The following is a 111866-nucleotide window of genomic DNA, read 5'->3' on the forward strand; positions in this document are numbered from 1 at the left end:
GCGATTCTGACACAGGGTACTGTTACAACATGAAATCCTATTGCGGAGAAGGCACTTCCCTGGGAGACACAGTTGTCTTTCTTCTTGATCAGGTTTTTGTTCAACTAATGTTTTATGACTGAGTGTATAAGAGAAGAAAAATGTGTAAATGCATAAAGTTAGTGAGTTGTCTCACGATTGTAAATGTTGTAGTGCTACACTATTCAAAGAGAAAGTATAATTTTATGTAATCATTTTTATTTATTTTAAAATGTAACTGTAGATGTCAAATGAAAGTAAAAAGAATCCAAATGTAAACTCAAAATATTTTTTTTTTCTTGAAAATAAGTGGAATGTTGTTTTTTTGTGTGAAAATGACCGATTTTCAAGTGCTAATAAAAAAAGAATGAATGAAGCTAGAATAAAATAGTTTTTTGTATATGAAAGCAGAGGCTCTGATATTTCTTTTGATGTATTCAATATTTATATATTCAAAGAACAAAATATTCTGTGGGTCTTGAAAGATTGGTGAAAATGGTGAAAAAGGCTGGCGCTGGCTGGCAACCATTCTAGAATTCTCTGGCGGGGAAAGTGTTAATGATGTTTTAATCTCATTGTAAAATACAAAGCTCTTAAACATAATTTTAAAAGAGATTAATATCTTCTCCAAATAATTCAGCAGCTCTTTTCTTGAAGCGGATGAGCTATCCAAGAATTATTTTATTTTTAATCTAATTTTCTATTTTGCGTTTGCCATTTCAAAAGCTTGAATTTGTCATTAAATGTCAAACTGTCTGTTTTGGTTTCTTTTGATGTAATGTGTTCAATGAAAATGGACCAGTCACAAGACTTAAGCGTGTTCCTTTAAATGTGCAAAACTTGCAAACATATTAAATCAGAATCAACAAAAACACAAAAGGAGTAAGACCCTGCACCCTTCAAACAGACTAAACTCACATCACCGAAGAGCACTTGAAGAATTTAGAGCAAGTGACTCAGCTTCAAGAGGACGTGAGTTTGTGAGACAAGCAGACATTTGTGAATGGGAGGCACATTGTGGTTTTAGTTGTAAATTTTAGCTATTAACTGGATAGTGCATGTTTCTCCTTGCATGTTTCTTCTGTTAACTCGCTTTTTTCTGAGGAATATTCCACGTTTATCATGGTTAATTTAAGTGTCAGAACACAGGAAATGTTCCCCTCACAGGCTGAAGATGTACACAGGCTAAATACAGTTGTCACTCACATCAGCCCCCCCCCCCCCACACACACACACACACACACACACACACAGTTTACCCATATTGGTCATTTTAGAACAGAATACACTGCTGCCTCTCTCTGGTCATCCCTGAGTACTACACCTGATTTAAAAGTAGTTTGATGATGGCCAATACAATGCTACTTACTTTATACGTCAAGACCTGATAGTGTGCTTAAAACAAGTGGGTTGTTTTAATCTGCAGAGCCAAAATATTTGTATTATCCTTTTTAACTCAATTTCAATAGTGAGAGTTTATTCATATTGTCATGTGTTGTGCTTCAAACTGATTTCATTAAATTTCATCAGCGTCCTACGGGGCGTGTGCCTTGTGTCAATGAAGCATTACTTGTTGTTTGTATTGTGATTTCATAGTGTCTCATGTGTGTCGGCTGAATGGAGTACAAAAGAATAGCCTACATTTCAGGACAAGAAAAGCAATGGTATTGGGCATTGTGCTCGGTGGGTAACATCTTGATAATTATTTTTTTGTCAAAATTGCAACAAATCCAAGTTTTTGTTGGACCTCTCTCTTTTGCATCGGTTCTCACCCTTTTTTGCCGAATCATTAAAAAACATTGAGCATAGCACATGTGAAGAGCATAACTACACAAAGGCCATGGCCCCAATACTTTCCCTGGCAAAATTATTAACTTTGTGGGACCATTTCAGTGGAATCAGAATGAGGGCTGTAGTTCTACCAAAGGGCAGAACTACATTTGATCAGTCATCCTTCTCAGTAAGAGGAACGTGACTGTGGAACACATCGTCACCTGAAATTTGAAAAAACTAAAATGTTTAAAGTTTTTAATCACAAGTAAAACAGTGGATGAAAACTATCTCAGATTGTGGAAACACAAAGCAAAGACAGCAACATCTTACATATAAACATTGTAGAGCCATATTCATATTTTTCTCTTGTTTTTTCTTTTTCTAACCTATTAATCATCTTGGGTTGGGACTGCTGCTTTAGGAGTTCATTTTTGTGTTAAGACTGCATTCAGACTTGAACCAGCTGCTGTTGAGCCAAAATGTTGTCCAGTAAGAAAATGGAAATAATCTACTAAATCTTCATACAGCTATTTGCTGTATGATAAGCAGTGTCTTCATAGAATAATGCAATTGAAACATTTGAAGCTTAGCTTTCAAATATCCTTTGCATGTAACTGCAATAGTATACATGGTGAGTCAAAAGGAAAACTGTCCAGCAGTAATATACAGTACACAGTACGTGGATTTTCAAGTAAAACAGCAAATAATTAGTTATAGTACAGTACTTCAAATGATGTCTCACAAAAATTTACAAAATACCCATAATTATCCCACAAAAACAAATTCTTCAAATAAACATATTGTAGTTATACAAAAATGTTTACAAATTGTATCTCTTACAATTTACGTTCAGTAGTTTCTTAATCTGAGCAAAATCTTTTGGTCTCAGATTAAAAAAACTCTTCCTGCTTTGTTTGGAGCTCAGGCGCCTCAACTCTTTGATTTTCCGCCATTGATTAGAGACACTTATTAATTCAGATAATAGCATCAAATGACAGCATGCAATTCGTCATCATTTATCTCATTCTGGTGAAGGACATTGACCCCTGCAGGTACAGCAGCTAAATAATCCAGTGACATAATGGATGAGGTCATTTGTAACTGTGTCATGCTATGATTACGGCTTTGTTTCAATGGATTCTTTTGACCTGGATATGATTGAGACAGTCAAGAGCTACATTCATTATAACCATTAACCTGAATGTGTTCTCATTGAAGTGCCAGCCAACATTGTAATGAGAGTTCAGGGGTTCTGCAGATTTTTTGTACAAACTAATATTGATAAAAAAGAAAGTAAACATTGAATTTCAAATGTTGTGCTCCTGTGAAAACAGTTGAATAATGTTGTTAGAGCCTCATTAAAGCTGCGCTTCATTATCCCGCTTCCCCTCATTCATTTCGCTGCAGCCACAGTGTTACATAACAGCACTTGTCGCACAGAGGCAACTTGAATAGCAGTGGATAAGTGGGCGGGGAATAAGTGGTGGATTTAATGGAATGCGCTTGTCCCTGTCGATCCTCAGTCACGATGTAGCATTGGTTGCGTTATTGTATTTGCCTTGCAAGTACCTTAGGACAACTACTAATGCCTGTGGACTTGAGAAAACAGATATACATGTGGATCTTGATGCATACGCTTGTTGGTTTTTTTTTATTTTAATCACAAAATAAGTTTGAAGTAAAATAAATCAGCTGCTGTTGAACTGAGGGGAAAAATGACAAGAACTTGTGTGACGGTGGAGAGGCAATGATTACCGAACGCCACTGACTCATTTGCTCTTAAAGAGTCAATCTCACTAGGAAAAAGAACGACACTTGCCAAAGCTTCAGGGATTCCCGATAGAGCACGTGTAGAGGGGAGGTCAACAAGGTCTTGTTGAAGGACTATAGATAAGCAGGTCAAGTCTCAGAAAAATAACCCTGATGCTGTCATAGTGATGTCAGGAAGGTCATCCCTAGTTGACCTTATGGTGTAAAGAAAGAATGTGCAACATTTTACGTAAAAATAAACCAAAAGTCAAATATAGAGTTCAACAGTGACTCCACTTTTTTGGAGGAGGGTTGGAGGTGTGCTGCTGGAGGAGAGTGATGAGGAGGTGTTGCAAAAGAGCTATTGTTTTGGATTCATGCTGGTGCAACATCTACTGGCTCAAAAGTTGGGCTGACACACACACTTCACTCACCATGGGAAAGAAACCCTGATCATAGTGGGACTCGAGAGAAGGTTGAGTTGGACAATGGCTCAAAGGATCAGAGCAGAAAAATGGTGGATAAAGCACCTTAAAAAAATCATTCCCAATGACTTAAATGAAATCTACCATTAAACGCTTTATTTGAGTTGCTGGGATCTATACTTACCTAAGTACATGTCAGATCTACTTGTAGAATATAAAACATCCAGACCGCTCAGGTCCTCAGAAAGAAGTTTACTCAGTGTTCCCAGAGTCAGAACCAAACAAGGTGAAGCAGCGTTTAGTCACAACGCTCCTCAACTGTGGAACAAACTCCCTGAACAACTGAGGACTGCCGGCACACTCAACTCCTTTAAATCAGGCCTTAAAACTTTGTTATTCGCTCAGGACAGCGGCACAATTAGAAATATACTGTCTGGCTTACTGCAACACATTCTTCTTTTTTAAATAGTTTTAACAGTTGTTCCTTTATCGAGTATTTTCACCTGCATCCCCATCTTTTAATGATGTATTTTGCATTCTTTCCTTAAACTCTGTTTTAATGTTTTTCTGTTTTTATGTCTGTAAAGCACTGTGAATTGCCTTGTGTCTGAACAGTGCTATATAAATAAACTTACCTTGCCTTACCTCCATATTCTGGCATCTACCTGAAAATAAGGAAGAAAAATGTATATACTTACCTTTCGAGCCCTCTTGTCCAACCTGGAAAAAAGGAAAAATAACAAAAAACAAATGAACAGTAAAGAGAAATAAACTCATGCTTACCCTCTTCTGCCTCTGATGGCGACCTAAAATAAAAACAAGGTTGCTTACCCTCCTGGATCCTTTATCATGAAAGTGGAGATGACAACCTTCCTTAACAGTCCTCGCCCTGTATCAGCTTCTTTTTGTCTCTACTTAAAAACCTGAAATAAACAATCAAAAACAGTTGTGCGTGCCCGTGCAAAATATATGTCTATCTTGACATTATCTTAAACATTCTTTTAACCCTTTCCTAACCCTAACCCTAATGGATGATGGTTGTGACATTGAAGGGACTTAGTTCACTTCCTATCTAACCCTATCCCTAACCCTAACCCTCATAGATGATGGTAATGACATTGAAGGTACTCAGTTCACTTCCTACCTAACCCTATTCATAACCCTAACCCTACCCCTAACCCTAATCCAAACCCTGCCCCTAACCCTGCCCCTAACCCTAAGGGTTTGTCGTTTCAGGAGAAAGCACTTTTTGTTACCCTAACCCTCAACCCTAACCCTAAGTCAACCTTAACACTAGCCCTTAACTCTAACCCTCTAACCCTACCCGAACCCCTAACCCTCTAACCCTAACCCTCTAACCCTACCCGAACCCCTAACCCTCTAACCCTAAGCCTACCCTAACCGTCTAACCCTCTAACCCTCTAACCCTAAAACTAACCCTTCCCAAACCCCTAACCCTAATACTAACCCTATCCTAACCCTTCTTCCTTTAAAGGTTTTTTTTACCAGAAATTTGGTGCAACAAATTCCAAATATTGATTTTGAATGTGTTAGGGGTAAAATGAAACAAACTGTCTACTTGCTTCTTATGTAGGATCAAAACTGGCAACCAGTGAAAAACGAAGCACGTGCACAAAATATTGCAAAAGAGCTATTTATAATAAGGGCATGGCGTGGGGAAATATGAGTTTGAAAAGTACAGAGGATATCTTTGGACGGTAAATGTTTGTGTTAAGTTTGCGGGAAACAAAAATAGCACACAGCTGATGATGGACAGAGAAAGTTTATTACCTCATACAGCTTTTTGTCTAATAGTAACAATGATAAAAATAGAACACTTTATTTTCACAAGGATTTCTTTTTGTAATTACGATGTCAAAGATGATGAGAAAATTATCAAAGCCAAACAGAGGTCACTTCTCTCCCTGACCTCTCCAAGGTCATTTAGAAAACATTACAGTGCCTGGGACAAACTCTGAATAAGAGAAAAATTAAGGATAGAGCTCCTTGTTTCACAAAGTTTGTGGTTTCCTCTTTTCCAGCTTGATCCAGATGCCCTTCTCTGGTCGCAGGATGAGCTCCCCCACTGGTCGCAGCTCCTCACGTGTCTGACAGGCTTCCACGTTAAAGTTACGAAGAATGGATGACAAGATCACCTTTTCTTCCATCAATGCAAAACGCTGACCTGAGTAGCATTAGAACATTGGTCAATCCAAATACACAGATTTAAAATCCTTCATGTCAATTGAAATATTCGCACTGAGACAAATCAAGTTCATGTGAACTGGTCCTGTTCTTTCTGATATAGTTCTTACCAATACAGTTGCGGAGTCCAGCAGAGAAGGGGATGTAAGCATATGGAGGTCTTCCCACTGAATTCTCAGACAGGAAGCGTTCAGGTCTGAACTCCTCAGGCTCAGGGAAGTACCGTGGGTCACGATGGAGAGCGTAGGGGATGATGATGGCATTGGCACCTTTTGACACTTTAAAACCATCTACAGAAACAAAAAATACCCCAGTCATTGTGGGAAGGATTTATTAAGCGTCGATTTACGTTACGCTACAAAACTGCCAGTAAGTTTTGTTTGCGTGTAACTCTGTCATTGTCTGTGAACCGCAACAAAGGGTCTTACTTAATTTAGCATTGTTTAACTTTCAACATTTCAAATGCTACTAAAACCCAGTTCTGTGTTAAGAGGACGTGATCATTCACTGATACTGTATGAAAGAGGCCACTGATCATTCTGAAGAACATAAGGATACTATTCATAATTACTTACTGCAATCCATTTGTGCCGTGAATTTACAAATTGTAAAAATCTGCTGAAACATTACCAGGCAATACATCTTATTTAACCAGGAAGACTATTTTCAGTTGAAAATAACAGAGGAAGTCTGGCCTCCCTTGGCATCATACAAAAAAAAAACACTACCAAGGAGGAGGATTTGCACACAACAAATGAATGTTTCATTTAGTTGACGTCACCCATCTGCAACTCACTGATATGGCAGTCTTCTCGGATGTAGCGGGCAAAGAAAGGCACAGAGGGGAACAGTCGCAGTGCCTCCTTAATGACACAATCCAGGTATTTCAGTTTCTTCAGGTCCTCCGCAGTGGCAGGTCGGTCAGACGTACCTTTGCACACAAAAACAGATTCATTTTGTGCCTCAGACTCCTGCTGTTGCCCTTTCTCCTATACTTCAATATCTGAGGATAAGAGTTTATTAGTACTGTATAGTTTAAATTACCCACTCCATAGATACAGTATGTAATGATATTCAATAATAAACTTTCAGAGTTCAGAGTCCGCCATGCAATGTACAGTATGGGCGTTTGAGGATTCAGTAAATGTATTTCAACATAGAGATAATAAATCGACAATTTCTAAGACAACACGATATGGTTCCATAATTACAAGGACAAGTTCAGGTCATTCTCTGACTTAGAATCTGTTATTGCTACAATAGCAGCCAGCTTACGTCAGGAAAAAAAATGCATCCAGGCATCAAGTTATATATACACAGCAGTGACAGGAAATTCAATTATTCCCCATGTGTTTTGGCAAAGATTTTCACAGCTTTTATCTATGTGTAAGCTCCCCTTGACTTGAAACGAACAAATGAGACTGAGCAGAGATTAGTCAAAAGGCCTTCAGGCAGAAAAATATATGATGTCATGAAAGTGAGAAGGTGTGCAGTGACCAGGGAGAGGGCGATTACCGAACACCTCCTCAAGCTCTTGTTGAACTTTGCGGTGTGCCTCAGGGTGAGAGCCCAGCAGATGTACAGTCCAGTTCATAGAGGCTGCTGTGGTGTCATGTCCCTGTATAAAGACAGACGTGAAATACAAAAAAACAAACAATAACTTAATAGATTTAAAATCTGCACTGGTTGATTTATAATGTCACCATTTTGGCCACCCAAGGCTGTGGGAAAAAAAGACAAGAACTTGAACTGAATTATGATAACTAAGTAGAACACTGTTGTTTTCAATAAAACACACAGAGAAACAGCCCAGAGAGGGGGCTGCATTTATGACTAAAAGAAGTCACAATGTCGACTCTGTCATTAGCTTGTTAGTTTTCCACAGAGGTAAACACCCAGGTTAGTTAGACAAAGTGTTTAGGGACTTAAGATACAACTAATCACACAAAGTGTACATCATGTATCTATTGTTATCAGTATTATTTTCATGACCATATATCTTGTATTTACTGTGTGTGTTACATACAGCCGACTACCGTTGCCCACTAAAATGAGCTCATGTAACAACTTGATTTCATCAATTAAATAAAGTTTGTCTTGTAAAATCATATACGGTAGCTGTAAGGGTCAAACAACTATATATTTTGTTTCCAAAACATTACATTGACAAAAGAATATCCAAAATTTAATCAAAGGTATCAAAAAACACAGTATTTCTCAAAATATTATGTGAATGTTGTTTTTTTTGGAACCATGGTTTGTTTCACTGAGCTTTATTAATTTTTTACTGAAGTATTTTGTTGGACTTATTGGACTTTTATTATATTGTTTAATCTTGTTGCAGCTGCCTGCTTCTGTTAAAATAAGAAATAGATTGAAAAAGTGAGAATTACCCAGTGGAGATGGAGGAAAGTGCAGTATGAGCACAATGGTTTATTTTGTTTGTCACTATGAACACCTGCTTTTCAGGACACACTTTCATTTGATCCATTGTTGACACAAACTATAAAATGGTGCAGCTTTAAGTAATCATCACTCATAGTTTTTCACCACTAACCTCGAACATAAAGGTGTCCACCTCCTCTTGAATATCCTGGTGGCTCATCCTATTGCCTTCTTCATCTGTGGTGTTCAGGAGCATGTCCAGAAACGCTCGTCTTTTCTTTGTGCCGCTGTCGGAATCGTTGTCTGATTCAGCGTTGGAAATGTTCTTCGCTCTTTGACTTATCACCTGAGACGAAAATGAGGTTTGGATTCTGATGTTTAATTTTTCTGCACGGACGATGCACCTTTAACAATATACCCGTTTATTATTTTATCACTTACTTTGTAAGTAAAAGTGTGGAGGATCTTGAGTATCCTGTTATGCTCCTGACCCTCACCAAAGTAGTAGTACAGTAAGTCAGACCAGAACCACGGTGTCCTTTGTCTGCGGCTGATGATATCACTCATTCTGAGGGAATGTAAAGAAAGTTAGGAAGAAGACCAAAACATTAAAAAAATGTTTATTCGATAATCTTTATCTCTGAGTATAAGATAGTGTAGCAAATGAGGAGAACTCACTTGTAAATGCTCTTTACATACTCAGAATCAGAATGACTTTGGGCATGAAGTTTCTTTCCCATTGCGGTCTCTGAGAAAAAAACCCATTTTGAACGTGTATTCAGTTCCAGTTCCATTCCATTCAGTTGAACAGAAGCATAAAAATGAACATGTTGAGCGCTTACCACAGATGATGTCCAATGCACACAAGGTTATGTGATTGAAACAGTCAAAGGAACCTTTGCCCGCCTTCTCGTCAAGCTTCTCCACCAGGATCTTTGCCTGCTCGTTCATCACTTCTAAAAAGTCCGCCAGGATGGAGAAGTGGAAGGTAGGGGTCAACATCTTTCTTCGCTGACGCCATTTACTCCCAGTGCTGATCAGATAAGAAGACATCAAAGATGGTAAAAGGCTGAGAGAACACATATAAACCAGTATACAGTACATATTCTATACAGGATGGAGAAATATGAAAAGAAGAAGACAGTAATCAAGAGACTACAGATTATTTCTTTTTCATTTCAGTTATTATCTGGCTGATCAAACTTCTGAGCTCTGTGAAATCACATCATTTTTTAATCAGCCTGTTCTTTTAGAGCTTACAAATGTCTGACTCTTATTGCATTGGTTAAATATCTGGGATAATTATCCACCAAATGTATGGTAGGTAAGCCACCAGGCAGTGTGATTGAGTTCTGATATCTGCAGCCAGTGTTCAGGTTATCCCTTATCAGAGGAATGTAATTTCATGTCTGTTGTGAAGGTTGAATGTTGTTTTAGTTTTATTATTATACCTGCTGATACAAGGCTGTAAGGGTAAAAAATATACTGTATATATTTCTTACAAAATATTACATAAGAAAAACCATTTCCCTAAACAAAATACTTCAACAAACAAAGTTGGAAAACAAAGGTATTAATAAAACACATTATTTCACAAAATATTATGTGAATGGATTTTTTTTTTTAAAGATTTGTTTCCTTGAGCTTTATTCCTTTTTTACTGAAATATTTCATGGGACTTATTTAATTGTTTTTTGTTTTTTAATCTTGCATTTTGACCTTCAGGACCAGCATAGTGAAGTTTTTTCATTTGCTTTATTGTCACATTTGTGTGATAATAAAGCCTTTATATAAGTGTTTAAGCCACACTTAAGGTGAGATCGTGTATAAAGCATTATCACTAGTAGCTTCAACATTGGCAGTCATTTATCTTCTGCAATTCTGCATTTACAGTTACATATCATAGCAGATAAAACTGTTTGAACCACAATGTCATTTGTTTTTCGTGTTTTAGGACTATGACAGAGACCAGTGTCTACTCCAATAGACTTACTTTCCTGAAGAGAGTTTTTTTTTTTTTCTTCCAGAAAGTAATGTGGGACTGTGAGTTGAAATTGCAGCTCTGAATATTTGTGAATGTATAGTACTCACAATTCAAAAACCATTGCTCACATCAGCAGACTAATTTGCCCACACTTCACATTTTTTTAGATGTTGGTTGTGACAAAAATGGTGAGCTGCTGGAGGAACAGTAAATCACTGAGAAGTAATGTACCCCTTAGGTCTAAAAGTACTCGGGGGTGTTTATCGGAATAGGAATTGTTGTCTCCCTCTCATAGAGCCAGGGCTGTGTTCAAAAACCAGGGATCCGTTTCAGAAAGCAGATTTAGTGCAAATGCTGAGTCAGTTAACCCTGAAATGTTTCAGACGGAGAAGTCACTGAAACCTGAGAAAGCGGGGTAACTTAGGCCTGTTACAGAGACGAAGAAGGTAACTTTAGACTCAGTCTGTAAAATATGTGTGAATACAGCATTATGTTGGGATAAAGACAATGGACATTCAAATAGTCACTGAATGAAATTCACTGTGTTAAATGTGTCAAATATGATTAAAATACCACCGTGGGCATAGTTTGTTCCTGTATTTCATTTTGAGCTGTTTTAAAGCTCTGTTCCCTTTTATTCTGTTGGATTGCATCTTAATGAAAATTGATTTTAAAATTCCAGCAGTTTGGATCTATAATATCATAATTCTGATTAAATATGAAATGAATAGACTTTATTTTATGGATTACACTAGGATTTTTTTTCAATTTTTCTTTATAAATGAAAGATTCTTGATCATCATCGTCAGGCTTACAATATCATAAGAAAGGTGAACTGTGTGTACAAACCTAGTAAGAAGACCAGTGCCCAGCCAAGGGTGCAGGAAGTTGTATACAATAGCTTTTTCCATGTGAACAGGATTGGACACAATAGGCTGCCCAAAACAAAACAATTGAAGAAAGAGTTGTAAAGTTGTCAGTTAATACATTTTTCAGTGGTGAGATAAGATCCCAAATAGACTATGTTGACACTGTGTTGTTGACATTGGCAGAGATATGGTTACGGTCAACTGGAGGTGTCATGCAGGATAGCTTGGATCTGAGGTGATTTTTTTTACTACCAGCTTAGTCACTGAGATAACTTGCATTACAAACACATCTTCAAGAAAGACCAATGTCAATGTGGAGTCTTACCTCAACAGTTTCAGCATGAAACAGAATCACAAAAGGTACTGGTCCAATCCATAATTTGAGCAGCGGAGCATTTGCAAACTGCTGCGTGTACTCCTCAATTTGATGAAAGAAGTCTGAAACAAACCAAAAGCAATTTTGACAAGAACGCGGATTAAGTGGGTAACATAAAATGTGTTTTCTTTTCACAACAGTTCTTCAAAAATGTAGTGAAAAATGTAGTGTTTTCCTCCTTCTGTAGCAGCATGTTGGTTTACGTTCTTACCTCCCGCATTGGTTTTAAACTGCAATGCATTTCCAATGAAGGGATATGTCCCCTCCACCTCAGGGATTGGCTTCATCTCAAACCATTTGTGCAGGTAATCACTGAGCAGCTTGTAGGTAAAGTAGATGAGAGCAGCAATGAAGCTGCTGACTACAAGAAAAGGAATGGTGTAACTGCCTAGTAGAACTGCCATCTTTGCTCCGTCCACGTACTGTGTGTTTGATTAAATAGCACAACCACACTGTCCTCTTGTGCCTTTCCCTTAACTTGTTTCCTCGGCTTTAGACCCTCCTTTTCTCTGCTGTCAATCAGGGTAATACCTTTACTGGGTCAAAGAGGCCCACACTGTGTTTGCTCTTAAACCTGTCAAAGAAGCTATAGGACGATAAAAGACACACTTTATTAGAGGTTTAAGATATATAAACATTAATAGAAAGGTGGGCAAATACAGACTGAGCTGTTATTATAGGCTCAGATTATATAACATAAATGTTAATTATTTACCTGCTGATAGCTGATGAGCACTTTCTGAAGACCTTTGTCCTACATATTCTGTCCTTGTCTGGTATTTGTCAAAACTCTGCCAGAACACATCCCCCTTGATTGATTAATGAATAACTGTAGCTGTTTATCTGAAGGTTTATTATGTTGTTTGAATGCAACAGGTTAACTTTTGTGATATAAAAGTGGGACAAAAACTTCTTCAGAATTAATATTTATTTGTAAAAAAAAAAAAATCAAAGTATTTTTTACTTCTTATGAATTCAAATTGAATTGCCATTCGATTATGAAATACAACATAACACAAAAACGTTAGACTATAATTAAAGCATTGTTTAAATCAGGTTGGACAAGATATTAAGCACACATATGAGGCTACATTTGATGCTCATGCAGTCTAGATGCTTGTGCTTTGATGCTCTCCTTGCAGACAATGAGAAACTTAATGCTGCAATTTGATGTGAAGTCTTTAATGAGTGTTACATCTGTTTAAGTGTCTGACTAATGAATAATGCAAATGTTCCATTAGTGACCATTTCTGCTAAGAATATACACATTGTCAAACCACAGTGAATACAATATTCTGTTTTAATGTGCCTGTCTGATAAATAATAGAACATTTGTTTCATATATTATCACAAAAAAACAGCTTATTACCTTGTTTGACTTGTTCACACAAGGTTTGCAGGTAAGAAGCATTCAAGAGCAATTTCTTTAGCATTTAACTAAACCACTAAACTTTTATGACTTTGAGAATTAAGAAAATTGTAAATATAAAAACTGTTTACCTTTAACTTTACCTTCACCTTATCCTTAACCTATTCCTGGCCCATGGACCCTTCTCTGCCTTCTTAGTCTCAAGCATTATCAGGCCTGTCTGTAGCAAAGTCCCAGTGCTAAAAACGCTGCTGAAAAAACGGTGTTGTTTCTTACTGTAACCACAAGATGTCGCTGGATAACTCAAAATTCATACCTGTGAAAAGATATTTACTGTTCTTACAGAAAAGACTTTGTTTGTTTTGCTAGACTAATCACGACAAAATGATGATAATTTTGTAAAAAGTTGCAAAAAAACACCACAGTACTCTAACCAGTAAAAGTAATTGTTTAAAAGTATTAGTCTTCCTTCAACACTGAACTATACCACTTTCAAAGAGTACATCATGAGTCATGTACCGTTTATATATTTTTTAACAAATAAGAAACTACTAAAACGGCATGTTTTTTCATTCCTGAAGTATTTTATACTACATATTAAAGATAAAATAACAGACTGAATACGGCAGATCAAACAACTTTATTTAAAAACACATAAATGTGAGTTGTACACCTCTTTAACTGAATCTCCATAAACAATCTATTGTAAATATATATTTTTTGCTTTGCATATAAAAGGTTATCAGTGTCTACAACCTAATATTTCCTGAATATAAAGAGGAAGTATACAAAACGTATCAAATGATGATCAACTTCTGATCGACTTGAGGCTACATCAAACCAACTGTACTCATGTCTTCTTTCATTGTGTTGCTTTGTGACAAAATGTAGTGATAGCAATAAAACTCCTACAATATATACATAATATTTACATACAATCTTAACGGAGGACAAAACAAACCACAATTAGAAAATCTAAAAAATGAACTTTGAGACTTGTCATTGCAAAGAAAATTTTCCAATTGGTCTAAATACTGTAGGATAAGTCACTATTGTAATCGATTAGTCATGCCTAATGCTATGAGGAGCTTCTGGTGAAAGGCTGGCACCCTCTCCTTATGGACTGGCCAGTCGAGAACGCAGCATGGACGCAACATACCCCTGCGGAGGAAGAGTGAGCGAGATAATTTGTAGTCGTGAACGTCCTGCAGGAAGACCAGAACCACAGAGTCCCTGCTGTCTTCAATGACCTGATGAAGTGCTTGATGGGCTGTGAATCTTAGGAAAGGACAGAGGAGTAAAGGGGTAGAAGAGCAGAGAGACAAGTTTGAGATTACACTTATTGCAGGTTGCAGGCTGCTTTTCAACTTGCTTTGAGAGGTTGCACCAAACTGTAAACATGACCAGTTGGTTTATTCAAATCTTGGTTGATATATGGAAAAATAACTATGCTGGTTAAGTACCTAGTTTTATTGTAAAACAAAAAAAAAAAATCAAGTCAACTGCACAAATTATTATACATTACTATATAAATGTAATTAAAATGATGGATTGGGTTTTGTTTTAGCTTTTTTACTCTGTGTCGGAACTTCTCTCAACCATGTTTTGTTTATTGGTATGCTATATAAATAAAGTTTAAACTTCACTTCACTCTTTCTGGCTCATAGCAGAATATGAGCTGCACCTCAGACTAGCACTACCTTATCTTGCAAGGTCATAATTTAGAGCCCTCCTTTTTCCCTGGAGTAGTTGAAAATTTTCCCATTAATAAAAAAAAAAAAAAAAGAGATTTGACTTGTTTAAATCTTTAGTTTTCAAATTGCAAAATGCACGAGAACAAACACAATGGTTTTTCTCAAAGGGGAGTTAATTCGAGAGGAACAATATATTTTGAGCTCTTCTGAGTCGGAATTTATGGACTCTGTGGAAGCAGCCCTTGTTTTCCTGCATGTTTGATGGTTCCCGCCTCCACCTAGTCCAAATATTCCTGATAATGGTCCCCTCACTTGGCCTTATTCCTTCCTTAATCTACAAGGCATAAATAAAGCAGTGTGTGTTTCAGTTACCTGCGACACCAGGGATCGTTGAGCAGCTTTTCAGTGACAACAAACAAGATTTTTCTAGAATTCCTCATATTATCCACGATGGATTCAAGCTGTGACACTCCAGGTACTGAATCACGATGCTGCAAACAAAACACACAATTGTCGTTCTCCAATGGGACCATCCTCCTCTCCACCCAGCTGCGGTCTTCTTCTGAATGTATGACATAGGCATCGTATTCAAAGTCCCTTCCCTCTTCGACTGAGGCGTCGCTCAATCCTAACGTGCGATTGATCATTATGTTCCAATAAAACTGAATCCTCCAGCCATGGAAGCGAACCAGAAGTGCGGCTACCATCAGCATGATGACAGCCGTGCTGCTCAATATGTACAGCGCCTGAAATGGGGTCATATCTTTGCATGACTCCACATCAAAGTCCATGACGGATTGATTAAAGTAAGCCATTGGTGTGTTGCACATGTACTGCTCCCTTTGGCCTAGCACAGTGCTCATGTTCGTGTTATTTAACCAATTCCGAAACCACAGGATGCTCTCACAGGTGCAGTCGAATGGGTTTTTCTCCATGTTGAGCTGGCTGATGTTGCTCAAAGCAGTTTTAAACACTTCAGGGCTCACAATTGTGATCAAATTCTTCTGCAAATGTAACACTCGCAGTGAACTCAGATCATCAAAAATGGAGTTCTTGAGCCTGTTAAGGAGATTGTTAGCGAGACTCAGTTGACGAAGGTTCCCCAACCCTCTTAGAGCCTTTGCTGGAATCTCGTCCAGGCCGTTACTGTCCATCAGAAGGGTGGTCAAGCTCTGTAACCCTTTGAGAAACAACACTGGCCCACCTAGGTTGGCACTCTTCCACACACGAGCCAAGTTATTGTGCTCAAGCTTGAGCACCTTGAGGTTGATGAGTCCCTGGAAAGTGCTTTCGTCGATGTTAGCAGCATTGTTGTTGCTAAGATCCAAGATGGTCAGGTTGGACAGGTGATTGAATGGAGACGGTTCCAAGTTTGAGGCTTTCGAGTCGAGACTTTTTCCCAGAATCAGGACCCGAAGATTTGGCACATAAATAAAAGATGTTGCAGTTAAAACAACTGTTTGGTGGTTATTGTACATATGAATCTCTTGTATGTGATCCAGGCCTTCGAACTCTTTGCCGGTGAGAGTTTGCTTAATGAAGTTAAAATCCAGAAGAAGAACAGTGAGGTTCTTCAACATGGAAAAGCTACCAGAATTAATGTGACTCAAAGCTGTGGCAGTCAGATTGAGTTTTCGGAGAGGTGATCCTTCTAATGACGCGAAAGTCTTGTTGTCGATGTTTTTGAGAGATGTACAACTACACCAGCTCATATCGAGTTCTGTAAGACTTTTCAAGCCTGTAAATGTGTGCTCAGTGATTTCCCGTATTGCAGTTTGCTTTAATATCAAATTCTCCAGGTTGCTTAATGTTTGGAAGGAGAAATCGTCAATGATTGGGGTGGATGACGTATGACCTTTCACGAGAGCTTTTGTCAACTGGAGTTTTTTCAGGCTTTTAAGCCCTTGAAAGGTGCTCTTGGTTAGGTGTTTGATGTTGTTTTCTGCCAAAATAAGAGTCTGAAGCCTGGACAGCCAACGAAATGAGCCTCCTTCTATTTTCCCCATGCCATTATAAGAGAGATCAAGCAAAGTAAGATTGGTTTTCTGCAGCCCTTTAAAGGTAGTGTTTGTAAGTGTGACTAGCTTCATCATCCGAAGCGACAGGGCATCAATAGCTGTTCCAGACAGCTCGGAGCAGATCTTAGCAATCACCAGAGTACCTGTATTGCTTCCATCCATGATTAAAACACGCAGGCCTAAAATGGGCTTAAAGCAACCAGGCTCCAACTGCAAGAAAAAACAGAAAGAGCGCTTTTAGTGAAACCAAAAACGGAAACAAAACAGGCGATGCTTCCATAATTTTCTGTCACGATTCCAACTTCCCAACACACTTTCATTTCCCATTTTAAAAAGTCAGTCTCGTACTTTTTTCAGAGACACATAAGACAGGTTGAGCAGCTTCAAAAAGGAGGAGTTGTTCAGGTAGAAAAAGTCACCCGTCTTCAGAGTGGTGAAGTCGTTGAAGGCCAGATTGAGTTTGACCAGGCTGGGCAGCTGAGGCTGAGAGCCCAGCTTGGCTGACTGCAGTTTGTTTGAGGAAACGTCAAGATACTTCAGGCTCTGTGAATGAATGAAAAAACAAGTCAAGGCAACAGAGAAGGGGCATGTAGAACAATGAAACAACCAGAAACATGACATTGTTGTGCTTTTGTTGTGTAAACATTGTAATGCTGCATATTGTAGACAGGTTACCTTTATAAAATTAAGCATTGAATTAAAAGTACTAATGCATATTAGAATATTACAGTATTATGTGATTGTTTTAATATGATTTATTCATCAACATGTAAGTAACATTTTGATAGTATAATCTGCCAGCCTGAAGCTGAATTTCTACGCTTTAGCAGAGAGGAGGTCAAATGTAATATGAAGAAATACTCAAAAATTGTGCTTGAAATAGTATGACAATCTTTTTTTAATTTGATATACTTAATTAATCCCAGAGGGGGAAATTGTGATTCGCACTCTGTTATTTTAAAGACATGCTTCTCACATATACAGGCCTGAATCAAACACATGCACAAGCAGGACCTGGGGACATGTATTAATGGAGAGATGTCAGAGTGTGGCAGCTGCCCCCACTGGAAGCGCCCCCTGAGCTGGTGGGGATTTGGTGCCTTGCTCAAAGGGCATCTCGGTAGTGTTCGAGACGTGGTCTGGCACTTCTCCAGCTACCAGACCAACTTCCATATTTTGATCCGCATCGGGACTTGAATCGGCGAACCTCCGGTTCCCAACCCAAGTCCCTACAAACTGAGCTACTGCCGCCCCGCACCTTATCTTGTATACAAGATATAACTGTAAGTATTAACAATAAAAACATTTTTCCTTTAAAAAATAAAAAATCCTCATAATTTCATTGTAGTATTTCTCTCATTGCATCATAATAAGTTTAAGTCTAATGCTAATGTTAAGTGCACAGGTTTAACCTGTAATTATGTTTACTCTTAGTCACATGGGGCTGCTAAATCTTGTTTGGGGATTATTGTATACAGAGGGGAGGGGGGACAGCGGGTGTGTAATTTAACTAATGTCTTGTGTCCTGCCTGTCTGTATACTGCTACTGGATGCCTTGAATTTCCCTCGGGATCAATAAAGTATCTATCTATCTATCTATCTATCTATCTATCTATCTATCTAATAGCATCAAAGATCTTAGGATTTTCAAAGTGTCTCTGCTGTTATTACTGTCATATCTCATCAACATGTTGTCTGTACAGTACCTGCAGTGCAGAGAATGGCTCTCCTTGTAGCTTGAGCCTATTACCAGCTAAATTCAACAATGTTAGATTGCTGCAATAGCTCAGATCCTGCTTCTTCAGCAAATGCAATTCATTATGTCCCATGTTGAGTGTTTTCAGCAAAGGCAGGGTCTGGCACAAACCCTCATCCAGCTTGGTGATACTGTTGTAACTAACATCAAGGTGCACAAGGCCCGTGTAGCGTCTTAGAGACTCAGGTGGCATCTTTGGCATAGTATTGTGAGACATATCCAGGCTGCTGATGTCCCTGGGAAGGTCGGAAGGGATCGCACTGAGGCGGAGATGTCTGCAGTCAGCTCTGCCATTTTCCACTTGGCAGGAGGTCTTCTTCTGGGAAGCCACGCTGTTGTGTGGTCCCGTCATTAAATAACACATGATGATGATGATCGCCAGGAGGAGATGGGTACCAGCAGGAGCACACATTGTTTAGAAAAAAACCTGTTTATTAAAAAAAAAAAAACATTGTTAGAAGTCATCTGATGTTTAGCCATTTTAGGAGCATTTAACAGCTATCTTCTTACTAATAGGACACAAACTGAGCAACAATCTGACAGGTTTTGTATGGTTTCTAGCAAATGTTTAATTAAACTATCTGTTTTCATGTGGACCGATTCTCTACCCATGCTAAAAGCCACAATATATTATGTTGATCAGCTTGTTGCCTTGCTTTGTCTGACTGCCCTTTGTTCTGGCCAGTTAGCATCAAGCAGCAGATGTAAGAAATATACAAATAAATACATTCAAAAAACTTGAAAGGATGTTAATAAGAGAAGTGAGAGTCACTCAAAACAGATGTATGTTGATGTAAAAACAATTGGATTACAGATGCTTAAACGTTTCATACAGCTGTTTTTAGGTTCATATAAAATGCTGATACGTGTGCAGCACTGATAGGATAGGATAGGATTAACATTGCATAAAAGAACTCAACGAAACTTTGCTGGCAGCAATCCCTTAAAGCAGAAATGCAGATTTGTCTCTGTGCTGCTTCAATAGCAATAACAATTTTTTATAATGACACGAAAGTTATCATTCGTGTCTCTCTTTGAAAACACAACTTAAAATCTGAATTTCAAAAGTTTATCGCAGAAAAAAAAAACATCAACGGGGACTTAAAACTGCCTCATGCGCAGTAGGCTTTCGGCAGCCTAGGTTATGTAAATGGTACGAAAGCAATAAAGCAGTTTAAGAAGAGCCGATTTGCCTATATGTGCTGAGACCTTACCAGACTTCGTCTCTGTTGAGTGTTGACTGTGTCGACAAACTTCTTAAACTTCACACATGAACTTCGAGCAGCACCTCGCTTACAAAAGAGACAACAGTCTCGCCTCAGAAGGTGAGGTGCGCTGTACATAAACAAAGCAGGACAATACGGAAATGAGACATTCGCATCTCTGGTTTCACTTCCATACGTGTCTGACTGGAAAAATTAACCTCTTCATGCACTAAGAATAGTTTGAGGACTTGTAATAGGACCGTTCAACAAAACATCCAATAACAATCCTGTAATTCTGGGTAGGACGAGTGAGAGGACATGTCTTTTAGGAGGGTCCCGTCGTGTACCGTCATATAATATAATATAACATCCCTGTGTTACGTCTCATGGTTAGGCTGCTGCACCATAACATGGCTACTTTCTATTACACCCGGCAACTTGATGCCAGCAGCTGTTTTCAATTCCATTTCGTGAAATTCCGTGTTTGTCTAATTGTCTGTAAGAAAAAACACCACGTTGACACAAGTAAAGATTAATAATGGAGATTTCAAAACGTTCACTAGAGGAAACTCCTCCGCAATACCGCAAATCTACAAATAGACGAAAGTAAACTAGGGGAGCAAAGGTTGTTAGGTTCTGCTTCCAGTGGGCTGTAAAACATTAGGAAAAGGCCTATATCCAAAGTCTGTGTTTATATTGTGTAGGCTAATTACATTGTAATAAATATAAAGTTTATTCTAACAGTTTCTTCTTATTGTTTAACCTCTGAGCTAGTTTATGGTTATGTTTTTTTTTTTTTTAAATCTACAAGAATGAACTTGTCTGAGTAGGCTAGTCCTTAAAGACAATGAAAAACTAAAGGTAGGCAAAGATTTGCTCTGCAATGCCTGGAGATTCAATCTAGTGTTATTTGATATATTTATACATATCTTGTAATGCACTTTGCATTTCTCGCTGAAATACATTGCTAATTATTTGTACAAACTAGTGGGGTCTGTTTATCAACAATAACATAGGCTTGATGTTTAATTCAAAGCTGAGAAGCGACCTTTTTCGTAATGGAAAATAATTTAGTTTTGGCCTCTCTTTGTTCATGTTGCCAAAAGTTTTAATACAAACTGGCCCAGAGGTTTTGGTCAAACCTCTGAATGTGCATGGTGTGCAATGAGTGGGTAGCCATCCAAAATAGCCTAACATTTACTTCCTATAGTACATGGAAGTGAGAATTTCACCCACCTGTACATGTTTCCCTAAAGCGCTCAGTAAGATACTGGTAGGGGTGCTGTGACAGTAGCTCACTTAATTCATAATATGCCTACTGAAAAAAACCCCATAATGGACAGACCTAGAGAAGGAAAAAATGTTTTACTGAATAATGTAGAACCTTACACCACCTATAGGTATGCTCACAATGAATACTTTTATTTAGAGTGTTACACGAATGGGGAGGAAAAAAAGAGACTCTCCGTTGCATTAAAGTCATGTGGCCTTTCTTATAATTTGTCAATTGCACTTCATAAATCCTGAGTCAGGGTTGGTTTTCCATATTCCTTTGGGCAAAGTCGAATAAATCTTTCAAGTCACAAGATAATGTTCAATTCTTTATAGTTTTATCACATCACATAACTTTTAATGTCCTAATTCAGTACCCAAGACAAGGAAAACTTGAGCAAGCTAAACTGTTATTTAATAATAACCACTAGAGGGCAGTAAAACGTTATTATTGAGCCAGTTACAAAGGCCAAGCAGAAATTACTCTGGCATGCAGTTGATCTCTTCCTTTTAAACATGTTTTCTTCATAAGCACAATCTGTGTCATAACACCTTCTGTTGCAAAAAGATGACTATTTTCATCTATTTCTTCTTTTTTGCACAATTATCTATTTCCCTAAAAATCAAGAAAAACAAGACTTTGATAACATGGGAAAGTAAACGAGAATTGTCCACAAAATCACTATGGGATAGTTGAGGCGCATTTTCCTGAAGGCTAAATTAATAGCTACAGGCACATATGTATATTAATACTTAATAGTTATATTTCTACCAATATTTTAGACATGGAAAAACCATGACAAAATCAGGACATTACCTTGCAGCATAACATCCTTAAAAATCCATTTACTAAACAAGTCTGTTGGTCATGTACAAGAGTCACAAATGATATCTCTTGAAGGACAAGCAAGTGTTATAGAGATGATTAGGGGTCTCAGGAATTACTAACCTTATATGTAGCTCAGAGACATTCATATGAAATGATTATGATAGAATGAACATAACCTTCATTAGAAGTCTATCAGGTATAGAGTTAATGGCAGCTTCCCCCTGTGTGGGGTCCTTAAGAACAGAATCTAGTCAGAATCCCTAAACTCTAACTCTAAATAGACTCTAAATTGTCTGTATAAAGCACTAAGATGCCAAGCTGGCTTTTTGATTGGGCAGCTCAAACTGTGTAGCTGCTATGTTACTTTAACTAAAAAACTAACATGCTTCAGGGTCAATATATTGTTTAGCTTATGATGATAAATACATAAAATAATCAATCTTACATAAAATGCACAAGCTAATTTATCAAGACCACTTTACAGCTCTTTACAGCATTGTGATACACTTCATACACCAATAAAACTATTGATGATTATATGGCCAAACCCATTTAAAAAGGTCAGCAGTAATGTAAAAGCAGAAATGAACTTGCTGCTGGGGCTAAAGTTGTTAATTGGAACAAAACTGCACCTTTCTCAAAGCAGAAACCCAATGTGGTGTAATGATCATGAGTAATGGTTTGACATTGTACTATTGTTATCATTTATAATTCTTGAAAATGTTTTCTCCATTTCACTTCAAATGATATGGAGTTTTTTTTTCTAGATTGCTTTAAAGTCCTGTTGACAGTTCACTCACTGGGCATCTTTGTCACTTTTAAATCCTTGGTGTCAAATCCAAACTTTCATCATATCAAACTGACGAACACTTTGAGCCACAGCGTGTTAATGAGCCTGACATCAGCTGTCACATCGCGGAGCAACAGTCCCAACAATATGGACACAGTTCAAAGCTGAACTGTTTCCAAGTTCCGCTGAGATGGGTAATTTATGCCTCAATGAGGGACTTTGGTTTGAGGTTTGCTTGTGATTTTATTTTTAAAAGAGAGTTTCATTATTAAGGTTCAATCAGAAAATAAAGACAAGACAGGTATTGATAAGGATTGTTGTTACAGTACATTTGTTGCAGAGATCCAAAGTCCCCACAGTGGAGTCATCATAAATTTGTTGATTCTTTCACATTTTATTAAAGACCAACAGTATGAGGATATCTGTGGTTCAAAGAGAAATAAATTTGCCTCCGATATTCAAGGTTCAAAGAAATAGTGATTTCTTATTTCCCTTTGGTGTCACCATGAGTTGACATGTTTATGATTTCTTGACGTATAAGCTGTTAAATGTAGTCCTGACAAATTTGGTGCCATGCAATATCCTAAAAGGATGATTTCTTCTGGTGCCCCGAACTTTGAGTGTCATCAAAAGGTCAAATTTACATTTTGATTTTTGACAACCAATACCTGAAAATTCTAAATCTTTTTCATACTCTGCTGTGCATTTGTACTAGTGAGAACTATACAAATGCACAGGGGTGTTATCAAAGTAAAATAACAGCCTGCCAATTTAACATGAGCATATTTTTAGGGAGAAAAGCCACTAGGTAACATTCAGGCACTCGTTTCAATCATGAAGTAAAAGTTGAGGTCTACTTCAGTCAAGCGGTGAAACAACATGACCTGACCTTTCCCTCCGTCTGGACACTTCCTAGTCACGCCCTGAATAAGACTCTGCATGGACCAAACCGGTTGGCATTATTTGTTTATGGGATGTGCTCTTATTGATTGATGATAAGACCATTTTTAACGTAATCTTTGTCTCAAAACAAGCATCCCTAAAAATCCCTTCATGCAGATATTGTGTTCCGCATGATGTATTACTTTAGCGTAATAGAATCATGGAAACAGCCTTTGTTTAATGTCCTGACACCCTATATTTGCATGCAGATTTCACCAGTTTTCATCACTCATTCTCTTTACTGTAATATTGATCACATTGAGGTTTGTAGAAGGAGGTGCCCTGTCTCTGTGACTTTGTATGTTGGTGATTCTTCAATATTCGAAGCAGGGAATATTTCTTTGCTTACGGGGAGAGGGTTAGCAAAAAGATAAAAGAAGATCCAATCCTCAAGAGTCATACGAACACAGCCATACACCTTTTTTTTCTGTTTCTCCCTCCCTCAGATTAATGCAGCAGGTCATTCCTTCGATAGTCCACCTGATTGGTTTAGCCCAGTAGTAAGCTGATGGAGCTAATCAGGCTTTGTGCCAATGGCTGCTTTACTGAAAACCTATGTAAAGTGGAGACAGCTACTATATACTATAGACAGGATCATGTCAAAAAGGACACCGAGCTATAAAATAAACAGAGAGCAAAAGTGCATTGGTATAGGAAGAATCTGAGTAAATGGTGCAGCAATGAATTGCAGCTTAATTTTGCAATATTGGCTAAATTATGCAGTGTACTGTCAACAGAAAGGAGAAAACAAATACTTGAAAGTTAAACAGAAAAAGGTCAAATTTAAATGCTCCAAGGGGAATATAACTTGGCACTGGAGTGAGAAGATTAAAAGTAAGTGACACCCATTGACCTGTGGACTGACTGTCAGGCATCAGTGTACATGTTTCACTAAGCCTGAGTGTGGCTTGTGAATGTCATGCATACATGTGACAGAATTCCCTCATGTAAAAGGGATAACTCTAAGGGGGCAGTAATGTCACTGTGAGCTACTTTCTGTATCCTTACGGCTTTAGTAAATAATCTGTTCTCCCTCATTTGCAAATTGAATCTGTGGAGCGTTGGAATGACTCCAAATAAAAGGTGAGTTTTGCCTCTTTGCTATTCTCTGCTATATACACTATACATAGTGGATGTTAACCTACTGTTATGTTATGTAATCCTTTACATTACCTCACACTGTACCTTCATTATTAATGTCTTCACATACAAAGTCGCCTCCATGCTGAAAACTTCATCAGAAAACTATGATTCTGTTTTTTATTTTAATATGTTTAAAGGTAAATGGAGGTCAGAGGTTATGAGTTATAGTTTTTGCCACACTTCTCCTCCCTCCAGTAAAAAAGAGAGGACCATCCCAGCTGTCATGTAAGATGCAACGTGTGAGAAATGTATGGCATCTGATGAAGCGTGGTACACAATGAGATTTAAAAGAGCTTAAGGTTGGAGGGAATAATGAGTAAATACATTATCCCAAAAAATCATTCTCAGTGTCAGATCAGTTTAGATTGATACATATTCTTTTCACTAGAATAAGATAAATATGATATATTTCTACAAGCTTAAAGAACATGTTTGTTTTTTTTAATGGCAGTCTTTAATCCATATAGTGTACAATGTATTTGTTACACTTCACTGTTTTTGTAATTTCAGAGACATGCTAGGTTTGGATGGCATACATTTAGTTTTGCCAGAATATGACATGCCTGTGTTTTTTAAAGAATGATCTGCTATGTATCAAACCCAGATTGTGTTGTGGAGATGACATTGTCGGGAGAAATATCGTAGAAGTAGAAATGATATCATCTATAAAAAAAACCTTGCATCACAGTTGAAGGTGGCAAAGACAACCTTGTGTTCATGTATCTGTCACTGTATTTGTCCATGTATTTATTCCCCTTGAAGTAGCTAATGGAGTTATCCATTGAGTAAAGTGTTTGTCTCACAGCAGTCCATTATCTGGGCATCTATTGTAAATGTGCAGCTTCATTTAGTGAAACAAAGACTGGAGTAATTATGCCTAAAAAGCAGGCAGTAGAAGTAAATTGAGTTTTTATAGGCTTGACTTTGCACTGACATTTTAAGAGGAGGCCAGGCAAATCCCCTTGTTTCATCTTTACATAAAGCTTTCTGTATGAAGCTGCAACTGGGAAAATACACAAGTGTGATTAAGAGATTTTAGTAAAGAAAAAGAGGGAAATGATGCACATACAAGGAGAGCTGCAGGCAGGCAGGCAGGCAGCCGTGCAGTAGTATGTTCTCTCCGCCCTCTGCAGAAAAAAAGACACTGCAGTATATCTCCCCCTCCTCAGATTGCTGACCAATGATGTTTGGAGGTCAGACGCCCAGCCTTGCTACTGGTGTCAGCTTTGACACACAGCTCACTTTAGCTCACACACGTTATTATACCTTAGCTTGAGGGAGCATGGAGGAGGAGAATTTAATGTTCAATAACATGCCGGAGAGAACTCAGAACAGAACCCAACAGGAAATAACATGTATCAGATGTTCTTCTTTTATGAGAACATGAATACACATTTCCAAGATGACGACACAATTTGTCAAACTGCACAGAAGGTGACAGTTGTTTTACTTGCAGCACAATAACCTATGCTATTTCGCAGTACAGTACATAGACTCCCAAAACATATGCGAATCTTTTTTTCCTGAGTGTGATGAATAAATCCTTCATGATAGAAACACAACTGACTAAATTCTGAAAATAATCAAATTCCTCATCTTATCCCCAGTGAAAACATGCGCTGTCAGCTGCAACTGTTGTGTAATTATCGATATAACCATTGTAACTTTTTTTTATTTGAGTATAAGCTGATGGTATGAGTGTTTCATCTCTGGCTAGTTCCTTGTAAGTGCTGACTCAGGTCTCTTCTCACTATAAGTGGTCCCCAGGGGTGACAGGACATCAATACTGACCTGGACTCAGCAAAATGAATCTACTACTGTACTGATAACTCTCTGCAGTGTAGCTTAAATAAGATGCAAGGAGAGACAATTCATTGTGTGACCAGTAACAGCTAGAAATGAGGCAAATAGAGTTAAAACCTTTATGAGGACTATAACTATAAATCAGCAACGAAACAAGTTGGTAATACAACAATAACATTGAATCCCTTCAAAAAGTTGATATGACATTCAAAATATTGAGCTGTTGAGTTTTTTGGGGTTTTTTTCACACTAAGAAGCATACATCAGCATTCATTTCAGTTTTTTACAGTCCATCTGGCAAATTTAAGCTAAATACTTCCCTGAGTAATTTAGTATTGGAAACTTAAAAATTGTAAGCATAATAACTGAGGCATTTAGAGCACTGGTCCTCAACAGTGGGGTTATGACCCAAAAGTGATTTGCAGATAAAAAAAGGTCGCAAATGTGGGCCTATAAAAAAAATCCTGCAGTTAACACGGTAGAGTGTCTAGAGCTTTGTGCCCACTTATTGCACCGGCATTTTGTGTAAAAGAAAGATAGTGTCGGGGCTTTGACCATGTGCTAAAAGCTGGGAGACAATTGCCCTTTTCAGGGGGAGATTACACCTTTCAAACAGTACACTGAGAGCACGGGAGGCAGGCAGAGCTGCGAGCCAGCACCTTAATCTGTGGCTTTAACCATCTGGCAGTGCCAGCAACCTGTCTTGTCAGTGGTGGTTAACAGTTGGAGATTAATGCCTTCTTGAGTTTAAAAACCGTATGGTTTGATGGAATGTTAGAGATGAAATGTTTTATTCGATACACATAAGGTATAAAAAACTACACCTGAGCAATTTTCTTTTGTTAAGTAGAAAGACAGTTTCCCCTCACCGTTCTTTTGATGTCACGATTTTGCAGCTGACTTAAACATTTCACTTTAATTTCTTTTTTTTCCACATATGGAAAAAATCACTATGTTGCGAGGGCTGAGAAAAATCTAAATAAAACACTAAAAAGAAAGGACAAGTGAGTGGGACAAATGAAAATAAACCAAAAGGGGTCCTCTTTATTTTAATTTGGATCAAGCTGATTTTATATGAGGGCTTTAGCTAAAAATAAATAAATAAACACTTAAGACATATTTCCTCAGTTCACCCCACACTGTTACAAGTTCATCCTCTATTTGGCTAAGTACACAAATATTTCTCTTGGTCATGTGGTCAAAACTGCTTTAGCGATTTAGGTCTCTTTTGATGTTGCGGAGCAGTGCTGTTACCAAAGAAGGAAGAGGGAGATTCAGGGGTCAAATTCCTCCTCCTGAAATATTCTCAGGCTGGACAGATTGTTTTAAAGCTTGAAGAGCAATTTGCTACTGTATACACTGATTGGAGCCATTTCCTGCAAAAAAAAAGTGTCTTTTAAAAAAGAACTGGCTGCAAGTTCACATTCTGGAATTTAGAAATGTAAATGGGTAGCCTATGTTTGAAAAAAACAAAACAAGACTCATGCTGTGTTTTATAGGTGTAACCTATTTGGAAGAATAAATAAGTGCAGCTTTGTTTCATTTACTTATATTTTTCTCAGTAAAACCCAGCCTTCTGCACCCCAGTAAGGTCGAGAAGCATGTGATCCTCACTCAGCCAATCAGAAGAGATCACCCTACATCACTGATCCTGCTATTGTGGCATTTGAACCAAATATGGTAACTTTGTCAATGTTTATAACACTTATAATTTTTGAAAAATGTTTTAACAGAAATAAAGCTTTGTTATGTCCCGGAATAACACTATGAAGTTGATTTTTTGAATTTCAAAGTATTTCAAAGAGTGCCCTATAAAGGGTTAAAGCTTTGAACCGCAATGCATTATGGTATATGTTGCTTGGTTACCTTTCACAGTACCCTGTGTGATATGAGTCACATATTGACTGTAGGGTATGATCGTGCTCACTCAAAATTCAGACAATACTACAAAATGTCTTTACAGTATATAGTGCACTAAATGGTGAGTCATGAATGTTAGCATTAAACATTTAACTATTTACTGACTTATTAAATGTCACTGCCATTACTTCATGTTAAGTGATTGCTTAAGGAACCATTGCTCGTGAAGGTTACACATAATGAATGACATTCAACTCATAATGATAATGCAAAAATACAAAATAAATAAAGGTTGTGCAAACTTTGAGTGTGAGTCAAGTCTCAAGTCAAACATGTGTGCAACTTCCACAAAACCAAGTCTGAAACTGGAGTCCCCATCTTTGATATTGGATGCAAATACCAATAGCTGGTGCAGCTACAGATAAAGGATGCCAATGAGTTGTCAATCTCTGTAAGCGTATATCTGTGGTGTGATTACAAATATCTTGGCTTTTACGATACTCTTGCGATCACTTGTTCCCAACTCAGATAGTTGATACATATTGTTTTAAATGTTTTTATTTACATTTCAGGCCTGGTGTTGTGTACCACTACAGTTGTACTGTGTGTTAGGTCTGTATTAATCTCATCCTGTTGGTTCCAAATAAATGCCCCTGCTCTCCCCCTCCAGCAATGCAGGTTTGATAGGATTAATTGAGCCATTACTTAATTACAAGCCTGAGAAGAAGCAGAAAATCTATGAAGAGGATTTACAGCTTTGCAAATAAATCATGGAGAGAATTCTGAAGCTTTTTTCATAAATAATTTCCACTAACAGGCTCATTAGGAAGTAAACGGTTGAAAGCGTTTGTAATGCAGATCATTTTACTAACTCTGTATGAGCAATCCCCGCTAGTTCCTCTACTGCTGAAGATGGAACATCACACTAAGAACCTTGTGACTGTGTGAGAGCATGAATAGCATTGTGACTTAACATTTAGTCCCACAAGGCTTTCAAAATATTAGTGTACAAAAAAGAGGCACATTTCATGGCAGATAATTCATTGATTGATTACGTGACTAAAGGAAAGAAAAAATATGTGTTGTGATAGAGTTGTCCTCAATGACTGTTCAAAATATTCCATAAACGTTCATAAGTGTTGCCACAAATAAGAGAACACATAAATAAAGCAAACAAACAGGTATGACCCAAAATGCAATACCCTACTTATATACAATATCAATAAAAACCTGGAAAAGAAGAATATGACAATGCAATGGTTAGGAAAAAGGCAGCCATTAAAAGTGAGTTTACACTGAGGGTACACTGGGTGTACCACACCGAGTTCGATCAGTCAGCATTTGTGACCAGTCACTTCTAAGCCCCGTTTCCACCGAGCGATTTCGACGCAGCTATCGGCATCCGGCTTACACTCCATCTACCAAATTGGAAACGCAAACAGGATCAGGCTTTACCGAACCAAACCATACCAAACTACTGATCCAGACCAGACCACTTGATGGAAATGGGGCTTTAGGACTCTCTAGCAGGGCCCTGCAGGATCTCAGGCAGAAGTCTAGCACCCAGCATGCATGGGGCCTCGTCATTTAAGGCTTAAAAACAATTAATAAAATCTTAAAATCAGTTTAAAAACTCACAGGTGGCCAGAGAAGGGAAGCAAGGACAAGTGTAGTTTGGAAAGTGTGTCTATGTGCTCATACACCTGACTTGTTGAATCTGAGAAGTTCAAAGACAACTTGAAGACATACAGTATATTCTCTTGGTGATGTTTACACTTTCAATAATGTCCCTGTCTTCGTTACCTGCATGTGTTTTGTCTGTACCACATTCTTGTTTCACTTCCTCATAGTCTTACACTGTAAGAGGTTTGTTTTCTTTTCAAAGTGTCATCTTTTACTCAATTTAACCCATCATCCCTTGTACTTTAGTTGAGTCTCATCTTTCATCCATGCCCTTTGTGAGCATTCAGACTGATACCAAAATCAGCATCCAGCTATGACCTATTTAATCAGCCACAAACCCGCTTATCAATTCACTTAAAGTGGCAGCCACACAGAGGAGGCCTGGCTAACTAAGATTGGTGAAGGGGACTAAGATAGATGAAGTGCAGAGTAATCTTACAAATGTCCATCAGTAATTGTAAAGACATGGGAAATATGAAGAGGTTTCTTCCATAACCAGCATAAGCTATCTGCTTATGCATGTCACTCCATGCCCTGATAAGGAAAGGCAGGTATGTGGATGATGTTATGAGCTCCAAGAGTCAGATTAGTTCTTTTAATATCTGGGTGGGTGGATGGATCATACCGTGGCTATACAGAGTGTAGGGCTAACCCCCCTTACTAACCTTAAGCAGTGGTATAGTGCAAGGTATACGCATGTATACAGAGTATAGACCTACGAATTTTCAGTCTCCATAGGGTATACCCACTTATAAATACCCTCTGATTCATACCAATTATTTATCGATTGATGGATGGTGAAGCAATAGCCCTCTTTACTCTGTCTCTGATTGGCTGACTATACAAGAGGAGTCTCAAATGTCACATTTCATAACAGAGGCTGTTTATCCTTTGCTGGAAGAAGACACTTAAAAACTATTTGGGAGGAAAATATACCTTCATTCACCACTACTCTACTGACCCTAAACCTGTCTACAACATAGACTTAATATCATATGAGCCCAGTAGTATTTAACAACAGTGAAACGTGAACTTAGTTAGTACAGTGAAAACAAGACCAAGAGTTTAGCAGCTGGCAGCTCTGTCAGGCTGTAATTAGTATTGAGGTGCTTCAGCTAATTATCATGTATCTATTCTTACATGTCAACTATAACAATGCTTACTCTTTGAAGTTTGGTAGTTCTAATGTTTACTGCACCAAGGTCATCATGTTATTTGAACAAGCTAGCATGCTATTATTATGTATCTCTAAACACAAGCTATAGTTCTGACAATAATGGGAATGCAATGGCAAGGATTTGGTACATTAACATTAATTAAAACGGTTCTCCTCCTGTTTATCAAATTAATTAGAAGTAATGTGATCCTGAGCTAAGCAAGAATAGCTCCACCACATTTTACTGCAATAAATTCAATAACTGTTTAGACATTTGACACCAAACCTCATGGTCACTAGAGCTGAACTCAGGAGATGACCTTGTCATCTGACTTCTACCATCCAGATGTTCTGAACATGAAGGAATTCCAAGGGAACTCGTACTGTCAGCTATATGACATAAAATGTAGTCAACTGAGTACATGGAAACTAAATAAATTAAATAGCAATGGAGATTGTTAACAAAATATTTTTCACAATTGTAAATGTGTTACTGCGAGTGTCCATAAACTATCCCTAAGTCTGTGTTTCTCAAATGTAACTCTGGCAGAAGATGTTTTTCGGAAGTCGTTGTGACATGACTGATTATTGGAGACTTCAGCAACAAAACATGTTAAACTACAAACAAGTAATTTAATGCAATGTCATGCTTTAAATATTCTCACAAGGTCATTGTGTCTGGACAAGTTGACAAATTATGATGTCAGCTAGAATGTAGCCTGTGACTGTTATTCATCTGGAATCGTTGTCCCTCCATGTCCTTCACTGTTAATTTCTTATTGTGTTATCCTTCATCTTCATTTTTCTCCTTTCTGTTGTGTCAGCTCCTCTAAGACATCAATCATGACACTGCAGTGTCAGCTTTTATTTACAAAATGTAGAGAGATGATGCTCACTCTTTTTGATTAATACTGAACCCTAGGAAAGCAGAACCCTGGGTACGATAGCATGTAATTTGTTTTTGGCGATTGAATGATAGTTGGTTGAAAGAACACTGAACAAAATAAAGAGCAGAATTTAAAAAATGTAACATTAAATACTAGACAATACAACTGGAGGTAAAAGGTTGAACTTGCACTTTTCTTGACAGTGACATTAGCAGTCTTTTTCTCTCACATACTTGCTGAGACGTTTCACCTGGTCAGCTCCCAGACATCAAAGCAAGTCTGGAGAGTATGTGAAAGTGGCATGATGTCATTACCAAACAATGTCCTCATGCACTCACAACACCAGCCACTCATTCAGCACCAGCCTGCCACTTTAACACAGGCCAGACGAGTGGACCTCTGTATCAGCTGTTCCAAAAGTGGTTCTCTTCTGAGAGCAGAAAAGATGTGAGAGAGCGGCCCTGCAGAGATAAAAGAGTTATTTTCCTGTCTGCTCTCTGTTATTGCGGGTTATTCTAAGAGAGGCTACAGGAGAAGTATAGGTTGAAGCTTGAATATAAAATAATGCAGGCATTATGAGGGTGGGAGAAGGAAGCTGGAGCAATAAAAGCATGACACATGGTTGATGATGTCACGCCCTCTAAGATAAGGTTGATATTGCCATTAAGGGAATCATTATTCCTCATTTGCACTTAAATGGAGGTCTGGCAATATTCCAGGTACTTAATGATATTAATGTAGAGGGTTTTTTTTTTTTATCAGGGTTTGGCTTTTAGCCTATCTAAGGCCAGTGTCTGGGTTGCACACATGTCAACACTCCAGATGAATATGTCTCAGTAGTGGCACCTCCACTACCTCAGCTTAATGTCTGTTCTTGGCTCTTGGGGAGGGGGGGTTTGGTAAGGATTCCTGCGTCTAAATGTAGTGACACACTCCAGAAGGCCAAGCTATCTTTATTGTCCATGTGCCCATGCAAGCTGTATGTTCTGTGAAAGGAAATGTAGGTCTGTTGGTTACTCTTTTGGTGGTTCAAGTCTTTGCTCTTGATTGAAATCAAAGAAATGTCCAACTATTGGAGGGTTTGGCTTTACATTTTGCAAAAGGGTCATGATTAAATGAGTACGAAGCTAACTGACTTTGGTGATTCAATGATTTCTTGAATGTTTCTATTTAGTTTACCATGAAAGTTACATATCTCTGTTTTAATTTGATGACGACAGAGATGGATTGCCATTTCATTTTATACAAAAATGTGCTTTAACTTTCTCAATTATCAATTTTCAGAGAACACTTTGGTTCTACTATACCCTCAAACATAGAGATTATCAGTTTTACTCAGTGGACAACCTCACCACTACACTTTGCACAGTGAGAGGGTAGTTTTGAAATGTGAACATGAAGCTGTGGATCATGATTAGGCACTACAGCGGGAGAGCTGTTCTCCATCAAAAACGGACTGCTTGTTTTTCCTTAAAAGCTTATCTGTTCCATCAGACATGTGAGAGATGAACCACTAATGAATTGATCTGTGCAGTGTCCAAGCGTCACTCTTTGCATCTGTATTGCCACAGGACAACTGCACACAAGGCATAATGTATTGTCATCATCCTGCCTGGCCCTGTCAAAATGGATTGTTAAGAGCATGTCTGTGGATAACATACCATCTATAAAAAGGCACCTACTTGACAACAGTAAGATTCAGTAGGGCCGCCCGCACTGCACATGAGAGCCGGTGATAAAAGACCAAACACATGCATCCATGACATGCACACTCTCGCAGATGTGGTGTCAGTGACACTTCAAAAAGGTCAACTATCAATAACAGTCTAAAATTGTACATCTATAATGTTGACAGAAGAAAGGGCACTTTATGTATGTGTTAACAACAAAATAATACAACAGCTTTACAACAGGAATATATAGTTATAACTTGAAAATGTGAATTAAGTTATTACATATTTTTTAAATGATCCTCAACCAATGACAATTCTTATCACTGGAAGCTTTCAACATTGAAAAGTATTCACAATACTGTATGAACACATAGAACATAAGAAAATAAATCTGACATCTTAGATAAAAGATTTGGGCCTACTTTATTTCAAAATCACGTAATCAATATTCTAGATTAAATCACTGCATTTTTTAAGATGAATAATCAAAAAGTTTTTTTTTTTTTTTTTATCAATTCAATTACATGCATGTGGTTCTAAAGCTGGCAGTCCAAGAAGTGCATGCAGCTCTGTGTGGGCTATTTAGAAAGCTGTTGTCAAGGCCATAGAGCTGAAAAGGTGACATAGAGTCGACACTATACCATAAGATCATAAGGGGTTGTATTTAGCTGTAATTTACAAAAGAATGAACACGTTTCTGAAGTAGTGTTTTAATAAGGTGAAAGAGTCACATATTTGCCTGTGACTGAATCCATATCAATTCACTGGACCATCTTTAACAGCCCTCCAAAGGCTTTAAGAATTCATGAGCAATATGGGCTTTTGCACTCCCTTTCCTACTCCCAGGCAGCAGATCTATCTCTGTGATGTTGCACTGAGATCTCACATTTATAATCTGTAAAGTCAATAACTTGATAGATTTTATTTGTTCTAGTCTGCGGGTTCTGTTATACAAGCACAGCAGAAATAAAATAGATTATGCCTCATTTCCTTTTGAATAAAGGCTAAAAAATGTGTAAAGACCATGTGTTCTGCCATTGTCACAGGATAGCAAGGGCTATCCTCCCAGTATGTTAATAATTTAACAGCTTATGTGTGTGTGTGTGTGTGTGTGTGTGTGTGTGTGAGTGAGAGAGAGCGAGAGGGAGGGAGGGAGAGAGAGAGAGAGAGAGAGAGAGAGAGAGAGAGAGAGAGAGAATTTCAAGAATTTAATTTTCTTTTAAGAGAGTACTTTATCCACAAATAACTGGTTAAAACAATAAGCTTTGTTGCATCATATGTAGGTAAAAAAGAACAAAATCATATTTTGACATCAGCAGTTACCCAAAGCAAAAATGAAGGGATTTAGATGTTCAAAAAATGTGTCTGCCCTTTCTCAACACAGTAAAATGGACACTGAAACATTTGCTGGGTAGATCCACCATTAAGGGTTAATCCTTAGTGGTGGATGTACACAGCACTAATCCTAACTACAGTATATAAGGAAACTATAAAAACTGACTTTGACATAACACCCCAATACATTATAGCTAAAATGCATCTTCTTGAATTTTAACACCAAGACAAAATTAGCCAATAACTTTTCCCCACATTTAGGGTTGGTCTACTTAATCCAATGATCTAAACAGAAGTTCAGCGTTGACTTGCATATACGGAACCCTTCAAGTCCCAAAAAGTGATTTTTATTGTTTTAGTTTGTGCTCACAAATTATTATCATGTGTGTACAAGATAATAACTTGGTCCCACATGATTATCATTTTCAAATTTAGGGACTTCAACGGCTTAAAATAAATACAATAATAAACTCTTTTAGTGTAGCTAATCTTGTCTAACATACATACCTGCTTAGTCAGCATACCTTGAACCCCTTTGTGAGCATAGTGAAAATTTTCTTTTTTACCCTTTTTTTAGAACTGTTAATCCTCGGTGGCTAACTCAAAACACAAACTAGGCTGGCATTAAACCACCCACTTGTTCTACAAGTAACCTAAATCCAGCACTCACTCCCCTGTCAGTTATAGCACATTTCCCTTGAAGTGTTTGATGACAAGATATGCTGCTAGGGAAACACTTATAGACTAGATACACATTTTGGCAACACAGCTGTAGCCTAGCTTATTCCTGGCATGGCCCTGTGAATCACTCTCTAAGCCTGCCTGTATTATTATCGTGTTCTGACCATTAACACACAGCCTGTAGCCTGCATACTCCCTGCTCATGTCTGATGTCAGTCTTTTGTGCATGTTCACTGCAGATAAAAAGGTAAAGTGGCACTGGCACTTCCTTGTTAGCAGTGAACACAGCACCAGACTCGCAGTGCGTGTCCTCTGCATACACTGATTGAACCGCGAGCGTTGCCATGGCTACACGTAGACCCAACGAGAAGCTCGCGGTCGACTCCTGCTGAATGAAAACACACACAGAGGCCATTTTGCGCACGAAGCCGCGGCATCATTCAATAATGATAAAAACGGAAACGGGAGGCAGGTTCAGCCCATTTGTGGATGGAGAGACGTGTGCTTAAGAGCCGGTGGAGTGGCGCTGGTGTTGTCGGACTGGCGCTTGTATTAAAACCCGCGGTAACTATTTGTGTCTCCGTCGCTTCACCTCTGCCTTGGAGGTTTATGTCGTGAGGAAAACAAGACAGGACAGCTTCACCGCATAGCTATTCGAGCCCCAGTGACCCCCCGAGAGAGAGGGAGTTGCCTTTAGTTAGCTGACGGACACCGGCTACATCCATGCGAGTTGAAAAGCAGGTGTACGGTTTCATCACACAGACGCAGTGCTAGCTGCTCGAGTCCTTTCTAATGGAAGAGGCCGTTCACCTGACGACATGTTGCGGAATTAGTGGAGGAAAACGGCATTAGTCTTCAGGTAGGTGAGCTACACAACAATGTTATCACTGTCATTACATCTCCCTCCACGCCGTTGTTAAAGACTTGCAGTGCATCTGTAACCTGGAGCTCTTTTTTTTCGTGCTGTTTGAGGAGGTGAAATTTCTATTGAGTGTTGTTTTTTTTTTTTTTTTTTTTTAAGTCTCGTTGAAGCGATAATAAACTACAGGTGCAATAAGCGCGACCAGGGGGCAGATGAATCAGCTCATCTGCGATGCGGTAATGTCGCCACCAGTATACAAACCAGTGACTTGATTTTCCCAGTGTATTGAAAGACAGATGTAGTCAGGGCATGCAGCATGTTAAAGACTCGGACTGCTAGCTGTTTTGGTTAAAAAAACAAACAAATGTTTGTTAGCTGCCTGAGCTATGTCAGCATTAAATAAATAAAAGAACACAGACATGCTGCTTGACAGTAGCTCAATAAGCAGGACTTTTGATATCCGTGTTTAACCTACATGCAAAATACTGGGGATAATCCCTATTGTTTGTTTTCAATTCACTTCTGTACAGTAAATAAAAGGATGTAAAGCTTGGTTTGTTACCAAAAATGTCTGACACAAAGTCAGACTATGTTGTGTATTTTGGCCTGCAGTTATTTATTTTTTCATGATTCAAAGAAATGGCACCGTACTCCGTGTTATGAAAGCGTTTTTGCCTCACAGTCATATAGCCAATACAGAGGTTCATTTAACCTTATTAAGTTTTGCTTTCACCTGCAAATAAAGGTGGGAATGAGTTTATCACTGAGAAGGCTTAAATTAAAATCTTTGGAGCTCTCATTCTTGAATGCATCTGCAGTAATTCAGTTTATGTAATATAAAGCTCTGTTGACATTTTACAGATGTAGGATACATCTGTGTGACAGAGTGTGGTGAGGAATAGGAACCCAGAGTGTTTTTTTTGTGTGTGTGGCACCTGCTAGATAGGTGATGTAATGAGGAAGAAAAGCCGGCAGTGATGGATGATATCAGTCTGAGCCATTTGAATTCTGGGTGAACTGAAAGTGTGGGGAGTGTCCAAGACGTACAAAGAGTAACATAATCACTCCGGGAACCTCATACCACTCCCACTGTGACCTACCTGGCCTGTCTGTGTGTTTGAGTATGATCGGTTTTACTGGATGGTGTATTTGATCGAGGATTTCATTTTTGTCAGGTGCAATGACATTGATCATTTAAAGATTGTTGCATTGTGGCATCATATTTCTGCTAATTTCCACCTGTAGTCCCATTAAACACAAAACACACCTGACAACACAAAGTACATAAAATACATATTAAAAGGCTATGAATACTGCATAAGAAAATACTCAGCACTAAATATAACAAGTAATATGACTGAATACTTGTGTCTGGGAAAGGATGCAAGCGAGCAACAGTTGTCCGCTATCTGACTCATGAGAGGCTGCAACACTTGTGCTGTCAGGATACCAAAATGTGACTCTGAAGTTTAGTATCACAACACTTGATACTGAAACATTATTTAAAACTGAAACGGCACTGATTTGATACTTGACACGTAATGGATCAGAAATAGGATGTCCACAAGGCTTGGTCACATTTTGGAAGTCACCGCAATAACATTCTCAAGTAAACTTGTGCTAAAAGGGGAAGTTTCAGTCATTTACTAATCATTTCACATCTCCCAGGGTAATTTGTAAATCGATCTAAATCTTTTGTAAAAGCACGGGACTCACACACACACACACACACACACACACACCAATAAACAACCTCTCACAGAGGCTTAAATACACTTAGTTGACGATCTTGGAATTTTGACTTGATTAATGGCCAACAAGGCTGAGAGTATGTCTCTGTTAGCGTTAACTTAGTGTCACTTGCCAGTTTAGAGTTACTGATAGAGACTGTGTGAGTGTGTATTTATGTCTCAGAGAGATAGAGAAGGGGATCAAGGCAGGCCAGAGGGAATCGGAGACTGTGATACATTTTTGCTTCTGAAAACTGTACAGAAAGTTGCAGGGGTTAATCTCATAATTTGTGACCCCCCCCCCCCTTTTTACTTTTATTTTTGTACAAACACAATGCTCTTTTAATTTTGCCATGTTTTTGTTCCCTCTTAGTTTCGCTTTGCCCCTCTGTGTTTCCCTTCTTTGTCTTCCTCTCACTGCCCTTTTTCAGAGGCGGATGTCATGGCTCAAGTGGTGTGTGCCCAATTCAGAGTCTCACTGATAATAGAGACCGCCTGCAGCTTGCTCCCAGGCTTTTTTTTCTTTTTTTCAATGATCCAGCTTTTTAATGCTGACTTTTTACTGCTGAGCCATTCGCTCTATTGATTAGGGAATGGCTCAGAGGAAATGTCTTTGTCATCAGTGATTTAAGGTCTATTTTCGCTGGGTATACCTCAAACTGACATGTGTCAGTAAAAGGTGACAATGCAATGCATCAACAATGAAAAAATGTTTTATATTTTTTTAAGTTGAGTGATTCATTTTACTTAAACCCATTCTTGTCTTTTCCTCTGTTTTTTTCATCTCTATCCTGGCCCCTGATTGCTTAGTCTGTATAATGAGATAGTTTAGCAGATTCAGTGAGTTTATAAGTATTTAGGCAAGGTAAAAAAATGCATGATTAAAATATTAGTTAGGATCCCCTCAGACCTACTTTGTGTCCATCAGTGACACAAAACAGAGGATTTACGTACCGTAGTCTGTTCTGCTAATCTGGGATGAAGTGTAGGAAGACTCCAAGCATACCGATAAGTCAGTCTGTTGGGCTCAATGGTGTTTGTCAAAAGTTTGCTGCGTTGCAGATCGTGGTTTATTGAGGAAGAATTTAACAGGAATCCAGCCCATTAAACTCTAAGCCTTTTCAGACAATATTTCGCTGATTTGCAGTGTATCATAAATTACTCTTAATTAATAAATCACAACCAAGATTGTATTAAATGAGGTTTTTGTTTTGGTGCTTTGTCATTCCAAAGCAGAAGCACTTTGGTATGGTCTATCTCCTGTATATGTGGAGCGATCATTTCTGATTACTTTCCTCTTTCGATCTCTTCTACGGTTAAAGTGTTTTCCAGTAAGTGACACTCACTAATGTGAACAGGCACAGCTCTTCTTCTTTTTATAACCCGTCACTTACTTAACTGGGAATGGCAGGGCCTTGCAGAAGCTGATAATGAATTAGGTGTTGAAACTGTACGGGTGAGAGCATGTCGACGCAGCCACTGTAGTCCAGAGTGGCTCATAGGTCAAAGTGTCTGTGTGCTTGACTGTGAGTGTTTGTCAGTTGCTATAAAAATAGTTTGCTTTGGTACTTTAATGAGATCGTTCCTGAGCTGATGCTGTGTCATGTTGGTTTAATTCAAACATATATATAAATCCAACATTTTGCCTGCAAAAATTGAAAGGAGATGCCTGTCAAAGATTTCTTACATGAGAACTTTGATCCAAAACCAGGGGGGGGGGGGTGTTCAGATGCTCTAGCAGATCCCCAGTAAATCCTCTTGTAGGTTATAAGATTAAGTTAAAGTAAATAGATAACACTCACAGAGAATAAAACTGAAGTGCTTTGGCCCTTTCCTCTTTTATTGGTCTCCTGATACTCATATAATTCTGGTCAAGAGGTTACATCATTAGCACATGTCAGTGTTTAGCTTTTCACCATACCACCATGATCCGTGGCACGTGGCCAGACATTTCTGAGGCCCAGCTGCTGTTTGATCAAGTCTGCTGACACACCAGTCATTATAATGGGACTTTTAAAGGTTAAGAGCTCGCCTTGGGTTTTAAGGGGGGACAACTGGTTATTGGACTGCTACTAGGGCCAAATCTGTTCATGTGTAGTGAGGATTGAGTGTGTTCAAACATTACTGTGTCATGGTCAAAATTCGTTCAAGGTCTTATTGAAAAAGTGACAGTTCAAAGCAGTGAATGGCAACATGTGGTTATTGCTCCAGTGCATATGCCAGACAACCCTGCTCCTACAAGATGTAATATTCACTGTGCTTGTTTACATCCAAGCATGTGTTTGGAGCTGTGCGCATGCGTGAATAAATTGCCTTTTTTATTTTACAGTATATAAAAAAAAAAAGGTAGGTATTTAAATTAATGTCTGCCCATCCTTTGTTTCTTCTTCAGATTTCCTTCACCTCTTGTTCTTAATTACATTGAGAAACATCTTATGACTCAACTTCCAAACTTCAGTCTGGTACAGAATCAGACTTAAATAAAAAAAAAATGAAAAGACGTATCATGTAACCCTTTATGTAAGTTGGGTGTAAAAAAATTAAACTGTTGTTTTTGGCAAGTCACTTCTCAGAAATCTTAGCAGCATTCCCTTGCGGTAAATGGAGCCACATTAGCATACATTAATGATTTCCTTTGTAGTGGCTACTGGACTCTCCCTGAACCTCAGTACACATGTGTTTGCTGATTTTTGTGCTGTTTGTTTATTGATAAGTAAGGGTGTGAATGTAGGAGGTGGAAGTGGTCCAAATAGCATATTGCACAGTAGCTGCCTGGTTGGTTTTAGGTATCCAGGCTTTAAATATGAGATACTAATAGCAGTAGTTACATCATCATTCTGGGAATAGCAGGGAGTCTGGGGTCTAGAGGTGGTTCGGACTGACCCCAATACTGTGTATTCAGCCTGTAGAGGGTGTGTGTGTGGTCATTTCCAAATATACATTCCCATATGGATTACACGGCAGTAAAAATATTAATGAATCATGTGAGTGGACACAAATGTAGTCTGTATTTACGATCCTAGCCACACATGGTTTATTTGCGATAAAAAGAGAAATGTTGCTGGGTTTCTTCCCAGCATAAATGTGTGTAAACATCTCTGAGCCAGGCTCCTTCACAGGCAATCAATGTGTCAGCAACACAGAGTGAGAGAAAATGTCATGTGAGAACAATTTGACACTCCTGTCAGTTTCTGTGTGGAGGGCTCCACTTTACATAGCCTCGCACTGACGACATGGGTCTCTGTGTGACATTAAAGCCTGGGAGGAGAGACGAATATCTGGCATAACATATCAGAGGTGTACCTACCTGAGGCATTTTAAGCAATGTAATAATAAGTATGAATGTGTTCACGATGAAACCGTTTTCAAATGTGTTTTGATTTAGTCTAAATAGGTCTGCATATGTGTAAATACTGTTTGTTGTGCATGCATGCAAACGTGTGCGTGTGGTAAAATAGAGATAGCCAGGCCAGTCACTTAGCCCCCACCCATACTCACTGGGGGGTAACTTTCCAGTCTCATAGAAGAGCATGCCTGAGTCTGAAAATAGCCGTATCTGATCACTGCTTCACCCAAACAGGGAACTCTCTTTCCCTATTCGTCACTCCCTCTCTCGGGCTCAGTAACTTTCTCCTCATTCTGTTGTCTCTGTGCATCTCTGGCATTGAACCGGGTAAGATCTGGGAATAAAAGCTTAACCTGGAGGGGAGACTAAATCTGAGTGGGGGAAGAGAAAAAACAAAAGAAATCACATCATTAGAGGAGGAAGAGGGACGGCTGGCAGCTGTATACCTGACTCGTAGGAAGTCTTCAGTCTGTTGGTTTTATGACGGTAAGAGTGGATTTTCTCTGATTGATGGACTGTTGCACCTGCGCCCTGCTGGCAGCAGGGTCAGGCTTTTAGGGTTAAATGTCATTGGTTAAAAAATTGCATTTTTTTTGCCAAAAAAAAAAACATTACTTTTTTATTTCAGTGTTTTAAAGTTTAAGATTAGGGGTTATGGCCTGACAAATACAATCCCCCTAATCTTTATGATATTTCAATATTATTGTTATGCATTTGAGTTTTAAGAGTGACTTCCCATGGAATATAGTGTGGCTTTAAAAGAAATGCCTATTAAAATATCTGAATAGATTTTACAAGGAAAACACCAAAAGTGAATTGTATTTATTTGTCTAGCCAAAACCCACAATGATAGACCGTAGCAGAATTTTGGTCTTTTGTGACAGTGGACAGAGGAAATAGTGTCAAATGAAACTGTGGGTGCTTCCGCAGTCACCTCTGAAATAGCATCAGAGAAAAACTTTATGGTTGAACAATCTTGACTTCTTTTTTTTTTTTTTTTTTTTCAAGACCAATTGAGGCATCAGGGAAACAATATTTGTGATGTCATGACTTAAAGAGGGAGAAGTTAAATTTGATTAAATGTATCTGTTTCAGTATTTTAACGAACCAAACAGGATAATAGTAAAACAAATACTCTTAAAATATCCTTTCTCCTTTTACCTCTTTCCTTCCCTCAAATTTGACCCAGAGTCTCGTTTTCCTCTGTCCATGCCTTTTGCATACTTCCATCTCCAGTTACACACCTTTTTTTTTATGGTCTCCTGTTTCTTCCTCAACAAAAGCCATGCACCAATCCCTCCATTAGGCCAGTCTCAAAGGTGTTGTGGAATGTCACCTTGACCCCCTGGGTGCACAGTGAGGGGTGGTTCTCAGCCGTAGCTAGTAGTAGTTTGCCTGTTTCCCTCTCCCTCCGTCCAAACATGCAGTTAGTCAAAATGACATAGCCCTTTATTTTCACGTGGTTATTGTAACCATAATGATACAAATCAAGGATTTCGTCCAGCCAAACCTTTTCCTTCAGAACTCAGCTGTGTTTCTGAAAAACGTTTGGTAATATTCCTAGCAAAGCTATGGATAGTTGAAAGAAATGCCTTCTGTTGCTTTTCCAATTTTGTTTGAAATGAATCAATAATTCAACTAAGATGGATTTTTCTAAATTTCTAATATAAAATATATAAAAACAAATTTGGGCAGATCCTGGATTTTTATCAGGGCCACACAAGAAACAGTTTTACCTATTTTCTGCTGCTTAAAAACCTTCATTCTCTGATTTATAATGACACTGCATGCCTTCCACTTCTTCATTCCTTCCTGATACTGTGTATTTGTTTAACAGTTACTGAACAAACCGAGAGATGCATAGAATTGTTTGTTTTAAAGAAACGGGGCTCTCACACCACACTTACAATCACAGAAAACAAAAAGTCAGAAAATCCTGAGTGTGTCAAGACCAACTGAAATGTTTAGCCTCTCTCTGAAATATCACATGGCGTGTCGTGTAACTTGGCGTGACGGTGAAGTTAAAACCACCTTGTGAATTTTGTAATCCGAAAATGTAAAAATGACATAATTTTACGCACAGAATATAAAAATTCCTCAGATGGATTTGCCTGATGATCCAGATCCCCTTAGAGGGTAAAAGGTCCTGTCTAATGGCAGTAAATATAGAACCCCTGCTAATCAAGCTCCTGTTATCTTCATGCTTGCCACTTAACACTGCTACCTGGGGAATCCAGACTATGTTTGGGGAATGTAATCTTAGCCACAGCTATTGCCATTCTGCTTGAGTACATCCCTTGCATGAAATGACAGACTATCTAGACTATTTTCCAGCTTTTGTTTTGTTTTGGTCCATTTTTAGAACGTTGTCTAAAAAACCTGCTCGGTAAACTATTATTTTATAGCAACCATGTTTTCAGTTTCATTTGCAGCTTCTATACTTAACGAATATGACCGCTATGGTTCTTATCCTGTCGCTTGTCTCGTCACCTCATTGGCATTTCTTGGTAGTGTTCATTGACCTGCTATAGATTCCTGCAGTTAAGAGGGGGAAGGGCTCATAAAGAGCACCATCCCACCAAGTGTCTTTAAAGACACAGAGCCTTTTATGCTCAGTGTTTTGTGTTTGAGGAATTGTATGTTATCATAGGTTAGTTTATCTTCAGCTGACATCCTTCCAGTTTGATCGTCACAGTTAAACTGAATTTGCTTCAGATGCTGAGGTGACTTACAGTTGCTCTCCCTTCACTCAACCATTTAAAGAGCAGACACCATAACTGGGGCGCCGCTATAACACTCAAACTAAATGTCGAGTCAGGAAGAGCTCAGGCTCCATCTGCTAAATTGCCTTGGCATTAAACACCAGGAAAAATGTTCCCTCTACAAGCCCATCCTTATCACGTTATTGTTACTCTGCCGTTGTTAGCTTCTTGTGTTTGTCTCAGATTGTTGTCTAGAGTGTGTGAGGTTGTGTACCTTGCATGTGTGGGCATCTTTAAGCAAATGAAATGAAACTGAAGCCCCTAGGTGTTGTTTACTGGTGATGTCTGGCCCCAACTCGGCTTTAGTAAGGCAGCTTACATAACACTACATGCAGATAATGTTGAGTCTTTTAGTTTGTGTTTCAATGTCTCTTCTTCTCTACAAGCATCTATTCCCGTTTGTCTCTATTTCATTTGCCTTTGTCCTTGATGCTTTTCCTCGCTCTTCTATTATATCTTTTTAGATACCTCTCTTCCCCTTTTGTGGACATCAGTATAGAGAATGCATCCCTGGTTCTGTGCAGTAATAGTAAGATAACAAACGACGAGTTGTCACATTCAATTTATCTGTCTTACCCTGAAGCCCCGACTCACAGCGCCGGGGTTTGTGTTGCATAATTGCATTAGCGCTCTCAGGCCAATGGATCTGCTCGTTAGCGGGCTTCTGATGCAATCTGCAGAACACACAGGCCTCTGTTGTTTTGCAGTATGGGCAGTGAGTGGGCACGCAGGGTCGGTGTATTGACCACCCCCGTCCATTCACTCAGCCAGAGGGGGATCTGCTAATGAGTGGCAAGGTTGAACATACAAGGCTGATAACAGAGAGTTGGAAGTGGTTGTTGTTCAACTAGTGGCAGTGACAAGAGGCTGACTAAATAATACTCATAACAAAAAAGACCAGAATTCACCAATAAAAGCTCAGTTTTAGTGTGAAAGAGTGCAGAGTGTTTTCAATGAGAGCCTTTTAGGTCAGCACACTACTCACTTTACAGAGTAAGATATAAAAGTCCAGGTTTTGTCCCAAAGTTGCTGGGCTTCTTGACTGTCTTGAGAGTGTTGTAAAATATGTGAACGTTCTTGTTCCATATTTTGGAACGTAGCCAAGGCACAGGCAGGATAATCACTCTAATGCATGCATTATAGGATTTTAACACTGGCGTTAAGACGTAGCCTCATAAGGATATTGACACAAGGCTCTGTGTTATGCATTTAAGTCTTTAAGTAAAAACGTCCTGAAGTGGATTAGAACTTAATATAACATTCTCAAATTACTTTTGATTTCAGAATTGCTCCTGGATAAGGAAACCATAATTGTGGAACACTGATTTTTCACGGGAATAAACCAGTGTGGCTTTATCAGCCTGTCCTTCCCTTAAACAAAACACAGACAAGAACTGTTTTGCCCCAACCTACTACAATCAGTGCATTATTTATGAATGTATCTTCATGTAATTGGTCCTCTGTACTGTGTAGCTGCCCTCTAGTAGGCTGGGCTGAACTTATTTTATGAACTTTTTCAAAAAGGAGGTTTCGGAATGAGAAACAGCCAGGACTGAGTTGTCTTTGGAGTAGCTGATGTGACGCTCTCCTGTTTAAATCTCAAGCTTGTCTTAGCCTAAAGAAAAACATTTGTTGAGACTGTTAGTGTTTGTTGATTTTTTTATTTGATTCAAGCTATGGCAAAAGGAAGCTTTGTACGTGCAACTATTGTGTTTGACAGTTCTCTAACTAGAATCTATGAAACACGATTTGAAGCTGGAAAGTACAGCGTTCACTTAAAGCACAATGGTATTTCCTTATAGCTGCTCTCACATTGATTCCTTTCTTTTTTTTTTTCTCACCACAACCCTGCACTCCCCACAATTTCACCACAAAAATGCTCCACTCAAATAACTTGGCCGCAATTCAGTAACGAAGGCACAAAGCAATTCTAAATTCTGCCTTTTTTGGAGGGCTGACTCTCCCTGTCAGTCTGATTTCAGAATAGAGCGTCTCGACCGAGATTTATGTCGGATCTCCGGGGAAATTCTGTTGCCTTGTTTAAAAAGGGATTTGTCTTCTCTGATACCGTCACTACCATTAATGCTTCATTTGATCCCCTTTAAACTCACCCAACCCAGGCTTAGAATGAACGTTTATTGCAGATTATCACTGCAGATATTTCAGCGTTTTTTTATTTTTATGACTGTACACAGAACATGGCACCCGAGTGTATCCTGTTGATACCATTCAGCGTTAACATCTGTATACAGAACAGTTGCGAGTTGAGTTTAAACGTTGAGTCTTAAAATAGATTTGCTAAAGAGCTTTAATCTGTTGACATCCTGTGAGTTTGTCTCAGTCTGAGTGACTACTACAGGGGTCAGGACCCCGGAGACTGCAGTCAGCTTATCTCCACTGGTCACTCTCTCCTGCTGTCTTCACACATGCACTAACTCACAGGGAAAGACCTTGAAATGCTGTGCTACAAATATAATCTGGAAAAAAAATGTATAGAAATACAAACAAATAGCTACAATTATAAAATATTAATTTCAATAAGACTTTTATACTCAAAGTTATACCTTATCCTTTTTGGTTGAGTTGATCAAATATTTAGATTTAAGGGCTCACCTTTCACTTCCTGTTTGTCAAGCTTTTGAAACTCAACTGGCTGAGTCTACGATCATTACTCAGCAGAGATGACAGTTCGAGTGACTAAAGCTTTTGGACTAGATGCCAAATACAGCCGTGAATGTAGCAGGCATACATTGATAGCAGCAGCTGCATGACAACATATGGCGTGGGAGATGGTCCCATTGAGCTCATAATATTAAAATCAGCACAAAAAACTCCACCCCGACAGTCTCTGCTATTGACTTTCTCTTGGGCAGTTTGGGCAGTTACATCAACTTTAAAAGCTCCATGAGTCCATTACTTTTTCCAGTTTTGAATGTGAAATTGAATGAACGGACAGTTCAGTCAGTGTTCTTTCTTTCAGTGTTGTCATGTTTCTCATGGATGGAAGGATGGCAAACAATCAATCTGTTTTTGGGCCTACTTCTCTCTCTCACCAGCCAGACTGCCTGTGAGTGCTCTTTGAGGAAGTTTGTGATTTCTTTCCCACCTTTTGTGTTTCTGGTATGCCGTTTGTTTGTTTTATGTTTAGTATTGTTTTTTATAATCACTGGGGAAATTAGCTTTTCGTCTCATTTAACTTGGTCTTTAAGTTGTATTTCCTATGTTCTTCTGTGCTATATTAAATCTTGAACTAAATCATTTTGTGTCAAAGAGTTTTATTAAGGGTCAACAATATTTTGCACTCCTGGTGTTGAAAGTTACCATGTGATCACCGTGGGGAGAGTTCTGAAGGATCAGCTCAATCAATGTTAATGTTCTTCTCATAAACAAACTGACGAGTATGAGCTTCCTACCGTAATTACTTCAGTGTCTTGTGTTTCAAAAGGACTCGAAGCTCATATGAAGTGAATGTGTCCCAGCGGGTCACTCAGCAGACTAATGAGACTTGATGGGCTTGTGGTGTTGGACATCACGGCTTTTTGTGGCTTAAAACTCTGACTTGTGTATTTGTAGACCCAGAGCTATTACCCTCAGTAATTATATACACACCAGTCCCCCGAGTGACCCACCAATGCCTAAATTACAGCCGATGGATAAACCACAGCAGAGTAAGAAAATAAAAGGACTCTAAGAAATGTTACATACCAAATGCTTTGGCCAGCAAAACTGGGACACAAATCTCATACAACTCTTTGGGAGAGAGCGTTCTCTTGGTTTGTTTGTGCAGAATTCAATGTGGTTAACATTTAAGTTATGAATGAATAAAAAGGCTTTAATCCATAAACCTATTCCAGCTCTTCTTATTGTCCCAGTCCCACCTACTGAATATTAATGGACACGATTTCTTCCAGTTCAAAATGTAATATTCATGCTGAAATGCATGAGCTGCTTGTGATCCCTAACCAGCCTTTGAGAGAGCTTCACATTTATAGATTTAAAAGCTTGAAAAGGTCTATCAGAGCAAATAGTCGGAGCTGTTCAGAGGTGTAGCGCCTCGCAAATTTTCTCCCATCATCCAGCCATAACATTACACCATGGCCACAGCTGCTGTGTCGCCGCTGATCTGTCCCCAAGAAACATGATCCTGTTTATAATCTGACCATCGTTTGGACGCAGACTGCCTGTGACGCCAGACCCCATGATTTACCCGAGTGTGCACGTCTGTGTGTGTGTGTGTCTCACAGATAGATTTACGACCAGGGTGTACTGTAGGGGGGCCAAGGGTTAGGTCTTGAGGGACTGAAAGTATCCTGCCATACATGTCTTGAGGTCCTGCAAGTACCAGTACTTCCTCCATACCAGCAACACATGTAGGAAACCAACAAAGTGTTTTTTTTTTGTTTTTTGTTTTTTAAAGTCAGTAAATAAAATTGTATTAGAAAGGCAGGTTAAAAAAAAAGTAAAAGTACGTTTCAGGTTGAATTCAGTATGATATGTTTTGCTGTGGAGTAATGAAGTCCCAAAGGCACTTTTTAGTCTCAGGGTACATTCAGATTGTCCCTCCTTTCTACTTTCACTATCCACTTTACCTTAACCCTATGAAAACATCATAGGGTTAAGGAAAGGTGTTAGAAGAATTCATAAAGTACTTTGGAAAAAGCGATCGTGTTGTTTTGACAATCCGACCACATTTCCACGAGGTCAGCTAATAATAATGTGACAGCGGCGGAGGTTAGTGACAGGGGTCTGCTGTGGTGAAACTACAGTTTTCAGAAAATGGACTACAAAAAGCTCATCTAGAAGTCTTTCCCCTGGGCCTTCTTAACGGTGAAATAAGATCTCTTTTTTTTTTTCTTAGAATCTCTTAACAGTTTGATAATGTCAGTCGTTTAATTGGTCCAGGTCAAAATTTTCATGCTGCTGTGAAATTTCACAGCAGAGGTGATGCACTTAAGTTTTCTTGGGCGCGTGTGATACGGCCACAGTGGAGGGAAAAGGCTTTTCTTGAGCGTTTAGTTCTTATTGAAAAGTTTTTCTTGTATAAAATGTAAACAGGATAGATTGTTAAAGATGATTTGTAATCAGAGGTAATAACTAAAGAACGCTTCCTTTCAACACAAGTGTTCTTGTTGGGTTGTCCACGTGGGGCTCAAGTTGAACAGTTAGTTGACGTGTTAAGACCTGACATAAATACTTTCTGTTACAACTCCTCTTATAAAGACAGTGAGAGTCTGAACGCCCGTTTGCTTCAGAGTAGTGCAGCTGTTTACACTAACATGTCACGAATACAACCGCTGCCAGGCATCACATTCTCAAAACTTCTCAACAGTATCTCCATCGTGTGTGCAATGCAATGTTAGTGATGTATATATCATAGTTATTTACATAGCAGACGTTTATGATCCCCCCCACTGCAGCCGCTGTGTGCTGTCACTTACAATATCTGTCATACCCACTAAGTCCCAGGATGACATGCGTGTGCATGCAAGTTCACAGCCCTGCAGCAGCCACTGTTGTCCGTATGGCTTTTGATGTGTGAGCAATTCATATCAATCATGCACCTTACTGCAACAGTTCCTAGAATATGTCTCCATATAGCAAAAGGCAGGCGTTCTATATCATTTTTCACGTTATTTATGTTTCGTCTTTGTGCCATGAAGTATGTACTCAGGTCATAAAGTCCTACGCTCATCTGGAAGAAGTGCTGTTGTGATTCAGTGGCTTTAATGTGCGGCTTAAACGTCTTTGTGGAAATCACAGTACGTGTAGATATGTTTGAAATGTCTTTGCATAGTGTTACAGTAACGCAAGCGAAGGAGAAATGGAAGAGTCACGTGACGAGAAGTTGAAGCCCTGCTTCCTAACATTTTCCTAACGTTACTGACGATAAACATGCATCATCAGTAACGTAACAGCCTGCTGTCGTCTTTAGCTGCAAACGTAAGACAAACAAACTCTGTTACAGAGCGCTGTGTTCATTACAGAAACTGAAAATACAGCCCCAAAATGCACACGCCTCCTTTGGTGTTTGGCTTGACTACACAGCATGCTCTGCAGCTGTATCCAGTGCACAGACACACACACAAATCCACTAAATGAACGGTGTGTGTATGTAACGTGTTCAACATTGTCAAAGCTATATGGATGAAGAATGTGTGTAAAAGTTTCCTTCAGTAATCGGTTTATATTGGAAGATTCAGCTTTTCATTTTACAGTCAGTTGTACTCGTACTTTTAAAATACAAAGAAGGCTCATGTTTATCTGTCTCCTTGTATTATTTTTACATTATTATTAGTGTCATTTGTATTTATTTAATGTATATGTTACTGGTTTACTTTATACAACATAAACATTAGGTTGCCATTTTTGTGCCGTCTCACAAAGATACATTATTTCTGTAAACCTCTTTAAAAACACGTCTTTGGCTCTGTTTTTAGAGTGTAAGTCTGGTGTTGAGGTCGACCCTGTTTTTTTTTTGTTTGTTTTTTTTTGTGGAAAGAAATTGCTTAATTTTGTCTAAATGACTGCCTCTTCTGTTTTTCAGGAAAGTGTGTCCTCCTGCATCAGATCAGTAAGAAGTGCAGCTCAATATGAATACAGGTATTCACACAAAGACACATATGTACACATACGCACAAACCACATGTTGTATAGTGTGTACCTCTTCCTTTCAGTGTCAATATGATTACACACATAAGAACAGCAAGTTATGACCACCTTGCTATACAGTCCAGTTTCCACCTGAATAAACTTGACCATACACTTTAACCATTAGTAAACAAATAAATAAGGCTATGACAAAATATATATATATATATATAGATATAGATAGATAGATAGATAGATAGATAAAAAAAAATACACATGGCTGTAACTTGTCCAGCTCTGGCTTCAGCTTTATTCCACATATACGTGTACAGTGATCCAAATTACAGCTGAAGGCCGCTGATCAGCAGTTTTGGTCAGCATGTACTGTTAAAGAATTGACGGCAGTGGCTGATTTAGTCCTTCTTGTTCAAACTTCCGACCTCTGTGTTGTTTTATTCTCTCAATGTATACATTTAGGCGGTATTAATAAACCTTGGTTACATTATCATCAGTTGTCTTTTGGTTCAGAACGGGGATTTAAAGACAGCTGTCCGACAGACACACAGTTCTCATGAGCCTCACGACAACGTATCAGTCATGGTTATGAGGATCCACAAATAATGAGGTGTAATGTCACTCTTCACTCCTACTCCAGCTGTCATTTTGTATTCTAGTTTCTGAAAAAGAGACGGCACTCATTCCTCCCCTGTTTCACCATACTGGTGTCAGTCCTTTTCAGCCTGGGTTATTTTAACTGAAAGCATCATGAGTTTAGCAAAAGTCTTTGTGCTTTCAACAACGGCGACATATTCTTTTCCAAAGCTGACTTGGACTTGGCGGTGATCCTGAGTTAAAATGCCGACTACAGCTGTAAAATCAATGACGACTTATCTGTCTTTGGACCTTCTCCATACACCACCACTCAGTGTCTGTCATCGTGGTTGTTTGCGTTTATTTACAATGTGCAACATGGAAGACAATAGAGAAATAGATGAGCCACATGCTGCAGATAGTACTAGCAGAGTGAGGTTTGAATTTGTCGCTTCATGGGTCATCCAATGGAAAAGGATCTTCTTGTTAAGTAAACCATGTATCTGACAGAAATGTTTCAGCTAGTCGAACTAATGCATTAAAATCCTCAACATGAAGCATTTTGGATGTCTTGCAGTAAAAAATCAAGAACTTTAAATGCATGTGCTTTGCTGCAAATTATTTTTGTTTCGCCGCTGCTGGATGCTTTTTTGTGCATGTGTATTCATCTCTATTTTTTTTATATATACATCTGCATGTGTGATGCTGCTCCTGCTGCTGCTGCCTCTATGATCACCTGCCTGGCTTGGATTTCTCAGATAGCGGAGGAACTGGTCGCCATAGCGTGGCCATGTCACTCGTTCTCTCTCCCATGAAGAGAGTCCAGAGCTCACCAAATCTAGGAACAGGTACTAACTCTCACAAAAACTACCAAACAAACGCATGTTGAAATAGGAGGAGTGACATACACAGTAGCTCAAATCAAGGCCATGTTAGGTATTCCTCAGACTCAAATCAAGTGTTCAGGTAAGTCTTTAACCAAGGGGCTTTTAGTTGATTTCCAGAATCATGTTTGGGTTTCATCGACCTGATATGGCTCCAGCATATTTGAAATAATTTCAAATATTTAGCCTTTGGCTGCTTCAGTATGCTTAAGCAATCTTTGGAATGTGGGATACTGTATATATTTAGTTATTCTTATTCCCCTTCCTTTCCTCCCTTGTGTGTGTCTCAGGCTTTCGTTTGCTTCATAACTCAGTCATGATTCATACAGTCCAACATGTTGTTGATGTTATTTTCCAGTCTTTTGACAGCTCGAATATGTCACACGCTCGCACTCCTCCACTTCATGTCTCCTCTTTGTGGGTTGCCTTAAGGGTTTTAATCACTCTTCCTTCCACCTGTTGTTGCTCTTTTGTCTTTAACAAAGTAGTTTGTTTAGACATGGCACAACTCCTACGTAAACTACAACGTTCAGCCTTACTCTCCCTTAGTTTCACGTACATAATGTTAAAGTAGAACTTCTAGCTGTGTGCCTTTTTATTCTTCAGTTGTCAACTTGTTCTCACACATAACTTGACAGGTCAAGTCCAACTGTATAATTGAAGAGCTTTGTACATAGCTCCCAGAGGATACAGCTGGTCCTCTGCTGAAAGAGACACGTTTGTGTCTGAACCTCGACTGCATCCAAGTTAACAGCTGCAGCCATGTAGGAACTCCAGCACTGTCAGCTTCCCTTTTACCATAGTAAGTCACTGAGATAGGAAGGTTTAGTGCATGGTTAAAGTGATCAAAGCACCCTACAGAGGGCTCTTTCCTTTGCTTGGCCATGAGAGCATATTTGCGAAGGAGACAAACAGACTTCATTTTCTGAGGGACCCTCTGGATGGAGTGAGACACAGCCAGCACCACTGACCATTACTAATGAGTACATTACTTTACTTGTAGTTTGTTCTCAAAACTGTGCATTTCTGTTTTCTGAAGCATCTTCACAGGTTACACTAGACATATTTAATTCAATAAAAATAAATCTGTAAAGATTACTTTTGGTGGCCATAATGAAAGAATTTGGAATCAAAGCTGATTACATCGAGGTGACGGTGGAGCCGTCAGGTCACGCCTGGTTTACAAGAGCGCGGTTTAAGTTCCTTAATAAACAGCAGTTCTGTTCAGTTTGTGTCCACACCGTCCATCCACAAGGCCCGGTGTGTCCCAAGCTTTTTGGGAGACAGTGACTACTGTAGATCATAGATTTGGTAGTTTTAACACCAGTGCTGGGATGCAACGACTCTTACACTCGCGTTACTTATTACTGCTGTTTGTCCTCTGTTCCTCAGGGAGTGATTCTCACTCATCAGATTTGGGTAAGTCTCTGTTCCTTTTTTATGATTTCAGAGGAAGAACCCTGCACTGCACATCGAAAATAATGAAGCTATGAAATGTTACAATAAAGATCAATGAGTGATGTTCAGTTCATTAACTTCCTGTTCAGATTCTTGGCGGTCACGCAGTGTAACAGATGGCCTGAAGAATGGAGATGCTGGCAGCTCATCTCTGGCTGCTAAAGGCTTCCGCAGTGTCAGACCCAACCTTCAGGAAAAAAAGACTTCAACGCAGGTAAGATGTTCCTGAAACAACTGTCACTGATGTTCTTTTGCTGGTGTATTAATTATGCTTTTCGTTAAATACGAAAATGTGCTTGCCTGTGTATAATAAAGATACCACAAACCATTATTATTATGGATGATTACACAAAACTTTAATACATTTCTAAACTCGTATGGAAACAACCTGATGATTTGTGTGATTTTTGTTGTTGTTGCTGTTGCTTGAACTTGTGTTGGCTGTTGCTTTAAATTTGGCCATTAAGGATATGAATCACGTGCCATTACCACCCCCAAGAAGAGAGAGTTTCCACTTCTCACCCACTGGCGCTAATCCTCTAGACTACGACTCCCTCGTTGCCCTGGCTAAAGATCTTAGTCCTGGAATGCTAACATTCACACAGAATGAGAAGGCGATTTTAAAAGAGTCCTACACTGTTAGCAGCACAGCTTCTTACTCTTACTCAGAGACCAGTTCAAACGCCATCCAAGAGGAACACCAGTCCACTGTTTCCAATGATGCCAGCAGCTATAGTGCATCTGCTTCTGCTAACACACAGGCCCAGGAACGTAAGATCTCTACCCTCAAATTAACTCCCGTCACCATCCCTGACCCCCCGGCTCACCTCAACTCTGAAAACAACCCACAAACTAAGACCACTGCTTCCCCACCAACCACTTTCCCACCTCCACAAAAGGGTCCTACCCTGTCTCCACCTAAAACGCAGAGAGCCTCACTTTCTGTCAGTTTGGACCTCGGGAATCTGAAACATCCAGAAACTCAGCCTTCAAGCAGCACAAAGGAACCCAGGGTCCAAGATCAAGCCTCTTATCGGATCCCTGGAACAGCTCCATCCCATTCCAAGGTGGAAATGACGAAGGCTCCTCCTGCAGTTCCGCCGAGGCCCTCTGCTGCAGAACTGTTGGTACATAATTGACAACATACTAGAACTAGAAGATACTACCGACATAAAAGAGAGAGCACAATGTGTTTTTGTGCAAAGTTAGACGTGTTCCTTTCAGCCAAGGGTGTGTAGCCTGAAGGTGTGATTTATATGGTCCTTGTTTGCTTTGGCACTGCCATCCAACCAACCAAACTAATTGTGGTTCTACAGTCTGTGTGATAACCAACCGTTTAATTTCTTGTATTTATTCCACGTCATGTCACTGTCTGTGTACTGTAAATGCTGCCTTTGAACTAACAGAGCCTCTTAATTCACAGCATTAACCATTTTTTTAGATGATGATGATTCTGCAGCCTCATGACACATAGAGCAGCATTTCTGCTCCAGTTAATCTCACGTGTTGCACATCCTGTAAGACAACTTGGCTATTGAGTGATGTCATTGAGCACTCTTCCTCCTTTTTTTTTTTTTTTTTTTTTCTTCAATCAACTGCCTCCCTTTCAACACCAGGGGCCACCCTCCCCCGATCCCATGGCACGGCACTCCCAATTTCGCTGCCACAGCTCAGAATCCCTCGACTACCCATCAAGCGTAATGCCCAAGGCTCTGTCACCGACCCCGTATGTTCCTAGTGGAGCCGGCAGCACAGCCGGCACGGTGAGTGGGCCAAGCTTTGCCACAGCCATCACTGGTGGCTTTGTGTCACCCTCCGCCTCACCTGTGACGGTGTCAGCTCTCAGCCACTACTCGTCCTCCACGGTGGGTCTGCTGGACGAGTTGCAGATCTGTAGCCTGGACTCACCTGGCGCCTCACCCACACCATCGCCCACCCTCAGCCACGTCTCCACCTACACATCCACTGCTGGCGCTGATGATGTGCTAACAACCTCTGTGGCCTCCAACACTGCGGCAGCAGCCACTGTCACTAATGTAATTATCCCAACAAGTCACTGCTGTAACACTTTTCATTAACAAAACCCAACGGTTCCCTCCTGCTTCCACTTATTCTGATGGCTGAACCAAACCTTCAAAAAATGTGTTTTATACCCAATTTTGACCTTTCACTAACTCTACAATAACCAACCTTTTTAAATACCCAAATAATACTTAATCCACTTTGTTTCTGTATTATGTCAATGTGTCTACTCATCAGAACTTTGTCTTTATGTACCTGTCTTTGTTTCTCTTTGTTTACCCTCCTGACATCCATTTGATAAGAGTGCAATTATATGTCTCTTAAAGGCCAGAATATCAGAATTATAAAATAATAAAACCATCGTTTGGGGGGGGGGGGTGTTGGTGTTGGTGTTGATGACATTGGAACTTCTGCAGCAGCAGGTGGAGGGATTTTTTTAATTGAACATGCAACAGACTGCAGTTATGTTTCATTTAGCTCATTACATTGCCACAAGCACCAGTGTCCCCTGTTACAAAGAGTTTGAAATTGAAAATAAATTACACTCAGATTGTAACACATTATGTGGTCTGACCTTGGCTTCTCATCAGCAAAGCAATTAGCATGTTCATCACGCCAATCTAAGATACATTATAACTGTTTACTCAAACTCGGGGCTCAATATGTGCAACCGATTGGAAACTCTCGCATGGTCTTGTTCTATCAGAGAAGCAGTGATCAACCTCACTGCTATTTACAAAACTGTTGATATTTCTGCTTGTCTAATGGAGAAAATATTGTTTCATATACCAAACAGAAATACTAAACAAATTCAAGATCCCAGGACTATCTAGGACTCGGATATATTTTGTTTGTGGTTGTTAAAATCACAGTAGCAGCAGCAGTTTCCTAACTATTTTTTGTCTACACAGGATGCGTGTTAGTAGCCAGTGCTGTGGCAGCCCTCAGAGGACCAACTTAGAAATACTTTAATTGTGCTTTTTAACAACTTGTGACTTTATGTGCACAGTGTAGATGCCCAGATTATTTAAAATAAAAGGAACAAAAGCTTCCTAAGCTGGAAAATGAGGCCAATGTAGAAATGCATTGAAGTTCAACCCAAAGGTAAACTGGACTTGATCTCAAAGACATTTTGCATCTCATCTGAAAGGCTGTTACTGTTTGTTTGTTTTGTTTTGTTTTTTTTGGGGGGGGGGGTTGTATCATGATAGGGATGACGAGGTAAACATCGGGACAAAATGAAAAAGTGCCAAAATATTCTGTCCTTCAATTTTCTACTTCAGACTTGCTCCACAAGCAGGTCTTCCCCATTAATGCCAAAATGATAATACATGAACACGATTACAGCCGAGTACAATACATGTTTTTCTCCATTGCAGATTTGTCTTTAACTTCCACATTAACAAGTCTACGGTTAGATCATACAAGCGTGAGACCACACAGCTAAAAAAACAAGGCTGAAATGTGTCCTGTGAGGACATAAGTGTTGTGAAGAGGATATGAATGTGTTGTTTTACTCTGAGTTGATCACAGTAAAGAGTCAGCTGGCTAGGTAGTGAATAGTTGTAGAACAAGTTTCACAGTGAGCCTTGATCTGAATCCCTGAAATCAACACACTGTCTTCATCTCTCTGTTGTCAGATGAAACCCCCTGTTCCTGTTTCATGTTGAATGGGAGAGCATTCTTCAGAACAGCCTCCCATCATAACTGTATCATGTCTTCAATGTCAAAACTAATTTATAATGAACTGTATGTGAATCTAAAAGAGTTGTTTTGTTTCCTGTCAGCGTCCTAATCTGCTGTCCGTTTTGAAGTGAAGTGATTGAATAATGCCCCTCCCACTCACTGTTTCTACATTGTACAGTTACATTCCCCTGGTCTTCTGAGTCACAACAGCCCCAATGTCTGTTTGCACCTACATTCACTTCCAGTCCACTTTGTTCTGCCTCTTTATTTGTTAGGTGTTATGGTAATATGGTGCCTAAAGACATTTATTTATTTTATATTTTTCAATTCAGCAACATACTTTAACATAGAAAAGGTAAACGTGTACTGTTTGCTGTCCAATTTGGTTTGTTGAGAATGAACTAAGTTTGGGACTTGTGGATCACCTGCAGGGCCAGGTCCTCTCTCACGCCATGAACGGGAGTACGAGCCATCCTCAGAGGCCTCTCTCTCCACCGTCCTACCCTCCTCCTCCCACCTCACTTCACAAGGGGCATCTGAGACAGACCAGGAGTTCAGGTGGGGCAAAAGAAATTCTTTGAAAGAAATCATTCTAATTAATGAATTACATTTCAGGGATTGTCAAATACTGCCTAAAACATATTTATTGAATAAATATTTAAAGGGCACATATGATACTTTTTTTCCCCCTTTTCACACAGTCCCCTGTGCTCTAAATGAAATATATGTGCTGTGCTTTGGTCAAAATATAACATGAATCAATCACCAGAGGAGGTTTGCGACCCTGGAGAAACCAGCTCTCTCAGAATGCTCTGTTTTGTTGTGTGTGTCCCTTTAAATGCAATGAGCCGCCCCCTGAGTTTTGTGGGTTGATAGAGACTGAGGTTACCCAAATAAATGTTTAAAAACAGTCAAAATGGTTTTTCATATTATGTCCCCTTTAAATAGTTAGAACACAGAAACAGTTCAGTTATTAATGATAGTTTGAAAAATGTATGCACCAATAGTTTTTTTTGTCTTCTTTAATCATTTTCAATTAAATAATGAACAGGCCTTTCAGTAATTGTTGTGCCATTCATTTACAAGATTGGTCACACATAAGCACATGTATTTGCATCCCGTATAATCCGACAAAATTGATTGAACTATGAAGTCGTGCAGTACAGTCACCAACAAACAAAATGAATGAGTCCAGCTCGATTTGATCTCTCGACTGGCTGCATGTAAGCCTCACTCACGACCTTCAGCCTTCAATAACTGTTCAACCAGCCCTTTTATAAGTTATCAATCGAATGTGTCAGCATCCAGGGGTCTGTCTTTCTCGCAGTCAGAGACCATCATAAGTACCAGCACATGTATTTCTTCTTCTGTGGTGAAATGTTTGAAACTTTAGTCCATCAAATAGACAATAAAGTGCTGCATTTATCTTTTTTTTTACGTCGAATAGAGTGTAGAAAGGATTTCATGCAAATGCAGCTACAGTCATCATGTCTGTCCTCCTTGTAGCCTTGTGATTATATTTAAGCTGTTGTTAAAAAAAAGATTGGATAGACCAACCAGATCACACCTTCTTTTCAAGAAATACAAATCAAAGTTGTTGCTCACTTTGGAACAAAGTACTTTTTCAGCTGTTTATGATATTTGAATTTAGATGGCCGGTTGTTTATTTGTAAACACAACTTAAAGTCTTTAATTCTGTCTTCGCGTCTTCCTCCTTGAATCTATAGAGGGCAGCGAGACGCTTACCAGAGAGTCTGTGGTGTCGGGTCACACAAGTGTGAGCAGCACCGTGCCCATCGCCTGCTTCTCAGAAGAAGAGAAAAAGGTGTCTGTCATCAAAGCCCCTCATTACGAAGGGATCGGTCCTGTGGACGAGTCCGGCATCCCTATTGCCATCCGCACGGTGAGCTGGAATGAACATTTCTGTTGTCATGATTTGTGATCAGGCACACAAGAGGGGATTACTTTAAGCTGTCAGCAGCCTTTGAATTCATAAAAATTCCTGTCATCTCTTCCTCTCTACCTCTGTGTACTTCTTATAGACATGACTGTGAGCTCAGTCAAGGTATTTCCTTTAGTACGAGGTCCTCATGGCTTACCTTTTCCAACATGTCTCTGTGTTATTTCTGTTGAGGCTCTTTGTGTTTTAGCATATCACTCCTTATCCATTTCTTGAAGAGCAGCTTTTAAAAGCCAACATGTTTAACTACAGAATTAGCAAGCAAGCGGAAGTTACAGGGTGATCGAGACGCAGGCCGAGAGAAAAGGTGAAGAGAAAAGAAAAAGTAGAGAGAATAGAAACAGATGCTCCTTGTTGAGAGCAGACAAACATTTTTGTGGGCGCTTTACTTGGTAACCGTGGAGAGGGATGTGGTAATTGGCCCGTCTTCTCGGTCGTGTCAACGCTACATGCCCAGTCACACACACTCCTTCACTGTGGAGCCGAACCGCCTTTCCTCAGACCAGAGTCCAGACACAGTGTTTAGTGCTACTGAATAAAGGGAGGATTAAGTCTCTCTGCTCTTTTTTTCAAGTGGCTGTTAGATGTGTTCTGTGTAAACAAAGACACATACAAGGGTTTCTCCAGCCTGAATCATAAAGTATGATTTTAAAAAAATAATTCCGATCCACTTGTATATATTTATTTTTAGTCTGAGCGTTTTAAAGCCAAAATGTTGACTTTACAAACTTTCATTTGTTTAAAATGATTTGAAAGCATCCTTTAGTTTTTCAGTTATTTGTTATGTTGTGAAAATGACACGAACTGGCCTAAGAATCATGTTAATTCTGTTTGTATACATGCACTTATACTTAGACTTAGACTGAACTTTATTGATCCTTTTGGGATGACTCCCTCAGGGAAATTTAGGTTCCAGCAGCATATACAATAAAATGTAGCAGGTAACAAAAAAAGTAACAATATAAAGAATAAGATGGAATAAATAATAGAATACTCTTCCGTTGGAAACAACGTAAAAAAAATATACAAAAAATATGCATGGAAGAAGCAAAAAAAAAACAACAAAATATGGCTGTAGACAATGATTATTATTGCGATTATTGCACATACAAGTGAAAGTGTCCATGTGTTATTGCACAGTGAGGGTAGAAGGAAAGACGCTCCTACTCCTACCCCTCTGTCCCATGTACCGTAAATTCCGGACTATAAGCCGCTACTTTTTTCTCACACTTCGAGCACTGCGGCTTCTACTCCGGTGCGGCTAATGCATGGATTTTTTATGGGGGACAATGAGCTTCTGCCGCAAAAACATTTGACTTCGTCACGTCGGATCTTAATATCAGTCATTTTGCGCTTCATGCACGCACCCTCATGATGGAAAACACACGGAGAAATACATATGATGCAGCTTTCAAGTTAACGGCGATCGACCTGGCTAGCAAAGAAGCTAACAGAGCTGCTGCACGTTAAGATGACACTGACAGCGACAACAGAGACTGAGGAAGTGAGTAATGAAGTCATTCTGAGGCAGTGAATGGATGGACTTTTTCTTGTGAAATATATTACGGTCATCTTTTTCTTCAGCCGTGTTACAGACACCGTCGGCTAGGCTTCGTATTGTAACGGTTCATGTTGTAAAGTCAGTAGTTGATAATGTGTTCATAATTCCGATTATGTGGAGAGTCAGTGAATGCACCAGCGAGAACGTGTTGAGTGGCTGTATGAGAGAACGCTGGGGGAGACAGTTGGATTGTTACGGCAAGTTATGTGTTGCTCTCTGCTGTAAACGGCGTGGTCACGGCCGACAGTGACCGGGTTATTAAAAGTTATTATTGAACGCTCTCGTCGTCCTTTAACGTCCGTACGGACGCTACAGTATTTGCGGATGTTACCGGTAGCCTACGTCTGTGTAAATAGCTCTTGTTATAGCGTGGACACCTGCGGCTTATAATCAAGTGCGGCTTATATATGTACAAATACATTTATTTACTTATTTTTAGCCGGTGCGGCTTATATCCAGGTGCGCTCAATAGTACGGAATTTACGGTACTTACTTTATAATACAAATAAAGCAGTTGCATTGTTTGAATGTAGGGTCCTTTCTTTTTCCAAAATTGACCTTTTTTCGAAAATGACCTAGTTCTATGCAAAACTGGATGTAAGGTGTTTTTAATGTGTCTCCATGTGTGATGCAAATATGAAAACTGACACACATGTAAAGCATAGATAGATGAGTCTGCACAGGGACACAAGATACTCTAAAAGTTAAAAAAAAATAAAAGGATTGATGTTTCAGCAGCTTTCTCAGACCTGTTATTGTTCGAGTGATAATCATGTAATCCATGAATGATTTATTTTGTGGTTTCTTGTGCCTTTTATTGGAGAGACAGGACAGTGGATGGAATTGGAAGTCAGAGAGAGAGAGAGAGAGAGAGAGGGTGGGGAAGGACATGCAGGAAAGAAGCTATGTGTCAAATTCGAACCTGCGCTTGGAAGTCTATTGCTCCGTACATTGGGGAAACTAACCACTGGGCCACTGAGATCTATTCTTATCAGCAAAATATTCTATTAAGAGAACTGAATAGAGCCTTGTCTGGAATAGAGAGCACGTTGATTCTTAAAAAGATTCTTTATTCCTGGGGAAAAAGGGGAGTTCGGCGTTACCACCTCAAAACTTAGGACGATGAAACAAATGCCTTGAGATGTGTCAGCAGACGTTACAGTTCAAATGGTTTCTCATAAAGGCTGAGAATGTGTTTCTCTGTAAACAGTTCTGAGCCATTTCTATTTTCTTACCACAGCTATCCAGTTAATGTTGCATTTCACGCCACATAAATCTTTATCTTTATTTCTCCCCACAGACGGTGGATAGGCCGAAGGATTGGTACAAGACTATGTTCAAACAGATCCACAAGGTTCACAAAGCAGGTGAGGAAGATCTGTATCACACTGAACAGAAGAAATGTCCCTATATCTGATTTGATTGTCCAACGTCATGCGTGGAATTCGGCATGCATGCATGCTGTGTGTCTTTGTGTGTCTGTGCGTGCCAGTTCTTGTTTAAGTATGGTCCAAAGAGCCTCAGTGCCAGAACTCATTAGATGAGAGCAAGAGAGTTTGGAGAGCAGGAAGAACAGAGAGAGACCTCGAACAGACTCAGAGCTGTCCTGGGAAATCTGCTCTCATTTAGTGGGCTCCACAGAATCACACAGTCAGTACAAGGCTTGTTTGTTCATAACTGCTCAGGCTTCTGCTGCTGTAACCTTCACACACACACACACACACAAACACACTCACACTCACACGCACACACACGTGCGCGCGCAATCGCTGCTCTGTGACTGTGTTTTCCTAAAAGTCATCATTTTGATGCCCTCTGGAACATTCCCATGGGTTTGGAATGTTCACACATTCACTGTGAAATCACTTCATCTTAACTGGTTTATTGAAAAACAATCGTGTGAAATGCTGAGCTTGAACATGAACAGAGAAGAATTGGTTTATTTATGCTGCTTGGCTGGTTTTGATGTATCTCTCTGCTGCACAAAATTCCCTTTTGGAAATGACTTTGTAACTGACTGAACAAAGTAAAGATGAGTAAAGATGCTGATTTCACTGGAGAGCAAACTACAACTTATATGCTCTGTGTCAAGCAGTTCTGACATGTCAAACATGAAGTCTTTTTTTCTTTTGTTCTTTTTCCAGATGATGACTATTCTGACACATACAATGCCACATATGCTGTCATTAACAATGGTAAGACATTACACAAATCTAAGTAGATGTCTTTCATACAATGACTTTTTTCTATCAGACTCTACCTGTCTGTCTCCTCTCCTGAACAGATGACTACAGTCTGTCATCCAGCACCGCCATGGCCCACCCTGCCCCCAGGACGCACACGTACAGGCCGCTCGCTAAAAGTCCCTCAGACAACGGAGGGCATCCGGGGCCACGGGAGACTTCCCCATCCCCCATCCCCCCACCTCCTCCACCCATGCCATCTCTCCTCCAACTGAGAGCAAGGGACAGTGACCGCGACAAAGATTCCCCCGACTCGTAAGAGGAGCTTCCCCTTTCATTTCACCATCAACAACATAACATACTGGCACTCAATTATTGTTGCCCAAATGACTGAAATTATATTGATGGAAAAAAGGTTTTCAAAATCTTCTTAATAAATGTCCTTTTTAAGTTTTCACCTTTCAAAGAAAACAATATTTTGTTTGTCTTGTCTCAGGAATGAGTGGGGACCGCCGAACAGGAAAGTGGACACACGAAAGTACCGCGCAGAGCCCAAAAGTATTTTTGAGTATGAGCCTGGAAAGTCCTCTATTTTGGAACATGAAAGACCAGTGAGTATATGAAAATCCTATCTCATTTTATTGTGAAGTGTGACTTTTCCCTGCCAAACCCCTCTTCTTCTTTCTTGCTCAGGCCATCATTCTTATTCTTTGTCATTTAAAGGCTGGAAAAGCTGACTTTCTAGCTGTATTAAAAAGCAGCTTCTTTGAGGGAATATTTCTTATTATCTGTGAACGTGGAGAGACTACCTCTCCTATTGGTGCAGTTCTACTTGATAAGATTAGCTTTAACGCTGTTCACTTTCAATGTGGTGCAAATTGAGGACAGCTTCTGAAGAACAGGTGAAGAAGTAAGAGTGCAGGGAAGGACTTGGATTGCAGAAAGCAATGACGCGCACGCATGAAGAAAAGAGCTACAAAGACATTGAGCTATCTTCTCTGTTCGTCTTAGCAGACCGCGTTTTGTGATATAGTCTCTTTTTGTGGGCTTTTGCTTGGACTCCTTTCCATCAGACATCAGTGTGGGCGTTAAAAAGCAAAGGTTGCCATCGCTGCATCCTCTAGCGAATGAAGCGGCTGTTCGCTCTGTGCGGGGTGAATGACACAGTGGAGATAATTAACATGCAGACAGAAGGGAAAAAAAGAAATAGACATGAGGTACTGACAAGATAATGGATAAAAGATAATGGATAAGGAGCGGAATAGATTTAGTATAAAAGGTTTTTCTGTGTGAAGGTTTTTCAGATGTTTAATGTGATGACTGCAGCTCTCCCTGGGCAATAATGCATGAGTCAGTTCCTGATGAGGCAATAAAGGAGAAAGCTGTAAACCTGCACCGGCTTATCTGCTGTCCTTAAAGCATTCTGTTGTCAATGCAGTCGGTTTTTTTTGTCTTCAAGGTAAGGCAAGGCATCTGTTTAGTGTAAAATGTCTGTTCAATCACAAGTCATAGCAACTAAACCGTATTTCTGGCACTCGGTAACTTGAGTTGCTTTTGTGTGTGCGCTCTAAGCTTCACTTTTTTTTCTTCACAGGCTGACTCATGTTGTCTCAGAGCTGAATTCTCTTTTTTTAGCAGAACAGTTGAAATCACAGCAACACCTACAAAACATTTCCTGGCAGTGTTGTCACTTGGCATGAAAACTCCAGCTCCGTGTGGGAACAGGGTTGGAAAGAGCAGACAGAGTAGTAAAAACCGTCTGCCGTGATAAGCGCCAAAACTCTTGGAAAATGAGTACGGCTGTACTACTACAGTGTGCTCTGATGTAAGCCCATTTAAACAAATGGAGAAAGCTGTGATGCGTTAGAGCTTTATCATTAAAACAGGAATAAAGGGTTAATGATTGACTTTATGCACAGCTGTCATCATTGTTTGGGATTTCCTCGTTGCATGTAAATACAACCACATCTGCCACAGGTTATTACAGGTCAGTTTGATATGGAAGACAGGGCTGCAGCATAGATGCAGTCTTTTTGGGCAATTTCACTGATCAACATGCCATGAGTGCAAAAATAGTGGAGGACACACAGCATTAATTTCACGTCAGTAACATGTATTAAATGATAAGAACACATTGGACTGTTGGTGAAAAGCCTCAAAACAGAAGATGTCTCTCAGTCGTGAATTCTAAATCTGGTGTTCTTCAGGTTTTAATAGCGTTTGTTTGATGGCAAGAAAATGTTTACTTGTGTTTATTTGTCATTTTAACCTGTTTTATTCTTCAGGTAGTTTACAGTATGAACTGCTTTATGTCTCGTAAAGAAAGTCAGTGTGGTGTCACAGAATATTGATTTTTAAGGTGATCTTCAGTTGCTGTATGGAAGGCTGTGTAGGTGACAATATAATGCTTATGATAATGTTAAGGTGAATTTAACTTTCTCAAAATGGTTAAAAACATGAGCTGTCTCTTCTTTTTAGTCTATTGAGTTCATATATGGGGAGAAATTAGTCTTTAATCGAGGCTGCACAAAGGTATGTTTTTTAGTTATATTAAGCTTACATTAACATGCTCATTTTCATTATCTATCATCAGAGCTGTTCTCATATGAATCTGTCATTTCAGCTCTTACATTGTATTCATTTCAGCTAAATGAAAATCAGCTCAAAAGCTTTATTTCTGTCTGGTGCTACACATGTATTCTATGCAGCTCTCAAACCAGATGAACTAATATAAGAAAAGCTTCTCTTTAAAAAGGGTTTAGCATCACTCCTGTCGTGCCCATGAGCCAGTCTATATCTTCATCCTGGTTCGTCCTGTGCCCATCTCCCTGTGCTACATGAGCCCTCTCCTAACCATGAGCACCATGTCTCTCTCTGTGTGTGTGTGTGTGCGTGTGTGTGTGTGACTTCTCTCCACACTTCCTGCCTTCTGTCTTTCTTCTACCTCCTCTTTCTTTCACTGTCATGCTTTCCCAGACCTATGATGACATAGATTTAGAGAACGAGCCTTGGTATAAGTTCTTTTCCGAGCTGGAGTTTGGGCGGCCGGTAAGTCAGGGCCATTATATAAAGCTGCACCCTCAACCACAACCCCGCTGTAGGCATACACCTACTTTATCCAGCCCCACCCATGACTTTCTTTTTTACTGTCTCTACCAATAGCCTGGGTGGGGTTAGTTGTTGGGCATGTGGTACTTGTTGGGTGCTGTGACCCCTCCCCCCACCTCCGCTGTGACAGGCTGTGTGATGTTGTTGTGATGGTGTGTTTTTTGTTTTTTCCTGTTCTGGTGGCTAGCTGGTGGTGATATTTACACAAAAACATAGGACTTTTATTTTATCTTGCATCACATAAGGTAAAAAAAAGGCAAGATGTTTATTGAGGAACACTATCAAAATAAAATACAATCTGAATCTTTATCATTACATGCGAACACATCATGTAATAAATAGCTTTTTTTGTTTATCTTTACTTTTAGTTGAGGATCCATATCCAAACCAAATTTGTGTGTTTGAGGAGTCCTCTGCAAATCTCAAATTTAAATTCATCAGCGCCACCTGCTGGATGTTGGTGTTTATAACACCCTCGAGGCTCAGAGCAGAAATTGCCTCTAGCCACAGATCTGGAATCAAATTACCCCAAACCTGGTTTACAGAGTCATTGGGTCACACCTCTGTGTGTGCCAGAGCATGACATCAGGTGAGGGTTTTTTTTTTTTTTTTTGGTGTGGCTTATTCAAAATGTTCAGGTGAAAATGTCACATCTGGAGCTAGCATGACTTTTCGAGTCATGTAAGGCTGTGTGTGTGTTGAGATTCCAACCTGCAATATTTTAAATGTTTCACTACACTGAATAAGCCCTTAGAGTGTAGATGGTTTGTGCAAACACACTGACTGGTCCAGTTGGCAAAGAAGCTCACAGTGAACGGTTGTTACAAAGACTTTGGACCAACTGAGTGAACACTAGTTTTTAAAACCAGCACTAAATCACAGCACTGTGCACCACATTCTTCTCTCAAATAATCACACTCTGGCTTGTGCTTCACTTGGCTTTATTTGCTTCACAGCTTGCTCTCGCACTCTGCATGTGTGTGTGTGTGTGTGTGTGTGTTTGAGTGGTATTAAGATCGATGTAGTAGGCTGTTATATATTTAACAACAGACAAAATGTCGTTTAAATCTTAAGATGGAGGCATAACATAAAGCTTTAACTTCAGGTCATGCTTTTGAATGATATGCGTGTGCTTGTGTGTGTGTGTGTGTGTGTGTATGTGTGTGTGCGCGTCAGTTAGAGACTGTCAGCGTCTGTGATCTAGTCCATCTGGTAACTCGGATTCTCTAACGAGTGTCACTCTCTCCACCTTTTGTTCTCGTTTGTTGGTTTCTGCCCCCATGACGTCCCCACTTCCTCTCCTACCTTCACCTCATTTTTCACCTTCCTCCTCTTCCTCCTTCTCCTCATCCTGCTCACTGCTGCTGCTTTGGGCTCAAGCCTCCTAAAAAACGACTGGATTATAATCCAGACATCTCCGCTCGCCAGCGCATTGAGGTAATCTCACATACATGAGTGTTCCAGTTGTGTTGTTAATATCACCGGTTTAAATGAGAGTTAATGTATCAAGCACTAATTTGAGGAAATCTTTGAGCAACATTTCAACCATCTACTGCTGACTGTGTGGTGTTGCTTTTTGAAGTCTGTCCGACATATAGATATCCCATTTTTTTTAAATATTTTTATTTGGCATTTAAAATCTGATTATTTTATCAAATACATTGTTTTTATTTTCACTGCTGATCTCTTTTTTTTATCGCTGATTTATTTTTTTAATTCATTATATAAATATATTGATTTTTTGTTTTGTTTTTGTTGCTTCAAAGTATTTGACAGTACTCATGAGGAGAGACTTTTTTTATTGCATCCAAGTCAATTTTACCCCTAGGACCCATTCCAGCTGATCCATGTCAGGTTTTATAGGGCAACATTTCCCCCTTGAGCCCAAAACATCCTTGTTGTGCTACATCACCATCACCACCTTGTTCTTCAGAGCAGCTGAAGAGAGAGCAGAAGTTTATCTTCACTCTTGGGACCAGTGCGCCTCCTCTCAGTCAGGTGTGCAATGTGGAACCAGCATCCACTGCACCTTACTCTGGGGGAGGGATTTGAGTGTGGCACAGCTACAAGCGCATGCAAGCTGTGCATTGTGAGTAGCTCTGCGTCGAGTCTTTGTTCTTGCGGATCTCACTTTTCCCTTTCGTTGTCATCCCTATTTCAGACTTCCCTGCACATCGTTCCTGCTGACAAGGCTCCGGAGAGACCTGCGAGGTAACCTCTGTTTCTTTTTATTTCCCTCTGCACCACCCCCTTCCTTTCAGCATCAGCAGTCCTTGTTGTGATTCAGCACACAGTCAGAACTGCTCTTTCTTGTCCGGCCTCTGGTGCAAATAGTCTCTGTGTCCGCTTTTAGTAATAATTTGCAAGGATTAGTGTTGGTCTTTGTATTCTTTTGTCACTGAAGGCAGGGATCTTTGCATCTCCCTTAATCTAACCGAGCCAGAATAAATTACCCAGCAACCTATTGATTCTGCCCTTCACCTCCTCTCCTTCACTCAGCCCCCCCCCTCTTCCCCCCCTCGTCCCAGGCCCTTTCACCAGTGGCCTGCTTATTCAGTCGCATTTTCTTTGGTGAAAAGAGAGGGCAGAAATGGGATGTGATGAATAGACCAAGTCATTCATGTCAGTGACTTTGAGTGGGTTACGTCTGCATACAAAGCAAGTTGGTTTTAGTAGCTCATAGAAAGAACAAGGCACTCTATTCAATTAAATTAAAACAAATAAAAACATTGTAATTGTTGAAAAGTGTGCCTTTGAGTTTTTGTTTTTTTTGGGGGGGGGGGGGTTGCCTGCATTCCCGACATAGAAAGCTCCTTAAAAACACTTTTTTGAGTACATATAGCGCTTCTTTCTACATCTTCTGTTTTTAGTAGATATTTGGGTAAGAATAGAAGTTACTGTAACTCTGTTGTCTCAAGGATATGCTTGGATATACTTAACTTTATTTTTAATTTAGATAACTTATTTATGTCTTGAGGAAATTCCGCCTCATTCTTATTTTTAGACAGGCTCCTCATAGGCCTGAAAATGCACAAACAGGACCTTTAGATGATGAAGAGGTGTCAGACCAGGACTCTCCTGAGCTGTTTGGGGGTTTGGTACCTTGAATGTTGCTGTCGCTGATAGGAGATACAGTAATTCAATTTTATTTAATATATTTTGAACTGTATTTATTTTTGAAGTACAGATGACACAGGAAAGCTAGAAATGCAATAATGTCATAAGATGTTTCTGGGACACAATAGACTGTAAAATTCCTCAAACTACATGATCCAAAAAGAATGCAAGCATACACTTTTAGTTGGTGGGGCCAAAATGGCCACAATGGTACATGGTTGTATTTGTTCATAGAAGAGAAAATGCATCCAGCGTCTTAATTCTCATTGTGCTTCTATTCTGCAAACATGACCTTACTTAGATGAGGTGTTAGATCACACATATCCCCTTGTTTTTTTTAAGTAGTATACATTCCCCTAGTGTGTAGCATTCTGAAAACACTCATTGCAGCTGAACTGTGTTGCAGTGCCGCCAGCGACTACAGGAAGAGAAGGAAGTCAGAGCCGTCCAGTTCTCAAGGGAATGCTCAGTCTCAGAGCAGAGCTATAACTTCCCCTAAACCTGTGGATGCCTACAGACCCAGCAGCAGCCTCAAGAAACCCGTGGTCCGCTCCTCACCATCCTCACCATCCAGAGCCAAAGGTACACTCGCATGCATACCAACATCTCCTTGACACGTGATCTTTTTTTTTCTTTTTTTTTTCTAGTGTATCTTTGTATTTCACTTATTTTCACTGCACTTTCAGAGAAAGTGAGAAGATTTTTTTTCATTTGTTGTGTTCATCACAATGTGATGTCTGGTGTGGTCATAAAGTCTCTCTTGATTATTCTGAAGTCCGAGCAAAAAACATCACATCATCTTTTTTCCCTGCCTTCTTTTCTCTTCTGTTTGTTCTTCCAATACTCTCCTCTTTCATCTTTTGTCTTGATATTTCTGCTTAACAAGCTTTCTTCCTTCTCTTTCACCACACGCTGCTTTTTATTGGACATCTGAAAGGTGGGGACGCATGCAACATGTATTCGAACAGTTTGACCTCACCGGGTCCTTGTCAGCCTCCCTGTCCTCCCCCTCTCCCCTCTGGCCTTGTCCATTCCCATGAAGAAACCAGCCAGGAGGGCAGTTCTTCCTCCAAGCAGTCTGTCTGTTTCCAAAACAGTTGGCAGACAAAAAGCCAGGATCCAGAGACATGGAGCAGCGTGGAGGAGGTACAGCCCTCCCCTCGCAAGCTCAAGTCACGTAGCTGTGACGACCTACTAAATGATGGCCATTCTGGCTCAAATGGGCGCAAAGCCAACCGTTCTGAAAGTGCTGGATCACTGGTTTGTGATGGGAGTCCCTCAGGTTCAACTGGCTCCAACTCCAACCGCTCGCTGCCCCGCCCCCAGCGGCGACGGGCTCATGATTCACCAGGCTTCCTCCAGCTCTACCGTAAAATGCACCAGATTGACCGTGCGCAGATCATCCCATCTGATGTAATCCGCTCTGTCCGTGCTCGCATCCTGGAACTGGAGCGCCAACCTCACCGGCATCGCCTCTCTCCTTGGACACTATCTTGGGGCGTGGAGGTGCCACGTGATACGGTGCCAAACCGCATATCTGAATATGAGCGCCTTATTAAGAAGTCCAAATCCATGCCAAACTTGGGGGACAGTGAGGTGCCCTCCGGCACTACCACGCCAGGCGGCTCATCATCTCGAGCCAGCAGTGGCGGTGGTGGTGGAACACCCAGTTTTCCCAAACGTCGCTTTTCCATAGAATCTTTATTGGAGGAAGATAACAATTGCAATGGTGGGACAGGACCTCACACAATGGATCACTTGCATCGGCCTCGCAGCCCACCTGAGGGCCAGCCTCGTATTGGGCCAGAGCCTGGTTGTGGGCGGTCCTTTCCTACTCCTTCTGTTCCTCAAGGCCCACAGGCAAACCCAGACTACTCTGACAGCGAACAAGATGCTGTTGCCTCAGACCTCAGTGACTTCATACAGGTGGAGGGTTCCTCATTTTGCAGTGAGAGTGACTTTGACCACTGCTCCCTGACCTCCTCTGAGAGCTTGTACGGCTCTTCCACCCTCCACCACCGTCACCACCTCCGACATCACCACCATCATCATCACCCAGGCCACCAAAGTCTGGGCCAGGGCCAGGGTTACCAACACCGCCACCTCATCAGCACCTGCAAAGGCCGCTGCCCAGCTTCTTATACCCGTTTTACCACCATGCTTCGTCACGAGAGAGAACAAGCACGCCAGGATAACCAGAGACCTTCACATCACAGCCGCAGCAGCCATTCACAAATCCAGAGCTCACAGTCCCAACAAGCAATGTCCAAGCTGGCTTTCCTGGTCAGCCCAGTGCCTTTCCGTAGGAAAAAGGGCTCACCACCTACCTCAAGAAGATGCAGCGGTGGCGGAGATCGAGGTAGCCGACCAAAGTCCAAACAGGCCATTTATGAAGCACTGGATGCAGCCTTGAGAGACATTTATGAGCACATTCAAACAGAGAGAGGCCACAGAGGGGCCAGGGCACCTGATGGCAGCATCCTGAAGAGAATACTGGCTGAATTGCTCCCAAACGTGCCTGAAAGGAGCTCCTCCTTGCGTGGAAGGAGGGGGTGTTGGCATGGCGGTCACTCCTCTTCATCTTTGTACCCAGTTGGCAGTCCCACTGGGTACGCCTCATATAGAGGGGATCCATCCACGCCTCAGCTACAGTCACCACGGCTACAGTCACCAATCAGTGCCTGTTATGGACGCCATGAAGACACCTCAAACAATAATGAATATGAAGAGGAGCAGGGCAATGGGAATGGTCTCTGTTATTCAGGTGGAGATAATACACGTAACACACGCACACATGTCCAAGTCCTGCCCACAGAGGTTTCTTTTCTACATAATACACATGTAAACATAGAGCATACATACTCGTATAATGAATCCATATACTCTACACTTATCTCACAGTACTGTCTTGTTGCCCTATTCCCTTCATTTGACAGTTTTTTATTTTGTTTAAAAAAACAGAATGCTTTTAATTTTAGACCCTGAATAAGCACCTTAACCCTGATAAAAGTAGTTAAAAAAGATGAAGTTCTCGGAAGACTTACTATTTGCAGGTTCACAGTATGAAACTCTGGTAGGTGTTAATAAATGTGTTTTCCTTTGTTTTTCATTTCTTTGGGTTGTATCATTTGTCTGATTTGCAGAATGATTTCTGAAGTCGTTGGAATATTCCACAGTCGTCTTTTCCTTTACGCCATTTGCTTGTGTGTTGACTGAATTTGATCATATTGGACTGTATTCCACCTAGTTTCATTTATGTCATGCATGTCTCATATTGTGAAATTCCCCCAAACCTTGTTATTTTTTTATTTTATTTTTTTAATGTGATTATGAAATAAAACTCCTGTTTATGACCCAAGCATTCATTCCCTCATTTACCTGTTGGAATGGCATTATCACTTTACCATTCATCATTGTCCCAGAGCACATATATGTATTTTGAGCATGCGTGTGAGACACTTGTTTACTATTGTGACTCTCTCTGTGTCTCTGCTAATCATAGACCAGGATGTGTCCAGGAGCTATTCCACTATGGATGGGCGCCACACCCCACAGAGTAGAAGACCTACTCCTGACAGAGAGGTACAACAGAGACTACTCTCAATACAAAAATACACTTTCATAACCCTGCCAATAGCTCATCGTTTATCCTTAAATCCTTTATATTTCACACTCCTTTTTATAGCGTACATTAAAGTGCATCTAAAAAAAAGTCTGACATTGGTTGGCACTATTAATATGTTCCCACGTGAACGGATACAATAATACCACTGCACAGCTGATTTTGTATAAAGTTGTTTTGATGTTTTGCCTGGTAATCCTCGGCGGCCTTTTTTCTTCTTCTCTTCACTCTCTCATCTCCCAGGTCTCCCATAAACAGATGACACAACTTATTCTGTTCTCTCTCCTCCATCAGAAACAGCCTGCGAGAGCCATTTATGATTTTAAGGCACAAACAGATAAGTGAGTACAGTAAATGCACCGTGCACACACAGGGAGGCCAAGCATGACCTGTCTGTGTTTTCAACACATCCCGACTCATTGCATTCTGTGTCATGTTTCCAGAGTCTTAGACATTTGTACATTTCTTGGTAACTTCACTGTCACATCTCACCACCGCACCTGGATCTCTGATTCATTTTTATGGGTTCTGGATGTATGCATGAATAAAGCTGTTTTACATTATACCTGATCTTATTTCACCGTGCTTCAGGGGCTGTTTTCATCAAATGTGCTCTGCTGGCTGAAGTGCTCTCTTCATATTGTCCTCACACCGTATTGCTTGCACTTTGATGGCATAAATGTGTTGCAGGGAGCTGACGTTTAAGAAGGGCGATGCAGTGAACATCATCCGCCAGATAGACAACAACTGGTACGAAGGAGAGCACCGTGGACGGGTTGGCATTTTCCCTATGTCATACGTCGAAGTAAGTCCTACAACTCCCGAACCGTGTATGTGCGTGTGCAGTCATTGTGATATGGGATATCATACACAATACAGTATGTAATTGTTTTTCTCTCTGATTTCTCTGCCCACTCAACACATATTTACTCTGATGCGCATTCATGAACAGAAGATGCCGTCCACAGAGAAGCAGCAGCCGATTCGTCCTCCTCCGCCAGCACATGTCAGAGAGATCGGAGAGGGGGTCGCTCGCTACAACTTCAACGCTGACACTAACGTGGAGCTGTCTCTCAGAAAGGTAGCCTGATTGTAGGTTTATGATATTGTGATGAACGTAACATTTGTTGAGGAACTGTGTTGGAATTTGGACCTGAATATCACAACAATAAAATTATAAAACATTAAATCAACTGTAACTAAGAGATTCAAGATGTTCAGACTCAAACCACTGGACTAATTTGTTCTTTTGTCGTTATAATTAAGAATTGACTTCTGTTCTGTACAACAGTCTTGTATAGCACATTATAATAATGTGTATATTTTTGGTGTCTGTAGGGGGAGAGGGTAGTGGTGTTAAGGCAGGTGGATCAGAACTGGTATGAAGGCAAGATCCCGGACACAACCAAACAGGGCATCTTTCCTGTCTCGTACGTGGACATCGTCAAGCGCTCTTCTTCTAAGAGCTCCACCCACCACATCGACCCACATGGTTATTCTGGCAGCAGGACACCAAGCTCTACACCTATCAAGGTAAAGGAATTATTAAAGCATTGTAGCCCCAGAACACAACAAACGGTTACAATCGAAAAACACATTTATACCTGAAGGTGTCGAGAAAAAAAAAGCTCTGAAAGAATTGATGGATAAATAATTGTGGGGTAACTTTTCCATCGGTGGACATTAATGTTGGGTGTTTGAAATCCTCAGTCACATTTTGGAAGAAAAGATTAGAGTTCGATTGAATTATTAGTGACGTGAATTTATATATAAATAATATAAATAATAACATCAGTCTACGGGTGTCCACAGCTTTTTCACTGTTTACAGCTTGACTCTCTGTTCCAGTTCTATAAATTACACTCTGCCTTGTTTTTTTTTTTAACTTCACCTTCCTGGAGCCTTTCTACCATCCACCTCCATCCTCCTATACTCCTGACCTCCCCACTGCTCAGCCCTCAGTGAGAAGGCATGACTTAAAAGCTGTCACCAATGAATGGCTGTCTCTTACAATGGAACCTTCATTGTCCACTCCAACTCACTCGCTCGCCACCACCCCTATACCGCCCACACCACCCCCACTCCCCACGGACCTGCCACCTTTCCTACAGACTGGAGAGGCCAAGTCACCCTCACCTGCTCCGTTGCAAAGAGGCGCTGCCCTCTTGCCCCAGATGTTCTCCAAGACTCCTCCTTTTAGAGAAGGGAGACCTGGTCACACCTCTGCTGCCTCGCTGTTTTCCCAACCAACACTACCATTTCCTCCTCCTCCTCCCCCACCTCCTCCTCTTCCTCCCCCTCTTCCCCTTCCTCATTCCTCATTTACCTCTCCACTGCCTGACTCTTCACTAAAACACAACAGTGGCAAAGGAATAGACCAATCACGGCACATATGTAAGCCAGAGGTGTTTTCCAGCACTGTGCCAGAACCGTTCAAGTCCACCACACAGGCTCCTCCGCAGCCCAATTTAAAATTACAAGAAAATCAAAGCAGCAAAATCCCTGATTCTAATCTGCAAGTGAAAGACCCTTATGAAGATCTCTTGTTGATGATTTTTGAGGAATTTACCAGTACAGATGATACTGACACTTCAAGATTATCTGCTGTAGTTTCCCCTACATCTTCACTGAAGAGTAAATCAAAGAGCAAGTTTAAGTTAAAAACAGACGAGCCCGATCAGCCAGCTGTGAGACCCCCAGCAGACACCACAGCAACTGACTCGGCACGCAGCATTCAATTCGAGCCGCAGGCGCTTCACAAGCCCGTTACAATGGAGCCGCTTTCCCACAGCTTGGAACATCGGTTAAAAACTCTAAATGACGAGTCGCAAACACCACCATCGGTGAAAGGAAGGGGATTTACTGAGTTGTTCATCGAGGAAGACGATGAAACTAGAGAGGACAAAGAGGAGGACGTTAAAGACATTAATGAGAGACTCAGTCCGCAGGTAGAGCATGGTGTGAGCTGCATCTGTTGACTTTAGAGACACGATGGGGCCCTGGAAGAGAGATGGCGGGAAACTGTTTACATTATATTTAAAGTTTATCTCACAGGCTAAAAAGTACACGAAAAAATTGACACACCGCGTTACTACATCATGACTCCTCACAGTGGCACATTTGACGTGAATGAGGGTACGAGGACAGCAGCCCAGGAGGAAGTTGACAGAGGCATAATGTTGGACGGCGGTAAAAAGAAGCTAAAGAATGAAGCCTGATAGGAGGTGAAGCTGACACCAAATTACAGTAGGGATAGAGATATTGTCAGTTTCACCATGGTGCATTGTGAAATAATTATTGCAGGCCGTAGTTTGTTGCGAGTGAAACTGGCATTCACACGCCGTTTCTAAAGATAATTGCTGCTCTGCCAAAAGCAGGCTGTTGTTGTTGATTACAGTTTTGAGGACAAACACCTGTGCATAAGTCCATCCATCACTGAACCTCCTGATGATAATCTGCCTCTCATACTTCCTTTGTTTTAGTCAGTCTTTTTTTTTTTTTTCCCTTCACCGTTTGTTTTATTCCTCCACATCCTTCCAGGGCTCGGTAAAACAGCGCATTTTAGCCGTCATAATTGATCCTAAAGATACGTTTTTTTATCATGAAGCCTCTGATTGGTTTAGCGTCATAATCACACGTTTGTATGCCGTTTCCTCCATAGGCTGATGTCTCTTCTTCTGCTTCACTTCCTGACCCAAGCATCCCCTCAACCTCCGCACCACCTCCTCCTCCAACTTCCTTACCTCCCCCTCCTTCTTCTTCTGCTGTCACTCCTTTTTATTTGTTTTCTTCTTCTTTTTCTTCTGTCACTCCTTTTTCTTCTTCTTCTTCTGCTGTCACTCCTTTTCCTTCTTCTTCTGCTGTCACTCCTTTTCCTTCTTCTTCTGCTGTCACTCCTTTTTCTTCTTCTTCTTCTGCTGTCACTCCTTTTCCTTCTTCTTCTGCTGTCACTCCTTTTTCTTCTTCTTCTGCTGTCACTCCTTTTTCTTCTTCTTCTGCTGTCACTCCTTTTTCTTCTTCTGCTGCTGTCACTCATTTTTCTTCCTCTTCCTCCTATTCACAAGGACAGGATCGACTCATCATCCCTCCCTCTCCCCCTGTCTCCCCTCGACCCTCCCTCCCTCGCCTAATGACATCACCACTACCTCCGGTCTCTCCCTCCCCACCCGTGTCACCACCTCCCATCCACTCCTCTCTGGCCTCTCCAAATGTTCCGTCCCAGCGCTCTGTCTCGAGCTCTCCCTGTCCTTCACATCCCATCACATCTCACCCTGACTCAGATTCACCTCCTCCCCTCCCCGCCCCGCCTCCCCCTAAACCTCCTTCTCCTCCTCTTACCACCCCACGCTCTCCCCCAGCTCCTCCCACTGTACCATATCATGGACGTAGGTCTCCCAAGGTGAAGGTAAAGCTGGAATGCGTAGATAATGGCTTTGAGTAAGATTCGGTGTGTGGTGTCAATGATTGTGGCAAGAACTCATCTGAAAATAACTTTCTCTCCTCCTCTGTCACAACTTGACTGAGACAATGTGTGAACAGATAACAGGCAATATTATTAACCCTTTATGTTGTTTGTGTCGGATAAATGCCATGACAGTTTATTTTAATAAGCAACGTTACTGGATGTTTTGGCTTGTTTGTTGGACTAACAACAGTTTGAAGAAGTAAGAGGCTTAAGTTAATAATGTATGGCTCTACTTTGTATTGATGTCATCAGATTAACTTAATTGTCAATAAGAAGTGCTTTGTTGCTTTGTTTATTCACTAACATGCATCGCACTCTTCTCTAATAAGTGCTTTGTGGATTTATTTTAGTGGGAATATCGATTCGTCTATTTTCATCCCGACCATTGTGATACAAAAGTGACCCGGAGATATAAGAAGAAGCAGACAGCAGGATGTTGTTGGACAGCACGGCTGGGAATGTTTGGCTTACTCACAGTTCCATTTAGAATCGATTTTCGATTCAAATCATACTTCAGGATCTACTCCAGTCATTTGTGAAACCGGCGGCATTTCGTGCTGATCCATTTGGCTACTGAGTTAAAGAGCTAGCCTTAGCACTTAGCAGGGAGCGACTGATTCTGATTTAAGTTTTGAATCGATTTGAAATCTCAAAAGCTAAGAATCTCGAAGTTGTGAATTCACCAAATTGCAGTGATGAAATACACAAGTCCTAAACTCAGAAATTATGATGCATCTCTTTATGATTGATTATCATCAGACTGTGCATCAGGAGTTACCCGCTTTGAATCCCAACCCCTAGTTGCTCTTGTTGGATGTTTGCGGTGTGCTTTGAAGGGTTTTTTCTTGGCATGTTGAAGGATGGTGTTTTTACAGGAATTAGTCGTAAGCCTTTGCGCTCGTGTGTGTGTTCAGCTCGTGTTTATCTGCTGATTCAGTCACTGCTGACGATTATCGCTGTGTTGCCTCTGGTCTTTCTGCCTGTGAAGCAGGATCCAGTTGTTGGTGGTAAACCTCCTCGTAGCCCCATCTTGTCCCGGAGGTCCTACATGTCCCACATTAGAGGTCGAAGGGTAGGGGGGCATGTCAGCTACACCACTTCTGATCAACACATATTACAAAGCATGCATTCAGATGTATCCTATCTTCCACATCCAGAGTCATTGTCTTTTAGGAAAGAAAGAATGGTAGCATTTTGCTGAATCCCTGAATGTTAGCTGGTTTATTTGTCCTCCTTTTGGTTGTGGGAGTAAGCGGTTGTTCATCAGGGTATGAAGTTATATCTCATTTTAAAAAGACAGGTTCAGATCAATGTTTTTAAAAGTTAAAGAGAAGCCTCATGAATACAACATACTCACTTTTTGTCTGTTTTTTTTCTCTCTCTTTCGCACAGCGATTAGTACAGGATGCACTGCAAGGTGGAGGAGATCCGTAAGTGACATGTTATTTATTTTTTTATTTATGCCTCGAATTATTCAACGAAAAAAAACAACATTATCTTTAATAGTCTGAAGGCTGTCCAGAGTGTACAATGTGTGCAGCAACTGTGATTAACTAAAACATATTATAGTTTCCCTTCAGTCAGATATTAGAGAACATTGTGAATAAAAGAGGAAAAGTCACAGGTGACGATAACTATCATAACAGTAAATGTTTCTTTAGGTACCAGGCCGTGTACAACTACTCGCCTCGCAACGAGGATGAGCTGGAGCTGAGGGAGGGCGACGTCGTGGACGTGATGGAGAAGTGTGACGATGGCTGGTTTGTTGGTAAGATGAAGTCTTTAAGACAGGCTGATCGTCATCTTTAAGAAATAAAATGAACATGCTGGTTTCAGTGTTTTCTCTTTAGACAGTGGCACACAACAAAAGGATTGGTAAGAAATGTATGAAAGTTACTTTTCCTGTGACTGTGCATCCATGTTGGTCACTTTATCACTAACATAAGAGCCAGTCGTACAGGCTACCTTCACTCCAACATACAAATCTTTAGTAGGACTCGAGAAGCTTGAATTATCAGTTCCAACAACTGAAGTACAATAACTTACTTTTTAACAACTTGTTTGTTTGTCTCTTGTTTAGCCTCAGTGCCTTCAATGGGATGGAAGAATAAATAGAAACACTTTGTAAAACAGTAATTGAATTATTCTTACAATTATTAGTAATTGTGTTAAACAGACAAATGAAAGAATCAATTATCTAACTCTGCACTGAGGATTCAAAGAGCTGGTTCTGTCGGTTTCATGGTGCGCTTGGCAGCATTGTGTCCTACTTTTTTAAGTATCAACAGACTGAACCACTAGAGGGCGCTGTGGTCCCATCACATACAGTGTTTCTGACGTGCCTGTTAAAGAAGACAACATTATCCTGCAGTGAGCCCAATTTCAACCTGTTTCCCGTTTTAATCTTCATCGTTTTGGTTTTACTGTTTCTTCTGAAAACATGTCCTACCCTTATGTTCTTTTCATGTTTCCGTTGATCTCCAGTAATCCGGCCCTGCAGTAATATCATTTACAGCTAATACTGATGCCAAGTTTGAGAATTGCAGAATTTGATTTTATTTTTGCTCTTTGTTTTTAAAGGGACCTCCCGGAGGAGCAAGTTGTTTGGAACCTTCCCAGGAAACTACGTGAAGCAGCTATAATGACAATTCCAGACTCTCCCTCCTGCCCCACTCTGTGACACCTCATCATCTGCACAGCACCCGCAGGACACCACCACCTCCCAACACTGAGCCCCTGAGACCCAGCACACGTTTCTGTGTCTGCGTGTATGTGTGGCTCTTCAGCTTCACACAGACAGAACAATTAGCTCAAACTAGCCATCTTTAATGGAATAATACTGTTTTTTTTAACTGTATCTTCTAGTCCTTATTTTTCTATCGAGGAGAATCCAAACTTTGTGCTCCAGTGAGTGACCTTTAACTACTGACAGTCATGGAAGAAAAAAAAATCAAAGCAACTTTGCAAACATTCACTGACAGAAAAAAGGCACCACAGCAACATTTTCCTTTTTTTTCCTTTTTTTTTTTTAAGGGCAGTAACCATGATCATGTTTTGCTTTTTCCTGCACATTCAAAATCACTTGTTACATTTCATTCAGTGTTCAGTCATGAATATCCCCAAAGACATTCAGTGCAGTGATGCAAAAACAGTATTCTGTCAGCAGGTCTGTTCTCTATGAAGTGTATTGAAGAGCTGTCAGGATGATAGTTACACGTGGAAAAGATGTTCATGCATCAATTTGAATTAAGGTATTAATATGTTGCATTTGGGGATGGAGTTCATCGGTCTTTGAAGAAACAAGTAAGTGGGGAAAACATCACTGACACTCTGTAGTTCATGCGCTCTAAAACCCACACATTAGATTAGAAACAAAATCATTTTGTTGAAGTTGTTGGTTCTTCATCTTCACTCTAAGAATGATGCACTTTAACTTGAACACACTTTGTGTTTGATTGATCTCAGACTTCACTTCAGAATCTCACACGACAGTCTCATGTGGCTTCGAGGGTTTAGAGGTTTGGTCATGTTTGACAAGTGTATGCAACAATATTGCCAACCTTTTAGGTATTATATTTATTAGGGGACAAATGCAGGTCGAAATGATGATTTAAGGAAGGAAGGAGCAAACCTTGTTTGTTTTTTTTGTTTTTTTTATAACTTCTTTTAACAGCAGCAGAGTCACATGTGAAGGATTGTTATTTTAATAATTATTATTGTCCAGAAAATTGTTTCACGGGTCATAATGATGCCAGGTGTCATGATGTTTTATAAGTCAGGCGCAGGATGAAACGGCTTATTTCAGTCATGGAACTGTGTTTTTTGCAAACTTTGAAGGCCTCTTATAACCATGTTGTCAAGGAGTGTCACTGTTTCATGTAGTTATATACTCCTAGGACTATTTCCATGTTATCTCATCATGTTCAGTCAATATTTGAATGCATTTGCGTTTTATATGTTCTCATTTGACATGTTTCACATAGGATGGACATGCACAACAAAAACAATTGTTGAAGCACCTTAAGATATATTTTGTTTTATCATTCACGCATCATTCGTCACACCCTGCCATCCACCGTTTGAGCTGGAGTGAGAACACTGTGTGTGCTTGTGCGCGTGTGTGTTTTGTAAGTCTTTTGTATGAGAGCTGTAAAATGGCAAACATCCACTTTGCTTTATAAAGTCAGCTTTTTCTCACCCACCATCACATTTGGTTTCCTTTCTTTCGTCACATTCTTCACCGGTGGTGCTACTTTCCTCAACATTTAGCTGTAGCCCGGCATGTAGGCCTTTTCTTCTCCAGTTTGTTTGTTGTTTTTTAAAGCCAGTGACGTATTAACTCTGGCATTACTGTAGATAGAGTGAGTCGGGTTATGGTTTGCTGCCTTACATCCAACTCACAACATTTATAGCCATGTATATGTAATCCTCTTTTGTGATTTCAAAAATTAATTTATGCATAAATAGAGTAGAAAACATCAGGAAGGTGTGCACTGAAATGATCACAAACAATGTGGAGACAAACTTTGATACAACTCTAAGGGCAGATTTGGATTGGAGATATGAATTTAGATCCTGATGTGTTTATACATGGAATGAAAATGTTAACCATATGTTATTCATGTTAATATCAAAATTCAATGCACACTCTCGGACCTTAGTATTTCTACAATATCTTAGCATTTGTTGGATGATTTTATGAGGCTGTATTGCTAATAAAATCCAGTTGGTAGATGAAATAGTCAACATTATTTGATCCTGAATATGAACAAAAAAAAAAACACTGCAGAGTTTTTGACCTTTTCCGACCAAGTTTTCTTCTTTTTTTTCTTTCTTTCTTTTTGTTTTGTATGGGGATGAGCAGACAGTGACGTCCTTGCAATTTCTCACAATTCCACATGTGGACAGATGATGGCGGTATTGAGCACTTCAGGGAGGTAATGTGCAGATTCCAAAAAAAAAGGGGAAAGAGAAAGGCTGCGAATGTGTAAAATACGTGCTGGCTGATATTCTGATAATGTTGAAAATGAAAACAAACAAGTGATATACAGACATGCAGCCTTCCATTTTATGTTTTGTTTTGCTGTGATAGCGAGGCATTTATGTTTGTTTTCCTCAACATCTCCACGCATTTGTCTCCTGATCTCAATATAATGGTTCCTGTGATAAAACTATAGATACAAAAGTCGAGCTGTCCAGAAAACAACCGGATAACACTCATTATCACAGAAAATGGAGCAAAAGTGTATGGAGGCATGCTCACTTCGGGCTGCCATAGTAACAGCTGTGAATTAGCTGTAGGTCTTGTTTATCCTGACCTTCAATAATCCAGGAGAACAAGCTAGTGGCTAGTTTATTGCCGACACAAACCATGAAAAGGTTAAAAGCTACTGTTCATTTTTTCAATTCTGCAGCTACTCTATGACTGTCTTTTGCACACAGCTCCAACTCCCTACGACTGAAACAAGTTAAAGGTGTGCACGTTTTTTTTGTTGTTTTTTTTTTTAAAGATCAGATGCAATAAGTAGTTAGTGTTATTGACATGAAGTGAGTAGCTATTAACGGCAGGAACATGTCACCCACAAAAACATGTCTCATTTATGAGAGAAATATCAGACTTTGGCAATACAAGATTACAGCAGAGAGGCTAAAGGGCTACTTGCAGGTTCAACTTTATACTAGGCCTATATTAATTATAAGATAGATAGATAGATAGATAGATAGATACTTTATTGATCCCGAGGGAAATTCAAGTATACCTGTCAGAAGCTTTTGACAAGTGACTAGAACATGATTTCACATGTTTGAGAAATTATCCAGGGAACATTTTTGTAGAAAAACCAAGATTCAGAAAGTCTTTTATTTGTGAGAAAATACTAAAACAGGCTTTGCAGTGCATCATCATTTCATTTAAACGGTATCACAGATGTTATAGCTAGTGATTATGTATTTATTGAATTAAGACAAATTTCATTCTTAGTTTTAAGGATGGAAATATAAACAAAAACACTAAACACTATTTTTAGGAACTTAAAAAAACTCCAGATGGAGCCCAGTTTCTGGTATAAACAGAAATTAGTTGATGTGCTGAGCTCTATTTTTGACACGTTCAGAGGCAAGTAAGAGTCCTGGGTTTCCTTCAGATCAATAGTAGCTGGAATGTTCCTGTGGAACTTGCAGAGCATCTGAGTGGAGCTGCGCCACCAGACCAAATAAGGACAGGAGCAGCAGGACCCGTCAACCAGAGCAAGATGAGGCCAGCCAGACCGTAAGCAGCCCGGGATGAGGAGCCATGAGGAGGGGGGTTGGTTTATATTCTCACACTGTCTCTAAAAAGTCACAAGAGTACAAAAAGTCTCAGAGCCCCAGATGGATTCAAACGACTGAACGCTTTGATGGTTGCTTTTGAAAAGTAAAAAATGGCTTTAATTTGAAGAGAGAGATGAAGAAATAAGACAAAATGTTCACCAGAAACTAGAGAACAAGTGCTGCTAGAAAAGTCTCTGCAGTTGCCAAAATCGGACCAATTACTTCACCCCTGGGGGTGGTGTCTGTCCACTCTCCTCCCCCTGCACCCGCCCACGAGGTTCAAATCCTCCATCACTTTGATACTCTATCACTTGCTCTTTAACTCTGCTCCTCATAGTATGCAGTGTACTTTGTGTGCTGTTGTAATCTAACAGCAGGGAGGGGAGACATTAAAGGGTCATGCCACTCAATGTCGTGCTGGACGGTCCGGCCCCCTGGGGGTTTCGGCTGACGGGAGGGAAGGACTTCAACCAGCCCCTGACCGTCTCCAGGGTGAGTCAGGGATGAGAATCTTTTATAAGCATACAAGAAAAGAAAAAACGACAATTTTGAACTAGATCAAAGAAAAGCCTTTTTAACATATCAAAAGTTTGACAATGTTGGCAGTTAAAACAAGAAGTGAATGTGCCTCAGTCTGGTGAGGATTTAGTTCAGCATCAGTCCAGATTCCAGGAAAGCTTCCTTCTCCAAAGACTCTGTCTGGACTCAGTGTGGTATGAGGTTTGCACCTGTGCCATGGCAAATGCAAGAGGCTTAGATACAAATAGCAGCTTACATTGTACTCTGAAATGTGCACACACACACACACACAAATGTGTGTGTGTGTGTGTGTGTGTGTGTGTGTGTGTGTGTGTGTGTGTGTGTGTGTGTGTGTGTGTGTCATTGAGTGGATTTGTGATAGTTGACTTTAAGGGCTGAGTGATATTACCACATTATTTCAAATAAGACCTGCAGGTTATGTAAATAAATAGTAAACAAATCATTCATTAAAAAAAGGAATTATGCCTCACTATTTTGACTTAAAGCCTCTGTGAAAAACTTTCTGTTTGCATGTATTATGGCGCACCCCCGTTCTCCGTATTATGTGTGTTTCATGACCAGATAAAACTCTTCACAGGAGCTTTAATCCCACATATATTCAGGACATTCATGCTAACGGAGGCGACACAATGAGGATGAAGTCATCAGCTATTGAAGAAGATAGTTACTGTGTTGGCATCTATATTAACTTTTCAGCTGTTCAGAAGCTTGTAAATGTCAGCTTAAGGTCAGCGAGCAGCATCATGCAGCTCATCATGTTTGTAGACTGACAGAACGGGCAAAGCTGGGAGATGACAGCGTACACGTGACAGTAAACTGAACTGTAACACATTGAAGAAAACTCTGAGCCACCGAATTAGAGATTCTTGGGCCAAGATCAATCATTTATTCCAAGATGATGGTCTCAAAGAGAAGGGCAAAAAAATCGGATTTGATGAATTGGGATATATTTTTGTCTCTTGGTGAAAGTGACCATTTCCTGGGGCTGATATGGTATTTCCTGTTTCTACAAAGCACAGCAAAACATCCCAATCACATTTAGTTATGACATGATGGTTGCTGCGATTGTTTATAGAGTTTAATGTCATTTTTTGGAGAGATTTTAGGTCACTGAGAGTTGGAAAAGAACATTATTGTTGTGCTGTATTGCTGTAGATAGGCACCAGTTAGCTTATAGCACAAGATTAACACCAACAATTGAGAGAAGGGTGGGGATGGAGTAAACATAAATTCAGCAGTCTTAGACTACCACTTACGTATGAAGTTCACAGATATTAAAACCAATTAGTTCCCTTTCAGAGTTTTTTTAAGTTTATGTCCTCAAAGATAATCATGTCATATTAATTCGCTTAAAAATGCATTGAGTTTGACTTGAGGAACTTTTCTGCTGCCAGCTTTTAGTTTAACCTTTAATTAATTATTTCTTGTTGTTATTGTTCACAGTCATGATATTTAACTCAACTGATTAGATTCTGAATGCGCTGTTTTAAATTTGGCGCAGATAGACGAAGTTTAAATTTGTTTAATGATACCTGGTAGGCAACATTTGCATAAAAAATGAGTTGGTTTTTTGTGTCATTGGGTCTGTTGACTTGTTCATGATGTCAAAAAGGTCATAAATGTAAATGTTTATATGAACTGGCACGAGCAGAACTGGTGTCTGCCTTTATATTGCTAGTTGCATCGAGCGATGTCCTCATGATGTGTGATGTAAAACACTTTTTGAGCTAACGACATCTCACAAACACATTAAATGTTCGAAACACTGATTAAATGATCTCTGATGTCAAACAATCAGCAGAAAAAATCAGAGAAGGACATTTAGAAATTCATATGAACATGAACAAAAACTCAAATGAAATCTTTCAAGGCTTACACGATAACATTCAAACCTTCTTTGAAAAAGTCTCGCAGATGTTTAAGTATAAACGGGAAATGTCTTTAATTCTTTGGGTTTAAAGTTTGGAACATTTTTTTTTAACCCTTATTTAATAAAGAACCTTTCTGAACAGTGACGTCTTCACCAGTGGTCCGACTTTGTGTTCAGTGTCCCACAGGATCAACTGTGAAGAGACTCAGTGATCCTGCTCGGTCGTGTCTATATTTAGTGAGTGATGCCGGAGTAAGCTCACTGACAAAAAGCAACGCTAGCTGTCCAAACCTCTGCTCTGCCCAATGACCTCACACCTGTTGTGTTAGAGGACACTCAGGGGTTATATAAGACGAGTGATGAGAGAGGACTGGATGGAGGATGTAGCAGAGGAATGAGCGAGGGTAAATTATATATGAGCATTAAAAGGCGAATGTAATCTCTGTACTTGCAAGACAATTAGATTTGTAAAGTTAGCTTAATACACTTTCTATTATGTAACAGGAATTGTTGCTGCTGTTAACCTTCAGGCTGTTTTTAAGTACGAGTGAATGCTGTGTCTCCCTCCACTGCCATTTTTGGTCAGGAACATCTTCCTGCTGGTGTCTCAGCTGCTCAAGGAAAGTAAACACAAGTGATTATTATCGGTTTCTTCTGTAGACAGCAGCCTGAAAGGAGCCCAGTGCCAAATTTACACATCAGGATCAGTTTACTTTGTCTTAATGAGCGCAGAGCGACTGAGCTCGTGAAAACAGTTGTGTACTGTTTTGTTTGGCTCTTGGGGAAGTTTTTTTTAGGTCAAAGAGAAAAAAACACTGATGATGTCATCGGGTTGTCTTAGGTTAAGTGTGAAATCTGTAATTTAATAAAAACAAGCCTGCACTAAAAATGTACTACGCTCATAGATACGGACATTTAGCAGGCAACAAAGGTCTAAATGAACACTTCTGAGATGCATTATGAGGGGAGTTGCGGCAGTAGCTTATTGAGGGCAGTGAAGTCTTTGCAGTCTGGAGTCTCTGCAGTAAAGATCAGCTGTTGTTGGATCTTTTTTTTTTTCTTTTTCTTTTTTTTTTACATCAAATCCATTCTGCGAACCAAAACACACATTCAACCTTAAGGTCTCTCAGGTCGCTTCAGTCCACAGAAGGTTTAAAGAACACACTCTTGTTTGTGAAAAGTTGAATGATTCTCCTGTTCGTGTTTATTAACTGTCGTTTTTACACTGCTAATCTGCACACAGCACCGCAGGACGTTCACGTGTCAACAGAGCGGTCAATCGTGTGTTACTGGTGTTACACCTTGATATATAGCATCAAAAAACGAAATTAACTAAACGTCACTGAAAACTGAACACTCGAACAAACGTGACTTCACTCTCTGGAAGCTTTCTTGTTGTACACAGTACAAAAAAATTGTGAAAACTACAGCAGCAAATGATTAAATATGATCACACTTGGTAAATATGAAGAAACATTAGCACCCACAGTTGTTTAGCACTCAGCAGGAGCCTGATTAAATGTACAGCATCTGTCTCAGAACGTGGTGAGCATTTATGTGTGCGTATGTCTCGGTGCCGCTTGGTAATGGTACCACAAAAACCATGTGTTAAAGGCAACAATGACATAAATGAGTTCTGCCATCATTACACCATTACTGCATCTGAAACAATGTGATATTGACTGACCTATAGTGTGTAATTTCACAGTTTGTTAAGGCCTTACCGACCCATTAGACATACCGTGCGCCTACAAACAGCAGGAGCTTCAGACACACACACACACACAAGCATGATGACAAGCGTGATTTTGATTCTTGAACATTTGTTTAAAGCAACAATGTTTAACCTTTTCACCTGTAGTAGATATGTTGTTTCAAACTCAATCTACGAGCGCAACAGCTTCCAACAGAGACCATGTTTACTCTCTATGGTCCACACAGCGGTCCTCTTGTTCAACACAAAGAAATGTGTGTGTGTGTGTGTGTGTGTGTGTGTGTGTGTGTGTGTGTGTGTGTGTGTGTGTGTTTAGGGGGGTTTGCAAAGGCTAGAGGAAATATATAACTTAAAGAAAAAGAAAGGTAGACAAATGTTTGACATGAGATCTAACTCACTTGGAAACAAAAGAATCCAATAAAAAGCCAAGTTCAGGCAATAGAAATGAGAGCAATGAAACCTGCAGACAGACTGCAGCCGTCTGTCATCCGCTGATATTTATAGGCACATGACCTCATTCGAGTTAAAGTGTAACATCCCAGTGTAGCTGGGAGTCGAATGTGTCCAGTAACACTATATGTCTGTGGATAGTGACGCTGCCGATCTGAGGGATCCTCTTTGAGTCATGGGGCTTTCTTGGACTTCATCTTCATTTACATCACATCCTGTCAAGCAGAAAACTTATTTCATGGGAAGCAGTTTTTATCTCCACAGCAGGAGATGGACAGTCTACATGCATGAATACCAGCCACAGACGAGTGTTTACATAACTCCTGCTGCTTCTCAGAGAGAGCATGGTGTTTTACAGAGTGCATATGGTGACAAATCATAGATTAAAGGTCATGAATGGTCTCCATCTTTCTCTTCAGGTATTTAGTGGAGTTTAGGTATTGCTTTACATTTGATGTATCTGGACTTGGATAGACTCAAAAAAGAAGAAAATGAATCATACAAAGCTGTGGTCCCAGCAGGGGAACAGGAACGTGGGTTTGTGCAAGAGTTTTTTTTATTGACAGATGAAGTGCTACTGATAGAGAACAGACCACCCTTCTCACAATGCTGCACCAGCTGTACATACTGGGCTGTAAGGATTTAAGGGAAAGGAAATCAGAGACTGTTTTTGAAGTAGCTCGTGAAATAATATAATTTTACTCTCAGATCCATAATAATGTGATTGAACTCCATCAGAAGTTCAAAACAGAACAGAACAAACAGCTGGGACTGTGAACGAGAATGTATTCCTCTCCGAGTTATTTGAGAAACTCATAATGCAATTTAAATGCAAATAGTACTGTGTCGAAATCAGAGTTATTTAAATGTAATTCAGATGCTGACTCAAGATGTTATTTTTATATCTTGTCACTTGAAATATGTTATAATGAGATTACCAGGAAGAAGGCAACATCTTTGAATCACTGACAATTCCAACGATGGTATCACCTATTCTACTGATATTGCTGCAAGATTAGTTTTGATGACACAAAATAAATAGGGAAATGCATAACCGTTTCTTATTATAGTTATTTTAATTGAAAGCATGAACTGATATAGTTCAGTGCAGAACTATTAGGATCTACTTTGTTGACGTGTGGAATCTACTTGTGTCTCTCTTGGATGTAGTTGAGAATAAAAACGCTGAATACAACTTCACAATGGGTTTTCTTTGTTGTTTTGTTTTTGTTTGTGGTGAGAACTACAACTTACAGGGATAAATTGGCAAAGGAGTCAAAATTGTGGAGTTTCTGAAAGAATTCACCAACACAAAGTACTTTACACATATGTTGGTAAAAAAAAAAAACACAGTGTAATCCTAGTGACACAGTGATCAATACACACCTGTAAGGAAGCATTTCTATTTGTTATGTTTCCCCACTCTTTCGTTCGTGTCTTTCTGTGATTTGTCACAGGCCTGTTTCATCTCACTGAACAAATAAACCAACCATCTGTCCATTTATCATTTCCCCCCATATACTTTTATTTTTTCCCATATTTTCTTTCCTCCCAGATCACTCCCGGCAGTAAGGCCGCTGTAGCCAACTTGTGTCCTGGTGACATCATCCTGGCCATCGAGGGGCCCCGGCCTCGGACATGCTGCACTGTGAAGCCCAGAACAAGATCAAAGAGTCCAGCAGTCAGCTCTGTCTCACTGTAGAGAGGTTAGAAACAGAAAAACATGCACATTACCTGTTAGAGCCAAGCAGCAACTATCGATCTTGAAAAATAAAGCCAATGCCGAAAACTGCAGGGGTCCCCATAATAGCTATAATTATTTAAGTGCTAAGGCTGATTTTCTGACAGGTTGATTTGTAGCTGTTTGATGTTGTCATATTTCCTTTAGGAGACAATAAAGTAGGTGTACAGGGACTTTACTTTAACAAAATCCTTTTACTGACCTTAAACTGGATGTGACACGTATATTTGAATATTATACATGAATTGAGAAATTTAGTATTAAAAATGTATTCTTTTAAAATGTGAATATTTAAGATATGGATATAATCCAACCTGGGGCTTTTTCCTGCATGTTATTTCTCTCTCTCTCTCTCTCTCTCTCTCTCTCTCTCTCTCTCTCTCTCTCTCTCTCTCTCTCTCTCTCTCTCTCTCTCTCTCTCTCATCTCTCTCTCTTCTCTCTCTCTCTCTCTCTCTCTCTCTCTCTCTCTCTCTCTCTCTCTCTCTCTCTCCTCTCTCTCTCTCATCTCTCTCTCTCTCTCTCTCCTATCACCTTGGGCTTACATTCTGACCAAGATCTGTATTTTTTATTTACAGGAATGAATCCAAACTGTGGTCTCCTCGTGTCATGGACGAGCCATACAAAATGAACTTGGAAGCAGAACAGCAGGTTTGTATGAGTTGAGAAGGTAATACATATTTTTAAAGGTAATGCTAGCTTTTTTGCTTTGAATAATTAGTTTGCTACTGTAGTGTCTTACTAAAACTATTGCTCTTCTTCTCCCCGCAGGAATATAAACCTATCGGCACAGGTCACAACCGAAAGCTCAGCCATTTGTAGCAGCAGCAAACATCGATGACAAGCGCCAAGTGGTCAGTTCATCGTATAACACTCCTATAGGCCTTTACTCCTCAGAAACATCCAGGACGCCATGCAGGGACAGATCAGAGGCCTAGTGCACCAAAAGCCTGGGAGGTGATGCTTCTCATTCAATCTACTCACTCATGCTCATGAAAAAGCATCACACCATATAGAAACTATATGCTGTTTCCAATCCTGCATAGTATAGTATCGTTTTTAAGAAATGGCCAGTCATATGAACACTTGAGTCCGCCATTTAAATACACAATCATAAACAGTGTGTCTAATTAAAACATTTTCTCTTGAGTCCGCACGAAGTCAGATAGCTCAAATTTGAGGTTAAAATCGAATGTTCTAGGCTAAATAACATCAAGTGAGATTTTATTTCCTTGTACAACACGATTGAAATCTACAATTAAAGCAGAAAAAACAACATAAACATTCCTGTAAAATCCTAGTAGTATCATGGCATGCTAAGCCATCTATGCACTCTTTTTTTTTTATGTCCATCATGGGTTGTAATTTATAAATGATGAAGAAGAACATGATCTTGTTCTCGAAATCTCTCTGGCATATGTGCTTGATATCAGCCTTAACTGCTAGATTTATTTGCAGGTCAATTTTGGAGACAAAACTTTTTTCAGGATCAAAAATCATACTTGAGCCAAAAATCAAAGAAGGATCAGGACACTAAAAGCGCCCTGCAATTCTAATTGCACAATTACCGTTTCTATCTCCAAGATCTTTTTAGGCATTTTCCATTTTGATTCTTGCCTAATAGTTTCAATCATGGAGGTTTATTTTGTTTATTTCGAGTAGGGGTGCATCTAAACCTTTAGACTGGGGTACTGACTAATGCAGTGGGGCCTGAAGTACCTTAACCCATGTGCACACAAACACAAACATATCAATGATTTACACTAACCTCTCCAATAACATCTACTAAGAAACACAAAATAATGAAAACATTAGCTTACTTTTTGTGACACAAAAACAAGATTTATGTTCAAATGCACAATTTAAAGGACTTACATATATATGTGCAAACTCCTACACAGACACATTGCCAGTTAGTTCATTGCAAGTCAGACAGATTGTATTACTTTCCTATGCGCCTCTTTTGTGAAATAGATGTGCAAAGATTTGTTTTGCAATTTAAAGTAACATGTAAATTCACGTCACATTGATATATAAGGAAAACTACTTGCATCTTTCTGCAAAAAAATGAAGTAGTTGGTTTTAACGTATAGTCCCGCCTCTGGCAGGGCAAATATCCAATAACAGTTAAGGATTCTTAGGATGGCCAGTAAGATTTCGAGGGGGTCCCATATCACCTCTGCCCTCCACTCTGGAGAAGCCCCTGATTGTGAGGAAATATTCCAAACTTGCATGCTGTCTTTTGAATAGAATTAATTTAATATCCTTATAATAGAACTAACTGACCACATTTTACAACATACATAATCTCTCCTCTGGTGCCACCCTCAGGCCAAATGTTTGGTAACAGACTGAGAATAATTATCTTTATTTATGTTGGGTTTTTTTATGTAAAACTGTGACAAACAGGGTTACTAATATCTTATGGGAGTCCACCTGCTGCTTACATGACTCACCTTCTAAATCCCTCTGTGTTTAAAAGGTGTCAGCTGAGCTGCTTTATGCAATCAAAGATGTGTTACAGTGAGTGAGCTTCTAGCCTTCCTCTCCGTTCATGAGGATTTCATTAGGCTACCTGATATATGGTGTGTCACTCAGAGTATTTATTACCAAAGCTCACAGGAATTAATCTTTCCATGACTTCAATGCAGTTTCTGACGTGCATCAAATCTGACCTAAGTCATGTCAGCTGTTGCAATAAATTCTTTCTCTGTGTTGTGTCTATATTACCAGTTTGTTAGATTAATTTTATATGAAACAGAACATGATGAAAGATAAGAGTGTATGTTGTAGAATCAGCCTGCTTTTAAACTCTGTTTGTATCTTTCTGTAATCACTACCTTTAAGTTCCTCATAGCTTGAATTTCCCTCGGGATCAATAAAGTATCTATCTATCTATCTATCTATCTATCTATCTATCTATCTATCTATCTATCTATCTATCTATCTAGTCCTCGTCCCATCTACTGCTCTGCTTTTTTCTCCTTTTAAGGCTGACTTGCCACGCTTTAGCTTTATAATCTTCAGCAGGTTCATGATCTCCTCCACTCTCAAACCAGAAAGTATCAACAAATCTTCAGTGGATTAATATTAACATTTGTTTTGCTGCTGGAATTGTGTCATGATCAAATAATAATCCAAACCAAAATGAGCTTTTGATGATTAATAGTTCTACACAGATGGAACTGTGGATTGTATTTAAGTGTGGATGGTTGTGTATCAGCCCTAGGCCTCTGATCAGCATCGAGGACTCTGACGTGTACAGGATGTTGCAGAGCGGCGAGGAGGAACCACAGGAGCCTCGACAGTCTGGCTCCTTCAAAGCCCTACAGGAGTTTATCGATGGGGATGGTGAGCTCTTAATCTCTCTACAGGAACAAAACACGCAACTTACAAGATGAAATTATTAACCTATACAGAGAAATATTGACGCTTTTTTTCTGACAGGAATAAAGGCAAGGCAAGGCTTGTTTATTTTCAGCGACAAGGCAATTCAAAGTGCTTCACACGAGACATCAAGCACATCATGACAAAGGGAAAAAAAAACAATAAAATTGAACATTCAAATAAACATTAAAAAATGTAACGAAGCACTGCCTCAGTATAGATAATTGGTATTAAAAGGCCTTTGTACATAAACATAACACTTAAAGCAGTTGATCAAATGGAATTGAACAACTGTTGCATATTTGCTCATGAATATTAAACACATATTGTTACAGACTCAGTGCTTTTTCATTTGAGCATTTAGTTCAGTTATAAAACCTTCAACGTAGAGTGATAAGGTTTGGGACACAAAGCTTGGAGTTCAAGCTAATTAATAATGTGACGCTGCAGCTATATCAAACATGTTCTCAATAGTTTGGTTAGAGTTAACAAGGTGTTTATACCACATTTCTCATTGAGTAGCCCAATCACTGTGACATACACAATTATTATCTCATATACTTCAAGAACAAGATGGACTACCTATTCTATTGCACAAGTATATACATATTTATGCAATATGTTAACAGAGTGATTAATCTGTATTTATCAAACCAAATGAAGAATACAAAATATCTTATAAATCAACACCTCAATGTAATCCTTTTATAAGTTAAGCATGTTAAACAATGCCATTATAAAAACTCTCATCCATGTCTTTCCTTTATTAACTGAGACGCATGCGCACTGATAGAAAAAGGGAGAGTCATTTCAGTGTCAAGATGTTAGAAGTCCCCCTGCCTCATACATGTATGTACATGAGTGTTTTGTTGTGATTCATGGGTGAGTGTTCTCTCTCTCTCTCTCTCTCTCTCGCTCTCTCTCTCTCTCTCTCTCTCTCTCACTCTCTCTCTCTCTCTCTCTCTCCCTCCCTCTCTCTCTCTCTCTCTCTCTCTCTCTCTCTCTCTCTCTCTCTCTCTCTCTCCCTCCCTCCCCCCCTCTGCAGGCACTCGACCCATTGTAACCAGAACAGTCAAAGCCCCGTCAACCAAACTGGCTCCACCCACAGGAAACCTGCAGAAACTGCCCATCTGTGACAAGTGTGGGAATGGGATTGTGTGAGTAAAAATAGAAATCATCTGTTATTCCCATTCAGAGCTTACATCAGTACAAAAACAAACCGTGGAGAAAATGACAATAACAATACTGTAACACTGCAAACTTTAGCATGTATAGAAATCCATCTCTTTGTCCATAGCTGAATAGTACTGAGCAAAGTTCATTACATTTCATCCAGGGCTGTAAGCACTGTTATGTAAAGCCCTAACTATGGGGCTGAAAGGGACAGGGAACAAAAATCCTACTATAAACGCCTAAAAAACCTACAATGTTGAACATTGACAGCTGACAACATAAACCTAAATCCAAAAGACAAAAAGAAAACAACTTTTCCTTTGACAAATCTTCGGTTTGTGTGATTTTTAGACCCCTAGATATCTTTTACTGTCAAAAATCATAAAATGCTTTTTTTTTTATCAGTCAATTTCTCACACATCTTGGAAACAAAGGCTGTGTTGGTAGTGTGCTCCAAATATTCTCAGCTTACACCTAGCTTACGACATCATCTTCACTCAGGCATATAAAACAACGTAATAGAAATGATCAACATTTTCATTGATGGTTTTGTTTGCTTTCAAAGGTCATACTATATCGAGGCACAAGTATCATTTCAGTCATAACATGTTAAAAAATCACCTCACAACATCTTTAAGCTTTAAATTTTCTTGAACAAAATTAAAAGTAGCTTACTGATGTAAATTACACCATTACATGTAAATTATGTGTCATGGTCCAGATTCTTCATTTCAATACTTTACTGAAGGTTTTTGTTACAGATACATAATATCTTCAAATGTATAAATGAACTAAATGTAAAGCACAGTAAAAGACCAGTGTGTTATCCTAGATCCACAGCTTCCAATAGAACAGTCACGCCAGCACTGGCAGCATGCAACCAATCAGCAGTCAAGGTTAACTGCAGTCTTAGCATACTTCCCTGACCTGATCAGTTTAAACACTGAAGAACACAAAAGTTATCCACTGTACTCTCATATGTAGATGGCGCCAATGTGGAAAACGTGTGTTTTGATGATTTTTGCTGTTCCATGTATTTTGAATCTTATCATGAAGAGGCATACATGTACTGTACTCCAAAGATGTAAACCAATCAGCATGGTAACAATAATATTCAAAACTGTATAAAATGTTGCTATTTAATTATTGGTATGGTTTGCAACACTCTCCATAAACTCTTTTCTTTTGATAACTCGATCTCTTTTGCTACAGTGGGACGGTGGTGAAGGCACGAGACAAATACCGTCATCCCGGCTGCTTTGTGTGCAACGACTGTGACATCAACCTCAAACAGCAGGGCTACTTCTTCGTGGAGGGCGAGCTCTTCTGTGAGACTCATGCACGAGCTCGAACAAGACCACCACAGGGACACGACCTCATCACAACTTTTCCCTCTGCATAGATTCCCCACTAATGAACACAAACAGACACTCTTTGAGCAGATACCCCTCTCTGTTTGTTTTATCTCACATCTGTTTGTGTTCACTTCTATGTTTTCTGTTTGAATTATACTCTTAAAAAAAATACACTCTTTACAGGTTTGTAACATTAAAAGTTCTGACCTTGAGATCACATCTATGTCTGAACAGGTTGATCATTGAACCTACAGTCGTTGTTAATAGAGCCAAGCAGCAGTGACAATAAACACAAAGATTTGACAAAGAAAAACACCACATTTAAAGCAGAATAGGTCTGGAATGAAAAAAAAAAGAGAAATGTTTACAGGTAAAATGGATGTTTTAGCATCCTTATCTCCACAGTTTGATTTCTTTGTACATCCAAGAGACATTAAAATAATCAATATGGGTTCTCCTTTTTAACTCAAATATTAAAGTGTGTTGGTTGCATGTGCGCTGTAACGTATTTTCAAAAAGGGTTGGTGCATGGTTCAAATGTATGGGCTCTGTGTATGTGCTTACCTGCAATACGTTTCAGGTTCACAGTAGTTCTTTTATGTTTTGTGCTCTTCATGTATGTACAGCGCTTTTTCCCAGCTACGGCTGTTTAAAGTGCTTTATAAATAAAGTTGAGTTGAGAGTTGAGTAGTGACTACCATAACCAAATTAAATGTCTTATCTTCTTTAATATCTTCAAAGTGAAGTCAGCAATGCAAAAGTGACAAGAAACTAATGCTAATATCACATACATCAATCTGTAGTCATTAATCAAACAAAAACAGCATTCCCCTTTGCATACTGTAGAATAGTCATTTTGCTATTCCTTATGTCTTAATCCTAAAGTCCAGTCCTAAAATCCTAAAAGCAGCCAGTTAGGCTTTTTCTGTATATGTTTTGATACAATGGAGGCTAAGAAGAAATAAAAGAGTGAGTGACCAAGCAAGAAGAAGATTGTACATCCCTGCAGATATTACCCCATGAGGTGTAAATCATTTTCCCCTCATTTTTTACACCTGGTCTCCGTATGCAAAAAGGCATGTCTCATTTAAGCCTAGTTATGCACAAACATGTATATCTTTTTTTCAAGATGGATGTCAGAAAAAGTTCCAAATTGTTATAAAACCGTGCATGCAAAATGAATTTATACAACAATGAAATGTCACAGATATATGTTGAAATATAATGTACATCCCCAAGAACTATGACATTTGGCCTTCTACATGGGTTCTCCTATGCCCTGGTGATGGGGGGAAAGGAAAGTAAATATTGTAGATATCAGAGATAAACAAAATCCAAACCATATATGAGAAAATCACCAGATGTTTTTTTGTCTAAAATGTTAGTTTACCATTATGAAATGAGTGTCTGAAGTGGCTGTATCACACTTCTTGACCTTGTGTTATGGCTGGAAGGTCAGGAAGGGTGTAAAACAAACTATGTATTTATTTTAAATGATAATCTACACATTATTTAGGGCTGTTTTGTAAAAAGAGCACAGCTTTGCTGTTACTAGAATATGAATATGCTGAATCCATTTAAAACAATTGTATCTTTTGTATGGCTGTGTGCAGAGCAGGTAGTTTTAGGCTGCACTGGCTTCTCATCAGCCCTTACATCAGCTGATCGCAGATACAGCCTCTGATTAGTAGACAGACCAATACAAGATGGCAGTGTCCTTGTTAGCAGAGTGAACTAACAGAAAGTTAAACATAAATCATCCTAGATTACATTAATTTTTGGGATGCTTGGATCTGGATGGTCTGAAAATACACTGGTCTTCTCAGTGGGAAATAAAAGCCTCTGAAAGTCGCAGAAACACTGGAAAAACCATGGAGCTGACAAAGTCAGGGGATTTTACAGTAAGTGGCTACGTTGTACTTTTCAATTTTTTGAGCTGATAATGTAAAGACAACATTTCATATGACTGCGTGAACCTCAGAACCTGTATCGTTGTTGGTGTAATTATTGTCTCGTTTAGTAGCTTAAAAAGGTGCAGAAAGTCAACAAGTCATGTCTCTGGTTAGCATACAAATGAGTAAATAAAATAATGTTATGACACAAAGTTGTCTCATTTATTGTAGATCTTCAAGTAGGCACCTTACAACCTTGCCTCAACTTATATGATGAATAACCCACTTCATTTAGCCACGGACTAAAGATATCCTGGCAACAGTAGAATAAATATATACACATGCTATGCCTGTCTACTTGAAAGGCAAACAGCTTTGCTCAAGATACTGGCTGAGTCATGCTGAATACGCTAGCAGAGTCATATTTGCACAGAGTCTGGTAATGTAATTGACGTAATGTTGCTTTAAATATTCATATTGCAATTGCTGTCACAGTGAGTTTCTCTATAGACTCCACTTAATTAGTCCACAATAGGAATACAATTAATTGGGGGGTCAATCAATATTAATCAAACTGACACAATGCCATAAATCAAGTATTAAATCATATGGATGGAAAGCAACATGATATTGAGTGAGCTTAGTGCTTTCTCTTATAAAAGCCAGAATAGATACCGTCAGCTGACAAGGAGAAATTCAATTATTTTTGAAAGCTATTGTTCATTTGACTTGATTAGAAAGTATCCTCTTCCTTAGGGTACACTTTGTGGCTGCACTAGCCACTCAATTATGTAGGGCAGTTAAAGAAGCCATTATTGATTTGGTGCTGAATACACCATGAAAGCCTAAACTAAAAATGGAGACGCAGAGCTAATGTCTCTGTCCCTTTGCTCCTCACGTACACACAAAGTAAATCAGTGAGAACCTGGTCAACAGGAAAGGCTCTTCTAAACCTGAGCACCGGTGTAATCACTGTAAAAGCAGATACTGGTAATTAGCAGCTCACTGCAAACAAAAGACAAGGCGGTTAGGGGGAGGAACTCCTCTCATCTGGCTAATGAGAATGCCAGTTTCGGTTTCCTACTGAAGCCATAATGCAAACAATCAAATAGCTGCATCCATGTGATGCTGTAACTCACACAACAGAACAAACACCCCAATAAATGTCAAATTAAAACAATGGTAGAATAATTGTGCAACACAAATGACTAATTCTTCAAGACTCATGTTACACTTCCCTTCTACACTACAGCATGCAGGAAGGGTTTAGAGACACTATTACAAGTTGCATAACTTGTTCACTGACTAACTTTCAAGTATTGATATAAGGCATTTATCCTGTGATTTATCTGAATATCTTTACTGAGCAAAGTTCAAAACAATTCTTTTATACAGTCAATGTTCATGAAACGTCAAAAGTGTTTCTTAAGACCCCATACAATATGACATTATACAATTTCTTATGGAACTTTATCTTGGACTTAAAGTGCTGCTAACAGTACTATAGAATGATTAATTCATCTGTTTTATTATGATTTTAATGATTCTTTAATTTAATAGTGATGAATCATTGGTTTTGACATCTCAGCTCGATAACATCAATGATTAATAGATGTTTTAATATAGGTTTACTTCTATTTTTGACAGCACTTTATGTGATGATGTAACCTAGAGCTGATTATAGCTCTCTAACAGCTTAATGTGTAATGTTTCAGAAATTGATATAGAGATGTTTATGTTTACCTACCACAAACATATATAAGGGACAAAATGATTTACATTTAATGTTTCTGTTCTTTTTATTTTCATAAACAGAATGTCGACCCTGTTCCACCTTAAATAAGGCCTTCTTTGATGTCAGATTGCTTGCTAACAGAAGGGGAGTTTATGCAGGCTCCAGCTATAATTGTATTTGTTAAGCCGTGAGCTGGGATTGCACAGTTCAAACTATACATTTAACTTGTGTATATCGCAACCAATAAAACTTTGAAAACCATTTATTTCTACTATAAATGATATAATCAGTGGCAGCTACATCACAATGATTAACTCATGTAAGGCAGGCCAATTGAGCTAGTTTTGAATAATTCAGCAGGAAAGATGCTTTTAAAATCTCTGTGTTTGTTTGGACTTCTGTGGTTCAGAAAAGTTAGACTTTGGCTGTAGTTCATGTTCCAAATGGACAATATTGATTTAAATAAGCTCTTCACTTTATTTAATAAAATCAAAGCACAATGACGGATGATTCACTCACAAGGAAGTCAATGTCATTACTGTTACAAGTTACAGACACAAATGTATTGATGTGAGACTTTTCTCTAAAGAATCAAACAGGAAACATGAAGAGGTTCATCCTGTTTATCTGTAATTATTTTTATGACCTCATGCCTACGTTTGAAAAGGATTCTGGTTTAAATTTTATTCACATGCCAAGCCAATGTAATGTCACCTTTTCTTTTTAAATAACATCACATTTTGTGAGTTTGGTTTGTGCAAGAATAACCAAGTAACTTGAAAATGTCTGTTATGATCACAAAATTTCATAACACGCAAACACAGACGTCAGACACAGACGTCAAACACAGACATGCATCAAACACAGACATGCATCAAACACAGACATGTATCAAACACAGACGTCAAACACAGACATGCATCAAACACAGACATGTATCAAACACAGACATCAAACACAGACGTCAAACACAGACATGCATCAAACACAGACATGTATCAAACACAGACATGCATCAAACACAGACATGCATCAAACACAAACATGCATCAAACACAGACATGCATCAAACACAGACATGCATCAAACACAAACATGCATCAAACACAGACATCAAACACAGACGTCAAACACAGACATCAAACACAGACATCAAACACAGACATCAAACACAGACGTCAAACACAGACAAGCATCAAACCCTGAAATGCATCAAACTGTCACGCATCAAACCCTGAAATGCCTTGGGCCTTTATAGCTGCTTGCAGGTCTAGTCAGATCTTGAAGACTATGTATAGAAAATTCTGTTTCTGGTTACAATAAGTTTGTTTGCAAGATTAATTCATTTTATATTCCTTACAGACTTTGCTTATGATATCTAATGTACCTTCCAAGAAGTTGACGTAATTTTTTGAGACACAAACGGTGGCCCTTACTGTCTTTGACCCCTAAATCCTCTCGCAGGACATTAAGTGGACCTCCCACATAGACACAATCAGAAAGAAGGCACAGCAGAGGATGTACTTCCTGCCTTAGCTCAGAAAGTTCAACCTGCCCCAGGAGCTGCAGATCATGTTTTACACCTCCACGATTCAGTCTGTTCAATGCACCTCCATCAGTCTGGTTTGGATCTGCAACCAAACTGGATAGACACAGACTGCAACGGACAATCAGGAGTGCAGAAAAGATCATCGGTGTTGACCTTCCACCCCATCCAAGACTTATGCAGGTCCAGGGTCAGGAAAGGGGCAGACTCCTCACACCCTGGACACAAACTGTTCAAGCTCCTCCCCTCCATCAGGTGTTATAGATCGCTGTACACCAAAGCAACCCATCATAAGAACAGTTTATTCCCCCAGGTCACTCTGATGAATGCTAAACAGTCAAAGGGTGTCAGACCTGCTGCTGTGAAATAACCCTGGAACCAAACTGTCACTGTGAATGTACATGAATGTATATGATTTAATTTAAATAATAATCTATGCATACTCTATAATGTAAATACTGCAAAAATAACCACCTCTTGTTTACTTCACCATCCTTTTGCACTACTTACCACTGCACTACTTTCTTATTTAGTCTTGTACATATTAGTCTTTAATTACTTGTTTATATTGTTTAGTTTATTGTTAATAATTAATGTTTACATTGTACAGACAGAGCACAGTCTTCTGAAGTTAAAATTCCTTGTGTGTTAAACCTGGCCAATAAAGCTGATTCTGATTCTCTCCTCCCTCTGCTTAACGCCAGTTTTCTTTTAAAACAAGTTCCTGTTTATTAGTATCCTCTGTTGCATTCATTCGGTATAAAATAACATGCTGTCTCGACCAAATCAGAACATAGTAAATTTCGAGTAATAATGAAAAAACTAAAAAAAATGACATGCAGGAGTTTCTGGATATTTTGGTTGATTTTGTCCTTCTGAGTTTAACCAGTCTTCTATACCTCCTCTGGTTAATAAACTGTTGAGTGGTCAAAACAAATGCAGTTTTGACTGTGGCATCCATGCTAATCAAAGGAGTTTCATTAATACATTGTCAAAGGTTATTAAATCTGTTTTAATCAGCTGAAGTACAGATGGGCTTAAAATATAAGGTCAATATGTCAGCCATGCTTTCACATAATAATGAATGGTTAACAGTCACAGAACTTGTTGATGGGCTCATAATAGAATAATGTGGGTTGTACTGATTTCATAGTCTGCCTGTTCTTTCTGTACGCTTGTCTACTATGTATACCAAAGGACATGATTGGCTTCACCTATTTCTGTAGGAATATTTAAAATAAATGTTTCCATTTGTATTTATAAAACACATTTATTTATTTATTTATGAAGTAACAAAAACTGGATACACAGATTCAAGATTATTATTACAAAGAATAATAATAATAATACCTTTTTTACATTGAACAACACATCCATTTATACACAGTTGTTGTTGTGTGTACTGCAGGTAATGAAAACGTACGCAGGTAATTTTCCTTACAATGTTTATTCAGTGTTTGAGTTAACTGTGTTCCAGAAATAAATTGAAAATAATTACACTTAATTGTAAGACACAGAATGTAAACACCTCATAAAGTGGATTCTTATCTTTCAGTGATACAATCAAGCTTACAAACACTGCAACACAAATGTGTTATCTCATATTGATTTACAGTGACATCTGTCAGCAGTAATTTACCAGTTTGGTACAGAAATAATCATATTCTTTTCCCTGATAGTTGTTGTTATTAAAATGGTAAAGGGAGTTGAGGGCGTATGTGTCTGTTTGTTTACAGTATGAACGAAGATATAAAGTAGTTTCCAGAAATTGCAACACTCCATGAGAAAATATCTACGTACATGCGTGCATGCATCTCTTTGTGCAGCTCTCTACTACCGCCCATTCAAAGCTCTTTAACCCTACCCCAAAAGTCAAATTCATTCATTCACACCCCCTTTATACACTGATGGCAGATGCTACTATGTTATGTACCCCTTTGTATTAACTAATAATTTTCATACACATTCTGCTGATTGTTACATGTTACATTGTTATATTGTATCATCAAGGACATTTGACATGTGGATTGGGGATTGAACCATTAACCTTTTGAATGAAAAACAAGTGACCACTGACTTCACAACTGCGCCACAGTCACCCCACAGTGTGTGTACAGTCTTAATCAAAATGTTAAGATTTCTTTATCATATAAATTTTGGCCTTGACCTTGACTTGTGTATTGACTCAAACTAATTGGAAACAGAGTCGTATTGGAACTCTATTGTAGGAGAGCCATGCAATCTGTGAAGGCCAAACATTTTTGTACCTTGTAGAGTAGCCACAAATGGTGTTTTTGGACTATAGTCCTCACGCTGGAGACCCGGGCTCAACCCCGGCCTGAGGCCCCTTCCTGCATGTCAATCCCCTCCCTCTCTCCCGATTTCCATTACTATCCACTCTCTCCAATAAAGGCAGAAAAAATAATTAATAAAAAAAAAGAACGAAAAAGTATGAATGAAGTTGGAGTTAATAGTTTCTAAATGTGTTTTATGACCTAATCATGTAGATTGTAAGTCGAAGTTGAAGGTCTTTAAAAAAAGCCCAAATAAATAATGCTTGATTCAGGAGGTCAGAGCTCCCTCACAAAACTAAATGCAAAGAGGATCATGATAATAAAAATGATAATCAATGAACTTGCTTTTACATGTGTATTTTAAACATTAGTTGATTTACAGTCTGTGTAAACACCATCTTCATCTTTTTGCCTCTCTCTGCCTTTAGATCGTCTTTTCCTTAAACTGAAAGGCTGGTAACAGTGAAACACAGACAAAAAGGCTGTCCTGTAGTTTCTGTTCATCCATCCATACAGGATAGGGTTTACGAACGTGGAGCACATAGCCATGATGTGAAACACGGTGAAAAGCAGCTTAAAGTCCTTCATATACGACAAAGTGCTGTCAATGTCAACGGCCAACTGAAAAGCATGGAATGGCAACCAGCTGACAGCAAAGACTACCACCATCATCAGCAGCATCTTTGTGGTCTTCTTCCTGCGCTGGTTTCGGGTGTTTCGTCCCCCACAGGCCATGTGGTTCTTCAGTTTATTCCAGATGCTAATGTAGGCAACAGAAGTGATCAACAGAGGTAAACCATATTGAATTAGTAGCGCGGATATGCTGTAGATGCTTCCATTCATGCTGCTTCCGGGCCAGTCCTCTGTACACACCTGGATAGACTCGTTTGGAGGGAGATCTAGTGTCCCATACTCCCTGAAAATGGCAAGTGGGCTAGCTAAAAGGGCACTTAGAGCCCATGTGATGGCGATTACGAGTGCACACATGTCTTTGGACATCTTGGTCTCCATGTGATAGACTATGCTCCGGTGGCGATCCAGGGCGATGACGTTTAAAGTGATGGTGGAAACATGAACTGCAACACCTTGAGCATAGGGCAGCATGAAGCACAGTACCTGACCGAACTTCCATTCACCGTATAGCGTGTAGATTAGGGTGAAAGGCAAACATAATGTGTTCACCAACAGATCTGCAACAGCTAAGTTTACGATAAAGAAATCTGTAACTGTTCGCAGATTTTTAAACTTGAAGACAACATATATCACCAATGAGTTTCCAATAACTCCAAACAGGATGATGGTGCTGTAAGCCAGGATGAGAATCACTTGAACTCCTATTAGCTTTGTGCTGTCATCCAGCTGCAGTAAGTTCTCATCTATTATAGTGTCTGTAGTCAAGCTGCAGTTTGAAGATGTAAGTTGAAGCTGTGAATCTTCAACTTGACTTGTGTTAAGTTGATCTGATGTTTCCATAGCTAATGTTTCCCCATAAGTTAGTCTGTGAAGAGATGGACATCAGTTTCAGTAACAGACAAACATGATCGGGTACAACAAAAATGTCAGTAATCAGTTTCTCTAGTATTTTCTGTGATTGTTATGACTTAAAATGACTGATTTCAATGCATCATTTCTGAAAAGTGGCAATGAAGTTGCAGCATATAGAGCCCTCTTTAGTTCAGAGCAGCCCTCCTTCCACGGAAGAGCCTACAGTCATAATCACACTGGTTGTAGTATGGATACTTGATCCTGATGCTGTTTGGTGCATGGCATCCCCTATTTTCGAAAGCCTTATTTCCCTGTCAATATGTAGATTTCCTACCCAAATAAAAGCAAAAGCCCAAAATTGTAATTCTGTGTTTTGAGACGTGTTTTGTTTCATTCAATAAACATTCAAAGTGAGTGCCTGGGGCACCAATAAAAGTTATCTGTTGGCTAAGTGAGGTTTTTTTTTTTTTTTTTTTTTTTTTTACATCACTTCTGTGTTAAGAGGCCCAAATGTAAAAAAATAATTAAACTAAAACAACTATTAAATAATTGCACTGTGAACACCATTCTAATATTAACTAACATTTGGCGTTATGAAATCATAAATCCTGCTTCAAGTAAGAATGCACTGATGCCTTCGTTATATGACCGGCATTACAGAGAGGGAAGAATGATTCATGGTGCACGTCTTAGAAACATGTAGCCGAGTATTTTAGGGTGATGTTGCTATATCGAAAACTTTCTGATTATATTTTCAATTGAGCTTAATATCAAGGAGGCACACTTCTCCTAAAGAGTGCAAAATATAACGACAGGTAGCCAAGACTCTCGCAGCGGACTTGATGATCGAAAATGCGGAGAAATCTCTTGTCTGCAGGTATCTCAAATTAAAAAAAAAAAAACATACATACATACATACATACATACATACATACATACATCTGTGAGTATCTACTGTCAGTCAGTCCAAAAGACAGTGACATCGGATGACTTCGGTAAAAATAGCTTTTTTTTCACTGTAGCCTATAGGTTAGAAAATGCGGATCCTTTAGACTATCACTTTGAGAACTCGTGCATTATTTTATTGAAAGCATGAACCTCAGATGCATAAACTAATTAAAATCCATTCAAAATAACCCCTGCTGTATAATTATTTGTTTTTATCGTGAAAAATGTTGTTTTTTTGCTTTGGGGACCCCGGTTATAATTAGAAAAACTACTTAACTATTGGATTGAAAATCGTACATTTCTACTCTTGTAGTACTTAATAAAAAAAAGAAAAGGAAACAAATGGGCTCATTTCCCATATTGGAATTGTCCAGATCAAATTGAGATCAAAAGAGATAAACAATCCACTCACCTGTGGCTGGACTGTGTGATTTTGAGAGTCATCTGACTGTTGTAGTTTCCATTAAAGTTTACGAAAATTTTTCGCCTCGCTCCGTTTTGCTTCAGTGTTTGCCACAGAAAATCAAAGCAGTATAAAACACTAAACTCAAGCACGAACTATCTGGCTGTGCGCAGCAATTGGCTGTGCGTACTGCAGAGCTTCTGCAGCGGAGATCGTACTAGGCTACCTGCCTTGTGAGACTCGAGACTCACAGATGAGGAGGGGTGAGGGACAGCGAGGAAACATCTTTTTTTTTTTCTCTCCCCTTAGCAACATCCTCCAAAACTCATAATAATGCATGACGTTAAAGCAAAAGATTACATGAACTACAATGTAAGAGACCCTGGTTTGTTGTTAAATTTAGACCTTGAGCTGTGCTGAGAGTGTCTCTGCATTCAAATATTTACTGTATGTGACCCTGTTTAGTGTGAAAGATCGGGGTTTTGAGGTTAATTTTCTTAGCCCAGAAAGAGTAGAAATAAAAGAAGTACAAACTAGAAGGGCAGAAAGTGTACTGTAGTTCACAATACACTTAAAACCTTTATTTATGATACTTGTATATATAATTTGAAAACATCTTTGAGAAATGTCCTTTCAAGTTTGTGATCAATAAACTTCACATCAGTGTATTAATTATACACCCTATAATCACACAGGGTGACCTTCATACCTGACTCAATTTTGTAAGATAGGTAGGTTGTAAGTTTACACATGTTTTTGTTTGCTTCTTTCCAGCTTTAAGTCAAATAATGTGATAGGAACAACATTTTTGTATCAAATGTCCTTTGCAGGCTCACAGAGTGCTCGAGGCAGGACACCACATCCAACACAGACACAATTTAGAGTATCCTCTTCCCTTAGAGTGTACCCTTTTTAATGAGAGGCACCGTGACCAGTATGAGGCCACTATAAACCGTTGCCATGATGGAGACAACAGCATCATTTTTGAACAGATGATATTTAACCATTTATATGTTACACTTACACTTTTCAGAGGTGCTAAAAATCTTTAAGCTTAATTCATTTTACTCCACAACCAATGTACATTGTTGTTCTTTTTGAATTAGAAGAAATGGAGTTTACTGTTTAGAGTGTAGTACAATGCAGCTGACCGGTTTCAAACTATTGAGCCTCTGGCTCAGGTAATTAGGCTCATAATTTGATTATCACTGTTCCAAGACACCATGTGGCCGTTGGAAATTGAGTTACTGTCCAGTAGCATCCTTAAAAAAGGCAATTACACAGATGGCGAAGTGAAGAAAACCAGAAAACACAATGTTTAGCAGAGGTTGAGTCTGTCAGTATTTTTTTTTATTCTCCAGTCTTCTTCTCAATTATGTATCTCATCGTTTTCTTTGTTTACTTGATGCGTCATATTTATTTTCTCTATTCATTCATTTACAATGTGTGGAAAATATTGTTCCGTTAATAAGGATGACTCACTCACTGATCTATTCAGCAACATGCTGCAAACTGATAAAAAAACATATCAGCACAGCACAGTAACAGATTGATTTATTGATTTATAAACTAACAGGCTCTAGAGATATCTGAAGTGACTGAAGCATACTTGAATGTCAGCAGGCATTGTTATGGCATGCATACAGTGTCGACAGAGGACCACAGCACTTTTATCATTCTGCGCAACACAACATTAATAAAGATATAGCTACCCCCATGTCAAATTATTAAAATTTAGTTCTTTATGAGCAAGCCCAATGTCTTAACCAAAAGAACAAATGTCAGTTTAAATGTGAAGCGATACGGGAAAAAAACTTTTATCAAATCATTATTAGCTTAAACATACACTTAGCTCGTACAATTTAGATGAGTTTTGTCTAATTAAGCAAAAAGTGTCTTTTCTACAAAGTGTGTCTCCTTAGATCACTGCTTTCAAAATTTAAATCCTACAGCTACAAAAAAGCTAAGCATGGTTTGCAGCACAGACGGCTGTATCTTTTCTCCTTTATGTTCATAACTACAGACAAGATATAGCAGGAATGAGCGGTAAAGAAAAGACATGAAACAAAACAAAACAAAACAAAACAAAGGCTGTTTCATCAGGTGTGTTTACTTCAATCTCTGTTGGTATAACCAGAGACACCAGGCTCTTTTATGAATCTAAATTACATGATCATGAGACAACTTCGAAACCAACTGCTGCACATTTGTATTCAAAGAAGCACATTGACCCTCCTTTTCAAATGCATTCAGCACCCCCAATGTGCATAGCTATAATCCATTTAGAGTAGTATTACTACTTTGTTTTCTTACAGCCAGTCTCTCCGTCTGTTAGTGGACTTCTCTGTTCAGTTTTCAAAATGGTTACAGCTGCTGCTGCTGAGCCCTCTTTACTCATAGCAAAGAGACACACACATTCCTCACTGTTGTTGTTGTTTTGTTTTTATGTAGTTGAATGTGTTCATGTTTTATTGTGTTGTTTTTATTTATCTATAAGGCGACCTTGTTTTGCAGTGTTATAATTATTTTGGGAACATTTTTAATCAATTTGGTAAAAGTAGAACAACAACAAAGAAAGATGATTTTACGTAGTATTTTTTGTTGTTGATCTAAGTCTTGACAGAAAAGTGAAGCCCTGACAATTTTTTCTTTATTTACAGTCAACCCAGCATTGTTTTTTAGGCCAGTTCTTAAAATTAGCTCAGTTACGTAGCACAAATTCTGCAACAGTGTTAAACCTATAGCTTCCCTGCTAGCTCTTTGACTGGTTTCTCAACAAAGCGACTGAGTTGACTGGCAGCTCCTCTGGCTACTTACTATTCACAAGTACTCATACAATCTCACAACTACTTTCACCATCTTATTTTACTCATGTTCATTTCTTATTTTATTCTTGTATGGCTCTTGTGTTATATGAGCATTAAATGAGATATGTGAAAAGACAGTACCCCCAGTAATACTGCCACTCTGATGTATTTTACACTGACAAGAAAGTGGGATGTTTAGCATTCATAGATGTTGCACATGAGATGGGTATTATGGGATAGAACCAAAGCAAGTCCAAGCTAACAACATTTAACTTTGTGTTGAACTGTTTTGGCTGCAGTTTGGAACATAAAGACCATTGCTATATAGAAGCAATTACATTTAGCACCAGCGTTTTTGAGATCGTGGGAAACATTTCCCTGCTGGAACGCCTGGTCTCACACATCCCCTAAGGCTGTTTGGTTGGATAAAATATTGAGTGTGAAGAAATATAGAATTAGCACTGATCTCTGAATTCAAACATGATGAAAGCAAATCACATGAATTAACAGTATAGTGCTGTTCTCTGTTCTGTATTGACACATATGAGTGTTGACATTGAAACTGTGTTGATGCTTGAAGCAAGTCCTTGTTTGTCCTAGAGACTGACTTGTTTGTTGGTTCTTCAGATTCTTTCAAAACCCTTCTCTCACTAGAATAGAAAAGTTGTTTCCAGCATTGGCTATGTGATCCATGTTTGATGTATTTATTTATGGCTCAAAAAAAGGAAACCCATGGGTGAGTAGATAAAAATCCAATTGTTGAGGTTGAATTCAGGCCAAAAACTAAACGGCATCTATTTCAGAGGTGACAAACTCAGTTACTCTTCAATCTCAGCAGGGACTTTGCCCCTGCCCTCAACTTAATAGATCTAGTGGGTTTCAGCCCATTACATCAGCCTCCCTTAAATCAATACATAGTGTTTCTCTGCAGGATTCATGCTTAAGTGTAATGTCAAGGTAATTACTCTTCATTAACATTAGATTTTACTTTTGTTACTCAGGTTCAAAGCAAAAATCTATTCCACAGATTGCCCATAGTGACTTTTTGACGTCCACTTTCACAGTGTTTTTAAATGTTTATTTGGGTAACACCAGTGTCTACTGACCCACAAAATCTGAAATAAATCCATCCAGTCCTTTGTTTATGGTCTGCATAAGTCTTATATCACAGAGAAAATTGCTCCTTTTCAGATTTTCTTAACTTGTGACATAACAAGTTGGATTGTAGTAAAAGAAAATACCCTCCCCTGTTTTCTCCAACTATCAACTCCACACTCAGCCTAGAGCAAAACTTTTGTGCTGGTCTGCCATTTTTTTATTTTTAAAAAGATAAGATAATCTTTAATTGGTCATCCAGAAGCTAAATTCAACAATGCAATGTGCCTGACTTCTGTCTAGAAACACCTTTTCAAGAGGCTAAACCCTCACAATCTTTCAAATGGTTAAACCTTTTTTTTATGTTTTACTGCCTATGCAAACAAGAGATCAGACTAAGAAATTGTGTTTTTATTCTTTATCTCATATTCTATAGTTAAAAGATATGGAAAAACATAGATGTTTAGTTCAATCTAAAATCTGTTTCATTAAAAACAACATGAACGTGTTTGCTCTATAGCCACAGAGAGATTGTGAAGTAATAAATAATAAAGATTTGTTGTAGAAAATGTTCCTCGCTAAGCATTGGGTGTCATGGTTAATGAAACCATTTGAATGTTATCCCTTTTAACAGAACTCAGACTACAACTCTTACCCTCAGAGTCTTGAAATAATTATGAATCAAGAAATGAATGGCTTATTTTAGTATCACCTCTTGCTCATTATTCAGACTCCATTATCCCGGTAATCTAAAAGCAAGACTATTATGTTTATTTTGAAGGAGAAATGCTCAAAATAAATAAAAGTTGGGAATGTTGCCTCGACTTGCCATGATTTTCATGTTACTATCCTTACAATGACTTAAAAACACAAGGACAAACATTTCACTCATATCAGGAAGCTTTTTTCAATCCTGCATAGGTTCCCATTCCTTTTTTCCAATTCCAATTTGAATATCATTTTCTTCTATATCTAGTGACTGTGGATTAGTAGGCCAAGTAAAGTCAGTCATATCTCAGCTGAAAGGAGGGAGATTCAGTTCCCAGCTTCTAAGTCACATGTGAAGGTGCAGCCTACAGTATTGTACAAGACGCTTAATGAAGCCCAAAGTGCTCTCTCTGTGCAGCCAGCAGCGTGTGAATGGAACAGAAATGTTTGGCACAGTGTTGTGCTTAAACACATTCAGTGAACATGGTTATGTTTTTGGTAAACTGAATGTGTGTTTCACTTTCAACTAATGCACGAAACATGTTGTTGAACACTAAGTTGTTGTAGTGAGATTTACAGTCACTGTCAGTT

At 39.3% G+C, this 111866-nt stretch overlaps 7 protein-coding genes across 7 annotated transcripts; 4 read left to right on the plus strand and 3 right to left on the minus strand.

Moving 5' to 3' along the window:
• Positions 1–5605: 5605 nt before the first annotated feature.
• On the minus strand, positions 5606–12264 carry cyp4v2a (cytochrome P450, family 4, subfamily V, member 2a). The gene is made up of 11 exons (XM_079337294.1): positions 11996–12264; positions 11734–11846; positions 11389–11474; positions 9398–9588; positions 9234–9303; positions 8997–9123; positions 8728–8901; positions 7686–7788; positions 6967–7101; positions 6281–6460; positions 5606–6150 (listed from the first exon to the last, which is right to left on the minus strand). The coding sequence occupies exons 1-11, from the start codon at positions 12186–12188 to the stop codon at positions 5978–5980; spliced, it is 1545 nt and encodes a 514-aa protein (XP_079193420.1). The 5' UTR covers positions 12189–12264; the 3' UTR covers positions 5606–5977.
• Positions 12265–13662: 1398 nt separating this feature from the next.
• Positions 13663–20175, minus strand: tlr3 (toll-like receptor 3). The gene is made up of 5 exons (XM_079337295.1): positions 19836–20175; positions 18572–19048; positions 17214–17408; positions 15220–17075; positions 13663–14431 (listed from the first exon to the last, which is right to left on the minus strand). The coding sequence occupies exons 2-5, from the start codon at positions 19031–19033 to the stop codon at positions 14203–14205; spliced, it is 2742 nt and encodes a 913-aa protein (XP_079193421.1). The 5' UTR covers positions 19034–19048; positions 19836–20175; the 3' UTR covers positions 13663–14202.
• A 20731-nt stretch (positions 20176–40906) lies between these two features.
• Positions 40907–77804, plus strand: sorbs2a (sorbin and SH3 domain containing 2a). Its single transcript, XM_079337093.1, has 24 exons — positions 40907–42304; positions 51125–51180; positions 52518–52607; positions 54036–54062; positions 54191–54315; positions 55718–56137; positions 58241–58367; positions 59537–59712; positions 62631–62697; positions 63475–63525; positions 63615–63828; positions 64010–64124; positions 66490–66561; positions 68002–68058; positions 68783–68832; positions 70145–70320; positions 70676–72502; positions 73241–73320; positions 73604–73701; positions 74051–74165; positions 74313–74441; positions 74699–74893; positions 75262–76308; positions 77022–77804. Exons 2-24 carry the CDS (start codon positions 51171–51173, stop codon positions 77799–77801), a joined length of 6048 nt encoding a protein of 2015 aa, XP_079193219.1. The 5' UTR covers positions 40907–42304; positions 51125–51170; the 3' UTR covers positions 77802–77804.
• LOC306819681 (uncharacterized protein) lies at positions 54322–55711 on the plus strand. Its single transcript, XM_079337124.1, has one exon. The coding sequence runs from the start codon at positions 54572–54574 to the stop codon at positions 55238–55240; it is 669 nt and encodes a 222-aa protein (XP_079193250.1). The 5' UTR covers positions 54322–54571; the 3' UTR covers positions 55241–55711.
• An 835-nt stretch (positions 77805–78639) lies between the features above and the next one.
• LOC306819683 (E3 ubiquitin-protein ligase SH3RF1-like) lies at positions 78640–82029 on the plus strand (the record flags this gene model as incomplete). The annotated part of the gene is made up of 4 exons (XM_079337126.1): positions 78640–78897; positions 79218–79255; positions 79487–79593; positions 80406–82029. 4 exons carry the CDS (start codon positions 78640–78642, stop codon positions 80465–80467), a joined length of 465 nt encoding a protein of 154 aa, XP_079193252.1. The 3' UTR covers positions 80468–82029.
• A 2077-nt stretch (positions 82030–84106) lies between these two features.
• On the plus strand, positions 84107–97049 carry LOC306819676 (PDZ and LIM domain protein 3-like). Its single transcript, XM_079337119.1, is given in 10 exon segments — positions 84107–84626; positions 90264–90330; positions 90333–90414; positions 91026–91098; positions 91219–91252; positions 91255–91340; positions 91346–91404; positions 93671–93798; positions 94880–94991; positions 96220–97049. Coding segments are annotated over 10 exon segments (924 nt in total). The 5' UTR covers positions 84107–84533; the 3' UTR covers positions 96410–97049.
• A 7140-nt stretch (positions 97050–104189) lies between these two features.
• npy2r (neuropeptide Y receptor Y2) lies at positions 104190–106812 on the minus strand (the record flags this gene model as incomplete). The annotated part of the gene is made up of 2 exons (XM_079338207.1): positions 106675–106812; positions 104190–105327 (listed from the first exon to the last, which is right to left on the minus strand). The coding sequence occupies exons 1-2, from the start codon at positions 106704–106706 to the stop codon at positions 104190–104192; spliced, it is 1170 nt and encodes a 389-aa protein (XP_079194333.1). The 5' UTR covers positions 106707–106812.
• Positions 106813–111866: the final 5054 nt, after the last annotated feature.

Source organism: Symphodus melops (genome assembly GCF_947650265.1).
Source record: "Symphodus melops genome assembly, chromosome: 2".
Lineage (NCBI taxonomy): Eukaryota > Metazoa > Chordata > Actinopteri > Labriformes > Labridae > Symphodus > Symphodus melops.

Bases quoted from the DNA above. Each gene is read 5' to 3' on its own strand.
- sorbs2a (XM_079337093.1), top strand. The intron at 56,138-58,240 runs GTAATTATCCCA...GATCACCTGCAG, and splicing joins CAGCAGCCACTGTCACTAAT to GGCCAGGTCCTCTCTCACGC. The intron at 63,526-63,614 runs GTAAGACATTAC...TCTCCTGAACAG, and splicing joins ATATGCTGTCATTAACAATG to ATGACTACAGTCTGTCATCC.
- cyp4v2a (XM_079337294.1), bottom strand. From the start codon at position 12,188: ATGGCAGTTCTACTAGGCAGTTACACCATTCCTTTTCTTGTAGTCAGC. The intron at 11,475-11,733 runs GTAAGACTCCAC...TGTTTTGGGCAG, and splicing joins TTCATGCTGAAACTGTTGAG to CCTATTGTGTCCAATCCTGT. The intron at 9,304-9,397 runs GTAAGCGCTCAA...TTTTTTTCTCAG, and splicing joins TGCATTGGACATCATCTGTG to AGACCGCAATGGGAAAGAAA.
- LOC306819681 (XM_079337124.1), top strand. From the start codon at position 54,572: ATGAATCACGTGCCATTACCACCCCCAAGAAGAGAGAGTTTCCACTTC.
- tlr3 (XM_079337295.1), bottom strand. From the start codon at position 19,033: ATGTGTGCTCCTGCTGGTACCCATCTCCTCCTGGCGATCATCATCATC. The intron at 17,409-18,571 runs GTACTGTACAGA...ATTCATTCACAG, and splicing joins AGCCATTCTCTGCACTGCAG to AGCCTGAAGTATCTTGACGT. The intron at 14,432-15,219 runs GTAACTGAAACA...TCCTTTCCTAAG, and splicing joins AACGATCCCTGGTGTCGCAG to ATTCACAGCCCATCAAGCAC.